This window comes from Anomaloglossus baeobatrachus, chromosome 3, assembly GCF_048569485.1.
Source record: "Anomaloglossus baeobatrachus isolate aAnoBae1 chromosome 3, aAnoBae1.hap1, whole genome shotgun sequence".
NCBI lineage: Eukaryota > Metazoa > Chordata > Amphibia > Anura > Aromobatidae > Anomaloglossus > Anomaloglossus baeobatrachus.
The window spans coordinates 565,182,587-565,326,765 of record NC_134355.1 but is presented as its reverse complement, the minus strand read 5'-3'; the positions used below and the strand labels follow the sequence as shown (position 1 = coordinate 565,326,765).

Sequence of the window (144,179 nt, the reverse complement as noted above, 5' to 3'; positions counted from 1 at the left end):
CCATATTTAAAAGAAAAAAAAATATATACAGAAACAAGGAATATACTCAGCTACTAGACCAGAAACCGGGGAATTTCCAGATGCTTAATCATACAAACACTCCATGTACACAACAGAGAAAAATACATCGGTCAGAAAAAATTAATAAACATGCCCATAAATATATGTATGTCAAAAGATCAATAAATACATGCAAAAATAAGTGTTATATTTATAATTTATGCAAACAGTAATAAATATGCAGATAAATATTTCAAAAGCATACAAGAACAATCAAATAATATCTATAAAAATAAATATTGTGTGTACCAAGGATGTAAAAAATACAGGAGGTTGCTTAAAAATATAGCCAGTCTGTGATTTTAGCACATAAGCAAAATTGATTAACCAACCAGTGAGTATGTGCAATTTATATACTGTAGTGAAAATTATGCAGAAAGTACAAAGAATCGCTTATAAATATTTGTGGTGCAGCATGTAAGGGCAAGATTGAATATATCTGACTGAATCAACCAAATAAAACCTGTGTGCATGAGTGGAGAGATCTATACATGTCTCATTGATGAAGCCACTGCGAAACGCGCATCAGGCATAGGGGATCCAGTGCTTAGGGACTTTTGCAGCACAGCCTAACATACTCCAGGTAATAAGATTTATACTGATTCTGTTCAGTTACTTTTATATATACTGGTGTATGTTTGTGCAAGAATCTATGTAGCTTATAACTTCTTTCTATTCCTACTGCAACACATCCCAGCATTAGCTGTGTATACATCTCTCCACTCATGCACACAGGTTTTTTCTGGTTCCTAGTCTATTGTTGTTCTTGACTTTTATCAGGAGGACAAGAAATCAGGCTTCCTCAACTATTCAAATCTACTTGATATTGCGTAGATCTTGGTCATGGAAGGGAAAAACAACAGGCTCACTGAGGTGGACGGTAGCCATGTCAAAATTTAAGGTGGAGGATTTTTTACAAGCCACGTTGTTGCAACATAAATTTCTTCGTCTGGTAGCTATACAGATTTGGCTTTCATGATTTTCCACAGAGCATACATCACCCCGAATATTCAATCAAAAATGAACCCAAGGATGAGCTGCACACTCATGGGCCAGTGCATTGTGCTACAATTTGCCAGCCAGCCCCTGTCAAATATGAACACAACTACTTTATACTCATGCTCTAAATGTGGCACATGATGCACTGATATATTCCACCATTTGTGGGACTGTTCAGATACAGGTGTATGGAGAAGTGCTCATTCAGTCTTACACACTATGTATGAGGCCGGTGTCCCACTTGCGATTACCACGCATATATCTTGCACGTGTTTCATGGTGCATCACCCGTCACGGACTCACACTCTGCTTACAGGAGCGCGTCGGTTGCATGCATCTGTATGCAGCCGACCTGCTCCTCTGAGCAGCGTGTGAGTCCATGATGGGTGATGCACCATGAAGATGGGGGACAATATGGGCACATTACCACAAGAATGGGGACAATATGGGCACATTACTATAAGATGGAAGTCAATATGGGCATATTATTACAAGATGGGGGATAATATGGGCACATTACTACAAGATAGGGGGCAATTTGGGCATATTACTACATGGGACAATATGGGCAATTACCACAGGGCACCATATGGGCATATTACCACAGGGGATAATATGTGCACATTACTACAAGATGGGTGTAATATGGGCACATAACTACAAGTGGGCAATATAGGCACATTACCACAGGGCACAATATGGACACAATAGTACAAGGAGACAATATGGGCACATTACCACATGGCACAATATGGACACAATAGTACAAGGAGACAATATGGGCACATTACCACATGGCAGAATATGGACACAATACTACAAGGGGACAATATAGGTACATTACCAAGGATGGGGACATTACTAAAAGATGAGGACCAGGATGGAAATATGACTACAAAATGTTGGCCAAAATTACTATATGGTGGTAATTGTAAAACAATATTACTTACAAGACGGATAAAATGTAAAACAAAATCAAAATAAAGAATGTTTGTTTTTTTTTTCCATAAAAAGTATTTTTAATATATAAACTGAAATAAAAACATGCACATTTATTATAATAAAAAAGCAAAAAATGTTCAAAAAACGTGATCCAACTGCGTTTAGAAAAAATATGTGATCGCTAAAAATGTGACTGGGTCCAGCAAATAATGCGACCCCCCCCAAATTAATTTTCTTTTGTATGTTTGGCCCTTATACTCAGCCAAGTGTAAGACCCCTGCTGTAATATAAGGTATGTTTTACGTATATGAATAAGCTGTAAGTGTAATCTTTGAAAATTAATAAAAAGATGTTTTAAAAAAAACAAACAAAACTTCAGGTTTTAAAGAAATGAAAAAATCAATATACTCACTTTGCTGAAACCGCCCCTTCCCAGGACCTGGTGGATGTTGTAGCGGCTGATGTTGATCCTGGTGTAGGGGCTGGATGTTCCGGGGTCTCCGCTGTGTCCAGGTGTTGCTATCTCATCCTCCAATCCTCTCTCGTCTTGTCTCCTCTTCTTCGTGATCTTCTTGAATTCGGTCACGCTGTGCTCTTCTCTCTTCCTCTTTTCTTGTCTCTTCTCCTCGCTTTCTTCTCCATGTCCAGTGGACGCCATTCTCAAAAATATCCTTCAATCCGCAGACTTCTGTGCAATCACTTCAGTCGACAGTTGAAAGTAAGCGGCAGTTGGCCGTGTGCAGGTGATGTCAGCGGTGATGGAACCTCAGGTGGCACCTGCCAGGCAGCCACATATAGACCTGCTCTGCCCTATACACTGTGAGGGGCATCATGGCTGACCGTTTAGGGTCCAGTGGAACAGAAGAGAACTTCATGGTAAATTTGATTTTTTTGTTTTTGTTTTTTTTTTCCTCTAACGTTTTCTTTCCACAGTTTTTCTATCTTTCTTTTCACACATTTCTTCCATTTCCCATTTTTCTTTACTATATAAATGTATCAATTGCTCCAAAGTGTTTTATTCTATGACAGTTTTGTGCACCATTTACCCCCAGAACCACCCAGCCGGCACTACTGTATCCCCATCTACCGTATACACTGAGCTGTAAACTCTTCCTGTGCTCTTATATACTCTGTATAACCAACACTATGTTCTACCAATTATTACCTCTTACCATTATCATCCATAGTGTCCCCATAACAGCGCCCGTCATGGTGCCCAATAGAGCAAAGGAGAGGGGGTAATTTGAATTACCAAAAAAGTCATACATCAGACCGGACAGGGGCCACTGACAGTTATATGTACAGTGTGGATGGGATCTTATAGCCATTGAATAGTTTATGTGATTCCTGTGTATTGGGGTAAATGGTGGCACAGTCACTTATACAGAGGTTCTGACGGGCACTGATATAAGGCACTTTGTGTGGTTCTGTTCTGACATTTGCGCTCTGTGATGAGCATGTGGCCGGCTGTAGATGATATTTTTATGTAGTCACAGTGGCTAGTATTATTACATGTGTACTGAGGTTGAATATTTTTTAATGTGCACTGCTGTTAGAATATTCCCTATGGCACCAATTCATCATATTCCCTATGGCACCAATTCATCAGTGTTTTTGGACGAAATCTGACATAAAACACTTGGATAAGTCACATATTTTTTGTGCAACCAGAGGTTTTAATACCAGTTTTAGCTAACTTTGCCAAAATGGGCTGAGTTGGTGAGGGACGGGGTCACAATAGGGGGAGTGACACCAAAGCGCGCCTAATCCATGAGAACCTGTGGAATACCTTACACCAAAAATCTTACTCCAGTCACTGACTTTGTAGTGAGGAGCATGGAGGCGCACACCACTATTCAGAAGAGCTGGATACATTGAGGCTTGTGCCTATTAATGAGTCAGGAGAGTCTGACTCCGGCAAGCCCTCTCCTAAAGAGTGGAGTGAACAAAGCCAGTCTTCAGGAATCGGAATATTATCCTACAAAAGAAGGAAATACCTAATAATAACAATGGAAAATAAATCTGTACCGGGATAAATACAATATTAAACAAAAAAAACAATCCCAGTAGCCTCAAATAGTAATAAATAACAACAAATGGTAAAAATTAAGTATTTTATTTCTACTAGAGAAAAGCGTGAGATTTAGACACATTAAAAAGGAAATTAGGCTCGGGAAACAGGAGCTCAGCAGGGGTTAACTGTCCAAAGAGGAGTACATAGGAATATACGAATTGACATAAGAAAACAGACTTGATCCAAAAGCTGCATATAAAAAATAATCTAAATAAAAAATGTAATTGAGAACCAAATTTTAAATTCAATAATGATGTAGATGCAAAAAACATGTTTTTAGAGTAAAGCATGGACATATTTAGCAAAATGCCTATATATTGGAGTTTATTAATGAAGTACTAATCTATATATAATAAATAATGAATACTAATAAAAAGATATAATTCTATAAAAAGTGCAAATGCAATATACAATTGCGTAAAATGACAATATATATAACATAGAAAGTGCTAGTGCCATAACAAACGTAAAAGTTAATATAATATATTACATCTAAAACCACTGCGTCAAGAAAACATATATCACTTGAGCCAAAGCTTTGGAAACAAACCTGAGGACATAATGTGAGTGTGTTCTGCTCCCCTGCCACACACCCCAAAGCGTGTTTCGCTGGCTGCTTCCTCAGGGAGTGACGTGGAGGAGAATACAGAAAGCCTATAAATACTTTATGTACACAGAATTGCACCAAATGGAAAATAGTGTTACTACAGGGTAAATGTTTTCTGTGCTGTCTCGAAAAGAAAGGTATACGGGCCCTTTATTTTCACTAAAAAGACTGACGGTGCATGGTATTTCCATATGTTACAGATATGATTGTTTCTGCAACTGACAATTCATTCAAGAAACTTCATTTTTCAACAAGACAGAACTCCACTCCACTGGCATTCAGAAGTGCATCGCTATCTCCACGAGGAACTCCCAAACCGAAGGATTGGACTCTGTACTGGTGTTGACTTGGCACACTTCTGATGACCCGACAGATCTCCAGATCTGACAGTGTGTGACTTTTTCTGAGGGTGTATCAAAGACTGGATGAGCTCTGGGACAGCATGAGGCTATGTGCGCACGTTGCGTATTTGCATGCAGTTACGCTGCGATCTGCACCGCAGCATAACCGCATGCGTCCTGCGTCCCCAGCATAATCTATGAAGATTATGCAGGAGACGTGCACACGTGGCGTATTAGAGCGCAGCGCTTCGGCTGCTGCCCGAAGCGCGCGTTCTAAGAAGTGACATATCACTTCTATCCTGCGCTCTGCATGCAGCTCCTGCTCTGTCTATGTGAGGGGCTGCAATCAGAGCGCATGGAATCTGCTTTTTTTTCACTACGGACTCTTTCTGCAGCGATTTGAAGCGCACGTGTGCTGTTCAAATCGCTGCAGAAATTTCTGCAGGGCCAGTACGCAACGTGCGCACATAGCCTTACCGCTGCTCTTATGACCATTGATGAGGACATGCTTGGGTGTGTATTTGGCAAACCTGACTACCGCATAGATGTGTGACAAAAGCAGGACATATAGAACAATTGTAAAAATAATATAATAGAAATTAATATTCTACAATAATTTTAGCCAATTGGCACAAATGGACCAGCCTTGTAATAATGTTTCCATCCCTGCCCCTTCCTGTAACAATGTCCTCCATCCTGACTTTTTCCTGTAATAATGCCCACATGATGTCCTCTTCCTTTAATAATGTTTTCCAACCTTGCCCCATCCTGTAATAATGCCCTCCATCCTGACCCCCTTCCTGTAATAATTTCCCCTGTCTTGGCCTCAAAGTGTAATATGGTCCCCTATCATTGGCCCCTTCCTGTAGTAATGTCCCCCATCTTTGCCCCCTTTTGTAAAAATAATCTGCATCCTTGGCCGCCTCCTTTACTAATGTCCACCATTATTGGCCTTTTCCTATAATAATGTGCTCTATTCTGGGCCCCGTCCTGTTATAATGTCCTCTGTCTTGGCCTCAACTTGTAATAATGTCCTCTATCCTGGTTCCATTCTTGTAAAAATATGCCCCATCCTTGCACTTTCCTGTAATATTATCCCACATTTTGGACCCCTTCGTTTAATAATGTTAATAATAATAATAATAATAATAAATAATAATTTAATCATGGGCACCTTCCCTTAGTGAGCTTTTCCATCCTTGGCCCCTGTCCTGTCCTCAGTCTTTTAATAATGTGACCCATCATGGGCCCTTCCTGTAACAATGCCCCCTGTCCTGCCTCAAACCTGTAGTATTGTCCCCCATCATGGACCATTCCACTGGCATTGAGAAGTGTGTCGCTATCTCAATGAGGAACTCCCAAACTAGAGGATAGGACTCTGTACTGGTGTTGACTTGCACTCTTCTGATCAGGGCTGTGGAGTCGGAGTCGTGGAGTCGGAGTCGGAGTCGGAGCTCATTTTGGTGGAGTCGGAGTCGGAGTCGGAGTCGGTATAAAATGCACCGACTCCGACTCCTAAAATATATAATAAATTGGGGACAGGAGTGCAATGCAGAATGTGCTGAATATTTTACTAAATAACAACATTTAGTATAATGCTTATATTTAAGTGAAAAATGTATTGTAGTACAATGTGAACATCAGACATTTAATTGTTTTTATGATACAATAATCAAGATATTTGGATAGAACATAAAATATTTATTGGAATACAACTTTAGAACACAAAAAAACTAATAAATTGTAAATATGTAATATATATAATATATATATATATATACAGTGTATATACACACACACAAGATATATATGTAATCTACTGTATATTACATAGTGTATTACATATTTACAATTTATTACAGTTTTTTGTGTTCTAAAGTTGTATTCCAATAAATATATTTTATGTTCTATCCAAATATCTTGATTATTGTATCATAAAAATTATTAAATGTCTGATGTTCACATACACATATTCATGTACTACAATAAATTTTTCACCTAACTATAAGCAATATATGTAGGAGTCGGAGTCGGAGCCGGAGTCGGAGTCGGAGCCGGAGTCGGAGTCGGTGCAAGAGAATTTGAGGAGTCGGAGTCGGAGTCGAAGGTTTGGCTTACCGACTCCACAGCCCTGCTTCTGATGACCCGCCAGGTCTCCTGATCTGACAGTGTGTAATTGTGTAACGTCTTCCTTTGGGGGTACGTCAAAGACTAGATGAGCTCCAGGACCGCATTACCGCTGCTCTAATGAACATTGCTGTGGAAATTCTTGAGCGTCTTTGAGTCAGATTTGATTACCACATAGATTTGGGTTGTTTGACAAAAGCAGAACATATATAACAATTGTAAAAGTAATATATTAGAAATTAGTAGTAATAAACTACAATAATTGTATACAAGTAGTACAAATCACCCAGCCTTGTAACAATATTCCCATCTTAGCCCCTTCTTGTAACAATGTCCTCCATTCTGACCTTTTCCTGAAATAATGTCTACCATCCTGAGCCACTTCATGTAATAATTCCCCTATCCTATCCCCTTCCTTTAATAATGTCTTCCATTCTTGCTCCTTCCTGTCAGAATGTCCCCCATCCTCAGCCCCTTCCTCTAATAATGTCTTCCATCCTGAGCCCTATTTTGTAATAATATGAAAGGTTTTAGCCTCAAAGTGTAATATTGTCCTTTATAGTGGGCCCCTTCCTATAATATTGTCCCCTATCTTGTTCCCTTTCTGTAATAATATCCAGCATTTTTTGCAATTTCCTTTAATAATGTCTCCCTTTATGGGCCTTTTCCTATAATAATATCTTCCATTCTGGGCCTCTTTCTGTAATATTGTCTTCAGTCCTGGCTTCAACCTGTAATAATGTCCTCCATCCTGGGTACCTGTCCTCAACCTTTAATAATGTGACACATCACCTGTAGTAATGTCTCACATCATGGACCCCTTCCTATATTTATGTCCCCCATCCTGTGCCTTTTTCAGTAATAATAAAAAAAATTGGAAAAACTCTGCCCACCCGCCTCTTGGAACTGATCTGTTATGGCTGACTGCGTGTAGGTGGAGACCCGAAACACTCAAATAGTAAATTCAATTGGGGTTCAGGTCAAGTCTGGCTCCAGAACCGAACTTTATCTAAAGTCTGGATGAAGCAAACTTCCACGGGTCCAGTCATCTCTTAATAAGAACAATCAAACACTTACAGACTACGCAGTATTCTCGCTGGGGATTCATCCCTATTCAGCAGTACATCATTTCACCTGTATATATCCCAATACATCTCTATTAGGTAATAAGGGCATCACTAGGTTTTTATTTATTTTATTCACTTATATAACACCATTCATTCCGCACTTTACAGACATGATCTTCACTCTCTCCATAAGGCTCATAATTTAAATTCCCTATCAGTATGTCTTTAGAGCGTGGTAGGAAACCAACCTATCCTGAAGAAAACCCACACAAACACAGGGAGAATATACAAACTCTTTGCAGATGTTGCCCTTGGTGGGATTTGAACCGAGGACCCCAGCAAGCACACACAGGGGAAAAAATAATACGTGCTCAGGGAGAAATAAAGTACAGGGAGGAAAAAACAAACAATGTGGATTTTTCCACTGCACACCAGATAGCACTCAGCATTTCACCAATAGCTGAATCACAACGCACAATGACCGGTTTCACTAGAGATATAATTGGCATGAAGGTACAGGTTCCACCATCTTTTAAAAGGCGGAGGCGGCTGTGATAGGTCGCCTGTAACCTCTGACCCTAGCAGCAATTCACAGGACAGCAGGAATTAACTCCCACTAGACCGATCACTAGCGAGTGGTGATGGGTGGACTCACAGATAACCGGGAGCGCTGGACCTAACCGGATTGAAAAAATCCGGTTCCAGCCCAGAATTGATCCTGGATATTTGTCTGCATACTGGTCCTCATTTAAGTCTATGAGGACCAGAATCCGGTGATTAAAAATTGTGGTAGAAGGGATTGGGGCATAGGAGCAAGCGGGCTGTAACTGCTACCTAACCACTCAAATTCTGGGCACACTCATTACCTTCATTGCATATGCATTGCTTTCCCCGCCTACCGGCTTCTGTGATTGGTTGCATTTAGAAGCACCCCCACCCTGAGTGGCAGCAAGTCTTTTGTCTGCTTCCAATCACAGTTATGCGCTTCTATCGTAGTATAAAAATAAAGAAATAAAAATTTGCATAGGTTCCCCACATATTTTGATACCCAGCACAGATAAAGCATACTGCTACAGGCTGCAGCCCCCAGCTGTGCACTAACCTTGGCTGTGCATCAAAATAAAAGGAACCGCATGCAGCTTTTTTTTTTTTTTATTTAAATAAATAATCTTAACAAAACAGCATGTGGTCCCCCCCCAATATTAACATACAGCCATGATAAAATCTGGCAGCTGGGGGCAGGTATTCTCAGGCTTGGGAGACCCATGGTTATTAGGCCCCCCAGGCTAAAAAATAGCAGCTTGCAGCCACCAAGGATTGTTGCATCCATTTACCCGGGTCTTCCTGATTGCCCTGGTGCTGTGCCAATCGAGGTAATGGGTCCGATTCCTCATAGTTACAATATAAGCAACATTCTGCTGGTAGATTGTTCTGACTTGATCATCTCCGGGTGCTATTACATTAGAAATGGATAAAAAATTGTTTAAAAGAACAGAAAGTCCTCAGTGGTTGATACCTTTTAATGGCTAACTGAAAAGATGGTAATAATTGCAAGCTTTCGAGACTACTCAGGTCTCTTCATCAGGCATGGTATAACACAAAATCTGAAGAGTCACATATTTATACACAACAGGACTTAGAATAGTGCAGTAAAAAAAACAAAAAAAAAACAAGTTATATGAAACAGAACTATCACTATGGCAGGGGGGCAAACTGTTGTGGGGCCATAAATACTGCTGCAGTTCAGTGTGAAAGTTTTATTGTCCTTTGATAAGGGTCTGGTCCGGGCTGTGACACGCTCCGATGGGCAGAGGAGCACATCTTTTAACTGATGTAAAAAGACATGAATCCATGAGAATCTCATGGATTCATGTCTTTTTACATCAGTTAAAAGATGTGCTCCTCTGCCCATCCGAGCGTGTCACAGCCCGGACCAGACCCTTATCAAAGGACAATAAAACTTTCACACTGAACTGCAGCAGTATTTATGGCCCCACAGCAGTTTGCCCCCCTGCCATAGTGATAGTTCTGTTTCATATAACTTGTTTTTTTTGTTTTTTTTTTTGTTGTTTTTTTTTTACTGCACTATTCTAAGTCCTGTTGTGTATAAATATGTGACTCTTCAGATTTTGTGTTATACCATGCCTGATGAAGAGACCTGAGTAGTCTCGAAAGCTTGCAATTATTACCATATTTTCAGTTAGCCATTAAAAGGTATCAACCACTGAGGACTTCAGTTCTTTTAAACAATTTTTTATCTCTACTGGCTAACACGGGACAAATATATATTTTACTTGGATTAGAAATGGATGAACACGAAAGATTTACACATAGGATTATTCTACTAACCTTTAGGTTTACACAGGAGGGATTATTAGTTCTTTTCATTAAGATCCAATAATGCTGACCTTTTGAGGTTATTGATGTTTCTGTTCTGTATCAGTATTTACCTCAACTAAGATTTAAGTATTTATTGTCAGTATAACACGCTCCAATCAATACTGAACAATGTTAATTATACAGTTTATCCTTTACGTGACTAGCCTTTATAGAGTTGCAAACAAAGTTTTTTAACCAATTATTAGGCTCAAAACAAATAAATAAAATGCAAATGGAAACTCGACTGAGGAGGACATGTCTTCAGAGCTTTGCGGCTCAGGCACAAGCTATCGCTTATATCCGCCACCATCCATGCTATTATTTAAGAAGTTACTCACCTCTGCCACCAGGAATGACTCGTATAAACAAGAGGACTGCTGACAAGACAATATCGTGCCCTATAACATAGCATTTCTCGGCATGTGCAAACCCCGATCCTGCTGTAATGGCGCCGGCGCCATCTCCCTATCAGGCAGCAGACACTGACTGCTCCACTCAGCCAGTGGCCTCTGACAGCTCCTCGGCTCAATTAAGTCCAATGGCAGCAGAAGACCTCCTAAGATCCATCCAGACTATTTTCAAGGTGGACCTTTCAGCTGCAGTGGAGAGCTTCACAAGTTAGCTGAAGAGCATCTCCCAATGCACAGCAGATCTGGAAAAGACAATACCACAGATGCATTGGAGTCAGATAAGGAGCAGATGCAGGATCATGCGGTAAGGATTGAATATTTTGAACTCAAGTGTGAAGATATGGAGAACCATGTAAAGTAAACTAAGGTTTAACTCAACGTGACTACACCTGAACCCCCGTGGCAAAGATAAGCGTTCCCGTAGTGAGAAGATAATTCGAGTGGTTGAACCTAGAGTGTCACAAAAACCCAAAAGGTAATATAGAGGTAGTTATTATGCGAAAAACCACCACTAGAACTACTCTCATAAAAATAATTTTAATCATAAATATTAAAAAGGAACATATGTAGTGTTCCTATCTTACAATTTCGTACATCAGATAAACATATATATACAAGTGCAAGTGTCGACCATGGTTAACCCACGCCTGAGCCAAGTTGTAGACAGTGGTTTATAGAGAGGGGGACAGATGTTAGTACGTCGCTGTCCGTCTGGTAGTTGTATAATGTACACTGTGCCTACCTCCTTGTTTGTAGATGTATATATAGATTATACTCCACTACTAAAGTATCTAACTCTCACTGTCCTTGTCAGCCTCCAGCAGGGATAACCACCACCAGAAAAGTGATAAAAGTGCAAACAGATGAACCATAGACAAACAAACAGTGGCAATGCGTTAGCTGTCCAGGGTTCTCATATTAGGCGTAAATTCCCTAATTAGGATTGCTGGATAATATTAGGTAGGAGCCTGGAGTTCCACTATGCTAATGGAACCCCCTGCTCTCCTGACGCGTTTCACCCCCCCTAACGCAGTAAAAAGGGGATCATCAGAGGATTTTTTTGTGTAAGTCACTTCCCATGAAAGGACACCTAGAAAGATGAATGAAAAAAATTGTAAGTATATAGATAATCATACAACTGCATTGTTTTAGGCACATATAGCTATATAGGTACACTCACAAGGGACCAGTCCTCTTAATTAGAGAGCTAATATAGGTGTTCCCTCTTAGTATGTAGTTACATAAGCGGACCATTCAAAAGTCCAGGATAAGGATGACGCTTATTCAGTAGTTGGTCCCTGCAGAGATATGTGGGAAGAAGTGGGCGAGTAATGCCGTATTATTACTGTACTCAGGCAAGGCTTCTCATACATATAAAGATAAATAAAGTCTGGATTTCTACCTGTATATATAGAGATGTAGTGGTATGGACCCTTTTGGTCAGTATATAGGCCGTTTGTTATCCACTATAAATTTTCCAGGAGACGTTTGGTCCTGTGCTAATAATAGGTTGTGAATTCGTCCCTCCTATAGGGATAATAAGATATATGATTATACACGTCCTCCGTTTGTTGTAGAGCGACACACATTTCATGTTTTTTATGTTAAATTACCTCTTGATAGGACCAGAGTGGGTTTCTCAACCTTCAAAGTACTCCGGGAATTAAAAGTATATATAGGTGACCTCCTTTCAGGCAGAAATTTTTAGGATATGACAGACAATATGTCCTGTAAAGGAATAGCATTATTGGTTTACCACCTTTCTTTTAGACCATACATGTGTGTGACTTACTGGTACTAGGGAGGTATACCTGTAAGGGCTGTCAGCGGTGTGTAGATAAAAAAACACCCTACCAAAGGGGGATAAAATGAGTCACCTCCTGCAATTCCTGCAAAAAAACAACATAACACATACTTGTAGTTCTGGTTTCACTATCAGCCCAAGCAGCATATTGGTACCATTTACATGTCTCTATATATATGACAGCTGCATTGTAGTCACTGTCCAAAACAGCAATAGTTTGCCCCTCCTCTCTCATATTGGCATAACAATGGCCAAGCTTGGAGCTGCATACTGTGGCAGGGGTCCCAAAATAATTCTTACGTGTATATGACCGTACATATATAATTATAAAACATATATATATCCAGTGCCACACCAGCTACTTTGTAAATACGGGTGTATGGCTACTAATTAAGGGGCCACTGTCTGCAGAAAAAGGAATCAGTGTACTGAACCTAATCCCCCTCTAATGACTGGTTAGAAAGCATACCTTAGTCCTGGAGCTCTACCAGTAAGGACTGTGCGTCCCGAGTGACACACACTCTAACACACTGGGAGCTCCCACTTGGTCCCTGCCGTCTCGGTCTGTGTCTGCTGCCTGGATCGCTAACCTGCATGCTCTGCAGGCCCTTTAATAATGGAGTCCCGGAGGTAAGTTTGCTACGTCCGAAAACCGGAAGTAGCACGTGGCCGGAAATGATGTAATGGCATTTTCATTCCCCTGTCACAGACTAGATCATGTGATACGTACTGGGCGGGGTTCAGGGAAACTACTTCCTCCAGTAATATCTGTAGTGTGGAACGCATATGCGTTCCACAGGCACAGCAGTGTTGGAAATGTGATGATATTACTATGGAACTTGCGTACAATGAGCGATGCATAACGCTGCATAGACGATCTATATATATATAGACATGTCATCAGTTTCTGGCTTATACTGCAGACCTGATCACATGATCTGTGCTAGATACATGCACAGATGTGTCATCCCTCTTAAGTATGCCAAGCATATATCTAGGGCTTTATAGAGGGGGTTGTAAAATATATATGTGCTAATGCTATCTATATTTGGGGGCATGCATATGATGTGTCATTCTTGGTGGTATGACCAACACATATAGACAGAGGGGGCTTATACTCTAAACGGTGTAGGAAAAACCCATATCAGGGGCAAATTGGTGCTTGCCATATCCAGGGCATTCATTCCTATATATGTATTAAATGAGGTCCCAGTTTCGTGGTGCTCATAACTCTCTAGAGGGATTCCTATCCACTATTCTCTAAAAACCACCTTTCTCCTGACAGTAAAAAAGGGGGTGGAAGGAGCATATAGGTGTATATATACCCTCCCTGAGAAAAGTTAAATTCTTGCCACGATATCCAAAATATAGATTTGTAATTTCTACATTCCAACATATAAGCGTAGATCTAAATACATGCATGTGCTCTTCCATTAGTGCAGTCTCAACAAAGATATATATTTATAAACCATGGTAAAGATGACCATGTGCGGGGCATATAGTAAATGCACAACGCTTGTGCCTATCAGTATCAATCTATTTTCCTAACAACCCTAAGAATGGGGGAGGGGGGTGGGGGTGTGGGGGGGGGGGGCTATGGGGTTTAGATTGTTAGTAGGAACAGTTATGCGCCCCGGACGAAAGGGCTGGACTAGAGGCTAAATAAAGCTATGGAAACTTATGGTCTCATTGAGACCATCAGGGGAGACCGAATCCAGGAGGAAGGTCCATCTTGCCTCCCGCTGTAGTATTTTCCTATCCCAGTCTCCCTTCCTAGCAGGTTTAGGTATAACCTCTATTGCCTGGAATGAGATACTTTTTAAATCTCCTCCATGGGTATTGTTGACATGTCTGGCTATCGCTGTATCCCTTTTGTGCCGGATATCTCCTACGTGTTCTCCGATCCTGGTTCTTAATTGTCTTTTAGTCTTTCCCACATATCCCATGGGGCAAGTGCAGGTACAGAGATAGACCAATCCTTCAGTTTTGCAGTTTGCAAAGTCTCTAAGTCTGAATGTTCTGTTAGTTTTATGGTTCAAGAAGGTTTTTGACTGATTAATATAGCGGCAATAGGTACACTTCCCACATCTAAACGTACCTACTGGTCTTCTTTCCAGCCAGGTACCAGTGCCTTTAGGCACTGTAAAGTGACTATGGGTTAAATGATCCCTAATGGACTTTCCTCTCCTAAAGGTAACACTTGGATAATCCGAGATTAGTTCACATATGTCAGGGTCGGCTTTAAGTATGGGCCAATGCCGTCTTATGATTTCCATCACTCTCCCATTTTGATCATCGTATGTGGCTATCAATCTCGTGATGTCTCTCACGTCCTCTTTTGGTTTGTGTTTAAGTAAATCTCTTCTATTTTTGTCCCTGGCATGGTGGTATGCCTGTTCTATAGTGACAGCTGGATAGCCCCTGTTATGAAAACGCTCTTTCATATTACGAGCCTGTATCTCAAACTCTCCAAGTGATGAGCAATTGCGTCTCAGGCGTAAAAATTGCCCTTTAGGAATGCCTTTCTTGAGTGGTATCGGATGGTGGCTTTCCCATCTAAGGAGACTGTTTGTCGCTGTTGGTTTTCTGTAGATGGATGTACTCAAAGTACCATCTCTGTTCTTGATTATTTTAACATCCAAAAATGCTAGACTGGCACCCCCTATCTCATATGTGAACTTAAGTCCTAGATCATTGGTGTTAAGATGTCCCATAAATTGTAGGAAGAGGGGGACCCCCCCTGTCCACAGAATCAGGACGTCATCTATGTACCGCCCCCCATAGATTAATGTGGGGACCATAGGTAGCATCCTCCTCTTTAAAGACATACCTATCCTCCCACCATCCAAGAAAAATATTGGCATACGTGGGGGCACAGGGGCTCCCCATGGCTGTACCCCTTGTCTGATGGAAAAACTTACCCCCAAAAAGGAAGTAATTGTGTGTCAATACAAATTGTAACATTTCAATCACAAACTTGTTATGCAGACTGAGGTGATTACCCCTTGTCGATAGGTAATGCCAGACTGCTTCCAGGCCTCTGTCATGAGGGATGCTACTGTACAGTTGTTCTACGTCTACAGATATCAATATGGTCTCTGGTTCTAAGACAATTCCATCCAGTTTTGCTATTAAGTCATTGGTATCTCTGATATATGATGGTAAACTCACCACAAATGGACGAAGGATTTGATCTAAGTAGATGCTCGCATTTTGGCCTAGTGCGTCTATCCCAGAGACTATGGGACGACCTTTTAGGGGTGACAGGCCCTTATGAATTTTTGGGGTCGCATAGAAGGTGGCAATGACTGGGAATTTAGGGAGAAGAAAGTCTGATTCTTTCTCCGAGATTAACTTCAAGTCTAAGGCTCTTTCCACGATGTTTCTCAACACTTCTAGATATTCATTTGTGGGATCTACGGGTAATGTCTCATAGGTGGTCATGTCCGACAATATCCTTTGACACATGATGGGGTAGGCGTCTGTGTCCATTATTACTATATTACCACCTTTGTCTGATGGTTTAATCGTGAGATTGTTGTTTTTTTCCAGTCCCATAAGTGCTTCCCATTCCCCTAGTGTTAGGTTTGGTTTGGTGGATCTTAATTTAGGTTGAATGGCGCACAGATCTTGGGTAACAAGTTTTGAAAAGATATCAAGACTGCTGCAATCTGTCACCGGGGGCATCCTAGTGCTTTTAGGTTTCAAGTTAGTAAATGGGCCTTTACCTGTCTGGTTACTATCTTCTGTGGATAGGTCTGCCAGCAATCTGACATCCTCACCCAATGGTCTTCTGCAGCTACTCACAAAGATGGCCACACGCTGGACCTCATCTTCACTCGCCTCTGTTCCCTATCTAACCTCTCTAACTCACCTCTCCCCCTGTCTGACCACAACCTACTCACATTCTCTTCCCTCTCTTCTCCAAGTATGCAACCCCCCCTCCACAAATTTTCATACCCTCGCAGAAATATCAAACACATTGATTTACACGCCCTTTCTCAGTCCCTTCTCCCCCTCACAGACATTGCATTTCTACATGATGCAGATGCTGCTGCAACTTTATACAACACTACAATCTCTGCAGCTCTCGAATCAGCTGCCCCCCTCACACACACCAAAACCCGCACAATCAACAGGCAACCCTGGCACACAAGGCAGACTAAAGAACTTAGACGGGCTTCCAGAATTGCTGAGCGCAGATGGAAGAGGTCTCATTCCACTGAGCACTTCATTGCATATAAAGAGTCCCTCACCACTTTCAAGTCCACACTCACTGCTGCAAAACAAACCTACTTCTCATCCCTCATATCTTCTCTCTCTCACAACCCTAAACAGCTATTCAACACTTTCAATTCTCTCCTCCGTCCTCCGGCACCACCTCCCTCTCCTCTCATCTCAGCTGAAGACTTTGCCTCTTTCTTCAAGCGGAAGATTGACAACATCAGAGCAAGCTTTGGCCCACAATCACCACAGCCCCTCATCATAGCTACTCATCCCTCTTCCTCCAAATCCAGCTTCTCCACCATGACAGAAAACAATCTCTCCACTCTACTCTCAAGATCACATCTAACCACCTGTGCACTGGACCCGCTCCCATCGCACCTCATCCCCAACATCACCGCAGTCCTCATCCCAGCCCTAACCCATCTCTTCAACCTATCACTAGCAAGTGGTGTATTCCCTTCATGCTTTAAACATGCCTCTATTACACCCATCCTCAAAAAGCCCTCCCTTGACCCATCCTCTGTGTCAAACTATCGCCCCATATCCCTTCTCCCCTATGCCTCAAAACTACTGGAACAGCATGTCCATCTTGAATTGTCCTCATACCTCTCCTCCTGCTCCCTCTTTGACCGGCTTCAATCTGGCTTCCGACCACATCATTCTACCGAAACTGCCCTAACCAAAGTCACCAATGATCTACTAACCGCCAAAGCCAAGCGACACTACTCTATCCTCCTCCTCCTGGACCTGTCCTCTGCCTTCGACACAGTAGACCATTCCCTCCTACTACAGATTCTCTCATCTCTGGGCATCACAGACTTGGCCCTATCTTGGATCTCCTCATACCTAACCGACCGAACTTTCAGCGTCTCCCATTCTCACACCACTTCCTCAGCTCGCCCCCTATCTGTCGGTGTCCCTCAAGGCTCAGTTCTTGGACCCCTGCTGTTCTCCATCTATACCTTCGGCTTGGGACAGCTCATAGAGTCCCACGGCTTCCAGTATCATCTCTATGCCGATGACACACAGATCTACCTCTCTGGACCTGACATTACCTCTCTACTAACCAAAATACCACAATGTTTGTCTGCTATTTCATCCTTCTTCTCTGCACGATTCCTAAAACTTAACATGGACAAAACAGAGTTTATTGTCTTTCCTCCTCCTCACTCACCTCCTCCAACAAGCCTTTACATCAAACTTGATGGTTGCTCACTCACCCCAGTCTCACAAGCTCGTTGCCTTGGAGTAACCCTCGACTCTGCTCTATCCTTCAAGCCACACATCCAAGCCCTCTTCAACTCATGCCGATTACAACTCAAAAATATCTCCCGGATCCGTGCTTTTCTTAACCAAGAATCTTCAAAAACATTAGTGCATGCCCTCATCATCTCCCGCCTCGACTACTGCAACCTCCTGCTCTCTGGCCTCCCTTCCAACACTCTTGCACCCCTCCAATATATCCTAAACTCTGCAGCCCGCTTAATCCACCTCTCCCCTCGCTACTCCCCAGCCTCGCCACTCTGCCAATCCCTTCACTGGCTTCCCATCGCCCAACGACTCCAGTTCAAAACATTAACCATGACATACAAAGCCATGCACAACCTGTCTCCTCCCTACATCTGTGACCTAGTCTCCCAGTACCTACCTGCACGCAACCTTAGATCCTCACAAGATCTCCTTCTCTGCTCCTCTCTTATTTCCTCTTCCCACAATCGTGTACAAGATTTCTCCCGTGCATCCCCCATACTCTGGAACGCTCTACCTCAGCACATCAGACTCTCCCCTACCGTGGAAAGCTTCAAGAGGAACCTCAAGACCCACCTCTTCCAACAAGCCTACAACCTACAATAGCCCTCAGCCCAGTAGACCACTGCGCAACCAGCTCTGTCCTCACCTATTGTACCATCACCCATTCCCTGTAGACTGTGAGCCCTCGCGGGCAGGGTCCTCTCTCCTCCTATACCAGTCTGTCTTGTACTGTTAATGATTGTTGTACGTATACCCTCTTTCACTTGTAAAGCGCCATGGAATAAATGGCGCTATAATAATAAATAATAATAATAATAATAATAATAATCCTCTAGCATTTCCACAGGTATTCCCAATCTTGCACATTCTGCCTTATCGTTATGTTTGAAGAACTTCTTCCATCTAAGTTTCCTTAGAAATAGCTCCACATCTTTAACCCAATTAAACGGATCAAACCTAGTTGTTGGTACGAAGGATAGACCATAGCTTAATACACGTTTTTCTGTATCCGTAAGTACATGGTGTGACAGGTTAATTACCTGGTGTCCCGCAGGTTCCAATGGGGCTATCTTCTCTTTTGGCTTCGTTGTATCTGATTCCTTAGATTGTATGGGTCTCTGTCCCCTAAAAAAGAGGATGATGGTACTGGAGGGGCTAGTGACGATGTTGGAGGTAACAGAGGGGCAGTGGAGCCCGTCTGATATGTTGGTGCAGTCTGCTGACCAGTCCCCTGTGCCGGCAAGCCAAAGAATGAGGGTAAGGTAGATCGAGGCTGCTCTTGATTCCATGATCTAGGTTTATAATTGGATCTATTCCAATTATTCCTATTTCTAAAGTTTTTCCTACCTCTACTCCTACTTCTATTCTGCTGGCCTTGGAGTTCCGCGTCAGAAAAGTCTGATGAGGAAAGGTCAGCTGACACTCCACCTGTGGGTGCCCCTCCGTTTTTATTACTACCTGAGAAATCTCCCAGATCTCTCAAGAAGTGTTTATGTTTTCTAGTCTTAAGATTCTGTTGATATTTATCAACTGCCAATTGAAGGGCTATTTCTTTATTATCAAAATCAGGGTCTCCCTTAAATTTAAGGGCTTCTTCCCTCAGTGTCTGGAGGTCTTTTGAAGATTTCTCTAGGGTAATTTTCTCCTCCTCCACCAGAATGGTCATTAGCCTTATAGACGAATTGGTCAGTTCCTCTTCCCACTTTTTAATCAGACTATCTGTCCTGGACCGTTCAGCAGGGATCAAATTGATCCTAAGCCCTCTAGGTACAATTCTCTGCTTAATGTATTGTTCAAGCGACTGTACCTCCCACCATGATTTAATGTTTAGTTTATATGCTACCAGGAGGTCCGAAAAAATATTTCTCAAAGTGTTTCTAGTACTATCTAGTCCTACTGGTGTCCTTTCTGAGAACACCTCATCAGCATCGTCCAGCCATTTTGTCGTATTGAGGGGTCCTGATAGGAAGCCCGCCATATAGATTTTCACAAAAACCCAAAAGGTAATATAGAGGTAGTTATTATGCGAAAAAACACCACTAGAACTACTCTCATAAAAATAATTTTAATCATAAATATTAAAAAGGAACATATGTAGTGTTCCTATCTTACAATTTCGTACATCAGATAAACATATATATACAAGTGCAAGTGTCGACCATGGTTAACCCACGCCTGAGCCAAGTTGTAGACAGTGGTTTATAGAGAGGGGGACAGATGTTAGTACGTCGCTGTCCGTCTGGTAGTTGTATAATGTACACTGTGCCTACCTCCTTGTTTGTAGATGTATATATAGATTATACTCCACTACTAAAGTATCTAACTCTCACTGTCCTTGTCAGCCTCCAGCAGGGATAACCACCACCAGAAAAGTGATAAAAGTGCAAACAGATGAACCATAGACAAACAAACAGTGGCAATGCGTTAGCTGTCCAGGGTTCTCATATTAGGCGTAAATTCCCTAATTAGGATTGCTGGATAATATTAGGTAGGAGCCTGGAGTTCCACTATGCTAATGGAACCCCCTGCTCTCCTGACGCGTTTCACCCCCCCTAACGCAGTAAAAAGGGGATCATCAGAGGATTTTTTTGTGTAAGTCACTTCCCATGAAAGGACACCTAGAAAGATGAATGAAAAAAATTGTAAGTATATAGATAATCATACAACTGCATTGTTTTAGGCACATATAGCTATATAGGTACACTCACAAGGGACCAGTCCTCTTAATTAGAGAGCTAATATAGGTGTTCCCTCTTAGTATGTAGTTACATAAGCGGACCATTCAAAAGTCCAGGATAAGGATGACGCTTATTCAGTAGTTGGTCCCTGCAGAGATATGTGGGAAGAAGTGGGCGAGTAATGCCGTATTATTACTGTACTCAGGCAAGGCTTCTCATACATATAAAGATAAATAAAGTCTGGATTTCTACCTGTATATATAGAGATGTAGTGGTATGGACCCTTTTGGTCAGTATATAGGCCGTTTGTTATCCACTATAAATTTTCCAGGAGACGTTTGGTCCTGTGCTAATAATAGGTTGTGAATTCGTCCCTCCTATAGGGATAATAAGATATATGATTATACACGTCCTCCGTTTGTTGTAGAGCGACACACATTTCATGTTTTTTATGTTAAATTACCTCTTGATAGGACCAGAGTGGGTTTCTCAACCTTCAAAGTACTCCGGGAATTAAAAGTATATATAGGTGACCTCCTTTCAGGCAGAAATTTTTAGGATATGACAGACAATATGTCCTGTAAAGGAATAGCATTATTGGTTTACCACCTTTCTTTTAGACCATACATGTGTGTGACTTACTGGTACTAGGGAGGTATACCTGTAAGGGCTGTCAGCGGTGTGTAGATAAAAAAACACCCTACCAAAGGGGGATAAAATGAGTCACCTGCAATTCCTGCAAAAAAACAACATAACACATACTTGTAGTTCTGGTTTCACTATCAGCCCAAGCAGCATATTGGTACCATTTACATGTCTCTATATATATGACAGCTGCATTGTAGTCACTGTCCAAAACAGCAATAGTTTGCCCCTCCTCTCTCATATTGGCATAACAATGGCCAAGCTTGGAGCTGCATACTGTGGCAGGGGTCCCAAAATAATTCTTACGTGTATATGACCGTACATATATAATTATAAAACATATATATATCCAGTGCCACACCAGCTACTTTGTAAATACGGGTGTATGGCTACTAATTAAGGGGCCACTGTCTGCAGAAAAAGGAATCAGTGTACTGAACCTAATCCCCCTCTAATGACTGGTTAGAAAGCATACCTTAGTCCTGGAGCTCTACCAGTAAGGACTGTACGTCCCGAGTGACACACACTCTAACACACTGGGAGCTCCCACTTGGTCCCTGCCGTCTCGGTCTGTGTCTGCTGCCTGGATCGCTAACCTGCATGCTCTGCAGGCCCTTTAATAATGGAGTCCCGGAGGTAAGTTTGCTACGTCCGAAAACCGGAAGTAGCACGTGGCCGGAAATGATGTAATGGCATTTTCATTCCCCTGTCACAGACTAGATCATGTGATACGTACTGGGCGGGGTTCAGGGAAACTACTTCCTCCAGTAATATCTGTAGTGTGGAACGCATATGCGTTCCACAGGCACAGCAGTGTTGGAAATGTGATGATATTACTATGGAACTTGCGTACAATGAGCGATGCATAACGCTGCATAGACGATCTATATATATATATAGACATGTCATCAGTTTCTGGCTTATACTGCAGACCTGATCACATGATCTGTGCTAGATACATGCACAGATGTGTCATCCCTCTTAAGTATGCCAAGCATATATCTAGGGCTTTATAGAGGGGGTTGTAAAATATATATGTGCTAATGCTATCTATATTTGGGGGCATGCATATGATGTGTCATTCTTGGTGGTATGACCAACACATATAGACAGAGGGGGCTTATACTCTAAACGGTGTAGGAAAAACCCATATCAGGGGCAAATTGGTGCTTGCCATATCCAGGGCATTCATTCCTATATATGTATTAAATGAGGTCCCAGTTTCGTGGTGCTCATAACTCTCTAGAGGGATTCCTATCCACTATTCTCTAAAAACCACCTTTCTCCTGACAGTAAAAAAGGGGGTGGAAGGAGCATATAGGTGTATATATACCCTCCCTGAGAAAAGTTAAATTCTTGCCACCATATCCAAAATATAGATTTGTAATTTCTACATTCCAACATATAAGCGTAGATCTAAATACATGCATGTGCTCTTCCATTAGTGCAGTCTCAACAAAGATATATATTTATAAACCATGGTAAAGATGACCATGTGCGGGGCATATAGTAAATGCACAACGCTTGTGCCTATCAGTATCAATCTATTTTCCTAACAACCCTAAGAATGGGGGAGGGGGGTGGGGGTGTGGGGGGGGGGGGCTATGGGGTTTAGATTGTTAGTAGGAACAGTTATGCGCCCCGGACGAAAGGGCTGGACTAGAGGCTAAATAAAGCTATGGAAACTTATGGTCTCATTGAGACCATCAGGGGAGACCGAATCCAGGAGGAAGGTCCATCTTGCCTCCCGCTGTAGTATTTTCCTATCCCAGTCTCCCTTCCTAGCAGGTTTAGGTATAACCTCTATTGCCTGGAATGAGATACTTTTTAAATCTCCTCCATGGGTATTGTTGACATGTCTGGCTATCGCTGTATCCCTTTTGTGCCGGATATCTCCTACATGTTCTCCGATCCTGGTTCTTAATTGTCTTTTAGTCTTTCCCACATATCCCATGGGGCAAGTGCAGGTACAGAGATAGACCAATCCTTCAGTTTTGCAGTTTGCAAAGTCTCTAAGTCTGAATGTTCTGTTAGTTTTATGGTTCAAGAAGGTTTTTGACTGATTAATATAGCGGCATAGGTACACTTCCCACATCTAAACGTACCTACTGGTCTTCTTTCCAGCCAGGTACCAGTGCCTTTAGGCACTGTAAAGTGACTATGGGTTCAATGATCCCTAATGGACTCTCATTTTCTCAGGGAGGGTATATATACACCTATATGCTCCTTCCACCCCCTTTTTTACTGTCAGGAGAAAGGTGGTTTTTAGAGAATAGTGGATAGGAATCCCTCTAGAGAGTTATGAGCACCACGAAACTGGGACCTCATTTAATACATATATAGGAATGAATGCCCTGGATATGGCAAGCACCAATTTGCCCCTGATATGGGTTTTTCCTACACCGTTTAGAGTATAAGCCCCCTCTGTCTATATGTGTTGGTCATACCACCAAGAATGACACATCATATGCATGCCCCCAAATATAGATAGCATTAGCACATATATATTTTACAACCCCCTCTATAAAGCCCTAGATATATGCTTGGCATACTTAAGAGGGATGACACATCTGTGCATGTATCTAGCACAGATCATGTGATCAGGTCTGCAGTATAAGCCAGAAACTGATGACATGTCTATATATATATAGATCGTCTATGCAGCGTTATGCATCGCTCATTGTACGCAAGTTCCATAGTAATATCATCACATTTCCAACACTGCTGTGCCTGTGGAACGCATATGCGTTCCACACTACAGATATTACTGGAGGAAGTAGTTTCCCTGAACCCCGCCCAGTACGTATCACATGATCTAGTCTGTGACAGGGGAATGAAAATGCCATTACATCATTTCCGGCCACGTGCTACTTCCGGTTTTCGGACGTAGCAAACTTACCTCCGGGACTCCATTATTAAAGGGCCTGCAGAGCATGCAGGTTAGCGATCCAGGCAGCAGACACAGACCGAGACGGCAGGGACCAAGTGGGAGCTCCCAGTGTGTTAGAGTGTGTGTCACTCGGGACGCACAGTCCTTACTGGTAGAGCTCCAGGACTAAGGTATGCTTTCTAACCAGTCATTAGAGGGGGATTAGGTTCAGTACACTGATTCCTTTTTCTGCAGACAGTGGCCCCTTAATTAGTAGCCATACACCCGTATTTACAAAGTAGCTGGTGTGGCACTGGATATATATATGTTTTATAATTATATATGTACGGTCATATACACGTAAGAATTATTTTGGGACCCCTGCCACAGTATGCAGCTCCAAGCTTGGCCATTGTTATGCCAATATGAGAGAGGAGGGGCAAACTATTGCTGTTTTGGACAGTGACTACAATGCAGCTGTCATATATATAGAGACATGTAAATGGTACCAATATGCTGCTTGGGCTGATAGTGAAACCAGAACTACAAGTATGTGTTATGTTGTTTTTTTGCAGGAATTGCAGGAGGTGACTCATTTTATCCCCCTTTGGTAGGGTGTTTTTTTATCTACACACCGCTGACAGCCCTTACAGGTATACCTCCCTAGTACCAGTAAGTCACACACATGTATGGTCTAAAAGAAAGGTGGTAAACCAATAATGCTATTCCTTTACAGGACATATTGTCTGTCATATCCTAAAAATTTCTGCCTGAAAGGAGGTCACCTATATATACTTTTAATTCCCGGAGTACTTTGAAGGTTGAGAAACCCACTCTGGTCCTATCAAGAGGTAATTTAACATAAAAAACATGAAATGTGTGTCGCTCTACAACAAACGGAGGACGTGTATAATCATATATCTTATTATCCCTATAGGAGGGACGAATTCACAACCTATTATTAGCACAGGACCAAACGTCTCCTGGAAAATTTATAGTGGATAACAAACGGCCTATATACTGACCAAAAGGGTCCATACCACTACATCTCTATATATACAGGTAGAAATCCAGACTTTATTTATCTTTATATGTATGAGAAGCCTTGCCTGAGTACAGTAATAATACGGCATTACTCGCCCACTTCTTCCCACATATCTCTGCAGGGACCAACTACTGAATAAGCGTCATCCTTATCCTGGACTTTTGAATGGTCCGCTTATGTAACTACATACTAAGAGGGAACACCTATATTAGCTCTCTAATTAAGAGGACTGGTCCCTTGTGAGTGTACCTATATAGCTATATGTGCCTAAAACAATGCAGTTGTATGATTATCTATATACTTACAATTTTTTTCATTCATCTTTCTAGGTGTCCTTTCATGGGAAGTGACTTACACAAAAAAATCCTCTGATGATCCCCTTTTTACTGCGTTAGGGGGGGTGAAACGCGTCAGGAGAGCAGGGGGTTCCATTAGCATAGTGGAACTCCAGGCTCCTACCTAATATTATCCAGCAATCCTAATTAGGGAATTTACGCCTAATATGAGAACCCTGGACAGCTAACGCATTGCCACTGTTTGTTTGTCTATGGTTCATCTGTTTGCACTTTTATCACTTTTCTGGTGGTGGTTATCCCTGCTGGAGGCTGACAAGGACAGTGAGAGTTAGATACTTTAGTAGTGGAGTATAATCTATATATACATCTACAAACAAGGAGGTAGGCACAGTGTACATTATACAACTACCAGACGGACAGCGACGTACTAACATCTGTCCCCCTCTCTATAAACCACTGTCTACAACTTGGCTCAGGCGTGGGTTAACCATGGTCGACACTTGCACTTGTATATATATGTTTATCTGATGTACGAAATTGTAAGATAGGAACACTACATATGTTCCTTTTTAATATTTATGATTAAAATTATTTTTATGAGAGTAGTTCTAGTGGTGGTTTTTCGCATAATAACTACCTCTATATTACCTTTTGGGTTTTTGTGAAAATCTATATGGCGGGCTTCCTATCAGGACCCCTCAATACGACAAAATGGCTGGACGATGCTGATGAGGTGTTCTCAGAAAGGACACCAGTAGGACTAGATAGTACTAGAAACACTTTGAGAAATATTTTTTCGGACCTCCTGGTAGCATATAAACTAAACATTAAATCATGGTGGGAGGTACAGTCGCTTGAACAATACATTAAGCAGAGAATTGTACCTAGAGGGCTTAGGATCAATTTGATCCCTGCTGAACGGTCCAGGACAGATAGTCTGATTAAAAAGTGGGAAGAGGAACTGACCAATTCGTCTATAAGGCTAATGACCATTCTGGTGGAGGAGGAGAAAATTACCCTAGAGAAATCTTCAAAAGACCTCCAGACACTGAGGGAAGAAGCCCTTAAATTTAAGGGAGACCCTGATTTTGATAATAAAGAAATAGCCCTTCAATTGGCAGTTGATAAATATCAACAGAATCTTAAGACTAGAAAACATAAACACTTCTTGAGAGATCTGGGAGATTTCTCAGGTAGTAATAAAAACGGAGGGGCACCCACAGGTGGAGTGTCAGCTGACCTTTCCTCATCAGACTTTTCTGACGCGGAACTCCAAGGCCAGCAGAATAGAAGTAGGAGTAGAGGTAGGAAAAACTTTAGAAATAGGAATAATTGGAATAGATCCAATTATAAACCTAGATCATGGAATCAAGAGCAGCCTCGATCTACCTTACCCTCATTCTTTGGCTTGCCGGCACAGGGGACTGGTCAGCAGACTGCACCAACATATCAGACGGGCTCCACTGCCCCTCTGTTACCTCCAACACCGTCACTAGCCCCTCCAGTACCATCATCCTCTTTTTTAGGGGACAGAGACCCATACAATCTAAGGAATCAGATACAACGAAGCCAAAAGAGAAGATAGCCCCATTGGAACCTGCGGGACACCAGGTAATTAACCTGTCACACCATGTACTTACGGATACAGAAAAACGTGTATTAAGCTATGGTCTATCCTTCGTACCAACAACTAGGTTTGATCCGTTTAATTGGGTTAAAGATGTGGAGCTATTTCTAAGGAAACTTAGATGGAAGAAGTTCTTCAAACATAACGATAAGGCAGAATGTGCAAGATTGGGAATACCTGTGGAAATGCTAGAGGATGTCAGATTGCTGGCAGACCTATCCACAGAAGATAGTAACCAGACAGGTAAAGGCCCATTTACTAACTTGAAACCTAAAAGCACTAGGATGCCCCCGGTGACAGATTGCAGCAGTCTTGATATCTTTTCAAAACTTGTTACCCAAGATCTGTGCGCCATTCAACCTAAATTAAGATCCACCAAACCAAACCTAACACTAGGGGAATGGGAAGCACTTATGGGACTGGAAAAAAACAACAATCTCACGATTAAACCATCAGACAAAGGTGGTAATATAGTAATAATGGACACAGACGCCTACCCCATCATGTGTCAAAGGATATTGTCGGACATGACCACCTATGAGACATTACCCGTAGATCCCACAAATGAATATCTAGAAGTGTTGAGAAACATCGTGGAAAGAGCCTTAGACTTGAAGTTAATCTCGGAGAAAGAATCAGACTTTCTTCTCCATAAATTCCCAGTCATTGCCACCTTCTATGCGACCCCAAAAATTCATAAGGGCCTGTCACCCCTAAAAGGTCGTCCCATAGTCTCTGGGATAGACGCACTAGGCCAAAATGCGAGCATCTACTTAGATCAAATCCTTCGTCCATTTGTGGTGAGTTTACCATCATATATCAGAGATACCAATGACTTAATAGCAAAACTGGATGGAATTGTCTTAGAACCAGAGATCATATTGATATCTGTAGACGTAGAACAACTGTACAGTAGCATCCCTCATGACAGAGGCCTGGAAGCAGTCTGGCATTACCTATCGACAAGGGGTAATCACCTCAGTCTGCATAACAAGTTTGTGATTGAAATGTTACAATTTGTATTGACACACAATTACTTCCTTTTTGGGGGTAAGTTTTTCCATCAGACAAGGGGTACAGCCATGGGGAGCCCCTGTGCCCCCACGTATGCCAATATTTTTCTTGGATGGTGGGAGGATAGGTATGTCTTTAAAGAGGAGGATGCTACCTATGGTCCCCACATTAATCTATGGGGGCGGTACATAGATGACGTCCTGATTCTGTGGACAGGGGGGGTCCCCCTCTTCCTACAATTTATGGGACATCTTAACACCAATGATCTAGGACTTAAGTTCACATATGAGATAGGGGGGGACAGTCTAGCATTTTTGGATGTTAAAATAATCAAGAACAGAGATGGTACTTTGAGTACATCCATCTACAGAAAACCAACAGCGACAAACAGTCTCCTTAGATGGGAAAGCCACCATCCGATACCACTCAAGAAAGGCATTCCTAAAGGGCAATTTTTACGCCTGAGACGCAATTGCTCATCACTTGGAGAGTTTGAGATACAGGCTCGTAATATGAAAGAGCGTTTTCATAACAGGGGCTATCCAGCTGTCACTATAGAACAGGCATACCACCATGCCAGGGACAAAAATAGAAGAGATTTACTTAAACACAAACCAAAAGAGGACGTGAGAGACATCACGAGATTGATAGCCACATACGATGATCAAAATGGGAGAGTGATGGAAATCATAAGACGGCATTGGCCCATACTTAAAGCCGACCCTGACATATGTGAACTAATCTCGGATTATCCAAGTGTTACCTTTAGGAGTGGAAAGTCCATTAGGGATCATTTAACCCATAGTCACTTTACAGTGCCTAAAGGCACTGGTACCTGGCTGGAAAGAAGACCAGTAGGTACGTTTAGATGTGGGAAGTGTACCTATTGCCGCTATATTAATCAGTCAAAAACCTTCTTGAACCATAAAACTAACAGAACATTCAGACTTACAGACTTTGCAAACTGCAAAACTGAAGGATTGGTCTATCTCTGTACCTGCACTTGCCCCATGGGATATGTGGGAAAGACTAAAAGACAATTAAGAACCAGGATCGGAGAACACGTAGGAGATATCCGACACAAAAGGGATACAGCGATAGCCAGACATGTCAACAATACCCATGGAGGAGATTTAAAAAGTATCTCATTCCAGGCAATAGAGGTTATACCTAAACCTGCTAGGAAGGGAGACTGGGATAGGAAAATACTACAGCGGGAGGCAAGATGGACCTTCCTCCTGGATTCGGTCTCCCCTGATGGTCTCAATGAGACCATAAGTTTCCATAGCTTTATTTAGCCTCTAGTCCAGCCCTTTCGTCCGGGGCGCATAACTGTTCCTACTAACAATCTAAACCCCATAGCCCCCCCCCCCACACCCCCACCCCCCTCCCCCATTCTTAGGGTTGTTAGGAAAATAGATTGATACTGATAGGCACAAGCGTTGTGCATTTACTATATGCCCCGCACATGGTCATCTTTACCATGGTTTATAAATATATATCTTTGTTGAGACTGCACTAATGGAAGAGCACATGCATGTATTTAGATCTACGCTTATATGTTGGAATGTAGAAATTACAAATCTATATTTTGGATATGGTGGCAAGAATTTAACTTTTCTCAGGGAGGGTATATATACACCTATATGCTCCTTCCACCCCCTTTTTTACTGTCAGGAGAAAGGTGGTTTTTAGAGAATAGTGGATAGGAATCCCTCTAGAGAGTTATGAGCACCACGAAACTGGGACCTCATTTAATACATATATAGGAATGAATGCCCTGGATATGGCAAGCACCAATTTGCCCCTGATATGGGTTTTTCCTACACCGTTTAGAGTATAAGCCCCCTCTGTCTATATGTGTTGGTCATACCACCAAGAATGACACATCATATGCATGCCCCCAAATATAGATAGCATTAGCACATATATATTTTACAACCCCCTCTATAAAGCCCTAGATATATGCTTGGCATACTTAAGAGGGATGACACATCTGTGCATGTATCTAGCACAGATCATGTGATCAGGTCTGCAGTATAAGCCAGAAACTGATGACATGTCTATATATATATAGATCGTCTATGCAGCGTTATGCATCGCTCATTGTACGCAAGTTCCATAGTAATATCATCACATTTCCAACACTGCTGTGCCTGTGGAACGCATATGCGTTCCACACTACAGATATTACTGGAGGAAGTAGTTTCCCTGAACCCCGCCCAGTACGTATCACATGATCTAGTCTGTGACAGGGGAATGAAAATGCCATTACATCATTTCCGGCCACGTGCTACTTCTGGTTTTCGGACGTAGCAAACTTACCTCCGGGACTCCATTATTAAAGGGCCTGCAGAGCATGCAGGTTAGCGATCCAGGCAGCAGACACAGACCGAGACGGCAGGGACCAAGTGGGAGCTCCCAGTGTGTTAGAGTGTGTGTCACTCGGGACGCACAGTCCTTACTGGTAGAGCTCCAGGACTAAGGTATGCTTTCTAACCAGTCATTAGAGGGGGATTAGGTTCAGTACACTGATTCCTTTTTCTGCAGACAGTGGCCCCTTAATTAGTAGCCATACACCCGTATTTACAAAGTAGCTGGTGTGGCACTGGATATATATATGTTTTATAATTATATATGTACGGTCATATACACGTAAGAATTATTTTGGGACCCCTGCCACAGTATGCAGCTCCAAGCTTGGCCATTGTTATGCCAATATGAGAGAGGAGGGGCAAACTATTGCTGTTTTGGACAGTGACTACAATGCAGCTGTCATATATATAGAGACATGTAAATGGTACCAATATGCTGCTTGGGCTGATAGTGAAACCAGAACTACAAGTATGTGTTATGTTGTTTTTTTGCAGGAATTGCAGGAGGTGACTCATTTTATCCCCCTTTGGTAGGGTGTTTTTTTATCTACACACCGCTGACAGCCCTTACAGGTATACCTCCCTAGTACCAGTAAGTCACACACATGTATGGTCTAAAAGAAAGGTGGTAAACCAATAATGCTATTCCTTTACAGGACATATTGTCTGTCATATCCTAAAAATTTCTGCCTGAAAGGAGGTCACCTATATATACTTTTAATTCCCGGAGTACTTTGAAGGTTGAGAAACCCACTCTGGTCCTATCAAGAGGTAATTTAACATAAAAAACATGAAATGTGTGTCGCTCTACAACAAACGGAGGACGTGTATAATCATATATCTTATTATCCCTATAGGAGGGACGAATTCACAACCTATTATTAGCACAGGACCAAACGTCTCCTGGAAAATTTATAGTGGATAACAAACGGCCTATATACTGACCAAAAGGGTCCATACCACTACATCTCTATATATACAGGTAGAAATCCAGACTTTATTTATCTTTATATGTATGAGAAGCCTTGCCTGAGTACAGTAATAATACGGCATTACTCGCCCACTTCTTCCCACATATCTCTGCAGGGACCAACTACTGAATAAGCGTCATCCTTATCCTGGACTTTTGAATGGTCCGCTTATGTAACTACATACTAAGAGGGAACACCTATATTAGCTCTCTAATTAAGAGGACTGGTCCCTTGTGAGTGTACCTATATAGCTATATGTGCCTAAAACAATGCAGTTGTATGATTATCTATATACTTACAATTTTTTTCATTCATCTTTCTAGGTGTCCTTTCATGGGAAGTGACTTACACAAAAAAATCCTCTGATGATCCCCTTTTTACTGCGTTAGGGGGGGTGAAACGCGTCAGGAGAGCAGGGGGATCCATTAGCATAGTGGAACTCCAGGCTCCTACCTAATATTATCCAGCAATCCTAATTAGGGAATTTACGCCTAATATGAGAACCCTGGACAGCTAACGCATTGCCACTGTTTGTTTGTCTATGGTTCATCTGTTTGCACTTTTATCACTTTTCTGGTGGTGGTTATCCCTGCTGGAGGCTGACAAGGACAGTGAGAGTTAGATACTTTAGTAGTGGAGTATAATCTATATATACATCTACAAACAAGGAGGTAGGCACAGTGTACATTATACAACTACCAGACGGACAGCGACGTACTAACATCTGTCCCCCTCTCTATAAACCACTGTCTACAACTTGGCTCAGGCGTGGGTTAACCATGGTCGACACTTGCACTTGTATATATATGTTTATCTGATGTACGAAATTGTAAGATAGGAACACTACATATGTTCCTTTTTAATATTTATGATTAAAATTATTTTTATGAGAGTAGTTCTAGTGGTGGTTTTTTGAACCTAGAGTGTACCAGTCATCAGCTCCCGATATTCAGCGGTTTTTTGGAAGTCCATCCAATCCACCCAAGTGGCTCAAAATTTCATGGAAGATTCATGCATGAAAGAAGTCAGATCATTGACCTGATATCTACTGGGGACTTGTAGGTGGCAAATAAGTCTTCCACCAGTCTGGAATGCAGGCTTTAGAAGCAACTATTAGAAATTTCATCAGTGAGGGTTTGTATAATTTTAAGGGAATCCCACAATGATGTAGCAGAAATACGGCGGGGCTGAGTTCCTCTGTTGTAGTAATTTTATATATGGACTCCGAGACTTTCGACCTGAAGGGGTGAATCACCTCACACTCCCAGAAGGTATGAAGAAGTGTGGCTTCCTTCTTACCACATCGCCAAGAAGTAGGGTCTGAGGATGGAAAAATAATATGGAGCCTAGTAGGCACTCTGTACCATCTGGATAAAAGTTTGTAGCTGGCTTCCTGGAATCTGGAGCTGATAGATGAACTGTGCACAAGTGTAAAGATATGCATTCTTTGGTAAGGGGTTCAGCAAAGCTTTCGATGGTTCTGTGATTATGCCTCAATACAATGGGACAAAAAAGTATTTAGTCAGCCACCAATTGTGCAAGTTCTCGCACATAAAAAGATGAGATTTGCCTGTAATTGACATCATTAGTAGACCACAACTATGAGAGACAAAATGAGAAAACAAATCCAGAAAATCACCTTGTCTGATTTGGCAAGATTTTTTTTTTGCGCAAATTATGGTGGTAAATAACTATTTAGTCATCTATAAACATGTGAGATTTCTGGTTCTCACAGACCTGTAATTTCTTATTTAAGAGACTCCTCTGTCCTCTACTCATTACCTGTAGTAATGGCTCCTGTTTGAACTTGTTATCCGTATAAAAGACACCTGTCCACAACCTTAGTCACACTCCAAACTCCACTATGGTGAAGACCAAAAAGCTGTTGAAGGACACCAGAAACAAAATTGTAGCCCTGCACCAGACTGGGAAGACTGAATCTGCAATAGGCAAACAGCTTGGTGTGATGAAATCAACTGTGGGAGCAATAATAGGAAAATGGAAGACATAGAAGACCACTGATAATCTCCATCGATCTGGGGCTCCACACAAGATCTCACCCTGTGGGGTCAAAATGATCACAAGAACGGTGAGCAAAAATCCCAGAACCACCCGGGGGACCTAGTGAATGACCTACATAGAGCTGGGACCACCGTAACAAAGGCTACCATCAGTAACACACTACGCCGCCAGGGACTAAGATCCTGCAGTGCCAGATGAGTTCCCCTGCTTAAGTCAGTACATGTCCAGGCCCGTCTGAAGTTTGCTAGATAGCATTTAGATTATCCAGAAGAGTATTGGGAGAATGTCATATGATCTGATGAAACCAAAGTAGAACTGTTTGGTAAAAACACAACTCGTGTTTCGAAGAGACAGAATGCTGAGTAGCATCCAAAGAACACCATACCTACTGTGAAGCATGGGGGTTGGCAACATCATGCTTTGGGGCTGTTTCTCTGCAAAGGGACAAAGAACAACTGATCCGTGTACATGAAAAAATGAATGGGGCCATGTATCGTGAGATTTTGAGTGCAAACCCCCTTCCATCAGCAAGAGCATTGAAGATGAAACGTAGCTGGGTCTTTCAGCATGATAAGGATCCCAAGCACACCGCCAGCGCAACGAAGGAGTGGCTTTGTAAGAAGCATATGAAGGTCCTGGAGTGGCCTAGCCAGTCTCCAGATCTTAACCCCATAGAAAACCTTTGGAGGGTGTTGAAAGTCTGTGTTGCCCAGCGTCAGGCCATAAACATCACTGCTCTAGAGGAGATCTGCATGGAGGAATGGGCCAACATACCACCAACAGTGTGTGCCAACCTTATGAAGACTTACAGAAAACGTTTGACCTGCCATTGCCAACAAAGGATTTATAACAAAATATTGGATGAACTTGCGCAATTGGTGGCTGACTAAATACTTCCCCCCCACTTTATTTTACCAATTTCAATAGTGCTGCATCCCTTTATAAGACTTGTAACAATTTTTAACTTTTCAGAGACCGTGCTAACTTTTTTTTTGTCCTTTTTGCCTGGGGAAAATAAGCTGATTAATAATTCTGCACACCTTCATATAAGGGTGTTATATCCTTAGGCCGCTTCACCCTCTTTATAGTCTTAGGCCGCTTCACCCTCTTTATATTCTTAGGCCGCTTCACCCTCTTTATATTCTTAGGCCGCTTCACCCTCTTTATATTCTTAGGCCGCTTCACCGTCTTTATACAAATACACATCACCTGATCTGCTACATTCAATAAGCATTCAGCTTCATACAGCTTGGAGTAGGAAAATCTGCATAAAAATGATCTGGTCAAAATACTCTTTTGTCCAATAATTGTCCACACAGTGCAGGTCATGGAGTGGGAAAATGAATGGAGTTAAAAAATGTTGTTTGAGAAAGATGGGATCAGTGATGTGGTCTTGGTCTTTCTACTCCTTTTCTAACATGTGCTTATGTCTGCCATCTTGTGGTGAAGTTGGGTAATGCTGGTGTTTAAACTACGTGAATTACACCACTTGTGTACAAAATTTATGGATCTTATAATTTTCTTTTTTAATTAGTTCCTATGATGCATAATTTTTGGCTGTGTAACAGAAGGTAATTAACATAAGAATTTTGAGGGAAAATTAGCTGCATTGCTCTGTGTGTTCTAGCACCTTCCTATTGATGCCATTTTTAGCTTTTTCACTAATTTGCTGCTGCAGTACCTCTTCTGCACAATAGGACCAAATGGGAAACCTTCCCCCCCCCCACATGCAGTTCAGTAGACCTCGGACGGCCATTACCCTGTCACCCACTCACCAATTGTTCTTTCTTGCAGCAGCACTTTCCTTAGAGGGAATCTGTCAGCAGGTTTCTTCTCCTCCACCTGAAAGCAGTGCTACATGCAGGGGCAGCCATGGCCAAGGCGCATCATCATAATCATCCGTGCCACGCCACTGGTGGCCATAATTCTATACAAATGACTATGGGCTGTGCATTATTCTATATGGATGACTATGGGGGTGCATTATTTTATATGGAGGATTAAAGAATGTGCATTATACTATATGGAGGACTATGGGTTGAGCATTATACTATATGGAGGACTATGGGTTGTGCATTATACCATATGGAGGACTATAGGTTGTGCATTATTCTATATGGAGGACTATGGGTTGTGCATTATTCTATATGGAGGACTATGGGTTGAGCATTATACTATATGGAGGACTATGGGTTGTGCATTATACTATATGGAGGACTATGGGTTGTGCATTATTCTATATGGAGGACTATGGGTTGTGCATTATACTATATGGAGGACTATGGGTTGTGCATTATTCTATATGGAGGACTATGGGTTGTGCATTATTCTATATGGAGGACTATGGGTTGTGCATTATTCTATATGGAGGACTATGGGTTGTGCATTATTCTATATGGAGGGCTATGGGCTGTACATTATATTATATGGAAGTCTATGGGTTGTGCATTATTTTACTGTATTTGGAAGACTAAAGGGGTACATTATTCTATATGGAGGACTATGGAGTGCATTATTTTATATGAAAGACTATAAGGGGTGCACTATTCTATATTGAGTTCTATAGGATGTGCATTAATCTATATGGAGGGCTATAGGGTGTACATTATAATATATGGAAGACTATATTGGTCGTGCATTATTTGAGGATACATTATCCTATATGGAAAACTATGATGGTGCATTATTCTATATAGAGCAGTAGTATAGTTACTGGGGGGAGTAGAGGATGTGGTTGCCCCGGGCCCCGTGCTCAGAGGGGGCCCACTCGGACCTACAATACTATTAACTGTATCAGTGACACTGTGCCTTTAAATATAGTGGCTTGGCAGCATCACACGGTTTATGATGCACCCACGTCCTATCCCACAGGGCACCTGTTTGCAGAGGATTCCCTGCTGTTCCTCCAGGGTCTGTGGTGCTCAGTGCTGCCTCCGCCCCCCTCTTCTTTTGCTGAATCAGTGATTCCCTCTTGCTGCACACCGAGCTCGGGGCTGCTGGTAAGATGCAAAGAGCATCTAAGATTGTGTGCAATGGGGGAGGGAAGAGATTTACTGTGGTGTCAGGTGGCAGTGTCCATTACTGTGCAGTGTGAGAGCTATATATTATAAGGGCCTGGTAACATGTATGTAATGAGGGGATGTGTGTGTGGGGGGAGAGAGACTATATAAGGGCCTGATAACAGGTATGTAATTAGGGGATGTGTGAGGGGGAGGGGGGATAAATATTATAAGGGCCTGATAAAATGTATGTACTGAGGGGATGAGTGTGTGGGGGTGGAAGAGGGCTATATAATATAAGGGCCTGATAACATGCATGTAATGAGGGGATGAGGTGTGAGGGTGGAGGGGGGCTAAATATTATAAGGGCCTGATAAAATGTATGTACTGAGGGGATGAGTGTGTGGGGGTGGAGGGCGGCTATATAATATAAGGGCCTGATAACATGTATGTAATTAGGGGATGTGTGAGGGGGAGAGGGGCTAAATATTATAAGGGCCTGATAACATGTATGTAATGAGGGGATGTGTGTGTGTGTGTGGGGGGGGAAGGAGGGCTATATAATATAAGGGCCTGATAACATGTATGTAATGAGGGGATGTGTGTGTGTGTGTGTGTGTGTGTGTGTGTGTGGGGGAAGGAGGGCTATATAATATAAGGGCCTGATAGCATGCATGTAATAAGGTAATAAGGGGATGTGTGTGGGGGAGGGGGGCTATATAATATAAGGGCCTGATAGCATGTATGTAATGAAGGGATATGTGTGGGGGGCTATATAATATAATATAAGGGCCTGATAACATGTATGTGCCGCCCCCACGTCAGCAGTCAGGCTGCTCGGATCCAGATCCGCAGTGGCTCGAGGGGTTTCCGGACCCGGGGGTCGCGCGGACACGCAAATAAAAAGGAGACGTATATGTACGGGGATTGTTGTAGATACTTTGTGACGCCACCCACGGTGTGTGGTAATATGGAGTACCACCCCTGCTGTTGGGAGGCACCCAGGGGTGATGGAATGGCAACTGGTTGTTAACCCCTCCGTGGGTAGGGGTGGTTACCCCGAGGCTTAGTGTCTAGGATACGGGAAGCGATGTAGGCCGGAGGTGGCGTGCTGAGCCGGAATGTTTGTGTACTCACTGCTGAAGAATTGCACACGAGTCTGTTGGTAAACCAAGGTGTCAGTGGCCGGCTGCTGCGTCCGGATGTACTCGGGTCCCACACCTGGCTGGTGTACCAATGTTCCTTCCTCCGGCACTCTAATTTTTCCTCACTTTTGGACGACTCCCTCTGAAACGGGGGAAGTCCACTCCAGGTATATTCTGGTTGGGAGACGTGCCCGTGAAAACTGACCCTTGGGATTTCAGTGGGTGTTTGCGGATACCCTATCTTCCGCGTTGGCCTGCCGTTTCGCTCTATCTGGGCTAACACTTCTGGAGCTAGGCTTGAAACCTGCTCCCGGCCTGGAGAATTAGAGAAGGGGCTTGCAACCGTTTTCTAACTAGAGTCCAGGTACCCCGCCTGTGCACGGTTTCGGGACCGGATCTCCGCAGTCTGTACCAGCGGGCTCCAACCCTGTCCCGGTCCACTCTGGATCTCCCGCGCCCGTACTTCCGTCGCCTTTGGACACGGTCCACTGCCTGCCACCTAACCAGTAGACCAGGGCCACTACCCTCGCTACCCTCCACTAGGCACAGCCTTGACCTCCACCTTCTACTCGAACTTGACTTAGACTACTCTGTTCCTGCCCCCGGATCCTCAAGACGCCTAGGTGGGCGCTCCCAATCCGCCTGGTACCGCCCACTGGTGTGTCCTTCCTATCCTGGGGGGGTGGCTAGGATTTTGTGGCTGATGGAACCCAGTGTGGGATGGTGTTATGTGGGGTGTAGTAGTCTTCTGTGACCACCTGGTGGTGCCAGGGCGTCACATGTATATAATGAGGGGGTGTGTGTGGGTGAGGGTGGCTATATATTATAAGGGCCTAATAACATGTATGTAATGAGGGTGTGTGTGGGGGGGGGGGGCTATATATTATAAGGGCCTGATAACATGCATATAATGAGGTGATGTGTGGGGGCCTATTAGACTGTGCACTCTTATTGTCTGTACTCTGACTTGGTGTGCCACTGTATACTTACTTTGTGCTGCTGGTGGATGTTATGGTGTCTGGAAGGAAATTTTTAAAGTACTTTTAGAAAAGTTTTGTGCGCCCACCATTATTTGCAAGCACTGCCATAACTCTCTTGGGCATGGCGTTCACTAGAGGTTCACAAGAGCCACTGGAGTCCTCTTTCACTCCTTGATAATAATGTCACGGAGCTGGTGGCTCTTAGAGACCTTGCGCTCCTCCAATAACAGATGTCTGGAGGAAAAGCTGTAATAAAACAGAAAATAGTGCTTCCTGGGTGCAGTAGTTAAGTTGAAGAGTGAGTGCTCGTGGTTCAATGCACTCACCTGAAGATACCGAAAACAGGAATATATTGGCGTGAGGACACTTTAATTACAAAAGCAGCTACTACGATCTCGCTGAATAGGAGGCATCCAGTGGGTTCCGAACAGGGAATGAATAAAGGAAGTGAAGGACCTCATCGCAAGTGGCGCACACCGTCTTCACTTCCTTTATTCATTCAACCTCCTAATTGAGCATTCTGCACAGATGCTCAATAGAGTTTAGGTCTGGAGACAGTCCAGCACCTTTACCCTCAGTTTCTTTAGCAAGGCAGTGGTCATCTTGCAGGTATGTTTGGGGTCGTTATTATTTTGGTATACTGCCCTGTGGCCCAGTTTCCAAAGACAGGGGATCATGCTGTGCTTCAGTATGTCTCAGTACATGTTGGCATTCATGGTTCTCTCAATGAACTCTCGTTCCCCACAGCCGGCAGCACTCATGCAGCTGAAGGAGGGAGGTACCGGGCTTTACGGGTACCGTGCTCCTTCACCAAGAGATTCCTGAATGTGTGGATGTACCAGTAAAGAGTGTTTAACACCAAGCTGCCCCTTGGGGACTCTTATGGTTTCCTCTTCCACAGGTGCTGGAGTCGCTGTGAAGAAAATATGCCATACCAGGATTTTCTTAACCAAACTATTTTTACTTGCATTTAAAGAAGTGGTTCACCCATATTTAATATTGGCCACAAGGATATTATGTGGAGAAACAAGGTTTCTCTCAAATACCTTGTGTTGCCAATAGTGCCTGTGAGTGGCGCTATTGCACTCCACTCTTCCCCATTACCTAACCACTGGGCTATATGACCTCGGGGTTCCAGTGATGTCACGTCAACTTCCTGCTCACCTCACATCACTGCGGCCGGCCCCAGTCTCCATGAGTCACTGGGCTGTGGGCAGAGTTTCCCCGCTCGTCACAGCCCAGCGTCGCTCCTGCTTGCAAAGGAGGCATGAGCAGGGAGGTGCTGTGCTGTGATGAGCAGGGAAACTTTGCCCACAGCCCAGTGACTCATGGAGACTGGGGCTGGCCGCGGTGTTTGAGGTGAGCAGGAAGTTGATGTGACATCACCAGATCCTCGAGGCCATGGAGCCCGGGAGTCAGGCGATGGGGAAGAGCAGACTGCAATAGCGCCGCTCACAGGTAATATTCGCAACACAAAGTATTTGAGAGAAACCTTGTTTCTCAACATAATATCGTTGTGGCCAATAATGAATATGAGTGAACCACCCCTTTAACACCTGCATGGCAGACATGGCAATAGGCATCCTCTCTTCCTGACTGCTCTGGCATAAATCTTTGGTACTTCAGTATCATTCCCTCTTTCAACTCCTTGTCTGTTTTATCCTCTGACTCCGGGCCTACAGAAGTGGCCTCAGGATTCAGGACCGGCCCTCGCATATAGGGCCATGTCCTCTCCTTCCCTTGCTCAAATCCACACTGCTCCTAGGCCCTCAACCATGGCCGTACTACTCCCTTTTCTCCTCCCTCAACTACCATTAACCCTATCTCACCTAAAACTCTATCTTCCCCGAGTACCTGTATTAATGCTAAAATAGCTGCTAGATTCTATCTTCATTCTATAACCTATCTCACTAATGCATATAATTTATAAATTCACATTGCTTAATCACACATGTATAAAATGCAAGACAATCATCAATATGTACATTACTGGGGAGTTTGACCACCTCCTACACAGCCCCAAACCATTATACTCCCGCCACCATGCTTGACTGTAGGCAAGACACACTTGTCCTTGTACTCCTCACCTGGCTGCCACCACACACACTTGACACCATCTGAACTAAATAAGTTTTCCAGTAATGTATGTCCTTAGTCCGTTTGTCTTCAGCAAGTGGTTTGCGGGCTTTCTAGTGCATCATGCATCATCTTTAGAAGGAGCTCCCTTCTGGGACAAAAATCATACAGACAGGTTTAATGCAGTGTGAGGTGTATGGTCTGAGCAGTGATAGGTGGAACCTCCCCCCTTTAACATCTGAAGCAATGCTGGCAGCACTCATACGTCTATTTTGAAAAGACAACCTCTGGATATGATGCTGAGCACGTGCACTTAACTTCTTTGGTCTACCATGGCGAGGCCTATTCTGAGTGGAACCTGTCTTGTTAAACCGCTGTATGGTCTTGGCCACCGTGCTGAAGCTCCGTTTCAGGGTGTTGGCAATCTTCATATAGCCTAGGCCATCTTTATGTAGAGCAACAATTCTTTCTTTCAGATCCTCAGAGAATTCATTGACATGAGGAGCCATGTTGAACTTCCAGTGACCAGTATGAGAGAGTGTGTGAGAGATAACACCAAATGTAACCCACCTGCTCCCCAATCACACCTGATACATTAACACAAATGAGTCAGATGACACCAAGGAGTGATGATGGCCAATCAGGAACAATTCTTACTTATAGGGTGTACTCACTTTTGTTGCCAGTGGGTTAAACATTAATGGCTGTGTGTTGACTTTAGAGGGCACCAAATTTACACTGTTATATAAGCTGTACTCTGACTACTGTACATTGTATCATATCTTCAGTGGTGTCCCATGAAAAGATATCATAAAATATTTACAACAAAGTACTCACTTTTGTGATATACTGTATCTATAAATCCAACTGCTTGACCGACGCCAATGTCATGAGATAATTCATTTTATTCTCTTCATCTGTCAATGGTTTTTATGTTATGCATGATCAATGTGTGTGCGCGAGAAACAGCAGCAATATCAGAATGTTTCGATTAGTGGTTGTCAGGAATGAAAAAAAAACCCTGCATTGAAACATGATTATTTGCCAACATAATATACAAACATTGTGCATAGTATACTTTTTAAACAAAATGAGCTATTAGGAAGATGTATGTAATGAATAGTATTTATTTTTATGTATACGTACAATATGGTGCAAAGCAGGAAAAGCAAAATATATGACCCCTCCCATTTCAATTTATTTGTATTATCAACCTTGTCTATATACTCGTATGTAACACAATATATTCCTGATAGCTGGATCAGAATGACAGAGTTACAATAAGTGAAGCCACTTTACATATTACATCTAGGAATCTCCATTCCCTGTAATCCATTTATGACAGCCTGTATTCTGGATGTAGAACACATGTGAATATAGGGCATTGTGATCTATGTGCACTTCACAGAATACGGGCTGCTGTAATGGCACCTGCTGAGCTGCAGCGACAAGCAGGAACTCTGATGCCATTTCTAAGGGGTGCTTCACACACAGCGAGCTCACTGCCGAGATCGCTGCTGAGTCACGCTTTTTGTGACGCAGCAGTGACCTCATTAGCGATCTCGCTGTGTGTGACACTGAGCAGCGATCTGGCCCCTGCTGCGAGATCGCTGCTCGTTACACACAGCCCTGGTTCGTTTTCTTCAAAGCCGCTCTCCTGCTGTGACACACAGATCGCTGTGTGTGACAGCAAGAGAGCGACAAATGAAGCGAGCAGGGAGCAGGAGCCGGCGTCTGACAGCTGAGGTAAGCTGTATCCAAGATAAACATCGGGTAACCAAGGTGGTTACCCGATATTTACCTTAGTTACCAGCCTCTGCAGCTCTCACGCTGCCTGTGCTGCCGGCTCCGGCTCTCTGCACATGTAGCTGCTGTACACATCGGGTTAATTAACCCGATGTGTACAGCAGCTAGGAGAGCAAGGAGCCAGCGCTGAGCAGTGTGCGCGGCTCCCTGCTCTCTGCACATGTAGCTGCATTACACATCGGGTTAATTAACCCGATGTGTACTGTAGCTAGGAGAGCAAGGAGCCAGCGCTCAGTGTGCGCGGCTCCCTGCTCCCTGCTCACACTGGTAACTAATGTAAACATCGGGTAACCATACCCGATGTTTACCTTAGTTACCAGTCTCCGCAGCTTCCAGACGGCGGCTCCGTGCAAGAGCAGCGTCGCTTGCACGTCGCTGCTGGCTGGGGGCTGTTCACTGGTCGCTGGTGAGATCTGCCTGTTTGACAGCTCACCAGCGACCATGTAGCGATGCAGCAGCGATCCTGACCAGGTCAGATCGCTGGTCGGATCGCTGCTGCATCGCTAAGTGTGAAGGTACCCTAACACTGTTCTCTATTAGGGCGCTTTCACACTTGCGTTGAACGGCATCCGTTGCTATCCACCGCCTTTGGAATGCGTTGGAATCCGTTACAAGGCATAATGAATGTCTATGGTGCTGGATTCCGTCGCCATGTGTTTGGCGACGGATTCCAGTGCAGGATTACGTCATGTTCTACTGAGCATGCTCAGTATGTCCAGCAGAACGTTCAAAATCGTTTAAAAGCACTCCTGGTCTCTCTCTGTCTCTCGGTCTCTCTCTGTCGGTCGGTCTCTCTCGGTCTCTATCTCTCTGTCGGTCTATCTCTCTCTCTGTCGGTCTGTCTCTCCCTCTCTCCCCCTCTCTCATACTCACCGATCACTGGCGCGGCGCTGCATGGCTGTCACACTTCTCTGGCTAGTTCCGGCCGCTCATTATTCCATCTAGTATTCACTGCTTTCCCCCCACGCTCAGTAACAGCTGTCTCACTGCAACTAATCACAGCCGCTGGTGGGCGGGTCTATATCGTGCAGTACAATAAATAAATAAATAAATAAATAATTTTAAAAAAACGGCGTGCGGTCCTTCCTAATTTTGATACCAGCCAAGGTAAAGTCACACGGCTGAAGGCTGGTATTCTCAGGATGGGGAGCCCCACGTTATGGGGAGCCCCCCAGCCTAACAATATCAGCCAGCAGCCGCCCGGAATTGACGCGTCCATTAGATGCGACAGTCCCGGGACTCTACCCAGCTCATCCCGAATTGCCCTAGTGCGGTGGCAATTGAGGTAATAAGGAGTTAATAGCAGACCATAGCTACCACTAAGTCCTAGGTCAATCATGGCAGGCGTCTATGAGACACCCACAATGATTAACCTGTAAGTGAAAGTAAATAAACACATACACCCAAAGAAATACTTTATTTGGAATAAAAGATAAAAAAACACCCTCTTTCACCACTTTATTAATCCCCAAATACCCCTCCAGGTCAGGCATAATCCACACGAGGTCCCGCGACGCATCCAGCTCTGCTACATGAGGCTGACAGGACCAGCCGTAAAACACCGTTGCTTTCTGTCAGCTCCAGGCAGCAACTGAAGTGATTCGCGCTGTCAGCGGGGACGTCACTGAGGTAATGTGTGCGGTGATGATGGGAGCGGTAGTGCCGGTGTGTATGAGGTAATGATGGGTGCGGTAGTGCCGGGGTGTGTGCAGTGATGATGGGTGCGGTAGTGCCAGTATGTGTGCAGTGATGATGAGTGCAGTAGTGCCTGCGTGTGTGCGGTAATGATGATGAGTGCAGTAGTGCCGAGGTGTGTCCAGTGATGATGATGAGTGCGGTAGTGCCGGGGTGTGTGCAGTGATGATGAGTGCGGTAGTGCCGGGGTGTGTGCGGTGATGATGAGTGCGGTAGTGCCGGGGTGTGTGCGGTGATGATGATGAGTGCGGTAGTGCCGGGGTGTGTGCGGTGATGATGATGAGTGCGGTAGTGCCGGGGTGTGTGCGGTGATGATGATGAGTGCGGTAGTGCCGGGGTGTGTGCGGTGATGATGATGAGTGCGGTATTGCCGGTGTGTGTGCGGTGATGATGATGAGTGCGGTAGTGGCGGGGTGTGTGCGGTGATGATGAGTGCGGTAGTGCCGGGGTGTGTGCGGTGATGATGATGAGTGCGGTAGTGCCGGGGTGTGTGCAGTGATGATGATGAGTGCGGTAGTGTCGGGGAGTGTGCGGTGATGATGATGAGTGCGGTAGTGTCGGGGTATGTGCGGTGATGATGATGAGTGCGGTAGTGTCGGGGTATGTGCGGTGATTATGATGAGTGCAGTAGTGCCTGCGTGTGTGCGGTAATGATGATGAGTACAGTAGTGCCGGGGTGTGTGCGGTGATGATGATGAGTGCAGTAGTGCCGGGGTGTGTGCAGTGATGAAGATGAGTGCGGTAGTGTCGGGGTATGTGCGGTGATTATGATGAGTGCGGTAGTGCCGGGGTGTGTGCAGTGATGATGGGCGCTCTCTCTCGGCTTAACACAACACGTTATTTCACAGGAATCCGTTGCCTTTATATCACACTATTTACAACTCATCCGTCACATGCGTTACACAACGCATTGTGACGGATGCTGTTCAACGCAAGTGTGAAAGCAGCCTTATAAGAACAGCTACTGCTTATAAAGTGTAATGCATTTCACCAAAATAAGATGATAAATATCACCTGGGCTAAGTACAATAATTTTCTTATAGTAACAATTGGATCCAGACCTCGAATAGCTATCATTTCTAGAGTTCAGAGTTGTCAGATAAGTACTTGACTGTGTGATATTTATTACATATGCAGCTTTAGAAGTCAACATATGTCAGTCAACCTTCTATTATCAATCACAGATGTGGCACCATAAGGGTCAGGACTAGAGATGGGTGAACTAGCAGAGGTTCAGGTCACAAAAAACACAAAGTCTGGTTTGGGACCTGACTTGAACATGAGCACAGACACCAAACCCCATATAAGTCTAAGGGGACCAGAATATGTGGGCTGTAAAGTGGTGTTAGTAAGGGCTAGGGGGCTGTAAAGCAAGAGAATTATACTTAGCAAGCGGCTGTAACACTGCTTCCGAGTCTGCTCATTAAACCTCATGCATATTCACAGCTTCCCCCACCCACCCTCTGTGACAGCAAATGTCATTGGTTGCAAAGTTTAAAAATAAATAAATAATTGGGAAAAAAAAAATGACATAGGGTCCCCCATATATTAATACCCAGCACAGATAAAGCACACGGCTACACAGGCTGCAGCTGCATATCAAAATACAAAAGACCCCACGTAGCTTTTTTTAAATTATTTAAATAAATAATTTAAATAACAGCATGCGGTGCCCCCCAATTTTGATACCTAGCCAATATAAATCAGACAGCTAGGGGCTGTAGTCTCAGGCTGGGAGGCCCATGGTTACTAGGCCCTCTGCAGCCTCATAGCAGCCCGCAGTCGCCCCATATTTGTCACATCCATTAAATCCATAGGTTTAACAAAAAAAGAAAACTTTTTACACAAATGTTTCTTATCAGATGACACATTCATTTTCCGAGTGTTACCGCAGGAAACTTAACCCCTCAGTCTACTGTGCCATAAGTGCTAAACATGTATCGCCACTTTAAACGAAAAGTCACAATACAAACTGCAAATATTAAACTATCTATGATACAAAAAACATCATTTTCTTTGCTGTTTTTATGACATGAAATATGTTGACCTTTGAAAAGCTGGGACAACATGGAGTTACCAGAGCTAGTACATTAGCCATTCTGTACAAATACACTACTGCAAACAATACTATAGAAATGTTAATAAATTAAAGCTTTGAGATGAATATTGTGTCTAAAACCCCCAGAAGAGAGACCCGAGAGCCATCCCGGTAGCGGCTCCAGCCAACATTCCCATAGCCAGGTCCCCGTCATTGTCGTAGTATCTCTCTCGGATGATGATGTGATTAGTATTTCCTGGTCCTGGATGGAAATCAAAGAAAAAGTGGGTGAAAGACATGGCATACAGAATAACAGAAATTTAGAAAAAAAGTTTTTCCTAGCCTCCATATGCCATCGGTTTTTTTTCACAGCAGCAACAATGAACAATCATTTACAGTGTACTCTGCTACAGAATGGTAATGTATCTGTAAAAAACGAACCCATTGTCTTGCATTTGTGAGTCTTGCATTTTTTTTCCTCACGCCGAATACAGGTGACAAAAAAAATAGCACTAACTCAGTGAATAGGGATGAGCGAACCTGAAGTTCGGTGTTCAGTAGGAACATTGGCTTTTCTAAGAAAACAGAGTTCGGCGAGCGGGTGCTTTACGTGTGCAAACCACTCATGAGAGCATCACTGTTGTAACCCCTACACCGGCGTTCCCGCATGGTCCTGTCCCCGTCCCCCAGCAGGGACGTCGGCTTACTTACCTGACTGTTTCTCCTGCTGTGGTCGCTCCGTTCCGTTCCGTGCTGTCTCCAAGAGGCTGCATACTCAATGTAGGCTTCCTGGCTCTGTCCTAGGGGCTCGCGCGTGGCCACGCCGCTTTCTTAAAGGGCCAGCGTACCCTTAACATGGAAGTATCTCTTCTCTTAGGTCAGCTGAGAGGCTGCAGCTATTTAAAGGTACTTCCTCCCCTTAGGAAGTGCCTGGGCAACGAGTCTTACACATTGCTAGTTCTCAGGTCCCCTAGCACTGTACTGCTGCTGCTGTATTATGCTAGTTCTGCTGCTGGCATATGTTTGTGTTTCAGTGTACTGCTGCTGTTATCCCTAACCTGCCGCTGCTGCTACAAGCTGCCACGCCGGCTGCCAAACACCATACTCGCTGCCACAAAGTATCATCACCACCTGCTGCTGCCACATGCATCCATCCCGGTTGAAACCTAGACACTTGCTGCTTCTATTATTGCTCTCTAGAGACTATTGCTCCCGTACCCCTGGGGCCAGCCATCGCAGCACCAGTCTTTCAGAGTGGCACCCGGTCTCACCTGCAGCATACCACCCTCACCATTAGAGGCTATGGTGAAAACCTAGTATGGTTGCACAGTCAAACCCCTCTGGGCTTTCTGTGTCCCATGGCCCAGTGAGTTCGCTAAAATCCCTGCTCTCCTGCCAAGCATAACAGCTATGCTCAGGTATGCTCGGTGCTCAGCCCAGTGCGAGCCATTTGCAGTGTTTGAACTGCACTTACTGGTGGTAACAACAGATCCCATGTACTGTGTACAAAATAAAAAAAATTGGAAAAATCTCCCCCACTTGCTCCCGGAAGTGATCTGTTTATGGCTGGCTGCATGTGGGCAAAGACCCGAACTGTCCAATTAGCGACTACAAATGAAGTTCAGGTCAAGTCTGGGTCCAGAACAGAACTTTGAAAAAGTTCAACTGGACCATCAGAACCCGAACTTCCATGGGTCCGCTCATCTCTGTCTGTGAATAACATTGGTTGGTGATCCCTAAGTCTGACACTTTAACTATCCCAGGATGTTTAGCCAAACAAAAAGCCTCTGTTCCAGCCAATCATCACCCTTCTCTGCACTGGTGAGGGGTAAGAACCGCAAAGCAGCCGTCTGCAGATATCTGTCTTTTCCTTTTGAGCAAAGCCATGGTTAAACTGATTTTTAACCCCTTCCAGAAGTGTCCTCCAAAAATTTTTGAAGTGTGTCACGATTTTCTGAGACCCGTAATGTTTTAATTTTTTTATCGATGGCGCAATGTGATGGCTTATTTTTGCGGGAGGAGACTTTTTATTTGATAGAATTTTGGCATAGATAGGACGCTTTGATCGCTTCTTACAGCATTTTTTGTGGGATTGCAGTGAAAAAGATAATATAATTTTGGCGTTCTTTCATTTTTATTCTTTTACGGCGTTTACAGATTGGTGTAATTATATTTTATATTTTCGTGTTTTGAATGCGTCAATACCACATATTTAAAAAAAAATATTGACTTCATTTTCAATGAGGGTGATTTAAACTTTTATGTTTCTTTTTATTTTTTTCATAAATTTTTTTCTTTTCACTGTACTTGTTAGTCCTCTTAGCAGACTATTGGCTGATCGCTTATTCTATATCCAGCAATACCACAGCATAGTTGCACATAGTGAAAATCAGGGACTCCTTTGAAGCCCGGCCATAGGTAGAGGGAGCTTCGGTATGACAAGCATGGACATATTCAGCAGACTCCCGGCTGTCATACCAACACATTGGCGACTGTGATCATGTTACGGTCACGCCGATAGACGCATAGAATGATGTGTCCCCATGCCAGCATGCTGATAATGCCACTGTTAGAGTTTGACAGCAATATTTACCAGGTTAACAATGGCGGACAAAGCTTGTCACCCGTGATTGTTAGTGGCAGGTCCAGGCTGTAACACACAGCCATCACCTGCCGAGTATGGGGCAAACTCATTCCATGGGTCCACTCCATACACCTACCTTTGACATGTGCCGTACATATATAGCGATGTCATAAAGGGGTTAAAGTCATGTAGCAAAACTCCATAAAGTATTGGACCTTTACTTATTAAGTAACTACCATGAAGGGGTGATACAAAAGAAGTAGCTATTAACTGATTAGCTTTATATTGCCTCAGAGAACGGCATTGGTCTTGCCTTCAATAATACCAAGATCCTGGCAAGAGCTTGACCATCCCCATTGAAATCAACAGGGTTTGTGAGCATCCATTTGGATCAGCCGGAAAAAGTAATTCTTGGTCCATGGGAATTTGCTCTGTAACATGTAATTTTACTGCATCTGTTCCATAAATAAAAATTTGACTACAAAAATGAAAAATAGCTTTTTACTCACCTTGTGGGGGATATGGGTAAGAAGCATATGCCTGTCCATCCCTGGTATAGATGACTTGGGATCCCTGGACTGGATAGCCCCCAGGATACTGGTCATATCCGTATGGCTGGTAATGACAATACAAGATCAGGCTCACTACTAGACAAGGAAAAGGAAGCGCTTTATAGAAATTACACTCAGTATTAGACTGCTAGTTCATGAGTCCTTATGACACAGTGAGTGGCTGATTCGTGACAGGAGATTTATGGTGATGGAAAACAGTCCCCTTTATGAACAGCGATACTCGGCACTCAAATGGTGTGAAGATAAATTCAAAACTGTCTTTGCAATCCAAGATTACAGATGTTTCAGTCACAATTAGACCTTCATCAAGAGTCATCTGTGAGAGGAGTGCTGTATTATGGCATCCACTGCTTACTAAGGTGTGTTCCTCTCACAGATGTCTCCTGGCATCTATACTGATGAAGGTCTAATTTTGACCGAAACGTCTATAATCTTGCATTGCAAATACAATTTTGAATTTATCTTCACATCATTTGACTGCCGAGTATCATTGACTTCATATTACGGTTTTGCATCCGACTTGCGCACCGCCACCTGTAGACATGCCATGGTTCCTTTTAACCGTTATGAACATTGTCTGGGAGGCTGTGGTCGGCACTTCCAAAAAGTTGATCGTCAATAGATTAACAAACTGACAAACATCATTAATGGATGGCTTATGACTGTTATTGAATAAAAGAGCGGATATATTGGTCACTGACATTGTCCATTAAAAGGAATCTGTCACTTGTTTTTTACTACGGCATCTGATAGTATGACGCCCTGGCAAAACCAGGTAGTCACAGTTAGGCCCCTGCATAACACCTTCCCTCATTAGGCAACACACAACTGACCTGAAACCCTAGTCACCCCCCCTTAGGGAAAGATAGACACACCAGTGGGCGTGACCAGGCGGTTTGAACACGCCCTCCCAGGGGTCTAGACGGCCCGGGGCGGGAAAGCAAGTAGATAAGTCTGAGTCTGAGAAGTCTGAAGTTCGGTTTGGATAGGAGTGTAGGCTGGAGCTAAGTGTAGCTCCAGCAGGAGAGTCCAGATTGAACGGTTCCAGGGTAGGAGCCCTGGTGGTCTCCGTCAGCAGGAGATGGGAAGACGGCTCGGCAGAACCGAGGTGGCCTGGGACAGGGTTGTAGCCCGCCGGTACCGACACGGGGAACTGACCCGGAAACCGTAGCACAAAGGGGGGTACTCGGACCCTGAAGCCAGGACCAGAATCAAGTGGCACTGGTTAATTAACCGATTGAGGTCAGGACTAGAGGTCGTGTCCCACCCAAAGTCCCTCACAGAAGACAACAGCCCACCGATTAGGGATAAGAGGTCACCGCCTGGGCCCATAGATCCCACGGGCCAGCGACTGCGGGCACGGCTCCTTACGCCACATCCAGCCGGGAGCAGACTCTTGAGTTCCACACTAGGAAAGTCCACCTTACACAAAGAAGTGCAGGAAAAGGATAGAGACCACCAGCCGGGTGGGGGACCCGCAACGCAACCGGCTGCAACACCGGCCACCACCACCTTGGTTTACCAGAGACTTGTGTGTTTTACTAACAGTGAGTACACCAGCACCCCCCCCCTGCGGTCGCCATAACCTGCACTGAGCAACCGGGTCCCGGGGCCACCATCCCTACCCACGGAGGGGTTAACAACTTGCTGCACAACATCTCCCCCGGGTGCCCCATAACAGCAGCGGTGGTGTCCCACCTCACCACACACCGTGGGTGGCGTCACGAACTTACTACGGCCTAGCCCATACATCTACGTCCCCCCATTTATTCGGCGTGTCCGCGAGACCCCCGGGTCCGGAAACCCTCGAGCCACAACCCCTGAAGGCCCGGATCCGAGCAGCGACGGCTGCTGGCACGGGGGCGGCACAATAGCAGCATAATATAAGAAAATAGACCAATTCTAGCAATGTATCCCTTTAGTTTACTGGGTGCAGCAGTTGTTCTTGGACGTAGCATGTAGCAGTGCTCAGAAAGCGAACCCCTCTCATTCCACAGATTTGTATGTACATTCTATACTGACAAGCAGATGCTTTTCAGAGGAGGGTGCATGTCGGAAAACTGCTCATTAGCCATGTAGTCTGGGCCGTGATTACCTTATCTCCAAGTGAAAAAAAGTTTATTCTGTGGAAACAACAGCACACAGCCTAATAAGTTACACATCCCTGAATTCAGTGTTTTAACCTCTACCTCCACGCTGTCCTCAGATTACATAAAACCTGCTGACAGATTCCCTTTTAGAGTCGCTTGCCACTCTATGTGTAACATTTAAAGTTTTGGTGACTTACCGGAGGTGCATCAAACTGACTGTATGGTGGGAGAGGACCGAGCACGCCATCGTCGTAGAGCAGGGGCTGAGGCAGAATGTGCTGTATCAGAAGAAAAGATCATATGATTAGTATACCCAGATATCACTTGCTATCATTGAGAGTCTCTAGCATCAGCTCTATAACTTGGTTCCCTATTATCTACCCGATTCTTCCTAAACAAAAACTCCCGACATTAGATTATTAATTGATTATTATTATTGCACAAATGTGTTCCACAATGCTGCACGGATTGTAATGTCTCACATCAGTCTCTTACCATACTGTGCTATCTCCTGCATAGGGAGGTGATATATTTCATTTTAATCATGTCTGTGTTGATAATGAGACTGCTGAGAAGTCTTCTGTGCAGAACAGGAAGTATGAGCTTAATATTAGGCCTAGAGGCCAGTGAGAAAATTGCAAGTTTTGTTTTAATTCAAAAAGTGAAATTGAAAGCGGATAGGTCACAGATTTCAGGAATTGCTTTGAACTGTCTGTGACAACCTCTAACCCTGCCATTCACAGAAATGATTGTAGCATCAAATCGCAAGGGTGTTACAATACATACAGTTTTAGTCTTGGCATCTCGGAGAGCGGTTTCCCAGGCTCTGGAAAACAAACACAAAATGTACTATTTCTATTGTTAAAGCCCCATTCCAGTAATTGTTTTTATTTTCACCTTTGTTATTAATCATAAAGGGGTGAGTGAAGAGAAGGTTGTAATGTATTTACTAGTTGCCTTGTTCTCACAGATTCCGGGCCGGTCTAATGCAGCACCACGTGCATATGCAGATTAAAATTAGGGCAATCTGGTTACCAACTAGGGCCCAAAGCTCTGGGGCAACCCAGAGTCAGATTGCCATTTTCATAATATTTTTTGTGCCACTGGCAGCACTTATTGCCAGGAGGGAGCGTTCCTGCTGCTCCACTGCTGGCAATAGAGAGATGCAAAGAGTAGCTGCAAGCAGTAGCAGCAAGCAGGAAACCATTCTTAGCTTCCTGCCCATTGCCTTCTCTATGGCTCAGCTGGCGCAATGATGTAATCGCACCAGCTGCACAATTCAGCATGTATGCAGCAGCAAGAAGAAGAAGAAGGAAGAAGAGCCACAGAGAATTGCCAGTAGAACCAAGTTATTTACCAGTAAATGAACTGCAGGGTGGGTGGGAGAGAGAGCACAGTGTATTATGATGAGTTGGGAGAGTGTTAAAGAGAACAAAATAAATTGGGGGAGGGGTATGTAATTATAATGAATTGGGGTGGGAGGTGGAAGAAAGCAAACAACGTATCATAATGATTTGGGAGGGTGTTAAAGAGTAGAGCGAACCTGAGGCTCGATGTTTGGGTCTGGAAACCAACTACCAAAAAACAAAGTTCGAGTTTAACACCCTGGTAACGCTGGTAACCAAGGTAAATATCGGGTAACCAAGCAAAGTCTTTGCTTGGTTACCTGATGTGTACCTTGGTTACCAGCATCCGTAGAAGCCGGCTCCCTGCACATTCAGATCGTTGCTCTCTCGCTGTCAAACACAGCGATCTGTGCTTCACAGCGGGAGAGCAACGACCAAAAAATGGTCCAGGACATTCAGCAATGACCGGCGACCTCACAGCAGGGGCCAGGTCGTTGCTGGATGTCACACAGAGCGACATCGCTAGCAAGATTGCTGATGCGTCACAAAAAACGTGACTCCGCAGCGATGTTGCTAGCGATATCGCTTAGTGAGATGTGGCCTTTAATGGCAGATAGGTCCGGGTTGTGGGTTTCTAGTTGTGCGGCATGGGATAACTTGGTCTGTGCTGGAGCCATTAGGGTGCTGTGCAGCAAGGGATACTAGTCTGTACAGGCACCAGCAGGGTGCAGGTGCGGCAGCTGTGAGATAGGCTTTACTTCACTATCAATCGCGTAGGATTACATACGTGCATAACAATAGTATTCTCTAATCATTATAATTAATATTATTATAAATTATTGAACATTGGAATAAGGAGATACATACAAGCAGTCGTCCACACTTTCTGCAATAAGGTTTATGACTTTTCCTTCATGGCAAATAATCTGCAGGCAGCAGTCCTTTGATTTTCCCTCTGGTAAGTGTACATCTGGAGTATAGAACAAAGGTGTAAGCATAATTAAATCAAGAAAATATAAAATTATATACATGATCAAACGTGAGTGGTCCCTGCAGCAATAGGGAATAACCATTTACTCAGAAAAATAATACAAGCAATGTCCTGTCTAGACATTTTACCAGTGATTTCCCAGATAAGGTTAGGTATTGGGGAAAGGCACAAATGACTATACAACAGCCATCAGGTGGAACCTCAGGGGCTGAATGTGAGTGATATGTAGTCCTGCCCCTGAGCAGAGAATTGAACCAATCAGAAACAGACAAGAGGAAAAATATTCAATATAGATCAAAGATTTTTTTGAACCTCAAGGAGTCACACATATCATGAAAAATGATTCCTCAAATGCATAATTTAGGAGATGATCGATTCAGGAGTTGAAAAGGGGGTTCAAGGCAAGAAATAATTGCAGTGAACTATGTTCGGGCTGGGAGAAAAATGATAATTTATTCAGCTGCAATAAGCAACATATTTGTTCATTAACCCCAGTAAATAAAATATCTGTACATAGTAGATATAACTTTTAGTTAAAAGTTCTGCAATGTGTCTATACAGATACACCTACATGAATCAGTACAGTAAAGAAAATGACAATGCCTCAAAGACAAAAATAATCCTTAATACCTTTGCAATCATTGCCCATCCGGATAGTGATACAGTCTAACTGCATGAGGATTTTATCTTCCATATCTTCTCTCTCCTGATCGCTATAATATATCAAGTATCCATTTGACCATAGGTCAAACCAATTTTTCTTCCACCTTTTCAAAATGCTACCTGGGGAAAAAATTACAATGTTGTCAGTAAACAGTGGCTGAAATACCCTACAATAATAATTCTGATACGAGGGGCTGCTGATAAGTCTTTGGTTTTCCCCAGAAAGAAACGAGATAGGATGATGAAACTTTACATTTATTCCACATACTCTCCACTGAGGTCAACACACGTCTTACATCGGTATTCCAAGTTCTGTAAGCCTAGAAAAAAGAAGGATTTCGGTTGTGCCTCAAACCAGGCATCTGAAGCAGCCATGGCATCAGAAATGGTGTGACATTTGGTACCCTTCAGGTGTTTCTTCAGGTGTGGAAACAAATGATAGTCGGATGGAGCTGGATCTGCTGAATAAGGTGGGTGGTCAACCAGCTGGAAGCCCAGCTCTGCCAGTTTTGCAGTGGTCGCTTGTGCAGTGTCAGCGGAGGCATTGTCTTGCAGGAACAAGATTCCTTTGGACATCTTGCCACGTCTTTTTGCCTTCAAATCTGTCTTCATTTGGTCCAAAAGTTCAATGTAATACCTTGCATTGATGGTGGAACCCTTTTTAAGGTAGTCCACTAGCAGCACGCCCTCCTTATCCCATAACAGAGACGCCATCACCTTAATGGCTGATTTTTGCACCCTGAACTTCTTTGGATGAGGAGTAACACTGTGCCTCCACTCTTTTGACTGCTCCTTGTTTTCAGGGTCATACAAATAAATCCGGGTCTCATCTATAGTGACCTGTCGATCCAGGAAGTTCTGATCAGTCCGGAAATGCTGACAAATGGACCGGGAAGTTTTCACTTGCATGCTTCTCTGATCTGTTGTCAAACATTTGAGGACCAACTTTGCAGATAGCTTCCTCATGTCTAAATGTTCATGGATAATAACACAAACACGTTAACGGGAAATCTCCATGATGTCTGCTATTCCTTTAGCTGAAATTTGTCAATTCTCCAGTATGAGGTTGTGCACAGCATCGACGATCTCTGGAACAACAACCACTCTCAGTCATCCAGGATGTTCCTCATCATTGGTGCTGAAGTGGCCCGTTTTAAATTTGGCAACCCAGTTCTTAACTGTAGAATATGAAGGGTATTGATCCTCCAGTGTCTGCGACATATTATCATGAATATCCTTTGCCGACTTTCCTTTCATAAACAAGAATTTATCACTCCTCTGCTCTCAGTTGCTGTGAATATCGCATTAGACTACGCCATTTTGCTTTCCCGCGTGCGCAGAACACTGTTGCCACAAGCAACAAACACAAAATATTGAAAACATATATTAGACACATAAGGCTTTCATGTGATGCAACATTCATTCATTCATAGAAAAAAAAAAGATCACAAAGCCGAAGACTTATCAGCAAATTCTGAAAACATAACATGGCATTAGTAAGTATTATGGCGTGAAGTAGATATGTGATGCAGTTCCCCAGGTTTTCTGAGAATACTGTGTACCAATCCTAATCAATCCTAGCTTTCATTAGGCATCTGTGGGTGGAACAGACTAGTTCTTACAATCCACGTCACATGCTTACAATCCAGGTTACCTGGGCAGTCCTAAAGCATCATAATATAACAGGTCATTTAGGAGGGATAGAAAATGTGGCTTTTCAAATTTTCTGGGAGTGGTAGAACCTCTTTGATCTGTACACTTGTTCTGGCTTCTGGTTGAGTACATTTTTTTTTTTTTTTACAATTTTTCACTTTTTACCTATTTACTTCCTAAACAGGGGGAAAAACTTGGGGGTGGAGTATGAAATAATTACTCTGAAACTACTATTTTTTCTCACAATTGAGGTAATAGAAATTTGAGTTTAGAGTTTTACTGAAATTCATTTTTGACACCCTGAAAAATGGTTTACATGAAAATTTATAAAAGCAATTTATTTCTAATTTGCAGAATTTGCAGGTTCCTTGTACAAATATTTGGAATCCAAAGACATTAAATGGTTCTAAATGATTCCAGTTGGTCCTCTAAAGCTTGATGAGGTTCTAACCAAAAATAACTGATAGCTAAGGATACCCTTAATTCTTAATATTATCAAAGTCTCTACCAACGGCCCAATTTGACTGTTGGTACCCGGTCTTGGCAACAAATCATTCGGGCTCTATGACTGGCTCTTGATAGAGCTTCCTGTATTGGCACGTCACTAGTGCAGTAGGTGAGGCGGGCTGGAGGACTACCCCATAAGTCAGCCGATCGATCGATAGACATAGAAAGGGGTTGGCTTAGCTGAAGAAATGAGACTGCCAATGAGTCCTCATCGCAAATGGAGAAAGAACTAGAGAACAAAAAAAAAAAAAAAGCACAATAAGTTATTATCCGATAACTAGTGACAGTAGTAAAAATTTGGTGCTCACTCAGTTCAGTTGTGTAAAACACAACATTTGAACAGACCCAGAAAATATCAGTGGCTGCAGCCTCACAGGTCACAAACAGGTAAAGTTCTGGTGACGATCCGAAGGAAGCAGGAGTGATGGCGATGCGATTTATCAACTCGTTTCAAAGTCATTAAATTTCATATTTAGGAAAAAAACAAACACTGTTTGCCATTTTTTTTTCCTGATGAAGAAGTCGAATGGCTTTGAAATATGTTGATAATAAACTGCATCACCATCACTAATGCTTCCTTGAATCTTCCTTTGGATCTTCAGAAGCAGTGCAGAATACTTATTCATTCCTGCTTGGCACTCATCACACACAACACTGATTTCACACCAATATAAGACGCTGTCATGGGGTATGTACTGACGAACCAGGGGCTCCTAAGCTGGCCCTCAGTCTTGTGACCCTGCGCTGTCCCTTATCTCGAAGGTAGGCTCAATGGTAGCCAGGTTCGAGCCCCCAGCGTGACCCTGACTCCTGTCCGAGCCCTGATCTTATTCTTCCCACTCTTGAGAGTAGGCCAGAAACCCAGTAACGAAAACCCCACAGCAACAATACGGACAAGGGGGAATGAAAACTCGTACATACTGCACTCAAACATAAAGGAGGGACAGTATGTGTACAGGAGAATAAAGCAAAGGGTAGGAAATAAACACAAAAGTGGGGAACTTTCACACCAAGCAAAACAGCAACTGTAGATTACCATGAAAGTGAATAACCACAAATACCGGAATCGCTGAAGCTATATCTGGTGACCAGCAACAAGATCCAGAATCCAAAATCTTGTAAAGGGTGAAGGGTCATTAGCAGCCTGCACTCCAAACAATCGTTCACAAGCTAGCATGAAACATACTAACATGGGGCCCAGGCTGGGGGATATATATATACCAGCATGGGACCCAGGCTGGGGCACATATATACCAGGATGGGGCCCAGACTGGGGGACATATATATACCAGGATAGGACTCAGGCTGGGGAACATATATATACACCAGGATAGGACCCAGGCTGGGGGACGTATATGTACCAGGATGGGGCCCAGGCTGGGGGACGTATATGTACCAGGCTGCGGGACATATATATACCAGGATGGGGACATTACTACATAATAATGGGGGAGCAACACGTATGTCTTTATTGGATTTAGAAAGCTATAAGGGCCCATACATCTGACATCAACATGCAGGGGGGAGGGAATGGGGGGAAAATCCAAATCTTGCACCAGGGTCCACCAGACTATAGTTATGCTACTGGTGTGAGGGACCTTTATACAGTGTAGGAGCTAACGGGGAGCCTTTATACAGTATAGGAGCTAATGTTGTTCTGTTCCCACTTAAAGGCGATAGAAGGTGCGTAGTTGTGAGAGGTTGTGAGAATCTTACCTTCGTTTTTCCTATAGGTGGGGAAGACAGGACCAGAGCGCTCCAGAGTGAAACATGCACATGCTGAGATGAAACAATGGTGGTTTATTTTCTCCAAAGGTTAGGACATGCAGAGTGCAGTAATCCAAGTACTTGGCATTGTAATTCTCCAGTGATGCTTGCCTCTGAAGCTACTATGTGGTCAGAAGACTTTGCTCCTAGTAGCTCCAATAAGGGATGTTGTTCTCACAAACTCTGGTTTGGAATGCACACACCAGGATGTAATGCAAGAGGGTCATCAGACACTCCCATGGGCTGGACAAAAGAAACAGATGAGCCGAAAGGTCTGACCAGTAGATGGCAGCAGAGACAAGCATGAAAAATAATTAAATAACAGTTTTAACTAAGACAAATAGAAACAGCACACTCCCCGTCTGAAATTCACTTTGGGGATTTCACTATTGAGTCCATAATACAACCTGAAAGGAAAGGCATGTTAGATGCAAAAACAAGCTCAATTGAGTCCAAAACAAGAAGGATGGCTCAAAGTTCAGGTCCGGTAGCGTTCATCCTGTAGGGACGCTCTCCATGGACAAAAGCAGAACAAGTTCGTGGATTGGCCTTGCAAAGGTCTTCGTCTCACCTTTCCTGATGACCTTTAGCTCCACCTTCCGAACATTGCCGTCCTGACTAGGCAGTATCCTAGTAATCAGTCCCATAGGCCAGTCAGTCCTTTCTGTGGTCTGATCTTTCATGAGGATTAGGTCTCCTTCCTTGAGGTTCGGCTTGGGATGTCGCCACTTCTTTCTTCCTTGAAGAATGGTGAGGTATTAATTCCTCCATCGGTTCCAGAAGTAGTCAGCCAAGTATTGAACCCGTTTCCAGTGTTTTTGATAAGTGTTCGCGTGGGTGAACTCTCCGCTGGGCATTACCGTGTTGTCAGTTTTTTGGGTAATGAGAATAGTAGGAGTTAATATGGTTGGTGTTTCCGGATCCATGGTCACCGGCACAAGGGGTCTTGAATTGATAATGGCTGAGACTTCAGCTAAAAGAGGGACTAGAGTCTCATGTGTGAGTCTTGAGGAATTGACGTCCATTAGCATGGAGTTCAAGATGTTGCGTGAAATCCCGATCATCCTCTCCCAGGAGCCTCCCATGTGAGAACTGTGAGGGGGATTGAAGATCCAGGTGCAACCTTTCTCTGCCAGCTGATCTTGGATAGGTTTGGTGTCGATGTTCAGTTCTCTACATGCACCGACGAAGTTGCTTCCACGGTCAGACCTCAGCTGTTTCACTGGTCCTCTGATGGCAAGGAACCTTCTCAAGGTGTTGATTAGGCTGGAGGTATCCATGGACTCTAACACCTCAATGTGAACGGCTCGAACACTCATGCAGGTGAATAACACAGCCCACCGCTTGCTGTTTGCTTGGCCTCCGCAAGTTCTGCGTGTGGACACCATCCATGGTCCGAAAACGTCTAGGCCCACGTAGGTGAAAGGTGGCTCTGTAGAAAGTCTGTCTGTAGGCAAGTCAGCCATTTGCTGGTACAGTTGTTTTCATCTCGCTTTACGACAGTGCACACAATCGTGTAGTATTTGTGCTACACGTGTCTTCATTCCAATAATCCAGAGGCCTGCAGACTGTAAAGCACCTTCTGTAATTTGCCTGCCTTGGTGTTCAGTCTTTTCATGGTGGTGTCGGATCAGCAAGACTGTAACATGGTGTTTGTTGGGAATGATGAGAGGATTTTGTTCTGCAACTCCAAGATGAGCCTGGTTCAAACGACCGCCAACTCTCAGTAAGCCGAAACTGTCGATGACTGGGTTTAAATTGGCGAGAGGATTAATGGAATCTGCTGTTTGTTGTATAAACACTTCCATTCTATGGCGTATTCACTCTGTTGGAGGTGGCGTATTATGAGGGACTCACTATGGGAGATGTCCTCAGCAGAAAGGGCTTTGTGACAGACATGCCAGCGATGACAAAACCAAAAGAGATCTCAGTGATCAATTATACCAGTATATAAATAAAAGGAAGACCACTGGTAAGTAAGAGAGACCAAAGACAAATTATATGGTGAAATACACAAAGTTTTTAATAAAAAAGTGTGCATGACATAAGGACAGACAGTATAGGCGAACAAGATCATAAAGTCGCCAGACACAAAGATTGCACAAACATCACCAGCAGATGGAAAATCAGCTTCACACAGGCAAAATAGCCAGAAGAAAGGAAGGAAAAGCAAAATGAGTCAGGGGGTTAGATTACCCATAGGAGGCTTTCCCTAAAAAAAAAGCCTATAGCATGTCATGTAAAAAAGTTTAAGGCAAGTTTACCTAGAGACATGTTGAAGCAGTTTAGCAGACAGGCTGGTGGTGGTGGGCGGGGCCTCGACGCACGTTTCACCGGGCATGGCTTCGTCAGGAGGCTGGCCATAGTGCATAACATGTGGGTTTATAAAGAGAATTGCAGGGATCAAAGGCAAATTGGCGCGCTCCGCGTCATGTTGCCCCGCCTTCTAGGGCAGGGGCCGCCGGGCACCACGTGAGAGAACAGAGGGAGGACTAACGTCATCCCACCATTCGTCACAGAAGCACCCGGAAGCCACCACCATAGAAGGTGCAGACAGTGCATGCGCGCGTCTGTGCCCTAGGTACAGCCCACCTTAGTAACGTGGGGTAGAAATAATTAAGCGAGGAGGGGAGGGTCGGAACAACCAGACATGTACGTCACGGAGTTCAGCCACAACAGACCCTCCCACCACGGGGGACGCAGACAGCGCATGTGCGTGTCGCGTCTATGCCCTGAGTATAGTCGGCCAGGCGGTAGTGACATAGGGAAGTGTCAAATGACCGGGTGGCTACGTCACAGGGCTCAAACACAGGAATCCCCATCACAGAAGGCGCAGACAGCGCATGCACGCGTCGCGTCAGGGATCCAAATACAAGGCCTCCCAGCGATCGTAAAATAGGAAAATAATAGCATAATAGCTAGAGATATAGATCAGGGCGCCTGTGTGTTAGTCCACACGCATGAATACTACAAAGATGGAAGAAGGGGTAACTGTTAGAAAGGCAAGGGGCTGTAACCTGAGTAAAGTGAAGGGGCAGGATAAGAGGACCAGTCCCCCCCAAAACAACACAGGGAAGAGCACACAGCTCCATAGTAACTGGACAGTAAGGAATGCCGCTCATCTCCAAATCGAGCACAGACGGCAATTAATGTGGACAATACATATAAGGAATAAATGATAAAAGGAGGGACAAAGGGGGATCAAAGGTAAGGATGCCAAGAGGTGTAATTAGGAGGCCATCACTGAATTATGGAGGGGTCCTATAAGGTACGCAAAACAGTGTTGCAAGGACTAAAGAGACCCCTGTGTATAGTATGTAATGTGTAGAAAGGAGGGAGGGGAAGGAGGGAAAAAGGAGGGGAAAAAAGGGGGGGTATTAAAGGGTAAAGTGGAAGATAGTAGATGGGAAGGAAATTGAAAGGGAGGGGGAAAGAAAGAAGAAGGGGGGGGGGACAGAAGGGCATGATGAGTGTTCTAATCAGACCAGAAAGAAGAACGACATACAAAAAGCATATAGAAATTGTGTCAAAAATATGCACATAATAAGACATGAATTAGGAAATTCCAAGAGCCGTCTTCAAGAGTCCATATTGCATAAATCCACTCCAATATATGTCCAGTCGGTCAGAAAAGGCGCAGCTAGGCACGGAGAAAGTCAATCAATACGTACATGGATAAAAAGATCCCTGGAAATATAAACCATGAAAATTAAAATCAAGTTAAAAAACATACAGAGATGGCCAAAGGGGCCCAATTAAAATTCGCGCAACATATTACAGAAAGGATTTGAAACTAATCGCCTCATTCAGGCCCATAGGGGTGACCGTGTCCAAGGTCCCCATCCACCTGGTCTCTTTTTGTAGGAGTCTCTTTGTCATGTCACCCCCCCTGATGCCCATATAAACGTGATCAATTCCACGTATGCACAGGCCGCGAGGATTACTACAGTGGTGGAAGAAAAAATGTTTGGGGATGACAGTCTTTGTTAAGGTCAGTACGACATCATCTGGCGATATGCACTAACCTAGCGACAGTCCTGACGAGCCTCATCCAGCTGGAAAAACGTTCAAAATGTTGGCAACCGAGGTTGGAAGTTTTTTCTGCACTGGTGGCCAGGGTATTGACTTCAGCTCGGACATCTGAATCGTTGTCTGGATCTAGGATGCTGAAGGCTTCCTGGACACCTTCTTCTGACTGTCTCAGCAGGAACTCTGGACCTGTAAGCCAAGAAGAGTTAGCAAAAGAACTTATAGACATAGGTCTAGTTGCGTGATCTGCTGGATTCAGTTCAGATGGTACATAACGCCATTGTTCTGGTTTGGAGGATCTCCGATCTCCTGATCCTTTCAATGCGGTTACTGACGTACACATAAAATCGTCTTGATTGATTGTAGATGTAACCTAAAACGACCTTACTGTCAGTGTAGTATTGGACCTCATCTATTTCGACACACAGTTCTTGTCGTATGAAGTCGGCAATTTCCACTGCCAAAACGATGGCACAGAGTTCCAGTCTGGGAATGGTATGGTCGGGCTTCGGGGCCAGCTTCGCCTTGCCAAATAAAAATCCAACGTAGTTTTGTCCGTTGGGGTCTGTCACTTTCAGGTATGCAACCGCTGCTATGGCTTCTGTGGAGGGGTCTGAGAAGATGTGCAGTTCCTTCTTTATGCTAGAGGTGAGGGAGATTTTGAGATAACATCTTGGGATGTGGATGTTGTTCGACCCACACGACGACTGTTTCCAAGCTTCCCATTTTTGCTGTTTGTCGGAAGGGAGTGGGGTATCCCAGTCCTTGACGGTTTCAGAGAATTGTCTCAGCAAGGATTTGCCTTGTATAGTGATAGGCGCCACAAATCCCAGTGGGTCGAACAAGCTGTTCACTGTAGAGAGGACACCACGTTTTGTGAATGGCTTGTCTGAGCAACTTACTTGAAATCCGAAGGAGTCGGCTGCAAGATCCCATCTGATGCCCAGGCTCCTCTGCACGGGTGGACTGTCTAGCCCCAAGTCAATGTCCTTGAACCCAGGGGCGTGATCACCCGACTCAAAGGCTTTCATTACGGTCAGGCTATTGGAAGCAATTTTGTGTAACCTGAGTTTTGCCTGGGACAGCATGCCTTGAGTCCTTTTGAGCAAATCAATGGCTTCTTCCTCGGTGGGTAGTGATTTGAGCCCATCATCTACATAAAAGTCTTTCTCAACAAAGTCTCTGGCGTCTGTTCCATACTCAGACTCTCCCTCTAATGCGGTTCTCCGGAGACCATAGGTTGCAACTGCAGGTGAAGGGCTGTTTCCAAATACGTGGACCCTCATACGATATTCCACCATCTCTTTATTGGTGTCATTATCCTTGTACCACAGAAATCTGAGGAAGTTCCGGTGGTCCTCTCTGACTAGGAAACAGTGGAACATCTGTTCAATATCGGCAGTGATGGCGACAAGCTCTTTTCTGAACCTCAGCAATACTCCTACCAAGTTGTTTGTTAGGTTAGGACCTGTGAGGAGAACATCGTTAAGGGATACGCCTTCATGTTTGGCGCTGGAGTCGAAGACAACCCTGATTTGATTTGGTTTTCGTGGGTGGTATACACAGAATGAAGGCAGCTACCAACACTCTTCGTTCTTCAAGAATGGAGCAGGTTCTGCGTGGTTGTTGCGGAATATTTTGTCCATAAAGGCAACAATATGTTCTCTCATTTCAGGTTTGCTGTTCATAGAACGCTGAAGAGAGTTAATTCTGGTCTGAGCTTGAGCTCGGTTGTTTGGGAGTCTTACCCTGGTAGATCGGAAGGGTAATGAAGAGACCCAATGGTTGGTTTTGTCTTTAGAAAACTCACAGTCCATTATTCCGATGAATTCTCTGTCCTCTACTGACAAGGCTACTTTATTGTCGTCCTTGGTTGTGAGAAAGACTGATCTTCCCAATTTGTCGATATGCAGAGAAGAAGCGATGTCAGGTAGCTGTATTGTGTCTGGAGACTTCTCTTTCACTCCATAGTGATGAGGACATGGCTTTAAGCAGGTTGTGCGCCCATCTCCATGCACATAAGTCTTGAAGGAGTCAATTTCTGATTGATCAACGCACGCATTTCCTATGACTACCCATCCCAAGTCCAGTCTCTGGGCGTATGGTGCATAGTCAGGCCCATTACACTGTTGTCGCACCTTGTGTACCCTTAGATTGTCTCTGCCGAGCAGGAGTAGAATCTCTGCATTATTGTCCAGAGGTGGGATAACACTAGCGAGGTGTCTTAGGTGTGGTTGATGAAATGCAGCTTCTGGGGTAGGAATTTCATTCCTGTGGCTGGGTATTTGGTCACATTCAACGAGCGTTGGTAGAGGTATTTCAGTCTTCCCATTGATAGAAGCAATGAATCCCTGGGCTCTTCTGCCGCTAGTCTCTATGCGACCCGAGCAGGTGTTCAAGGTGTAGGGTTCTGATGGTCCATTAATTCCGAAGGCTTCAAAGAATTTGGTTCCTGCCAGGGACCGGTTGCTTTGGTCGTCTATGATGGCATACACCTTCATTGCCTTTTCTGGATGTCCCTCAGGATAAACCTTGATGAGGCATATTCGGGCACAACATTTCTGTGTTTGTCCCTCTCCACATACCTCTGAGCATGAGCAGGAGACGGCTGTGGTGGTGTCAGTCTGATTCTTGGGTTCCCCGCCATGACTTGGAGTGGGAGTGGTGGTGACTGCAGCCGGTGTGTCTCTAGCTAGCTGGGTTGGGTGCATGGCTGAAATGTGTTTTTCACTATGACACTCCTCACACTTGACAATGGATTTACAGTCCTTGGCCATGTGCTCAAGTGATGCGCAGCATTTGAAACAGATCCCAAGCTCTGTGAGGACTTTCTTGCGCTCCTGTAGGGTTTTGGATCTAAACCCCCTGCACTTGTTCAGTGAGTGCGGTTTTTTATGGATGGGACATTCTTGATTGAAAGACTTATCTCGTGATGAGATGGTGTACTGTTTATCTGTGGGTGTTGCAGGTGATGGTAGCTCAGTCTTCCTGACACTCACAGTGTTCTTAATGTCTCTGCGTTTGTGTATGGCACCTTCATACCTTGATGATGATGATGTTGCAGCTGCCGAAGTGTTGAACTCTAGGAAGTCGAGGCTGGGGTCGTTCCTCATCTGGGCCTGCTCGTCGATGAACTTGCAGAACTGAATAAATGGGGGAAAAGTGACGTCATGCACTCTTTTGTACCTTGAGACTGACGTTGCCCATTTCTCCTGCAGACTGTATGGCAGCTTCACCACGATTGGGTTCACTCCATGGGCTGTATCCAGGTAGCACAGCCCAGACAGATGAGGATCTCTTTTGGCGAGCTCCAGCTCCATGAGCAGATCACTTAGGTCTTGAAGCTTGTGGACTTCTTTAAGGTTGATCTTTGGGATGTCCTGCAGTCTCTTGAATAGGGCTTTCTCTATTGCTTCTGCGCTGCCAAAGGTGCGTTCCAGTCTCTGCCATGCAGCAGCGAGACCTGCTTCTGCTTGTCCCACATAGATGGTTCTGAGGCTCTTGATACGGTTTGTAGAGCCTGGGCCCAACCACTTGATCATGAGGTTGAGCTCCTGTTCTGCAGTTAAGTTGAGATTGGCGATGGCTGCCTTGAAAGTTGCTTTCCAGGCCCTGTAGCTCTCTGCACGATCATCAAATTTCGTGAGACTAGTGTTGATTAGCTCTCTGCTCACCATGAACCTGGCAAACTCAGACATATCTGATTTCTCACCACTTGTTGCCACGACGACTCGTGATGCCCCTGGGGCGTATGGGCTGCCTGGCATGAATGGATGAGATGTTCCCGGGTAAAATGACGTTGCTGCAGGGTTGAGCTGTGGTTTAGCCTCTGTAGATTCTGATGACCGCTGCTTGAGCTGTGGAAGTGGGTCAGGAAACACTTGGTTGCCATCTTGCCGTGGTGACTGTGTTTGAGAGGGCACCTCTTGGTGACTGTTATTAATTTCCTCGGGTGCTTTAGGTGGCACTGGCACTGGTAGAGGTAAGTTGGAGGTTTCGGTGTTGTCGGCTTGGACGGTACTGCAAACCGGGGTTGCTACAGGTAACTGATTCAGTACATAGTCTCTTGTGCGATCAACTGGATTGTCTGCTTCCAGTGGTGGCGAGTGAGCTGGATCAGGAGCTTGGATCAATGCTTGCTCAAGTAGTCTCACTTTAGCTAGCGCAAATTCCTCTTCCATCTGTGACCGAAGATTCTTTATCCGAGCCTCCACTTCTGCCCTTTTGGCTTCTGCTTTAGCAGCTTCTGCTTTTGCAAGGGCTTCTGCTTCTGCCCTTTTGGCTTCCGCTTTAGCAGCTTCTGCTTTTGCAAGGGCTTCTGCTTTAGCGGCTTCTGCTTTTGCAAGGGCTTCTGCTTCTGTCCTTTTGGCTTCTGCTTCTGCCCTTTTGGCTTCTTCCTCTACTTCTCTTTCTGTGAAGGAACGTCTCACCTTGGATTCTTCCATTCTCATGCGGGCCTCTAGTATCCTGTCACTCAGGGCTGAGCTTCTGGAGGATGATGACCCGGATGACCGAAAGGAACGTCTAGATGAGGTTGATCGGTGTGATCTAGTTTCTTGCTGGTGAGAGATACGGTGTTCGGCCTTGTCTATGGCATCTTGCACCTTGGCATCTCTTTCCTTGTCCACCTGTTCTGCCTTGCTCAGGTCTGAAAGAGCTTCATCAATTTTAGAGTCTTTTAGAAAGGTAATGTACCTTGTTGACAGTCTTTTGTATCTTTCATGAGCTGTGTTCAGCCGTTCCATAGTGAGTGACTTGTAAGCATGCGGCATTTTGGATGCAGTGAAAACACAATACGTCCAAAATGCTGTGAACCCTGATTGTAGCCATGCAGCCTAAAGCGGGCTTTACACGCTACAACAAATCTAATGATGTGTCGGCGGGGTCACGTCGTGACGCACATCCGGCATCGTTAGTGTTGTTGTAGTGTGTGACAGGTATGTGCGATTGCGATTGAACGTAAAACCGTTCATCACATACACGACGTTCATTTCCTTAAAATTGCATGTCGGGTTGTTCAATGTTCCCAAGGCAGCACACATCGCAGTGTGTGACACCCCGGGAACGATGAACAGATCTTACCTGCGTCCCGCGGCTCCTGCCGGCAATGCGGAAGGAAGGAGGTGGGTGGAATGTTTACGTCCCGCTCATCTCCGCCCCTCCGCTTCTATTGGCCGGCTGCCGCGTGACGTCACTGTGACGCCGAACGTCCCTCCCACTCCAGAAAGTGAATGTTCGCCGCCCACATCGAGGTCGTATGGAAGGTAAGTATGTGTGACGGGAAATAATCGTTTGTGCGACACGGTCAACAAATTGTGATATCGTAAGGTGTAAAGCAGCCTTTACACACCCACTCAGAACTCCACCTAAACTACTCCCTGCTCTTCCCTGTACAGTATCTGAAACCTGCTGCATCTTATTGAAGCACACTGACTTCTACTGAGGAGACTAGAGTGAGAGGTAACATCAGTGTCACTGGGCTATATCCGCTCGCTGCATCTTAATACATCTTGCATCTTGAGTGCATTTTTTTATCCTTTGGTCACAGAAAAGCAACTTGTGGCCCAAAAAACAAATGAAAGAAAACATGCATGGTGCTGCATTTTGTTACATTATTGTTAACGCGCTTTTTAAAGGAGAAACAAAATATGATAGGGTAGCATAATTGATAGATAGCTAGAATAGATAGATATAAATTACATTTAGAATAGATAGAAAGAAATAACAGAATAGCTCGATAGATAGAGCAATAGCTAGCTTTGCCAGCTGTTTTTTAAATTATTTTTTGGTAAAATGATGTGGGGTTCCCCCCCCATTTTTGATATCCAGCACAGGAACAGCAGCTGCGTGCTGCAACCCTCAGCTGTCTGCTGTACCTTGACTGGATATGAAAAATAGACGCTTTTTTTTTTTTTTTTAATTATTTGATTTATTTAAAAAAAAAAGAAAAAAAAAAGTATATGGTATTTTTTTTTTTTTACACCAGCCAAGGTAGAGCAGACAACTGGGGGCTGATATTATTAAGGTGGGAAGGGCCAGGGTTATTTAGCCCTTTCCAGTCTAACAAGCTGCCCCAGAAGCGGCTCATCCATTAGATGCACCAATTCTGGCTCTGAACCCAGCTTTTCCCATTGCTCTGATGCTGTGGCAATTGGAGTAATAAGAAGTTAATGGCAGCCTACATTTGCCACTAAGCCCTAGATTAGTAATGGGAGGCATCTATGAGACCCCCCCATCACTAATCTGTAGGTGAAATAAACACAAACACGCAAAACATCCTTTCACCACTTTATTAACCCCAAAAACACCCCTTCAAGTCCGACATAATCCACACGATGTCCCATGACGATTCAGCTCTGCTACATCTGAAGCTCTTACTTACAGCAAAAAAGGCAGCAGTTGTAGTGTGGTTTTTCTTTCTCTACATCTGAAGCTCACAGCGGGTGCCATAGAACATGACTGCCTGCTGTGATGTTCAGGGAGACTGAGCCGCGATCAGCGGTGACATCACTCAGGTTAGTCGCAGCCACACGGCCACCATTACCGCTGATCGCGCAGATCACTTTAGTTGCTGCCTGAACACCACAGCAGGTGGTCATGTTCTATGGCCGCTTGGTGTGGATCCAGATGTAGCAGTGTTTTGGGACCTCATGTGGATTACGTCGGACCTGCAGGAGTGTTTTTGGGGTTAATAAAGTCTTGAAAGTGTGCTTTTTTGCCTTTTATTTCAAATAAAGGATTTTGTCAGTGTTTGTGTTTATTTACTTTCACTTACAGATTAGTGATGTGTCTGATAGACACCTGCCATTACTAATCCAGGACTTAGTGGCTGCTGTGGGCTGCCGTTACCTCCTTATAACCCTGATTACCACCGCACCAGGGCAATCGGGAAGAGCCAGGTAAAGTGCCAGGACTGCCGCATCTAATGGATGCAGCATTTCCGGGGGCTGCAGGCTGATATTTTTAGGCTGGGGCGCCCAATAACCATGGGTCTCCCCAGCCTGAGAATACCAGCTCCCAGCTGTCGGGCTTTATCTTGGCTGGGTATCAAAATTGGGGGACCGCACACCATATTTTTCAATTATTTATTTCATTTTTTTTATTTTTAAAAAATGCATGTCGTTCCTCTTATTTTGATATCCAGCCAAGATAAGTGCACAACTGGGGGCTGCAGCCTGTCGCAGTGGCTTTATCTGTGCTGAGTATCATAATATGGGAGGACCCTACATCAAGTTTATTTATTTATTTTACTGTAAAATATAGACCCGCCCACTGAAGTCTGTAATTGGAAGTGTCAGACACGCTGTCACTCAGCGTTGGGACGTGTCTGACTGCAACCAATCACAGACACCAGTGGGCAGGAGAAGTAGTGCATATTCAATGAATGTAATGAGCGGCCCGGGAAGTGAAAGAGCGGCCACGGGAGCAGTTATTACATCCACCCCGGTCATTCGGTAAGTATGAAGCGCTTGCTCCTACCCCTTTGCAGCAGATTCTGGTCCCCATAGACTTTATATGGGGACCGGCATCTGATTAGATACCAGGGATCAATCCCCCACCGGCTCCGAGTCAGCAGGGGATTGATCTGCTAGTCCTCCTATTACTAGTGAGAAACGCAGGGACAAAACGCAAAAAGAATTGAAATGCTGCATCTTCAAAAATGCAGCCAAAAAAAGATGCACTGTGCGAGCAGCAAAATAGAAATCTCATAGACTTTGCTGAGGGAAGGAAATGCATTTGGGTGCATCTTTGTGACCAGCTGAGCTCTTACACTGGGGATTATGTGTAAGGGTGTGTGGTCACAATCCGGAACACCTGCGTTTTGGACTCCGTGTTTTTGCTGCATCCAAAATGCTGCATTGTGCAGTCAAGCAGAGTGGATGGGATTTATAGAAATCTCCTGCCCTATATGCTTCTTTTCTCCGCAGAGTAAACTGACATGCAGTTCGGCTTCCCGTCCTGTCAATTTATGCTGCAGAGACGCGAGTGTCCTCAGCTGGGAAAAGAGAGAGAAATTTCACAGTGCCCCAAACCCTGATTGTGGGTACGGGCAGCTGCGGTCTCCTGCATAGAACATTTGCGTCTGCGCAGGAGAAGACACGCTGCGTCCAGGCTACCGCATGGGCGGATCATGGGCATACACCCTAAATATTTGAAAAACATGATTCAGACAAAATTCCCAATGGAAAATTCACTGTAATGAGTCAGATGGAGTCACTTTAAACGCCTGTCTGGCCTGTGATCTTGTGGTGTCCACCTTTTTACACCTCTTGTTAGGCGTGCACAAAAGTGCGGTCAGCGACAGTTTTGTTCACCTTTGAAAAGATGGACACTGATGAACAGAGGCCAAACAAAGTCCGGAGTAACTCTGCTGCCTCATTTGAGAATTTATCCTTCACGGGTTTCACCTGAATCATGTATTTTGAAGATGTAGATGGAGACCCCTATGTAAGTGCTCAGTATAGAACACAGGATAAATGTGACCCGATCCTTAATATTCTGTACCAAAATTGTCACCAAATAGCATTCACCTAAACCCACAAAAACACAAGTCTCCACTTAGGGCCATCCTCAGTTAACAGAAATATAGTTTAGGGGGCTTCCACGTTACACAAATGCCCTTGAAAAACGCTATGACTCCCCCCCCCCCTCAAAAAAAGAAATCCTGCAAAATCTGCGCTCCCAGATCCAAATGCCCCCCTCTCTTCTGAGCTCCACAATGTGCCTAAACTACAGTTAGCGTCCACATGTTTGGCATTGTTGTAGTGAGGAGAGCCTGCTTAAATGTAGGGGGTGCAGGTTTCCAGAAGCATGAGCTAGACACTGTACCACTCCAGTTGTCTATTAAATCTTTTTCCTTAATGGTCCTGGTTTCCAGGAGACACTTATTCTTTCTGAACTAGTAGGTATTATTCATTCCTGAGCATGGACTAACAGATGATTCAATATTAAGTACATATATCACATTGACAATTTGATCCGTGTATTAACACATGTATATCATATATCATAGAGTTCTACGGTATATTCAGAGTGGACAAAAGAAAGATTAAATTCTGAACATTAATACGAGGGTGCAAAGGTATATTTACCATATGTTACTTTTTCATTAATTCAAACATAAATTCCTTTTGTACTCAGACCAGTATCTCTATTGTTATTATTATTTTTTTGCATTTATTCCTTTTTTACATGTTCATTACTTCTTTCGGTCTCAGGCATGTTATAAGAAGATAACATCTCGAGACTATTGCAACACACTGTTGCATGTGACACATACAATCCTATTGTCCACTGAGGTGGGTTGATTCAAATTGGTACCTCCTCCTATACCTATTCAATATGTGCCAGATTCTGTCTTAATGTGATATTTTTCCTATATTTAATTTTATATACGGTGTTGTATGAAATTGCGGAGGACTTGCTTGTTTTCTATTTTACTCACTTTTATTCTCACTCATGATTGATGATACATTTTTGTTCAATATTGTCATGATTTCTTTCACCTTTGTATATGTCTGATAATATACTTTTATGTTATTCTCACATTACTGTATTTTTATGTTTCCTTGTACATTGAAAAAGACCTGAGATTGTGGTCGTAACATTGGACTTGAAAAATTTGTGTTTTATGCCCTAAAAGAATTTTGAAAGCAATCTCTTTTTTGTAGATTCTCATTAAGTGTGCCGGATTTTTTCTATACATTTGGACATTATTTTTCCAAGCACCTGCATCATATAGTTGAGTTCTAACTTTAGAACCTGCACCACTCCATCACCTGCCCTGCTCCATGCCAGCTACCTTCACTGCTCCATCACCTGCCCTGCTCCATGCCAGCCACCTTCACTGCTCCATCACCTGCCCTGCTCCATGCCAGCCACCTTCACTGCTCCATCACCTGCCCTGCTCCATGCCAGCCACCTTCACTGCTCCATCACCTGCCCTGTTCCATGCCAGCCACCTTCACCACTCCATCACCTGCCCTGCTCCATGCCAGCCACCTTCATCACTTCATCACCTGCCCTGCTCCATGCCAGCCACCTTCACCACTCCATCACCTGCCCTGCTCCATGCCAGCCACCTTCACCACTCCATCACCTGCCCTGCTCCATGCCAGCCACCTTCACCACTCCATCACCTGCCCTGCTCCATGCCAGCCACCTTCACCACTCCATCACCTGCCCTGCTCCATGCCAGCCACCTTCATCACTCCATCACCTGCCCTGCTCCATGCCAGCCACCTTCACCACTCCATCACCTGCCCTGCTCCATGCCAGCCACCTTCACTGCTCCATCACCTGCCCTGTTCCATGCCAGCCACCTTCACCACTCCATCACCTGCCCTGCTCCATGCCAGCCACCTTCACCACTCCATCACCTGCCCTGCTCCATGCCAGCCACCTTCACTGCTCCATCACCTGCCCTGTTCCATGCCAGCCACCTTCACCACTCCATCACCTGCCCTGCTCCATGCCAGCCACCTTCACCACTCCATCACCTGCCCTGCTCCATGCCAGCTACCTTCACTGCTCCATCACCTGCCCTGCTCCATGCCAGCCACCTTCACCACTCTATCACCTGCCCTGCTCCATGCCAGCCACCTTCACTGCTCCATCACCTGCCCTGTTTCATGCCAGCCACCTTCACCACTCCATCACCTTCCCTGCTCCATGCCAGCCACCTTCATCACTTCATCACCTGCCCTGCTCCATGCCAGCTACCTTCACTGCTCCATCACCTGCCCTGCTCCATGCCAGCCACCTTCACTGCTCCAGTACCTGCCCTGCTCCATGCCAGCCACCTTCATCACCCCATCACCTGCCCTGCTCCATGCCAGCTACCTTCACTGCTCCATCACCTGCCCTGCTCCATGCCAGCCACCTTCACCACTCCATCACCTGCCCTGCTCCATGCCAGCCACCTTCACCACTCCATCACCTGCCCTGCTCCATGCCAGCCACCTTCACCACTCCATCACCTGCCCTGCTCCATGCCAGCCACCTTCACTGCTCCATCACCTGCCCTGCTCCATGCCAGCCACCTTCACCACTCCATCACCTGCCCTGCTCCATGCCAGCCACCTTCACCACTCCATCACCTGCCCTGCTCCATGCCAGCCACCTTCACCACTCCATCACCTGCCCTGCTCCATGCCAGCCACCTTCACTGCCCCATCACCTGCCCTGCTCCATGCCAGCCACCTTCACCACTCCATCACCTGCCCTGCTCCATGCCAGTCACCTGCACCACTCCATCACCTGCCCTGCTCCATGCCAGCCACCTTCACTGCTCCATCACCTGCCCTGCTCCATGCCAGTCACCTGCACCACTCCATCACCTGCCCTGCTCCATGCCAGCCACCTTCACTGCTCCATCACCTGCCCTGCTCCATGCCAGCCACCTTCACCACTCCATCACCTGCCCTGCTCCATGCCAGTCACCTGCACCACTCCATCACCTGCCCTGCTCCATGCCAGCCACCTTCACTGCTCCATCACCTGCCCTGCTCCATGCCAGCCACCTTCACCATTCCATCACCTGCCCTGCTCCATGCCAGTCACCTTCACCACTCCATCGCCTGCCCTGCTCCATGCCAGCCACCTTCACCACTCCATCACCTGCCCTGCTCCATGCCAGTCACCTGCACCACTCCATCACCTGCCCTGCTCCATGCCAGCCACCTTCACTGCTCCATCACCTGCCCTGCTCCATGCCAGCCACCTTCACCACTCCATCACCTGCCCTGCTCCATGCCAGTCACCTGCACCACTCCATCACCTGCCCTGCTCCATGCCAGTCACCTGCACCACTCCATCACCTGCCCTGCTCCATGCCAGCCACCTTCACTGCTCCATCACCTGCCCTGCTCCATGCCAGTCACCTGCACCACTCCATCACCTGCCCTGCTCCATCACTTGCACCACTCCATCACCTGCCCTGCTCATGCTAGTATATCTTATTAAACTGACCGGACTTCCCAGCTTCATGTTTTTCTACGCAGCTGAGCCTGCAGGTGCTGTCAGGAGAGCCACAGCCAGTCAGTGTAGTGAATTCAAATACTTGCGCAACGTGACTCCATCCTAAGGAACCCTCCCCTCCTCTCCATAATGGTGCCCCGTACCGCCCAGCACTACCCCCGTGCCGCCCAGAGATCCTCCTCTCAATACTGGGCTGTGGCGTATAGTGAAACATTGCCCACAGCCCAGCCAATCATGGTGAGTGGCCGCTGGAGCTGGTGATGTAACCTCAACACCCAGAGCCCGGAAGTTATCACATATCAGCGGTCACAGCAGCCGGGGGTCACGTGATCAACACTGAGTGAGCAGAATAGCGCTGCTCAGTCCCAAAAATGAAAACACAAGGTAATTAAGAATAGCCCTGAAATAGGGATTTAGAGTGATACTTAAAACATTTATTGTAGTGAAGCACCCCTTTAAACTACTGTTTTCCCCTCCTTTTCAGACTTCATCTTGTTTCCTCTATTCTGTGCTCCCTCCCTTCATGCACATGCTCATATGGGAAGACTTTAGCTCCGCATCGAACAGAAACTTCCCTAGACTGCCTCATAGTTGCCAGAATATAACTGCCCAAGATGTTTAATCCTTTTATAAGATGCTTCAAAATGCAGATAATATATCACTTACTTTGCCGCAGCAGCCAGCCACTTTTTACATAAGCCATGTCTTCAACTTCTGTAGAAAACAATTAGAAGATATTGTCAATAATTGGGGAAAAATTATTTACATTATGTCAAATCAAGCTGAAGACAAGTCAGATCATGAAATCTCACTGCTACGGTAAGATAACAAAACACAAAATACGTGAATATATTGAGAAGAAAGTTTTAAGGGTTTTAATGGAACACATATCAAAAAAATTTGGGGGCCTATCATAGTGTTTATTAGGGCATAAACAATAAATGTCAAACAGGGGAGTCTCACGCTTGGGAACTACCCTCGATGGCAGGGGTTGGGAACCTTTTAGGCTGAGACAGCAATGAACGCCGCATATTTTAAAATGTAATTCCGTGAGAGCCATACTCACCAGGGGGAGCGGAGGTGGTGGGGCGGCTCAGAAGGTCCCAGGAGGCAGAGTAGGTGATGCTGCGGGCACGGAGGAGGAGATATCGTGGCTCAAGAGGGTCAGTGGTCAGTGTGCAGAGGGTTGGCGATACTGCTGCGGGCTCGTGGAGTGTCACGGCGGTGGGCGCCATTGATCTGCCAGTGGGCTGCTTTGAATCTCCCGCAGTTGACGAGAACTTCTAGAAAATGTATGCAGAGTCCTATCTGCGTACACGCCATTTTCTTGAAGTCGATCTCATCAACTGCAGGAGATTCAAAGCAGCCCGCCGGCTAATGAGGGCTCGCTGCCTTGACACCCCACGAACTCGCAGTATCGCCGACCCTGCGCCACCACTGCTTCCCCGGTAAGCCATATTCGGTTTGTAAGACGCACCCCCATTTTTCACCCAGTTTGGTATTTTTTTTTATTAAAGATTTGTCTGCGAGCCAGATGCAGCCATTAAAAAAGCCACATCTGGCTTGTGAGCCATGGGTTCCTGACCCCTAATTTATGGCAAACTAGAAAGCCACTAATATGGAGTGGTTCCCTGCCTGTATAGAGAAGTGTCAGTGGTTACACTTATGTCTGCTGTTCTTAGGTCGCTTGTAATTGCTCAGCAGGCTGACATTACAGTATGTCTCAAACAGTAATAAGGCACAACAATTACAAGTTGAGCACATCAGATATAAGTGTGAATCTTTGGCGCCCTCAGCCTTGGTGAATAGGGAGGGGCAGTACAGCAGAGGTGACTGTGATGACACAGCTAAACTCAGCTCTCCTACCCCTCCCCCCACCACTGACTCATGGAGGAGGTTAGACCAGGAGATTAGAGCTGTATCATTACATATCACAATGGTGGGACATGTTCTTCTTTTCCTTGAGTGTTGTGTGAGACTGTGACCGGGATTATCTATGACGGCCGGTACGTCTCACCCCGGTTGTGCTCACTCCATGATAGAAAGTAACTCCACTCCGTGGTTAATGCTGTTTCCCTACAGGGTTAAAAGGAAACAGAAAGATGGGCGTGGGAGTTGAGTGTGTGAGGGAGTGAACACAACTCCCTGAGTTTGCTGCCGGAGAGGCCCATGTGTACTGTTGTGGACTTTTGTTTGACTATTAAACCGGATGCTGTGAACCTTGATGCCTGGATCCCGTGTCTTCTGCTGCGCAGCCGACCATACTACCTCACATATGGTGGAGAATGCGGGCATGCCAGCCCGGTGAGGTGTAGCATCCATCCCTGGTGACCCAGCAGCGCATGTCCTGGATTCGAGCGGCTATACTGCAGCCCAAACCCGGCGACACCATGGAGGACATACTAAAGCATTTGGCTCAGGCTAATGCACAGCAACAACAGGCTAATGCACAGCAGCAACAGACCAATGCACACCTGCTCCAATCCTTGAAATCGCAGGAACAAAGACACCAAGAACAGATGGTTCTCCTGGCCAAGTCGATCCGTGCCGGACCGGCAGCAACAACCCCGGGATCGGGTGACGACGGCAGCGTCCGGAAAGTGGTGAGACAAGCGTTGCAAAAGATGACCCCGGGGGATGATGTGGAAGCATTCCTGGCGGTGTTTGAGCGGGTGGCCGAGCGGGAAAAACTGCCGACCCCCCAGTGGGCTGAGGTATTGTCGCCCTATCTGACGGGGGAGCCCCAAAAAGCGTACCTGGACCTCTGTACCGAGGACGCCTTAGAATATGAGACCCTGAAAGCCGAAATACTTGTTCGGATGGGGGTAAATACTTATGTACGGGCTCAGCGGGTAAATCAGTGGTTCTATGAGGAAGCCAAACCCGTATGCTCACAGGCCTATGACTTGTTGCATCTCGTAAAAAAGTGGTTGCAGCCTGACACTCTGAGCCCGGCGCAAATGGTGGAAAGGGTAGTTGTTGATCGTTTTGTGCGCACCTTACCCGTCACCATTCAACGGTGGGTAGGACAGGGCGACCCAAGTACCCTGGACCAATTAGTGGGGCTGGTAGAGCGGCATGTGGCTACGCAGGACTTGATACGGGACACTGAGACTTTGCGTACCGCCCGTCGGTCCGGCCCCTCCAAGCCTAGGGCCAAGGACCCACCGCTGACACCGGTGCGGGAGTCCGCTACCGTCCCGTCTGAGGCCGCACCCTCCGTCCCTGAGGTCCGGAAGGCTATGTACCCTAAACGACAACTCGTCAAGGGGGTTTCCTTCCCTATTAGATGTTGGCGGTGCCAGCGGGTGGGACATATGAAAGCCCAGTGTCCACTCACCACGGAGCCCATGGATTGTGGGGTTACCCGGCGGGGTTCAATGTATGCTCAGGTGGTGTGTACCGCTGACCTGGTCTCCCCAGAGACTGAGCCCCACTTGTGCCAAATACAGGTGAATGGATGTCAGGTTACAGGCTTGTTGGATTCCGGAAGCTTAGTGACCCTTGTGCGATCAACCCTAAGGGCTAAAGTAAAGGCCACAGGACGTACCGTGGGGGTGGTTTGCATACATGGGGACCGCCGAGACTATCCCACGGGGATTGTCACCATCACAGCACTTTGCGGTCAGGTGCAACATGAGGTGGGACTTATTAACTCTCTTCCCTATGACGTGATCCTAGGAAGGGATCTGCCCTATTTTTGGACTTTATGGAAGGGACCTCCTAAGTCCCCTCAGATATTGGTCAGTCCGGGACCTGAGCCCTACAATCCTGAATCCGGGACTCCTGCCATAGGGGTCCCCATGATAGGGACAGAGTGTGAACCCGATAGGTCGCCCCTAGAGGTATTGGCAGGAGAGGCTGAGACGGTCGAGCCCATCCCGGACTTGGAGGCATCCCCGGATACGTTTGGGACAGCCCAACTCCAGGACCCTACATTAATACATGCCCGGAATCGGGTGATAGTAATTGACGGGGTGGCACAGCTGCCCGGTGCCCAGGTAAGGTACCCCCATTTCGCTCTTAAGCAGGATTTACTCTACCGGGTAGATGAAATACGGGGCGTGGGGGTAGAGCAGTTGGTGGTGCCCCAGCCGTATCGCCGGCGAGTCCTCGACTTGGCTCATGAACACCTGATGAGTGGCCACCTAGGGGTCAAGAAAACGCAGGAGCAAATATTGCAAAGGTTCTATTGGCCCGGGGTCTTTGGGGAGGTTAAACGGTTTTGCGAAACCTGCCCGGAGTGTCAGCTTACCGCACCACTGGCCCACTTTCGCAGTCCGTTGGTACCGTTACCCATTATAGAAGTCCCTTTTGAACGGATAGGGATGGATCTGGTGGGGCCGCTCGTAAAGTCTGCTCGAGGGCACCAACACATCCTAGTGATCGTTGACTATGCCACCCGGTATCCAGAGGCGATACCTCTCAGACATACTGCGGCGAAGCTTATAGCTCGGGAGTTGTTTGCTGTGTTCTGCCGGGTGGGGTTGCCCAAGGAGATCCTTACGGATCAGGGGACCCCATTCATGTCTAAAGTGACCAAAGAGCTATGCCGGCTACTCCAGATCAAGCAGTTGCGTACATCTGTGTATCATCCTCAGACGGATGGGTTAGTAGAACGATTCAATAAAACCCTGAAAACCATGCTAAAAAGGGTGATCTCCAAAGACGGGAAAGACTGGGATATGATGCTTCCCTATTTGATGTTTGCCATACGAGAGGTGCCACAGGCATCCACGGGGTTTTCGCCTTTTGAATTGTTATACGGGCGACATCCCCGGGGATTGTTGGACCTAGCAAAGGAAACATGGGAGCAAGAGCCCACCCCTCATAAAAGTGTGATTGAACACATTTTAGGAATGCAGAACCGCATAAGCGCGGTCATGCCAATTGTGAAGGAGCATTTACAGGAGGCTCAGGCCGCGCAAAGCGGCCGCTACAATAGACAAGCCACCGTGCGGACCTTTAAACCCGGAGATCGGGTGTTGGTATTGATCCCCACGGCGGAGAGTAAATTCCTGGCTCAGTGGCAAGGCCCCTACGAGATAAAGGAAAGAGTCGGGGTGGTCAACTATAAAGTATTGCAGCCCGGTAGGCAGAAACCTGAACAAATATACCATGTCAACCTATTAAAACCGTGGCAGGAACGGGAAAGCCTGATGGTTGGTTTTTCCCCATCTCCCTCCTCTTCGGGTCGTTCAAACCCGGCTCCAGCAACCTCCGGAGAGGACGAACCGGAAGTAAGGATTGGAGAAGCCCTCACCAAGCAACAGAGGCGAGAGGCCAGACGGCTGGTTCAGCAGAACCCCGATGTCTTCTCCGAGTTGCCTGGTAGGACCAGTCTGATACGACATGACATTGTCACCGAGCCCCACCTGAAGGTTCGCCTGAAGTCATACCGCGTACCGGAGGCTCGAAGACAAGCCATATCAGAGGAAGTGAAGACAATGCTACGCCTGGGGGTCATCGAAAAATCCCGGAGTGAATGGGCTAGTCCCATTGTCCTAATACCAAAACCCGATGGCTCCTTAAGATTCTGCAATGACTTTAGGAGATTGAACGAAATATCCAAGTTCGATCTCTACCCCATGCCGCGGGTGGATGAGCTGATTGATAGGCTGGGACAGGCGCGATATTTTACCACGCTCGACCTGACCAAGGGGTACTGGCAGGTGCCACTGACGGAGTCCGCCAAGGAGAAAACCGCCTTTGTTACGCCGGAGGGTCTCTTCCACTATGTTGTCTTGCCTTTTGGGTTACATGGCGCTCCGGCCACGTTCCAGAGGTTGATGGACTTGGTGCTGGAACCCCACCAGGCGTATGCATCTGCGTACCTTGATGACATCATCATTTACAGCTCCGAGTGGCAGACCCACTTGGAACAGGTACAAGCGGTGGTGGACGCGCTTCGAACAGCCGGATTGACAGCCAATCCCAAGAAATGTGCGTTGGGACTCACGGAAGCCCGCTACTTGGGCTACGTGATAGGCCAAGGAGTGATTAAGCCCCAAATTAACAAGGTTGAGGCGATCCAGAAGTGGCCTAGACCCCTGACCACGAAGCAGGTTAGGGCCTTCCTGGGTATCGTGGGGTACTACAGGAGGTTTGTCAAAGATTTTGCGGGACTATCAGCCCCCTTGACGGACCTTCTCAAAGGCAAGAAGTCCGTCATGGTGCGCTGGACTTCGCAGGCCGAGGACTCCTTCCGGGCCCTAAAAGGGGTCCTGTGCGGACAGCCCGTTCTTGTAAACCCTGATTTCCGGAAGGCGTTCATAGTACAGACTGACGCCTCGGAGGTCGGCCTGGGGGCAGTGCTGTCTCAGGTGGTTCAGGGGGAGGAACACACCGTCACCTTCTTAAGTAGGAAGCTCACCCCTCCCGAGCGGAATTATAGCGTAGTGGAGAAGGAGTGCCTGGCGATCAAGTGGGCCTTGGAGTCCCTACGCTATTACCTGCTGGGACGGCAGTTTCGCTTGGTGACGGATCACTCTCCACTGGTCTGGATGAGGTCCGCCAAGGAACGGAATGCCCGGGTTACCCGGTGGTTCCTTTCTCTGCAGAACTTCCGGTTTACGGTTGAACACCGGGCCGGTAGGTTGCAGGGCAACGCCGATGCCATGTCCCGCGGCCCGTGTTTGATGGCGGGAGTTCAACCCCGCACGCTTGAACTGAGGGGGGGGGTATGTGAGACTGTGACCGGGATTATCTATGATGGCCGGTACGTCTCACCCCGGTTGTGCTCACTCCATGATAGAAAGTAACTCCACTCCGGGGTTAATGCTGTTTCCCTACAGGGTTAAAAGGAAACAGAAAGATGGGCGTGGGAGTTGAGTGTGTGAGGGAGTGAACACAACTCCCTGAGTTTGCTGCCGGAGAGGCCCATGTGTACTGTTGTGGACTTTTGTTTGACTATTAAACCGGATGCTGTGAACCTTGATGCCTGGATCCCGTGTCTTCTGCTGCGCAGCTGACCATACTACCTCACAGTTGCTACCTGCTTATGATTGGTTAGCATCATACAGGGGTAAATGTACACGCCCCCAGTGAAAACTATCTTATTGAAAATTAACTCTTTGGGTGGCAATGCTTTGATTCCTAATATTTCTGCAACGTAGAGGCAAAATAAAAAAAAAAGTTTTATTTTGCTCTGCAGCCTCTATTACATCATGTGTCCAGTTTAAAGTGAAAATTTAATTAAAAGGTCCTCTTTAGCGTTCACTCACATCTGCATGTGAAATATGGCTCTGTTGTTGCTCCTGAAACTATCTTTGAGTGAGATGTATCATTCCATATGTCACTTCAGTGCGTTTTCCCCTTCGCCTAGAATCTGTGTAATGTCCAGTGCTATCCATGTGATGTCCGCGTGACATCCGTATTTATCATAACCTTTTGCATTAGACAATACCCTATGTACTATTTACATTTAGCACCAGTAACAAAGCAAGCATCTAATGGTAGAGCTAGATGATAGATAGATAGATAGATAGATGTCAAACATCTATATAATGTCCCACCCAGGGCCGTATTTGCCACTAGGCACCAGAAACCTGGTGCCTAGGGCTGCAGTGGTGGCACTTTCTGGCAGCAAAAAATGTTTGTTTTTTTTTACATCCTCTCCCCCTTCATTAATCAGTCTAATAAATCCGCTGTCTTTTCGGAGTGGAGGAGGCACACCTTCATTTAGTTGTATCTGTGTCTTTAAGACACAAATACAAATAAACTGTGGGCACAGAGAGCTGATTGACCCCGGAAGTGCCAACACCTGCACTTCCGGGATCAAAGGCGCGCCAATCAGCTCCCTGCTCTGTACTGCGGTGTCCAATGCTGCAGACGTCATAGCAGGACGCCGCAGAGGAGTACACGATGGACGCTGGAGCCAGGAGAGGACAGAACACTCACTGGAGCCTTGTAACCTACAAGCAGGGGGTGTGTGGCTAAAAAGCCCTTCTTACCCATCCCTGTGTTGTAATATTGTGTAAAATCAATGTATAAAAAAAGTTTGTTTTAAAACCTATATGTTCCCTATGTAAATGAACAGAGGGACTAGTCCCCAGGGTGTTGCTTCACGCCGTCTATATTACCCATATACTACCCGGTGGCTGCAGCCTGCTATTTTTAGGCTGGGAAGTGTCCAATAACCGTGGACCTCCCTAGTACCAGACCATAGCTGTCCGCTTCACCTTGGCTGGTGATCCAATTTTTTAATTATTTATTTTTTGGCTAAGTACAAGGCTAAATACCCTTTAGTGTCACATGAAAGGCACTAAAAGGTGAAAGATTACAAAATGCAGGGGAGTGGGACATTATGTATGTCTTTCTTTTCTATCTATCTATCTATCTATCAATCTGTCTAGCTATCTATCTTTCTAGCTTTTGACTGTATGTAACCCTCCTTCCGTTTTTTTGCGGTCTGCAAAAGAAAGGGAAGGCACACAAACTGTATACGTGGCGGAATGGAATGAATGCAGATGTCACATGGATGTATCCATGGAAAAACAGGACCGTTTTTTGCAGACCGCAAAAACGGGACGGTCATGTGAATGTACTCTAAGTTAAATGTTTTTTTTTTCTGTGTTTTTATGTGTAATGTTGTCAGCCACCACTAGATGTCACCGATCCCTGGTTCCCTAGTTGTATGGGGAAAGCCTAGGGCTGAGATGAAGTGGCAGGGCTGAGGGGGTTAAAAGGAAGAGGGCAGCCCACAGGGAGGTGAATATAGTAGGGATTATTTCCTGGTTTTAGGCATATAGTGAAGAGAGATAGAGACAGAAGTGTAAGGCTATGTGTCCACGCTGCGGACAATGCGCGGATTTTTCCGCGGATTTCTCGCGGGAAAAGCCGCGGATTTCCCGAAAATCTGCAGCAGCGGCACTTCCCAGCCATTTCTATGGCTTTTTGTAAATGCTGTGCCCATGCTGCGGATTTTTCCGCGGCGGATTTACCGCGGATTTTAATCCGGAAAAATCTGCAACATGTCAATTATTGTTTCGGATTTTGATCCGGATTTTGGCTTCAGAATTGGGAAAAAAAAATCCGCACCAAAATCCGCGGTAAATCCGCGGTAAATCCACGGCAAATCCGCACCTTTGAAAAGATTTTGCGGGAAAGCCGCGGATTTTCATGCAGAAAAATCCGCAGCAACATTCTACCGTGGACACATAGCCTAATAAGTAGATGCAGCAGAGTGGAACAGTGTGGTGTGGAGAAGAACAGGCCAAGAATGTGCAGGAGAGAGTCAAGGTAGTGTGAGCACTGACTACAACCCCACAGCTACAGTGAGTAAATCAAGAGGCGAATCGGAGAGTGCCCCTTACTACTAACTACTGTTATTAGTGCGGACAGATGATAAAGCCGGTGTTGACCAGTAGGGCCACTGGCATGGCGAAAATTAAGTCTTTAGGAGTCTTCTTGTTTATACAGAGTTGGTAAGACAGGGGAAAGATGAAGCGTCCATCCCCAACCTCATTGGTGCTTGTAACGCAAGATCCGATTTGTAATCTGAAGTTAAAGCCTGTTGATGAATGCAGCATCAAGCCTGTAGACAGTAACTGGAAACGATGTTTTAAACAAGTATGCAGTAAAGTTGTTGAAGTTTTAACCAGTTGTGGACTCATCTTTGGTAACGCCGCATGTGATATAGCACGGTGTGAACGGAATCCAGAAAGGCCGGCTGAAGTCCGGGATCTCCAACTACAAGCCAGTACCACCTCCTGTACCGTGACGGGGCAGGTTGAGGATTGCAGCCCTCGTCCACGACTACCGCCCCTGGCTACATTACATGCAAGCAAGATAACTACTATCTAAAGGGTATATGAATCATTAGGGTATGTGCACACCATGGCTTTTAAACATCTGCAAATCTTTTGAGTTTTTCAGGCGGATCACAGGTTAGGAATGACTGGCATCATTTTTTTTATTAAATTGAAATTGTATATATATACTAGTTAGCAACTTCCTGACATTAGCAGCCATAAAAATGGTTCAGTTACCTGTTTTAACCACTTAGGGCTACTTTGCACGCTGCAACATCGCTAGCCGATTGTAGCGATGCCGAGCACGATAGTCCCCGCCCCCGTCGTAGATGCGATCTCTTGTGATAGCTGCCGTAGCGAACATTATCGCTATGGCAGCTTCACATGCACTTACCTGCCCTAGTCGCTCTGGCCGGCGAACCACCTCCTTCCTAAGGGGGCGGGTCGTGCGGCGTCACAGCGACGTCACACGGCAGGCGGCCAATAGAGGCAGAGGGGCGGAGATGAGCGGGACGTAAACATCCCGCCCACCTCCTTCCTTCCGCATTGCAGGCAGAACGCAGGTAAGGAGATGTTCCTCGCTCATGCGGCGTCATACACAGCGATGTGTGCTGCCGCAGGAACGAGAAACAACATCGTACCTGTCGCTGCAGCGGAATTATAGAAATGACCGACACTACACAGATCACCGATTTACGACACTTTTGCGATCGTTTATCGGCGCATCTATGCTTTACACGTTGCGACGTCGTTACTGGCGCCGGATGTGCGTCACTTTCGATTTGACCCCGACGATATCACAGTAGCGATGTCGCAACATGCAAAGTACCCCTTAGTGTCTTTGAAAACCTGCAGCTCTTAAAAAGCTAAAAAAACTGAATGTATGCACAGCAAGTGCAGATGTTAATTCTTTTAGCGTTTTGCACTTTATCAAGTGTGTTACAGAGTAGATCCTCCTTAAATACATGTCGTGTACACATACATAGTTTGCATACCTCCCAACCGTCCCGGATACAGCGGGACTCTTACGCTTTTGAGCCTTTGATCCCGAGTCCCGCCCGTGAGCCTATTTATCCCGTGCTCCGCCCACCCACTGTAGCCCCGCCTCGCTGTTTCTCCCTTCTAATCATTACAGAGTCGAGTGCGCACCTTGAAACTCTTGTGACTGCCTCTGAGGTATGAATCACCCCCTGCAGCAGAGCCGACCCCCCCCTGCAGCAGAGCCGCCCCCCCCCTGCAGCAGAGCCGACCCCCCCAACGCCCCCCCCCTACCTGCAGCAGAGCGGACATCCCCAGCCCCGGAGCCTGCGCTTCTCTGCAGCTGTTCTCTGATTCCCCGTGTGTGGCTTCTCACTGCTGGAGACACACAGGGAATCAGGAAGCTGAGGAGAAGACCGTGCAATCAGCACTTATCTCTCCTGCAGATAGCACTGGCCAGTAATGACCTATGCAGAGTAGGCATCTGCCCATGCTTCTATTAGCTTACCGATTAGTGGTCTCCTGCCTGTGGAGCTGCTGGGTCCTAGCTGCCCAACAGGTTCAGCTCTGCTTTATCCTGGCTCCCCTACCAGTTAAAGGGAAACTGTCAGCAGAAATTTCACAATAAAACTAAAAGATTCCCCTCTGCAGCTCCTGGGCTGCATTCTGGAAAGGTTCTTGTTGTTATTGTGCCCCCTTTGAAACCAAAAAAATACTTTATAAAGTCTTACCTTTTTGTATGCAAATGTTTTTTTATGGTCACGGGGGCGGGCTGCCTTGCGTCCGTTATTCCCCCTCCTGCCGCTTTACGCAGTCCCCCATTGCTCATTTACATACATGAGGATACCTTCCTCATGTAACTGTGTGCTCCTGAGGTCTCGCGCATGCCCAGTGACACTCTCGCGGGACTGAGCACTGTGCAAAGTGTGAACGCTTTTGAGGTGATTGTGCAGGCGCGAGATTATGGGCGGCGCTATGATTGTCATCAGCAGCGTCATCCAAGTACGCACCCATAATCTCGTGCCCACGTTTTTCGCTCTACCTCCACTGTTATGCGCAAGCGCTGACCATATGAGGCATGTTACCTATTACCGCGGGCACGAGATTATGGGCGGGTACTTGGATGACGCTGCTGATGACAATCACAGCGCCGCCCATAATCTTGCGCCTACGGTAATAGGTGACGTTCGTTCATATGGCCAGTGCTTGCACATAATGGAGGCAGAGGGAAGAGCGCGGGCACGCATACCTCCCAACCGTCCCGGATACAGCGGGACTGTACCGTATTTCAGCGGGTGTCCCGGTGTCACGATCGTGAGGCTTTTATTGGGGGGTGCTACTGCTATGGACAATAAGAAACATGCTGCCACTTTAAGAGACAGAAACCTCCCTGTGTTGAGGGGTAATGGAATGTTCTGCTCCCCCTGCAGAAAGTGTGCTAATGGACAGCTCGAGTGTAAGAAGAGAAGTGAGTTTCTGTTTTGCTTTTGGATGCATGTGAAGGAACACACAGCCGGTGTGTCTCGGAGGATTGGAGTTTTTCTTCTGAATCGAGAGAAAGACTTGCAGATAACAGGGAACAAGCAAGGAATCTGAAGCAAGAAGAAGATTTTGATCTCCTTAACCCGGCCCAGGAGAAGTGCGCACCTTCAGGTGAGACTATTGTTGGGGGGCCCCCGGGACTGGATCCACGTCCCCAGCATCACTGTGAGTTGAATATTGTGCACATACTAGGGGCTAAAGTAGGCTTCAGTAGGTAGAACACGGCATCCGTGTGGCCCGTTTAGCAGAGGCCAGAGAGGTTACGTGTAGAGTAGCATTGTACCTGACTGTTTTTGTGTTTCTTGAACCTGTAACAGTTGGAGCACCGTGCTATTGAGCGGACCAGCTAGAGAATACAAAAGTGTTGTTAAATCACGTTTTGCCACTGTATACCCCGTGCCAGAACCTGCCTTCTCCACATCTTTCCCCGCCTGTTAATACACCCTTGTTGTTCGCACCTCGTCTTGTGTACTGTAACCTACTCTGCACTGCGGTGGTCCTCTCGGCCATCGCTTCAAGTGGCGCTGCGAGCAGGGTACGGTCACCAAGATGGAGGCAGAAGACAGCAACGGCGGGAACGCTAATGTTAATGGGGGTGCTGTGGGCAATGGTGGAACCCTTGCAAGGACACTTCCAATGGGCACCATATTTAGTGTGCTACCAAAATTCGAAGGCAATAACATGGCACTGTGCGACTGGGTGTCCCGGCTGCAGAGCACCCTGAAAGTGTATAACATCGGCCCAGAGCTTGAGGTGGACATCGCTTTGACTGCCCTAGAGGGAGAAGCACGTAGAAATGTCTGTCTACAACCAGAACCCACCCGTAGTACCCTGAAAGAGTTAGTTGGATTCTTGGAAGAGATCTATGGCGAGACTGCTAGCGCGGGACATCTTCGCGCCAATTTTTTTTCGAGGCTGCAGCGGGAAGAAGAAGGGATCTCTCAGTATGCAATAGCACTACAAGAAGTGTTAGCGGAGGTCCAGAGAAAGGAGTCAGATGGACTCGGCGGCATAGGCTCTACCGACCGGATACTCCGGGAACAGTTTATTCTGGGATTGCATAGCGTATCCTTGCGGCGAGCCCTGGCAGAACGGGTCAGAGCGAATCCGGCTCTTACTTTTCGTCAAATCCTAGCAGAAGCAGTAGCCCGAAGTAAAGAAGAAAGTTACGCATCTGGAGTGGTGCGCGTCCAAACCGCCACCTCCAGAGTGGACCCAAACTGCCAGGTGGGACTGGTCCAGGTGGTGCAAGATTTACAGAAATCCGTTCTCAATGTACAGGAGAAGCTGACCCAGATGGAGCAAAGAATGAGGGACTTGTCTGGTGAACATCCCTACCCAGCTGCGTCCTCCTCCTTCCAACCTGGCCCATCATACTCACGCAATAATTCCTCGGCTCTACCAATGGGGGACTGGAGGCTGCAGGCTTCCTCTCGTCAGCCACCAGAGGCACGAGGTATTCCCCAGCGAGGAGAAGACATCCACTGCTGGGGATGTGGAGGTCGGGGGCATATTGCCAGGGGGTGCCGGAATAACACTCAAAGCCAACGGAAGCCATCGTTAAACTACCAACCCCCGCATTAGTGCGGCACTCTGCGGGGGAGGCGAGAAGGGAGGCCGCTCCGTATCATAACGAACATTTGATCGCTGGTTGTCCCATCCTACGTGCTGAATTCGAGATTGTCCCAGTGAATTGCTTGATAGATACTGGGTCACAAGTGACGACGATGCCAGAAGCATATTTCAATCAACATTTCCAGACACTGGCCAGGCCAGAGAAAGAGACCCTGATCCGGGTGATTGCTGCTAATCAACAACCGATCATGGTCACAGGAGTTGTGTGGATGAATGTTCGAATCTGTGGGCAAGAAGTGGGGAAAAAAGGGATCCTACTAGTCCACGAGCCCATCAACGAAGATGTACCTGTAATATTGGGGATGAATGTCCTACGTGAATTAGATCAGATTATGTTCACCAAACGGGGACCCGGATACTGGAAGCAAGCTACTACACATAAGCCTACACAGGAAGCACTTCAACGGCTGATCCGCGACTGTGGGACGCAGAAGAGTGTGCCATCTCATCAGACGGTAGGGGTCATCAGGGCTCCTGGGAAGGAACCTATAATCCTGCCTCCCGGCCGAGAAAGTATATTACACCTCCCAGTGGGAACCTATCGCAATCTCGATGGGATAGAAGTGATTGTTCAGCCTGTAGCAACCGGAAGAGTGGACCAAGAAGTTATGATAGCTCGTACGGTAGCTGTGGTCCAACAAGGACGCGTCCCTATCGGAGCCTTGAATGTGGGCCCCGGTGAGGCCACCTTGCCTCGAGGGACGGATCTGGCCCTGGTGTACGTACATAAAGGCGAGGTAATGAGATATCCTTATCGCCGATAGAAGGTGTGGGGTGGACCCTAGCAGTCTCTGCAAGGGCCAACGAGATGCCATCCCCAGAGTGGAGTGGAAAGGCCATCCTCGATCAGATGGAAGTGGATGTGAATTCGCTGGGCCCTGAGCGTGTGCAAGCAGTAGAAGCTATGCTGTGGGAGAACCAGGCCGCATTCGCTCGCCACGCTGAAGATTTCGGCTGCACTGAAGCCATCAGGCATGAGATACCGACCGGGGAAGCTCGCCCGATTCGAGAACGGTACCGACAGATCCCTCCCAAGATGTACCAAGAGGTAAAGACGTTACTGAAGCAGATGCTGGATTCAGGAATAGTGCAGGGCAGCCAGCGCCCTTGGGCGGCCCCGGTGGTACTCGTCAAGAAAAAGGATGGAACCATCCGGTTCTGTGTAGACTACAGAAAACTCAACGCTTGTACCGTTCGCGACTCGTACCCATTACCACGAATCGAAGAATCCTTGACGGCCTTGGGGAAGGCCAAGTACTTCTCCACCTTGGATTTAGCAAGCGGGTACTGGCAAGTACCTGTGGCGGAAAAAGACAAAGCCAAGACCGCGTTCATCCTCCCGATGGGATTGTTTGAGTTTAACCGGATGCCCTTCGGACTCTCCAATGCTCCGGGCATGTTTCAACGGCTGATGGAAAAGTGCTTGGGAGACCTAAATTTTGAAGCGGCCCTGATCTATCTGGATGACATCATCGTGTTCTCGGCCACGTTCAAAAAACACCTTGACCGGCTTGGACAGGTACTCGGGAGACTGCAGGCGCGTAACCTGAAGGTGAAGCCCAAAAAATGCCACCTCTTCAAGAGAGAGATCGAGTACCTGGGCCACACAGTGTCACAAGATGGAGTCCTACCCTCCGCAGAAAAGGTGGCGGCCATTCAGAAGTGGCCAGTCCCTCGAACGGTGAGGGAACTCAAGGCATTTCTTGGACTCGCCGGGTATTACCGCCGGTTCGTCAAAGACTTCGCAAAGGTGGCGGGTCCTTTGAACGAGCTGCTGAGGGGGACCGCCGGAGTGTCGAAGAACCAGGGCATCTCTAGGGCTCAAAGACAAGATGAGGCTTTTCAGGCTTTGAAGAATGCCCTTACTTCAGCCCCGATCCTGGCCTATGCGGACTTCGACCGACCATTCCTGCTGTACACAGATGGTAGCCTTCATGGACTAGGTGCCGTATTGTCTCAGATGCAAAATGGACATGAGAGAGTCATTGGCTACGCCAGTAGGTCCCTGCGGGACAGCGAAAGAAACCCCCACAATTACAGCTCCTTTCGACTAGAGCTCCTGGCCCTAGTGTGGGCCATGACAGAGAAATTTGCTGGCTTCCTGACAGGAACCAAGATCCAGGTCCGGACAGACAATAATCCTCTGGCCCACCTTGAGAATACCAAATTGGGAGCCTTGGAACAACGGTGGGTGGCTCGCCTTGCAAAGTTTGACTTTACCATCTGTTATCGCCCTGCTACCGAAAACGCAAATGCGGATGGGCTGTCAAGAGTGATGGTGGAGACCCCAGTGGGGGATCTCGATGAACGATTAGAGGAGGAAGAAACGCCAGACTTTAGCAAGTTTGGGCCCTCGGTGGTTGCGTCCCAGTTGAGTAGGCAGGCTTGCACACTGCCCCGGTCCCTGGGGAGAACCAATGAAGAATGGGGACGTGCTCAAGATGCAGACGAAGGGCTGCAACAGATGAAACACTGGGTATCTGAGAAGCAGAAGCTAGACAAACAAGAAAGGGCTAACCTGGACGCCGAGATGAAGAGTGTCTTACACCAGTGGGATAGACTGGAAGTTCGAGGATCAGTGTTATATCGTAAGAGACAACAGCCAAAAGATATAGAAGCAAGATGGCAGGTGGTCATCCCCGGAAAAATGGCTCAAGAGGTAGCTAAGGAAACTCACGAGTTTGGCGCTCACTTTGGACCTGCAAAGACCTACCAATGGTTACAGCAGTACGTGTACTGCCCCAGGTTGGAGTCTGTGGTGGAAGAGGTTTGACGGCAATGTCGAGTATGCGACCTCGTTAAAAGCACCGAACAAAGGGCACCCGTTCAGACCATACAGACCAAAGAACCGCTAGAACTGTTGATGATTGATTATCTCATCGTGGGACACTCCACTCGGGGACTACAATACTGTTTGGTTATGACCGACCATTTCTCCAAGTTCGCTGTAGTCACCCCGACTAGAGATCAGACTGCTGAGTCGGCGGCACGGGCCATCTGCCAAGACTTCATCCGGGTGTATGGATGCCCGAAGCGGATCCACTCCAATCAAGGTGCATGTTTTCAAGGCAAGGTGATGGAGGAATTATGTCGTATGTATGACATCGAGCGATCTCGGACTACACCTTACCATCCCCAAGGCAATGGAGCATGTGAACGCTTCAACCGAACTCTACTTCAAATGCTGAGAACATTAGAGGAAGATAAGAAGGCATGTTGGCCGGATTACCTGGCAGAACTGGTCTGGGCCTACAATAACCGAGTTCACTCCACTACAGGTTACACCCCATATCTACTGCTGTTTGGAAGAGTTGGGCGAGAAATCATCGAGCTGAATTTGGAGCAGCCAGAGGATTTCATGGAACGAACTGTCACTTCGTGGGTGAAAGAACATCGACAACGATTACAGACGATACGTTGGTTGGCTTGTCAACAGCTACAGAAGAAAGAACATATGAGCCCTAAACCGATTCAAGAGATACCGCTTCAACCTGGAGATCGAGTGTTAGTCAGAGAGAAACGCCCCAAGGGTAAACTGAGTGAAAGATGGGAAGTTCAACCCTACAGAGTAATCGAACGGGTGTATGCTGACGGCCCGGTCTACAAGGTGCAAATTGAGAATGGAGCGTCCGGCCCTAGAGTACTACACAGAAATATGTTGCGACCATGCCGGTCTGAAGCTCTTTCTACGCCAAGATCTCCTGCAGTCTCTGCCCCACTCCCTGAACATACGTCATCTGTGTGTGAAGTCGATGATGACTGGTGGACAGCCCCCGATGCAGGGGGGGATCCTCAGCCTTCCGGAAACGGAGATCCCATGGATGAGCCACTACCGCCACGGGAAGAAGAGACCAGCCAAGATTCCACTGCAGCTCCCACAGCAAGTGTTCCGCCGGAAGCTAGTCAAGCCGGGCCTGATAGTCAAGATCTTAGAAGATCTCAGAGGTCTACTGCAGGGGTTCCACCAATCCGATATGTTGAACAATGTACTAGGTCTGCTGTACTGCCATTGTTGTCTCCTCTACAGGTTTGAACCTTCCTTCAAAACACAGTGGGCTCGAAGCTGTGATGACCGACGACGACCATCATTAAGTGGGGAGGCATATTGGGGGGTGCTGCTGCTATGGACAATAAGAAACACGCTGCCACTTTAAGAGACAGAAACCTCACTGTGTTGAGGGGTAATGGAATGTTCTGCTCCCCCTGCAAAAAGTGTGCTAATGGACAGCTCGAGTGTAAGAAGAGAAGTGAGTTTCTGTTTTGCTTTTGGATGCATGTGAAGGAACACACAGCCGGTGTGTCTCGGAGGATTGGAGTTTTTCTTCTGAATCGAGAGAGAGACTTGCAGATAACAGGGAACAAGCGAGGAATCTGAAGCAAGAAGAAGATTTTGATCTCCTTAACCCGGCCCAGGAGAAGTGCGCACCTTCAGATGAGACTATTGTTGGGGGGCCCCCGGGACGGGATCCACGTCCCCAGCATCACTGTGAGTTGAATATTGTGCACATACTAGGGGCTAAAGTAGGCTTCAGTAGGTAGAACACGGCATCCGTGTGGCCCGTTTAGCAGAGGCCAGAGAGGTTACGTGTAGAGTAGCATTGTACTTTGTGTACATTGTATTTTGTGTTTCTTGAACCTGTAATAGTTGGAGCACCGTGCTATTGAGCGGACCAGCTAGAGAATACAAAAGTGTTGTTAAATCACGTTTTGCCACTGTATACCCCATGCCTGAACCTGCCTTCTACACATCTTTCCCCGCCTGTTAATAAATACACCCTTGTTGTTCGCACCTCGTCTTGTGTACTGTAACCTACTCTGCACTGCGGTGGTCCTCTCGGCCATCGCTTCACTTTTGTCCCATGGATCCGCCCACCCGCTCTCTCCCCGTCTGACTTTCTCCCCCTCCTAATGCACATGAGCAGAGCCGAGCGCTGCTTCACTGATCTGGCTCTGTACTGCCGCTGATATGGGTGGGCGGCAGCAGCAGCATTTTCCTGGCTGCCGGCGCTTTAAATCTGCAGCTCAGCGTGCACTCACTGCTCTCAGTTGGGCTGCTTGTGTACGGATGTGCATCTGTGGGCGGAGCTACCGAGCAACATGCTGAGCTCTGTCCACAGATGAAGAGACTGGAGGAAGAGGAGCTGAACACCAAGGAACGATGTATGTGACCCCCCCCCCCCCCACCTACCCAAAGCTGTATGCCCCAGCCCCCTCCTCACCAGAGCTATATGCCTCCAGTAACCCCCCTCACCACATCTGTATGGCCCCCTCACCAAATTTGTATGCCCCCCAGCCCCAACACCAGATCTATGCACCCCCCAGCTCTGTATGCCTCCAGCCCCCTCCCACCAGGGCTATATGCCTCCAGTAACCCCCCTCACCACATCTGTATGGCCCCCTCACCAAATTTGTATGCCCCCCAGCCTCACACCAGATCTATGCACCCCCCAGCTCTGTATGCCTCCAGCCCCCTCCCACCAGATATGTATCCCAGCCCCCCTCACCAGATTTGTATGCCCCAGCAACCCTCTCCTCACCAGAGCTATATGCCTCCAGCCACCCCCTCACCAGATTTGTATACCCCCCAGCCCCCACACCAGATTTGTATGCCCCTTAGCCCCCACACCAGATTTGTATGCCCCCCACAAGATCTTTATGCCCCTTAGCCCCCACACCAGATTTGTATGCCCCCCAGCCCCCCCACAAGATCTATATGCCCCCCAGCACCCCCCAGCTCTGTATGCCTCCAGCCCCCTCCCACCAGATATGTATCCCAGCCCCCCCTCACCAGATCTGTATGCCCCAGCAGCCCTCTCCTCACCAGAGCTATATGCCTCCAGCCACCCCCCCCTCACCAGATCTGTGTGCCCCCATCCCCCCATCGGAGCTGTATGTGCCCCCAGAGCTGTGTAAGCCCCAACACCAGAGCTATATGCCCCTTAGTAATATCTATGCTACCAGTAATTTGTATGCCCCACAGTAAAGTGTATTTCCCCCAGTAATGTGTATACCCCTCAGTGAAAAACACAGACGCTCTTCACTGACGTGTTAAACAAACATATGTCCCTTCACACTCCATGATTCACGGCACACAGTGGTTGTCCATGTGCAATCCGTGATACGTGATCCGTACTCAGTGATTGCACATGGACATATACTCACCTGCCCCCGCTCCTGCTCTCCATGGTGCTGAAGAGTCCCGCGATTCAGCATCCAGCCACCGCTCTCTCACCTCTACAGCTACTTCCGGGCCGGCTCTGGCTGCATAAATGAATATGCATGCCATAATGAACCGGCCAGGAAGAAGCAGAGAGCAGCCGCCGAACTCAGCATCGCTGGAGAAGGTGAGTTGAAAAAGCTTTTTATTTTAAATGTCCGTGTTTTTCTGGTACGTGTTTCACGGATCACACCATAGTGTGGTCCGTGGGACATCAGTGATGCCAGAAAAAAAACGGACATGTTTCTGTGTGGCAATCATGGATACGCCGCCGCATGTATGCCGCACGGAGGCACGGTCAGTGAAAAATCACTGATGTGTGTGCAGATCCATTGATTATAATGGGTCTGCATAGGTCAGTGATTCTGGTACGTATAAAAACTAGCACATACATACCAGAATCACTGACATCTGAAACAGGCCTCATATGTATGCCCCTCAAGTACTGTCTATGCCCCCAGCCCCTCCTGTGCTGTATATACTATAACCCCAGCCCCTCCTGTGCTGTATATACTATAACCCCAGCCCCTCCTGTGCTGTATATACTGTAGCCCCCAGCCCCTCCTGTGCTGTATATATACAGTGTGTGTATAATATATATATATATATATATATATATATATATATATATATATATATATATATATATATATATATATATAAAAACATCCTCCCTTGTGATACATACACAGCGGTGTCAGTGTGCACTGTGCATGGCTAGGTCTGTTAAAGTGATGCCAAGTGGTCACATGCCGAGGAGGAGCTGGACAGAGACAAGCGGGGTAGGTGAGTGCGGCTGCTGCCGGCTTCCCCATATTATTACCTCCAATGTGTGTATTTGTATGATGTATATATCTATGTATGTCAGTGCAGAAGACTGTATAGATTTGTCTGTTTATATGTATTTTAGGGAATTTGTCTTCAAATATGTACTGTATATGTGCGTATGCCTGTGCCCACAATCAGGACTCACTGTATCCTGGAGGCAGCGGGTCCTGACCTGCGGGGCTGCACGTCTCCTCCGCAGGAGACCACAGCTGCCTGTGCCCACGATCAGGACTCACTGTGTCCTGGAGGCAGCGGGTCCTGACCTGCGGGGCTGCACGTCTCCTCTGCAGGAGACCACAGCTGCCTGTGCCCACGATCAGGACTCACTGTGTCCTGGAGGCAGCGGGTCCTGACCTGCGGGGCTGCACGTCTCCTCCGCAGGAGAACGCAGCTGCCTGTGCCCACGATCAGGGTTCAGTGCGCTGCGGTCTCCTGCTGTGTTCTCCCTACGGAGGACGCATGCAACTGCAGCAAACAATTGATATGCTGCAGTCTGGAAAGATACTCCGCAGGTCAGTGTTTGCTGCAGAAAAAAACAAGCACAGTGGGCATGGGATTTCTAGAAATGAATCCACTGTGCTTGTACTGTACAATGCAGCGTTTTAGACACAGCAAAAACACGCTACATCCAAAATGCTGCAAACACTGATCGTGGGCACGCAGCCTTAAACAATGTGATCAGCAGTGCTGAAAAGGATTAGCTGTGGGCGTGACATTGCAAAATGGGTGTGGTTAGGGGGCGTGGCTTAAAATTGCCGAGGCGCGCTACGCGCGCCGCATACTTTGTCCCTCTTTCTCATCTTTAAATGTTGGGAGGTATGAGTTTGAGTTGTCACTAAGGGGCACAACCACTAGTGCCTAAGGGAGCATTAATGCAAAATACAGCCCTGATCCCACCCCCCTACATATTCTAAGCTGGCACTCTTTAGTGCCTTTCATGTTGCACTAAAGGGTGTTTATCCTTGTATTTAGCCACAAAATAAATAATTAACCCCTTCAGCCCCCGGGCATTTTGCGTTTTTCCGTTTTGTTTTTTTGCTCTTTCTTCCGAGAGACGTAACTTTTATTTTTCTGTCAATCTTGCCATATGAGGGCTTGTTTTTTGCGGGACGAGTTGTACTTTTAAATGAAACCATAAGTTTTACCATATAGTGTACTAGAAAACGGCAAAAAAATTACAAGTGCGGAAAAATTGCAAAAAAAAGTGTGATTGCACAATAGTTTTTGGGATATTTTCTTCACCATGTTCACTATATGGTAAAACCGATGTGTCATTGTGATGTCTGAGGTTGGTGCGAGTTTGTAGACACCAAGCATGAATAGGTTTACTTGTATTTGAGGGGTTTAAAAAAAATTCACAAGCTTGTCCAAAAAACGTTTTGCGCCATTTTCCGAAACCCGTAGCATTCTCATTTTTCTGGATCTATGGCTCAGTCACGGCTTACTTTTTGCGTCTCGAGCTGACATTTTTAACGGTACAATTTTTGCGCACATGCTACATTTTGATCGCCTGTTATTGCATTTTGTGCAAAATTTGCGGCGACCAAAAAACTTAATTTTGGCGTTTGGAATTTTTTTGCCACTACGCCGTTTACCAATTAGATTAATTGATTTTATATTTTGATAGATTGGGCATTTCTGAACGCAGCGATACAAAATATGTGTATATTTTTTTATTTTTTTAACCCTTTAATTTTCAATGGGGTGAAAGGGGGGTGATTTGAACGTTTAGGTTTTTTAATTTTTTCTTTTTTAATTTTTTAAAACTTTTTTTTTTTTTATTTTACTAGTCCCCCTAGGGGGCTATAGCGATCAGCAATAATAATAATTTTATTCATTTATATAGCGCTATCAATTCCACAGCGCTTTACATACATTGGCAACACTGTCCCCATTGGGGCTCACAATCTCGAGTCCCTATCTGTATGTCTTTGGAGTGTGGGAGGAAACCGGAGAACCCGGAGGAAAACCACGCAAACACGGGGAGAACATACAAACTCCTTGCAGATAGTGTCCTTGGTGGGATTTGAACCCAGGACCCTAGCGCTGCAAGACTGCAGTACTAACCACTGAGCCACCGTGCCGCCCGTATCAAATTGCTCTGCCATATCTCCAGATCACAGCTACTCAGCTGAGAACTGGAGATGTGGTGCTTTACTTTCAATGCCGGCAGTATTCTGGCATTGAGAGGAAGTGACTCATGTTAGCTACAGGTGTCATCACATGACCCTGAGGTACCATGGCAACCACCGAAAGTCACGTGATCATGTCACGTGACTTCCGATGGGGGCGGGGTAAGTCACTGTAATGGTGGCGTGCATATACATCTCGCTGCCAGATTTTGGCAGCGAGATGCAAGGCGTTAATAGTCGCGGGTGGATGCGATTCCACTCGCGACTAGCAGGCACACATGTCAGCTGTTGAAAACAGCTGATATGTGCGCGGATCGCCGCGGCCTGCCCACGGCAGGGGGCGGGGATTAAACGCACACGATCCATGACATACCCAGTACGTCATGGGTCGTTAAGTGGTTAAATAAGAAGAAAAATAATGTGGTGTCCCTCCTATTTTTGATAGCCAGCTAAGGTAGAGCAGACAGTTGCAGCTGGCAGCTTTACCTTGGCCCCTTAATCCAAAACATCCACACTGGTTTTTTTGTTTTTTTAAATGATTTATTTTAAATTAAATAATGACAGCTGGGGTCTGTTATTCTCAGGGTGGGAAAGGCCTTGGTTATTGGTCCTAAAAATAGCAAGCCGCAGCACCCCAGAAGTGGCGCATCTATTAGATGCGCCAATCCTGTTGCTTCATCCCTGCTCAGCCCATTGCTCTGTTGCTGTAGCTTATGGTGTAATATATGGGGTTGATGCCAGCTGTGAATTGCCAGCTGGCATCAAGCCCTGGTATTAGTAATGGGTGGGCGTCTATCAGACATCTCCATTTCTAATCCAGTAGATGTAAATATAAAAAAAGTTATAAAAAACCCTCCAACAACAGCCCACATTTACCAATTTATTATAAAAGATAAAAATCCTTAAAGTTCCGCAGTCATCCACAAAGAAATGCTGTGATGTTTCCAAAAAAAAATCGACCTTAAAAGACTTAAAAAGAGGGAATTAGTAAAGTAATAGAGACAAGAGAAACCCTCATATGGAGATCACGCAATGTTCCCAAACTCACTGTTCCAGCATATGAAGAACGTTCATAGAACGAACTTCTTGGGCTGGGAAAGTAGCAACTGCCAGCTCTCACGCTGTACTGTGTGAGAACTGCTGCTGGCAGTGAAATACGGTCACCCCATGAGGTCACCGCAGGTCATAGCCGGCATCTGTGATGAGCGGCGACATCATGAGTTCACTACAGTTCAGTGCCGCCAACTATTGCAATGCTGTGTGTGAGAACTGCGGCAGTTAACTGTGGTGAACTCATGACATCACTGCTCATCACAGCCACCGTGCCATCTCACGCTACTGTGTAACCAACTGACCGTGAACTGCATTGACCACATGAGGGGACTGCAGTTCACTGCCAGCCGAAGTTCTCACACAGCAGAGAATGAGAGCCATCAGTGACTGCTGTCCCAGCTTGTGAAGTTCGTTCTATGAATGTTCTTCATAGGCTGGAGCAGTGAATCTTGGACCATCGTGGGATCTCAATATGGATTACGGTGGACCTAATTTGGATTAGAATGGGGAATAAATTGGTGATTGAGGGTATGACACGCTCACCAGGGCCGTGGGGGCACTCAGGCCCGTGGGGGCACTCAGAACCGGGCCGGTTTGGGAGGTCATGGCGGCAAGGCCCCACCGCGTGACCCTGGCGGTGTCGGTATAAATAGAGTGGGGGATATTTACAGGGGATAAGTCGTGACGCCACCCGTGGTATGCGGCAAGAAATGGGCTACCGCTGTTATTCAGTTCCCTTGGGGTCGATGGTGATGCAGCAGAGGTGGTTCAGCTCTCCACGGATAGAGCTTGACCCCAGGGCAGGTGATGGTGTATGATGGAGGAATTAAAGTTGGGGTGCAGGACTGAAGACGCAGGCAATAACTGGACAACACAGTGGGATGCAGTCACCAGTTCTTGACTTACAGTTGTTAGCTCCAGGTTGTTACAACCGGTCAGAGGCTGCCCTTAGAGGGCCGAGTCCTTCTGTGATGGAATCCAGCCTATCTCAGGTGTTTCGGAGGCCTAAGACCGATGTTCCTTTCTGCATCCATTTCCCGGTCGTCTTACTGTGCTGGCTTCGCCCTCCTGCCCTGTGCCCTCACACACACAGAGCTGTGAGCCGGTGTCCGCGAACCCTGTTATGGGTGGCTTGTTTGTCCTATCCCTTGGCCCTCTGTGGTCACCTTTTCAATGGAAGTATGTGGATGTGGCTTCGGTACTTCAAGTTGCTGTAGCTTCCGGTTTGCTAGCTGAGCCTGGTTGTTCTCCAGTAGTCTAGGGGCTGGTCCCCTTTGCGGCCTAGTCCCTCCACAACGGTACAACGGCTGTGGCTGCGAGCCCACGGGTGGATTTCTCACTTCCTGTGGCTCTAAGACTCTTTCCTTTCCTCCTAACCCTTTACGGTTCCTTGGGCGAGCTCTCGCAGCTCCAGCCCTCGGGACTGCTCTCCTCCTCATCTCCTTCATTCTGCCTCACTATTCTTAGTTCCCACCCCGTAACTAACCCCATCTTCAGACTGGTTCTGGGACTGTGCTCTCCTAAAGGAGCAACTCTCCTTCACCACAGCCTCATGGTATATAGCTAAATCAGGAGTGTGTGCGCGTCCAATAGCCTGTGACCTCCTCCTTACCAGGGAAGGGGGTCCCACACCTCTGATTGAGGTGCAGTACCTCTGTGGCGACTGGGCCATCAGGGGTGCCTCTTCTCTCTATTTCTTTACTAATTTTCTCTTTATGTTTTCCAGGGTCAATTTTGAGGAATGTCGTGGGACCTCCTTGTGGATTACGGCAGAACTTAAAGGCTTTTTATTTTTTAGAATAAATTAGTGAATAAAGGCTGTTGTAGAGGGTGTTTTTATAAATAAAATGTGTTGTTTTTTTTGCCATTTACACCTGCTGGATTAGTAATGGGGGTGTCTGATCGATGCACTAACACCAAGGCTTGATGCCAGCTGTCACATTCACAGCTGACATGAACCTCATATATTAGCCAGTTTGCCACCACACCAGGACAATGGAAAGAGTCTGATACAGCACCAGAATTAGAACATTTAATGGATGTACCACTTCTGGAGTGGCTGCGGCCTGCTATTTTTAAGCTAAGAAGGCACCAATAACCATGGCCCTTCCCACCCTTACAATAACAGACCCCAGCTGTCAGCTTCTCCTTGGCTGGTGATGCAATTTGTCCGGGATTTAAATTATTTAATTAAATTTTAAATAAATAATTAACAAACATTTTGACATCTATCTATCAATCCATCTATTCATCTATCTATCAAGCTGTGGACAGTATGTAAAGTTCATGTTAGAAATGCATGTCCATGTTCCGTACGTTTTTCTCACACCCATTGACTTGTATTGGCGAGGTACGCCGACACTCGCAGCATGCTATGATTTGTCCCGCATGTCATATATTGCAGAGGGAAAACAAGCAGATGTGCCCTGCTCTAATGTTTAACATTGGTGCTAGTACAATGCAATTTTTTTCTTGCATTGCACTAGCAGATTTTCTACGCTGATGTGACCACTGACCCCTAAACTGAGTTAGGCTGGAGTCATATTAGCGTATGGCATCCAATGTGAGAACGTCGGATGTGATATGCTAATGACCCTCGGCTGAGACTCTGCTGCGAGCGTGAGCCGAGTGTCATGCAATTGTGATCTGATCCTGCGATCGGGTGACAGCTGCGGAGGAGAGTGAGAGAGTGATCTCTCCATCTCCTCCATTGTCAGCCGTTGCGTATATCGCACTGCACTCGGATGTCAGCTGAGTGCATTCTGATGTTTCACTTGCACCCATAGACCTGTATGGGTGCGAGTGAGCCAAGACTCGCTTAGAATGGCAGCATGCTCTGATTATTTTCCCCTCAATCCGATTAGGGCTGAGGAAAAACTCGCAGATATGAGCTGCCTGATTGAATAACACTGGGCTTAGCGTAATGTGAAATTTTCTCGCATTACACTTGTGCGAGTCACACGCCAGTTTGACACCGGCCTTAGTGACACATGCCTAACAGTGGTGTTTAACACCAATGGACTAATATGGGATCTGTTAAAGGGAATCTGTCACCAAGTTTTTGCTACCTCATCTGAGAGCAGCATGATTTAGAGACAGAGACCCTGATTCCAGCGATGTGTCACTGAGCTGTTTGCTGTCATTTTGATAAAATCAATGTTTTCTCTGCTGTAGATCTAGCAGTTATATAGAGCTCATGAATATGCTGCACTACCTGGCAGCACACCAAGTAGTCCTCTAATGATAGTCTACTGCTGATTACACAGTGATTTTATCAAAACTACTCTAAGCAGCCCAGTAAGTGACACATCCCTGGAATTGGTGTCTCTGCCCCTACATTATGCTGCTCTTAGATTAGGTGGCAAAAACCTGGTGACAGATTCCCTTTAAATGGACATATTGTAAGCTATTTTAGGATAAAAAAACCCAGACAAAACATGAATGTGATTGCTTCTATTATAGGTACAGTACAGTATACAGTACATATAGTACAGTTGAAGAATTTGGTGTAAAAATAAATTAACAAATAGTCGAATAAATAAATAGTCAAATAAAGAAGTTACTTTAAAATATAAAAAAAGCAAGTAAAAAATCGACACAAAGACTTTGAGCCTGATACCCCCAAGACCAGCATTGTTCACAAGAGTCTTGATGAGGAGATGTGCTGGAGTCAGACGCTCATGATTCATGGAGAGCCATACAAGTGGCATACATCTCTGTGTGTGCCTCACCACAAATCCTATTCTAGTCCCTGCTGGAGTAAGATTTGGGGTGTAGTGAATGCTGCTGCGTCTTAGGAATTTGACGAGCGGCGGTTTCCACACCCCATCTCCGTCCACTGTTTTAGAGCTGAGCAAGTGGCGTCAGAATGCCAAAAGTCACAAATTTGAGGGCAATCTCAAGTTGCTCCAAAATTGTATCTTTTCAAAGCTTTTTACAATAGAATACTGACTTGGATAAATTGGGCCTTTTATTCTCTAATTTCTGTGATCAAAAATGGACTTGCACATTGCATACTGTTCGTAGTCCTCATAGGTACATAATTGTAATCTTTATACTTTACAGCAGGGGTCTCCAACCTGTAGCTCGGGAGCCACATGTGGCTCTCAGGCTCAAAATGTGTGGCTCCCAGCTGTCTTCCAAACTGGTGCATTAGCAAATGGGGACTTTTGTGAGTAGCCCCTCATAGAAGAGCAGATTGGAAATGGGGTAATAATAATATATAATATTTATTCATTTAGTCCTATGAAAAAGTTTGGGCACCCCTATTAATGTTAACCGTTTTTCTTTATAACAATTTGGGTTTTTGCAACAGCTATTTCTGTTTCATATATCTAATAACTGATGGACTGAGTAATATTTCTGGATTGAAATGAGGTTTATTGTACTAACAGAAAATGTGCAATCCGCATTTAAACAAAATTTGACCGGTGCAAAAGTATGGGCACCTCAACATAAAAGTGACATTGATAATTTGTAGATTCTCCTTTTGCTAAAATAACAGCCTCTAGTTGCTTCCTGTAGCTTTTAATGAGTTCCTGGATCCTGGATAAAGGTTTATTTGACCATTCCTGTTTACAAAACAATTCCAGTTCAGTTAAGTTTGATGGTCGCCCAGCATGGACAGCACGCTTCAAATCATCCCACAGATGTTCAATGATATTCAGGTCTGGGGACTGAGATGGCCATTCCAGAACATTGTAATTGTTCCTCTGCATGAATGCCTGAGTAGATTTGGAGCGGTGTTTTGGATCATTGTCTTGCTGAAATATCCATCCCCTGCGTAACGTCAACTTCGTCACTGATTCTTGCACATTATTGTCAAGAATCTGCTGATACTGAGTAGAATCCATGCGACCCTCAACTTTAACAAGATTCCCGCTGCCGGCATTGGCCACACAGCCCCAAAGCATGATGGAACCTCCACCAAATTTTACTGTGGATAGCAAGTGCTTTTTTTTGCCTGCATGCATAACGCCTTTTTGTATGACCAAACAACTCAATCTTTGTTTCATCAGTCCTCAGGACCTTCTTCCAAAATGTAATGGCTTGTCCAAATGTGCTTTTGCATACCTCAGGCGACTCTGTTTGTGGCGTGCTTGCAGAAACGGCTTCTTTAGCATCACTCTCTCATACAGCTTCTCCTTGTGCAACGTGCGCTGTATTGTTGACCGATGCACATTGACACCATCTGCAGCAAGATGATGCTGCAGGTCTTGGAAGTGGTCTGTGGATTGTCCTTGACTGTTCTCACCATTCTTCTTCTCTGCCTTTCTGATATTTTTCTTGGCCTGCCACTTCTGGGCTTAACAAGAACTGTACCTGTGTTCTTCCATTTCCTTACTATGTTTCTCACAGTGGAAACTGACAGTTTAAATCTCTGAGACAACTTTTTGTATCCTTCCCCTGAACAACTATGTTGAATAATCTTTGTTTTCAGATCATTTGAGAGTTGTTTTGAGGATCCCATGATGCCACTCTTCATAGGAGAACAACTTGCAAGTGGCCACCTTAAATACCTTTTCTCATGATTGGATACACCTGCCTATGAAGTTCAAAGCTCAATGAGGTTACAAAACCAATTTAGTGCTTTAGTAAGTCAGTAAAAAGTAGATAGGAGTGTTCAAATCAACAAATTGATAAGGGTGCCCATACTTTTGCACCGGTCAAATTTTGTTTAAATGCGGATTGCACATTTTCTGTTAGTACAATAAACCTCATTTCAATCCAGAAATATTACTCAGTCCATCAGTTATTAGACATATGAAACTGAAATAGCTGTTGCAAAAACCCAAATTGTTATAAAGAAAAAAGGTTAACATTAATAGGGGTGTCCAAACTTTTTCATATGACTGTATATAGCGCTATTAATTCCACAGCGCTTTACATACATTGGCAACACTGTCCCCAATGGGGCTCACAATCTAGAGTCTCTAACTGTATGTCTTTGGAGTGTGGGAGGAAACCGGAGGAAACCCACGCAAACACGGGGAGAACATACAAACTACTTGTAGATGTTGTCCTTGGTGGGATTTGAACCGAGGACCCCAGCGCTGCAAGGCTGCAGTGCTAACCACTGAGCCACCATGGATCCCTGCTTCCAACTGCGAGGATACTATAGAAACCACAATACCCTGATGTATGGAGCTTCTTTAGGTGAAGCAGAATCAAAGCTGCACGACAAAGTGTCAGCCCTCATGTTGGTAAGGTAGGAACCCCTGGAACTTGGTGTACTGTCTGTATGATTTCTGTGGAAGAGCTTTGGATGTCAAAATACCGGTAATGGGGTCTCTGGGTGTCACTACTGTGAGGGGCAGGAGCTGGATGTGGATCGCGACCCTCTCTCAGAGCTGCCTGTGGCTCTTGACCCTCCTTCAGATCTAAATGTGGCTCTCATGGTTAGAAAGGCTGGAGACCTCTGCTATACAGTGTCTCTTACCACAAACTATTGACTGTATCATCATAAATGTAAGGTTTTCTAAAAAAAAAAAAGTAGTCTATAAAGACCACATAGGTCCTTTAAAGAACTCCTGTGACATAAATTATAATAATGAAGTGTTGGAAACATAAGCGACCCTAGAGATTTAAGTTGTCTACTGGGGCACAGATCGTTGCTAGGCATGACATCGATTCTACTCAGGATCTATGCTGCAATATGAGATAACACAGGCGTCCCAAATCACAAGTATTGTGCTTAAATATTGTATGTTCCTGTGACCTCAGGACTCTTTCTGTAAATCCAGACATTGTTAGTCCTGTTGACCTTTATGCCTATGGTCTTTCATTGTATAAGTTTATATACCTGCGTGCGATTCCCAATGTAAGGTTATTACCAGCATCTTGCATCACATCTCTTTCCAGTTCCTCCTTCTACCTGCCAGCAAAGTGGGTAGAACATTTCTGGTATATTTTATTAGTTTGCTGTCCCATCTAAGAGAAAATCAGAATTTCCTCTAAAAAGAATTGAGCAAAACCTCGAAGTTGTTCGTTATCCACTTATAGCTGCATAGGTGACTAATTTCACTGGTTTATCATCACAATGGTATTTACCCATCATTAAGTAACGACCAGCTAATAACCTGAAACTTCTGGGACCAAAACAAATCCGTAACAATACACCAGTTACGATTTGCTATATAAAGTACTACACAAATGAAAAAGGACTCCATCAAAAAACAGTAAATGGGCAATTTGTAGTCCAGTAAAGGCTACTTTACACACTGCGATATCGGTCCCGATATCGCTAGTGTGGGTACCCGCCCCCATCTGTTGTGCGACACGGGCAAATCGATGCCCATGCCGCACAACATCGCCCAGACCCGTCACACATACTTACCTGTCCGGCGACGTCGCTGTGACCGGCGAACCGCCTCCTTTCTAAGGGGGCGGTCTGTGCGGCGTCACAGCGACGTCACTGAAGCGTCACTGAACCGCCGCCCAATAGCAGCGGAGGGGCGGAGATGAGCGGGACGTAACATCCCGCCCACCTCCTTCCTTCCGCATTGTGACCGGGAGGCAGGTAAGGAGAGCTTCCTCGTTCCTGCGGTGTCACACGCAGCGATGTGTGCTGCCGCAGGAACGAGGAACAACTTCGTTACTGCTGCAGTAACGATTTTTAAGAATGGACCCCCATGTCGCCGATTAGCGATTTTGCACGTTTTTGCAACGATGCAAAATCGCTTATCGGTGTCACATGCAACGGCATCGCTAATGCGGCCGGATGTGCGTCACAAATTCCGTGACCCCAACGACTCCGCATTAGCGATGTCGCAGCGTGTAAACCCCCCTTTAGTCTTCAAAATGCACAATTCCAGCAACTTTGAAGGTAGACATTGACCCCCTTCACAAGTGTAAGGAAAAAAGGTTGGTACTCCCCATTCTGCTTAAAATCATGCCTTTACTTAATCTGTAAAACTGGATCATAGGGGAGGGGGATGTGGGATGACGGGAGAACTATGGCGGTGAGTGCCAACCTTTAAGCCAACTAGTGAGTGCTTACCATTCTTCCTTACGCATGTGAGGTTTGGATGCGCTGTCTGTTGGTTTGAGCTTCACCCCTGTTCCAAGATCCCATTTATGTCCGCACAATCGGCTACAGCAATAGGTCTCTAGTGCCGGACTCTCTACATATGGAAGCAATGGACCTCTTGGGCCTTTGTGCGGCTGGACAGGTTGTATCAATGCAACTTGTGCAGGAACTGGATAAACATATAGCTGGGATGATTTAGGATAACCTGCACTCAGGGGGTTGGACCTGATGACCCTTGAAGTAGTAGTGTTCTTTGATTTAGCACGGGGTCTGTAAGGGGCAAGGCCCAGGTCAACTGTTACTTCTACAGCCCCTATAGTTATGTCTCTGGTTACAGCTAGACCCCCTGTATCCATATGATCTCCCATAAATATCCATGTAATATGCCATGCTGCAGACCACATACCCTTTTTCGCCTTCTGGCTCCGCGGAAAATCCATGTCTTCTGGTGCTGGTTTGCTGCTCATATTGAAAATGCTTCTTTATGACAATTTAGAAAGCTGAAATATGACTGTAGAAATGAATGTCTGCTAGAAAATAACCTAATGCCAGGTAAATAATAACTTGGAAGCTAGGGAGATTTTTCTGTTGTTGGGCTGGGTGTTTACATGGTATAGTTGGCACCCATGGGGAAGCTTGCACCATGGGAAACTGTACATCAGGTACCTTTATGTAGTTATGTAACTCAAAAACTTAGATGGAGATGCTTTCCGTGCAGAAAGAAAGTGTCATGTCATTGGTGTTTGCATGTCACAATGATACCTCGGGATAGCAAGGGACAGGGGGCTCCTATGCTGTCCTTTACACTAGGGAACCCAAGGGTATCCCTCACCTCCAGACTACTAATGGTGGAAAAGTCAAAGTTCTGTGCCTTTTTATATACTCCTGAGAAATGCTACTCTAATACCTCCCTCCCCTCAGGGAGGGACGAGGCAGGAGCAAGATGGTAAACACAAGAACAGACATGGGAAAACCAAAACTCTGACACACACGGAGGACTGCATATACACAGGACTAGACAAAGAGACACTCAGGAGAAAAACAAGAGGGATCTGTCCAGCATATAGAGGAGAAAAGCAGATGTGATTGGCTCCCCCACAACAGGTGATCAAAGGAGCCTAACAAGTAGACTAGCGAAATTTAACTCCTGCTAGCCCGCCTCTGAATTAGCACTCAGTAGGTCGACGCCCGAGTCTGCCTGCGTAGATCACAGATACCAGGGGAGTTATTAGGCCAGTTCAACATTTGCGTCGTTTTGACAGAAACGGAATCCGTCACTAATGTAGTACAGTTAATTTATTTACAGTGGAAGCGCGACACCATACTTCCTGCACTACTCGCATGTGTCCACATGGTGTCGCGCTTCCACTGTAAATAAATGAACTGTACTGCGTTTGTGCTGGATTCAGTTTCCGTCAAAACATCGCAAATGTGAAACCGGCCTTAAGCAGAGTGTCCGAATCTGTAGTTTGAAGAGCCTGACACAGCCATGACAGTCGGCGAAGTTTGTGAAAATCTCCTTGGGACATTACTTCTGGTTTAATTTCTATGGCATAATGCAGAATTTAGCTAAATCAATGTTTGATACATGGGTAGCTTGGGTTTTGCTGCTAAGGTATAAAGGTTAATATTAGTCGCCAGTCCTCTAAACTGAAATAAGGGAAGCTGCACATTTCTGGAATTGGCCAGGTGTATCCCTACCTGCATATTGACCCTAGGTAAATCGGCATTGCAGCCTCTGCTGCTATAACTATGCTGAATCGCTGGAATGCAGCAGACCGGAGAGGATTCCCTAAGGCTATGTGCACACGTTGCGTACTGCCGTGACAAATATTCTGCAGCGATTTGGCAGCGCATGTGCGCTTCAAATTGCTGCAGAAACACTGCGTAATGGATGCAGTGTGTCTGCAGAATAGATGCCGATTTCATGCGCTCTGGATGCTGCCTCTCCCATAGACCGAGTGGGAGCAGCATCCAAAGCGCACGAAAGAAGTGACATGGATCAAAATTTCAGCATGCAAATCGTTGCGCTCTCAAACGCAACGTGCAGATGGATTATGCACAATCTTCATAAATTGTGCTGGGGACACAGGACACATGCATTTACGCTGCAGTGCAATACGCAGTGTAAATGCATGAAATTACACAACGTGCGTACATAGCCTAACCCTGGAAACAATCTAGTCACACAATGCAATGAGAATGAGGAAGCACACGTGCAGGATGGACTATGTGGGGGCCACATTTGGTGCCCTCTGGTTTAATCATTTATGGACATCTCTCAAGTATCTACAGTTAGGTCCAGAAATATTTGGACAGTGACACAATTTTCGCGAGTTGGGCTCTGCATGCCACCACATTGGATTTGAAATGAAACCTCTACAACAGAATTCAAGTGCAGATTGTAACATTTAATTTGAAGAATTGAACAAACATATCTGATAGAAATTGTAGGAATTGTACCCATTTCTTTACAAACACTCCACATTTTAGGAGGTCAAAAGTAATTGGACAAATAAACCAAACCCAAACAAAATATTTTTATTTTCAATATTTTGTTGCGAATCCTTTGGAGGCAATCACTGCCTTAAGTCTGGAACCCATGGACATCACCAAACGCTGGGTTTCCTCCTTCTTAATGCTTTGCCAGGCCTTTACAGCCGCAGCCTTCAGGTCTTGCTTGTTTGTGGGTCTTTCCGTCTTAAGTCTGGATTTGAGCAAGTGAAATGCATGCTCAATTGGGTTAAGATCTGGTGATTGACTTGGCCATTGCAGAATGTTCCACTTTTTTGCACTCATGAACTCCTGGGTAGCTTTGGCTGTATGCTTGGGGTCATTGTCCATCTGTACTATGAAGCGCCGTCTGATCAACTTTGCGGCATTTGGCTGAATCTGGGCTGAAAGTATATCCCGGTACACTTCAGAATTCATCCGGCTACTCTTGTCTGCTGTTATGTCATCAATAAACACAAGTGACCCAGTGCCATTGAAAGCCATGCAAGTCCATGCCATCACGTTGCCTCCACCATGTTTTACAGAGGATGTGGTGTGCCTTGGATCATGTGCCGTTCCCTTTCTTCTCCAAACTTTTTTCTTCCCATCATTCTGATACAGGTTGATCTTTGTCTCATCTGTCCATAGAATACTTTTCCAGAACTGAGCTGGCTTCATGAGGTGTTTTTCAGCAAATTTAACTCTGGCCTGTCTATTTTTGGAATTGATGAATGGTTTGCATCTAGATGTGAACCCTTTGTATTTACTTTCATGGAGTCTTCTCTTTACTGTTGACTTAGAGACAGATACACCTACTTCACTGAGAGTGTTCTGGACTTCAGTTGATGTTGTGAACGGGTTCTTCTTCACCAAAGAAAGTATGCGGCGATCATCCACCACTGTTGTCATCTGTGGACGCCCAGGCCTTTTTGAGTTCCCAAGCTCACCAGTCAATTCCTTTTTTCTCAGAATGTACCCGACTGTTGATTTTGCTACTCCAAGCATGTCTGCTATCTCTCTGATGGATTTTTTCTTTTTTTTCAGCCTCAGGATGTTCTGCTTCACCTCAATTGAGAGTTCCTTAGACCGCATGTTGTCTGGTCACAGCAACAGCTTCCAAATGCAAAACCACACACCTGTAATCAACCCCAGACCTTTTAACTACTTCATTGATTACAGGTTAACGAGGGAGACATCTTCAGAGTTAATTGCAGCCCTTAGAGTCCCTTGTCCAATTACTTTTGGTCCCTTGAAAAAGAGGAGGCTATGCATTACAGAGCTATGATTCCTAAACCCTTTCTCCGATTTGGATGTGAAAACTCTCATATTGCAGCTGGGAGTGTGCACTTTCAGCCCATATTATATATATAATTGTATTTCTGAACATGTTTTTGTAAACAGCTAAAATAACAAAACTTGTGTCACTGTCCAAATATTTCTGGACCTAACTGTATTTACCTACTGTGGGACAATCCCTACTGTTGACCCAAATCATCCCGTCCATTGTTCTTGTAATTCCTCTCCTTGAAAAACTGGTTAAAAAAATAGCATTTCTTGCTTCACAAAGTGTCCATCTGCTTCCTCACTGCATAGCATTAAATATTTTGAAGATAATTGTATTACTAGTGCCTTGCGAAAGTATTCGGCCCCCCTTGAATTTTTCAGCCTTAAAACATAAAGATAAAAATTTTATGTTATGGTGAAGAATCAACAACAAGTGGGACACAATTGTGAAGTTGAACAAAATTTATTGCTTATTTTAAAAAAATTTAAAAAATAAATAACTGAAAATTGGGCGCAAGGCACTGTATATTGTGCCTTTGTGTTTTTATATTTGGTTGATTTTTGTGGTGCATTATAAAGGAATATTGCGGAAAAGAGACTGAAAATGTTCACAAAAAAAAAAAAACCGGGTCATTAAACCATCCGCCTCATCCAGGGAAAAAAATAATTCAATAAGACGTATGGAATTGACCAAGCACGGCTCAACATGCCCTGACAAATCTCCAACGATTCTCCTCTTGAATGCGACAGCTGCCCTTCTAGGCGAGTCATGGACCCTCTGTCTCCACAAATGTGTATGTCTAAAGCGGGCTTTACACGCTGCGACATCGCTAATGCGGAGTCGTTGGGGTCACAGATTTTGTGACGCACATCCGGCCGCATTAGCGATGCCGTTGCGTGTGACACCGATAAGCGATTTTGCATCGTTGCAAAAACGTGCAAAATCGCTAATCGGCGACATGGGGGTCCATTCTTAAAAATCGTTACTGCAGCAGTAACGAAGTTGTTCCTCGTTCCTGCGGCAGCACACATCGCTGCGTGTGACGCCGCAGGAACGAGGAAGCTCCCCTTACCTGCCTCCCGGCCGCTATGAGGAAGGAAGGAGGTGGGCGGGATGTTACGTCCCGCTCATCTCCGCCCCTCCGCTGCTATTGGGCGGCGGTTCAGTGACGCTTCAGTGACGTCGCTGTGACGCCGCACGGACCGCCCCCTTAGAAAGGAAACGGGTCGCCCGTCACAGCGACGTCGCCGGACAGGTAAGTATGTGTGACGGCTGTTGTGCGGCACGGGCAGTGATTTGCCCGTGACGCGCAACAGATGGGGGCGGGTACCCACACTAGCGATATCGGGACCGATATCGCAGTGTGTAAAGTAGCCTTTAGACCACCTTCACACATCCGTGTAAGAAAAACAAGTGTTGTACAGACCGTATGGAAATCCGTGTGTCCTCGGTGTGTCATTCATGTGTCGTTTGTATGTCTGTGTGACTGGCACCAGAAAAAATTGCATGATGCTGAAACAAATGGTTTTTTTTTTATGTGTATAAGATGTACAAAGCCAGAAAAATCATAGATAATTGCTAGATAGGTAACAGAGTTAATAAATAACTAGAAAAAAAATTACGTGGTGTTCCCCCTAGTTTTCATGACCAGCACACGTATAGCAGCAGCTGCGGGCTGCAACCCTCAGATGTCAGCTGTACCTTGGCTGGTTTTGAAAAATAGTGGTGATCCCACACAGATTTTTTTAAATTATATGAACAAGTAATTTTAAAAAGTAGGCGTAGGTTCCCCATCATATTTTCAAAACCAGCCAATGGAGAGCAGACAACTGGAGGCTGATATTTTTAGGGTGGGAAGGGCCATGGTTATTTGGCCCTTCCCAGACAAAAAAATGGAAGCCCGCAGTCACTCCAGAGGTGGCATATCTATTAGATACTTGGCGTGAGAACCACCGTGGACATTGAAGTGCAGTGAACTTGACATCACTGCCTCCTTCGTCTCACACACTACTGTATGACCTGCTGCTGTGACCTGGGGTGACCTCATGAGGTCATCTCAGTTCACAGCTGTGATTCTCACACAGAACAGTGTGTAAGGCTGCAGTGGCTGCTCTCCCAGCCAATGAGGAACGATCTGTTCATTGGCTGGGACGGGGAGATTTGGAAGATTGTGGAACCCCTTTTTGGATTACAGAGGACCTTGGATTAGGGTTTTTGCAAAGAAATAAACTAGTGAATGAGGATGCGTTGTCACAGTTCAGTTTAGACTCTGCTGTGCAGAGTTGTATTTGTCACCTGGTCCTGCGCTCAGTGTTTCCCTGTGTTTGGCCGGTGGGAGGAGCCTATCGTTTCGGCCATGTTCCCGGGATCACGCCGCTTATCAGGTGTGGCGCCAGTTATAGCCCTGCTCTGCAGCGTGCGCGCCTGATCCCTGTAAGTTCTCTTGATGCTGCCCTCTACCTCATTCGACCTCCCTGACTTCAGTCTCCCCTGTTCGGTCCAACCTCCCTCAGTCCTGTCCCCTCCGTCTTGTCTTACCTTGTGGTCTTCCTCTCCTGCTCCCTGTTTGTTGTTCCATCCCTGCGCTCCCCTCCTACAACTTGCTCTCCCGGTGCCCAACCTCCAGCTCGCTCCTGACACTGTCTCCGCCTACTCCCTTGTACTCTGAGACCTCCCGGCTCTGACCCTGCTTGTACGACTTCTTTGAGTAATCAATTTGTGATTACTTCTGTGACATCTTGTGGATCCATAGTCCTGTTACACACATCAGGGGCTCCCCCTAGTGGTGACTTTACATTTTTCTCTTTTCATGTCTTTTAGACTCTCTTTTGGGGAACGCCGTAGGACATTGCTGTAGATTACGGCAGACTCTTTTTTGTTTTTAAATAATTTGTTAATAAATTAGTTGAACAAGGGCTGTAGTCGTGGGGGTGTTTGTTCAAATTTGTTTTGTTTTCCACTAGTGTATTAGTGCCTTGACTGTTTTTTAAAAAATGGGGGGGGGGGGGACTCTACGCTTTTTTTAAATAATTACAAAAATCAGCATGGGATGTCCTCTATTTTTCAAAACCAGCCAAGGGACAGCTGAAGTCTGCAAAATAGCTGTAGAAGCTATCTAGCTATCTATCTCTCGATTAATCTTTCATTTATTTATCATTTTGCAAGCTTTGCACATTTGTACACCAAGAAAATCATTAATTTTAGGAAACATGTGAAGCAGGGCTCTGAAGTCGGAGTCTGTGTTCATTTTGGTGGGGTCGGAGTCGGTATAAAATGGACCGACTCCTAAAATATATAATAAATTGGATACAGTAGTTCAATGCAGAATGTGCTGAATATTTTTTCATAGGAATTTGGGAAAGTTATGAAATGTCCTATAAATGGCTGTTATATTCCTGATCTAAGGCTACATTCACACACAGCATTTTTGCTGCGTTTTTTGAGGATACGTTTTTCAGCTGCAAAAGCAGATCAGCTTTTTAAAAAACCGCATCACCTGAAAGGTTTTTGAGCTCATAAATAATGCTTTCAATAGCAAAAGCAGATTAGAAAAACACCACACAAACTGACATGCTCATTCTTTGTGAAGATCCGTTTTTGAGCCCAAAAACGGATCCTCACTAAACAATGCTTCAAACATGATAAGAACAATTAAACTGATGAATGAGAGTAATGAACTACAGCTAGAAGAAAATTTAGGATTCAGTATGTGTGAGATGGAAGGCCACAGTACTGTTTATGTAACTGAGGAACAAACAGATATTACAACAGAAGAACAGCAAAATTATACTTTAGAATTAGATGATCTTGTTGAAGCTGCTTCAAAACACTTTCATATTCATCACATGCGCTGTGTTGTGCACACGCTGCAGCTGGCAATAAGAGATAGTCTGCAAGAGGGATATGCTGGAAATCTGATTGGAAAAGTGAGGAAATTGGTTATTGCCACCAAAACCCCTAAAATTGATTCCATCTTGAAGAGACGTGCTGGGAAAGGGGCAATTGTCAATCAAGCTACTCAGTGGGGCAGCACTTATTTAATGATTGAGCGATTGCTTGAACTAAAACCGTTTGTTTTAGATATGACGAACCCTCAGGTAACCCTAAATGAAGGTTAATGGACACAGGTGGCTGAATTGAAGGAATTGCTTAATCACCCATTTATCGTGACTAAAAAATTACAAGCTGGATTTAACTCCTGGCATTTTCATAAGGGAGTGGAAGAACTTGCTATATTGTCTGTCCCAAAGAGGAGGTTTAATTGCAGATGGCATTTCTGCTTCAATGAAACGGAGAGACACAGCTATTGGAAAATAAAATTCTTCTGGCAGCTGTTTATGTGGACCCAAGTCATCGTATACTGCTTGATGATCAGCAGCTTACTAAAGGAAAAGAAGCTTTGAGTGAGGCAGCAGTTAGGATGAGCGGCTACAGGACTGCCAGGCGCAAGAGGACTTGGGGCCTGACAGTGCTACTGCTGCCATATCTTCATCCTCATCAGATGAGGAGTTTAACTTTGACAAGTATTTGGATGACATGGAGCAGGCAAAGTATTGCCGCAAGGAAAAAGATTTCACTCCGTCTCCTATAGCAGCAGATTGACCAGATTTCAGTAAAATTTTTCACTTGCTCTCAAAGAAATAGAAAAAATCAACCATTCATCAAAACTGACTGTGCATGAGGCAATTCCTTTATACCCGGAAATTGTTAGAGATGTTGCCCATGTGGTTATGGCTTTGCCTCCAACCCAAGTTACTGTAGAGAGGTTGTTCTCTAGCCTTAAAATTATTAGGTCAGATTTGAGGTCATCTGCGAAGGAGGATCTGATGGAGGCAACTCTATTTCTTACAACAAATTCATAGACTGCACAAATGTTATTTGCTATGTTTTTGTTGAAAACTGATTTTTGCCACTTACATAGTGTATTACATAGTGTTTTATATATATATATATATATATATATATATATATACAGTTAGGTCCAGGAATATTTGGACAGTGACACAATTTTCGCGAGTTGGGCTCTGCATGCCACCACATTGGATTTGAAATGAAACCTCTACAACAGAATTCAAGTGCAGATTGTAACGTTTAATTTGAAGGTTTGAACAAAAATATCTGATAGAAATTGTAGGAATTGTACACATTTCTTTACAAACACTCCACATTTTAGGAGGTGAAAAGTAATCGGACAAATAAACCAAACCCAAACAAAATATTTTTATTTTCAATATTTTGGTGAGAATCCTTTGGAGGCAATCACTGCCTTAAGTCTGGAACCCATGGACATCACCAAACGCTGGGTTTCCTCCTTCTTAATGCTTTGCCAGGCCTTTACAGCCGCAGCCTTCAGGTCTTGCTTGTTTGTGGGTCTTTCCGTCTTAAGTCTGGATTTGAGCAAGTGAAATGCATGCTCAATTGGGTTAAGATCTGGTGATTGACTTGGCCATTGCAGAATGTTCCACTTTTTTGCACTCATGAACTCCTGGGTAGCTTTGGCTGTATGCATGGGGTCATTGTCCATCTGTACTATGAAGCGCCGTCCGATCAACTTTGCGGCATTTGGCTGAATCTGGGCTGAAAGTATATCCCGGTACACTTCAGAATTCATCCGGCTACTCTTGTCTGCTGTTATGTCATCAATAAACACAAGTGACCCAGTGCCATTGAAAGCCATGCATGCCCATGCCATCACATTGCCTCCACCATGTTTTACAGAGGATGTGGTGTGCCTTGGATCATGTGCCGTTCCCTTTCTTCTCCAAACTTTTTTCTTCCCATCATTCTGGTCCAGGTTGATCTTTGTCTCATCTGTCCATAGAATACTTTTCCAGAACTGAGCTGGCTTCATGAGGTGTTTTTCAGCAAATTTAACTCTGGCCTGTCTATTTTTGGAATTGATGAATGGTTTGCATCTACATGTGAACCCTTTGTATTTACTTTCATGGAGTCTTCTCTTTACTGTTGACTTAGAGACAGATACACCTACTTCACTGAGAGTGTTCTGGACTTCAGTTGATGTTGTGAACGGGTTCTTCTTCACCAAAGAAAGTATGCGGCGATCATCCACCACTGTTGTCATCCGTGGACTCCCAGGCCTTTTTGAGTTCCCAAGCTCACCAGTCAATTCCTTTTTTCTCAGAATGTACCCGACTGTTGATTTTGCTACTCCAAGCATGTCTGCTATCTCTCTGATGGATTTTTACTTTTTTTCAGCCTCAGGATGTTCTGCTTCACCTCAATTGAGAGTTCCTTAGACCGCATGTTGTCTGGTCACAGCAACAGCTTCCAAATGCAAAACCATACACCTGTAATCAACCCCAGACCTTTTAACTACTTCATTGATTACAGGTTAACAAGGGAGACGCCTTCAGAGTTAATTGCAGCCCTTAGAGTCCCTTGTCCAATTACTTTTGGTCCCTTGAAAAAGAGGAGGCTATGCATTACAGAGCTATGATTCCTAAACCCTTTCTCCGATTTGGATGTGAAAACTCTCATATTGCAGCTGGGAGTGTGCACTTTCAGCCCATATTATATATATAATTGTATTTCTGAACATGTTTTTGTAAACAGCTAAAATAACAAAACTTGTGTCACTGTCCAAATATTTCTGGACCTAACTGTATATATATATATATTACATAGTGTATTACATATTTACAATTACAGTTTTTTGGGTTCTAAAGTTGTATTCCAATAAATTTATTTTATGTTCTATCTAAATATTTTGATTATTGTATCATAAAAATGATTAAATGTCTGATTACATTGTACTACAATAATTTTTTCACTTAAATATAAGCAGTATATGTGGGAGTCGGAGTTTGAGTCAGTGCAAGGGAAATTGAGGAGTCGGAGTCGCAGGTTTGGCTTACCGACTCCACAGCCCTGCATGTGAAGGCATGTGTCACATGGATGCCATCTGTGTGCTGTCCATATTTGACCCTTAATGCAGGTAAAAAACGGACATGTCTCCGTGCGGAGCAGACTGACACATGGATGGTCCACATGGACACACGGTGAAAACACGGACATGTGAAAATCTCTATTGACTTTAATTAGTGTGTGTATGCGAATGTGGCTCCCGTACATGTGAAAATGGACACCATATGGATGTGAAGGGGGTCTGTGAGTTGGGACCATCAAGTACCGCCATAAATGTCCAACGTGAGAATACTTTTTTTTTTATTTCTCTCAGTATCGACCTGATCTCTGTCCTGGTGATTACAATGGTGGGTCAGATGATCACCCAGGTCAGCTTTACACACAGTGAGAGTTGCTCTTACCATATATTAGACAAAGTCGACATTTTGATTGATCTAATTTGTATCGGAGTCTCCAGACTCTCACCAGAGGACAGATGTTGTGAGTTATAAGGATAGGACATGCTGGATTTCAACAGATTCAATATTTGGTTCGTGTGTGACATTACAACATGCAAGATATGACCATTAAGTCCAAACGTATTCTATATACACATGTGCTGTTGGACCTAGATGTGGGACCACTACCCATTGGGAGTGCAGGAGGTCCTTTGAATTCTTTCCAACATATAAGGGTGGCAATGGCTGTCCTGTAGCTCCCATAGACGGCAGTGCACATGGGTGGTCACCTGTCCATTGTCCACTTGGATGCTTTTCATTGGTATACAGGAGTCAGAAGACTTGCCTCTCCCAATAGAGTGCCACCTGGTGAATGTATATACCGTGCATGCGCCATACATATCTAAGTTGGAAAAGGACCCTCAGGTTTGTGCATACCAACATCACTCAACCGTGCCGAGTCATAAGCGAAGGTAATACAACAGGGCACATCTTATACACCTGATCAACAGAAATTAAGTCAAAGGTGTTAGATACCGTAAGTATACTACAGAATATATTGAGTAATGACTACTTTTCTCTGAACGTCGATTTGGATAATTTCTACACATCATTAGTGATATTGGCATGAATTGCTCCTCTAGGGAAGCTTGGCCTCTGTTCTTCAAAGTTGAAGAGGCAGTATCACAGGATTTGTGGTGCAAAAGAAAATCGAATAGGTTCCAGCAAAAGACTAATTAGGAAAAATACATCAAAATGTATAATCGGAGCAACTGCCCATAGTAACTAAGCAGTGACCTGACTTGCTATTGCCAACCTCTCAAATTTTCCAGATTTTTTTCACTCTCATGATCTTAAATCATTGCAAAAACTAACAATGAATGTGTCCAGATAACTTGCATTTCTCGCCTTCAGAATATGCAAAACTCAAATCCATGTCCAGTATCGGTGCCAGAAAAGAACAATGATAGAAAGAACTGCATGTGATTCCAACCCACCTCCCCCAATTTACTGACCATGAATATAAGCAAGAAAACTTCATTTCTTTCTCTGTCTAAAACAGAAAAGAGAATGCACTTGTCTGCTGTTGGGAACACCGTGTCCTCCTGTGAAATTTTATCTCTTCTTTATTGTATGCATTCAGTACTTAGCTCATATCTGTGCAAGATCCAAAGCACTGGTATCTACCTGGTCCATGTAAGTCACAAGCAATAGGAGAGACCGGCACAGAACAAAGATGGCCATACACACTGGATAAAAAGTGATGATTCTGCCAGAGCTCACATGACATTTTCATGCCATGTAAGCCCCGAAGACATTCAGCAGCCTCTAATGGGCTGCACAACTCACTAGACATTTCAGAGGGAGAGTATAAGACTGGGGGCAGAAGACTAAAGGGCCATTTACACGCTGCAACATCGCTAACAATATATTGTCGGGGTCACGGTGTTTGTGACGCACATCCGGCGTCGTTAGCAACGTCGCAGCATGCAACACCTATGTACGACCTTAAACGATCGCAAAAGAGGCAAAAATCGTTGGTCTGTGAGACGTCGTTCACTTGCGAAAAATCGTTCTGTTCAGTAGCGAGGTTGTTTGTCATTCCTGCGGCAGCACAAATCGCTATGTGTGACACCGCAGGATCGAGGAACAACCTCGTACCTGCGGCCGCCCGCAATGAGGAAGGAAGGAGGTGGGCGGGATGTTCGTCCCGCTCATCTCCGCCCCTCCTCTACTATTGGGCGGCCGGTTAGTGACGCCACAGTGACGTCGCTATGACGCCGAACGCACCTCCCCCTTGAAGGAGGGATTGTTCGCCGGTCACAGCAACGTCGATGATAAGGTATGTGCGTGTGACGCTACCGTAGCAATAATGTTCGCTACGGCAGCAAACACCAAATGTCGCACAAGCGATGGGGGTGGGTGCTATCGCTAGTGATGTCGCAGCATGTAAAGCACCCTTTAGATTTAAGGCTACTTTCACACTTGCGTTGTGCGGCATCCGTTGCAATCCGCCGCCTTGAGGAATTATGGTAACTGTTGCAGGAATCCGTTTATTCTTCATAGGCTTCTATTAAGGGCGGGTTGCAATGGATGGTCTTGCGTTGCATCTGCCCCACGGCACATCAGTCGTTTTGTCAGTGACCGTCGGGCGGAAGGAACTCGCAATGTAACGTTTTTTGTTTGTGTAAAAAAACGCACTCGGCAGGATTCCATCGGGATCCGTTAAGAGGCATAATGAATGTCTACGGTACTGGATTCCATCGCCATGTGTTTGGCCACGGATTCCAGTGCAGAATTCCATCACGTTCTACTGAGCATGCCCAGCAGAACGTTCTAAATCGTTTAAAAGCACTCCTGGTCTCGCTCTCTCTCTCTGTCTGTCGGTCTCTCTCTCTGTCAGTCGGTCTCTCTGTCTCACCCCCTCTCTCATACTCACCGATCACCGGCGTGGCGCTGCACATCTCTCACACTGCTCTGGTGGCTTCTCCTGCTTTGAAAATGTTGGCCACTCATTATTCCATCTCGTATTCGCTGCTTCCCTCGCCCACCGGTGCATATGATTGGTTGCAGTGAGACAGCTGTCACTCAGCGTGGGAGCGCGTCTGACTGCAACCAATCACAGCCGCCGGTGGGCGGGTCTATATCGTGCAGTACAATAAATAAATAATTAAAAAAAAACGTCTGCGGTCCCTCCCAATTTTGATACCAGCCAAAATAAAGCCACACGGCTGAAGGCTGGTATTCTCAGGATGGGGAGCCCCACGTTATAGGGAGCACCCCAGTCTAAAAATATCAGCCAGCAGCCGCCCAGAATTGCCGCATCCATTAGATGCGACAGTCCCGGGACTCTAACCAGCTCATCCCGAATTGCCCTGGTGCGGTGGCAATCGGGGTAATAAGGAGCTAATGGCAGCCCATAGCTGCCACTAAGTCCTAGGTTAATCATGGCAGGCGTTTATGAGACACCCCCCCCATGATTAATCTGTAGTGAAAGTAAATAAAAACAAACACCGAAAAATCCTTTATTTGAAATAAAAGACAAAAAAACCTTCTCTTTCACCACTTTATTAATCCCCAAATACCCCTCCAGGTCCGATGTATTCCATACGAGGTCCCACGACACTTTCAGCTCTGTTACATCGGAAGCTGACAGGAGCGGCAGTAGAACACTGCCGCTTGCTGTGAGCTCCACGCAGAAACTGAAGTGAATCGCGCTGTCAGCGATGACGTCACTCAAGTAGTGCCGGTGTGTGTGCGGTGATGATGGGGGCGGTAGTTCCTGCGTGTATGCGGTGTTGATGGGGGCGGTAGTGTCGGTGTGTGCGGTGTAGATGGGGGTGGTAGTGCTGGTGTGTGTGCAGTGATGATGGGTGTGGTAGTGCCTGTGTGTGTGTGCGCGGTGATGATGGGGGTGGTAGTGCCGGTGTGTGTGCAGTGATGATGGGGGTGGTAGTGTCGGTGTGTGCGGTGATGATGGGGGTGGTAGTGCCTGTGTGTGTGTGGTGATGATGAGGGTGATAGTGCCTGTGTGTGCGGTGATGATGGGGGTGATAGTGCCTGTGTGTGTGCGGTGATGATGGGTGTGGTAGTGCCTGTGTGTGTGTGTGTGGTGATGATGAGGGTGGTAGTGCCTGTGTGTGTGGTGATGATGAGGGTGGTAGTGCCTGTGTGTGTGCGGTGATGGGGGTGGTAGTGCCTGTGTGTGTGTGCGGTGATGATGGGGGTGGTAGTGCCTGTGTGTGCGCGGTGATGATGGGGGTCGTAGTGCCTGTGTGTGTGCGGTGATGATGGGGGTGGTAGTGCCGGTGTGTGTGCAGTGATGATGGGGGTGGTAGTGTCGGTGTGTGCGGTGATGATGGGGGTGGTAGTGCTGGTGTGTGTGCGGTGATGATGGGGGTGGTAGTGCTTGTGTGAGTGCGGTGATGATGATGAGGGTGGTAGTGCCTGTGTGTGTGCGGTGATGATGGGGGTGGTAGTGCCTGTGTGTGTGCGGTGATGATGGGGGTGGTGGTGCCTGTGTGTGTGCGGTGATGATGGGGGTGGTAGTGCCTGTGTGTGTTCGCGGTGATGATGGGGACGGTAGTGGCGGTGTGTGTGCGGTGATGATGGGGGTGTTAGTGCCTGTTTGTGTGCGGTGATGATGGGGGCGGTAGTGCCGGTGTGTGTGCGGTGATGAAGGGGGCTCTCTCTCTCGGCTAAAGTAAACTAAAAGAATATAACATGTTATTTCACAGGAATTCATTGACTTTATTATCACACTATTTACAACGCATCAGTCACATGCGTAACACAACGCATTGTGACGGATGCTGCACATCGCAAGTGTGAAAGTAGCCTAAAGTGAACCTGTCAGGTGCAATATGCACTCAGAAGCACGAGCAGTTCTGGGTGCATATTGCTAATCCCTGCCTAACCGTCCCTGTATATGTGGTGCCCTGGACTAGCCAGGTCGTCACAGGTAACACAAACACACCCCCACCCCCACTAGACAGTAACATTAGCCAAACACAAAACCCTTGTTGCCTCCCCCCAGGGTCTGATGTCCACACCAGGTGGGGTGGAGCCAAGCGGTTGGCCCCACCCACCGAGGAGTTCACAGGCCTGGAGGCGGGAAAAGTGTCAGTTAGAAGTGAGAGTTGAAGTGAGAGGAGTGAAGTGAAGGGTGTCTGGGTTTGTGGCCCAGGCACTGACAGCAAGGTTGGCAGACGGTGGTGGCCGTCTGCAGGGGTGGTGGAGCAACGCGGAACCATGGGGACGGGCGACGGCCCGCCGGTACCGACCGGGGAGCGAAGTGAAGCCAGCACACACAGGCAGGGCCATCGGACCCCGACCAGGCTTGGAGCCACCGACAATAGTCAAATCCGAGTGTGACCGGAACCCCAGGGGTTTCCTAGCAGCCAAAGACCCGAATGAAGGCAACCGCCTACACCGTGAGGGTATACAGCTACCGCCTAAGGCTAGAGACCCAAGGGCCAGTGCCTGCGGGCAAACGGGCTCCTCCGGCATCCATACACCGGGGAGCGGACTACCATTGGGGATCCATCGTAGTCAAACAAGTACACAAAGTTGCAGGGAAAGACAGCCACCATCACCTGTCCGGGGAGAGACACTGCAGCCGGCTGCGGGACCCGTCCATCCAGCCGTTTGGTTTACCGAGGACTTTGTGCATCTCTTGCTGAGTGAGTACTCCCGTGCCATCCGGCACCGCGCCGTGCTGCCCCTGCAACCCTGCACCTCACCAACCCTGCCTCCCCGTCACACCACCGGGCCCCGGGACCACCGACCCCTACCCACAGAGGGGGAAAACAACATCCCAGCTGCTCCCTACCATCGCTCCCGGGATCCCCATCACCAGCAGCGGTGGTGCCCATCTTCACCACAACCCGTGGGTGGCGTCACGGACTAAATTCCCCCAAACCAACCACCCTTTTCACTCACGGGCAAGGAGCGCCGCTCGAGTCCCCGGATCCGGCCCACCGCTCGAACCACCGAGCAGCAGCCGCAGTAGCTCCGGACCCGAGCGCTATCGAGCGCAGCGCAGTGGCATCCTCCCCGCCCGCGACATATACACTAGCATAGATAAAAGGATCTTTAGAAAGAGTATTTCTAAAGATCCTTTATGATATGCTAATGAGGCCAGGGACTAGTCACAAGGGCGTTACTTCCTGTGCTCATTCCACCCTATTAGCATGTTAGCAAACCCACATGGGCATGCTAACATGCTCAATGCCCACTGCCCAGCATTATCATTGGCAGTGACACACGTACCTGTGTCCATTGTACTGCCTCAGAACACTGGCCATAGGGTCAGTGTGCATGATCAGAACGTCCCCTGGCTTCCGGTCATGCACACTACACCATTTTGAAGCCGAGACGCGTACATCCAGCTTCATAGTACGCATGACCGGAAGTCTGGGGATCATGTGCACTGAGCCGAAATCTGCACTGAGTCTACTACGTTCAGGTGTCCGCCTGCAGAAAAGGTATATGTGCAAAAATGCAAGACCGAGCACACGATGACCCAGTCTGCTCCATTATAGTCAATGGCCACGTCAGTGCATGCGTCCGAAACACGTTTTGCCGGGGGGGGGGGGAGGTTTGGACGTAGGGAAAAGAAAAATGCAATGTGAAAGGGGCCTTATAGGATCCTTATAAGTGGAGTGCAAGAAAATGAGATGGAAGCGAATCAGTCCTGTCCATGAAAAGTGTAATTCCTTCTGGACAGAGCATACAGGGGTCATGTATCAAAGTGATCATGTCTCTGCTTTAAAAAAAAAATGTCCAGTATGAAAAACAACGATAAATCTTACAGACATAAGAAAAGTGCTATATGAATGCGTCATTCTATAAGAAACCTTTGTGCGATGTTGGGGAATACCTGGACTAGCTTCTGCCCAGTCCCAATAGACAACCCATGCACTGATCCTTTCCTCCTGTCAGTTTTGGATAAGTAACGACCAATATTACAGATGATTTATGTACAAGGCCGAAACTAAGAATCACTCAGAAAAGTTCCAGAAGTTTAGTGTATAAATCTGATCTGTTACTTCTGGCAACCTGACACAAGGTGGAGGCTCACCTGCCGGATGACACTGCTCCCTCTTCCGGTAGTTCTATCTACACGGCCCCTTCTTCTTGGTCTCTTCTCACAGTTGGACGCTGACAAGTGTCAGTTCTTCTCTGGCACCACCTTCAGTGACTTCACCACAGTCGTATGACTGCTGACTGTTTACTTGCAGCTGCTGCCATTTGTTCTATCTTGTACCAAAGGCTGCTGGGATTTGTAGTTTCACAGACTACACTAAAAATAAAAGGGGCAGTTACATGTCATATACAAATGACCCTTTCACTTACATGCTCAAGGCTACGAGAGCGGCTTTGAATGTTAGAACTCATTCAGACGAGTGTATTAGGCTACATGCGCACGCTGCTTCTTTTTCGTGTTCACAAAATGCAGCCAAAACTGCACCTTGTCAGAGAGAGCCTGGAAATGTCACAAAAAATGTAGGTGCTTTTTTGGTGCGTTTTTGCTGCTTTTTTGGTGCGTTTTTGCTGCTTTTTTGGCTGCAGTTTTGTCAACAATTGTTTCATGTATTTTTCAGTTCAAACAAGCCCATAAAGCTTGTTGAATTGAAAAGAAAAAAAATTAGAAATAAATAATTAAAAAAAACTGGCGTGCGGTCCCCCCCAATTTTAATGCCAGCCAGATAAAGCCATACGGCTGAAGGCTGGTATTCTCAGGATGGGGAGCTCCTCGTTATGGGGAGCCCCCCAGCCTAACAATATCAGTCAGCAGCCACCCAGAATGGCCGCATCCATTAGATGCGGCTGTTCTGGGACTGTACCTGGCTCTTCCCGATTTGCCCTGGTGCGTTGGCAAATCGGGGTAATAAGGAATTATTGGCAGCCCATAGCTGCCAATAAGTCCTAGATTAATCATGTCAGGCGTCTCCCCGAGATACCTTCCATGATTAATCTGTAAGTTACAGTAAATAAACACACACACCCGAAAAATCCTTTATTAGAAATAAAAAACACTAACACATTCCCTCATTACCAATTTATTAACCCCGACAAAGTCCTCCATGTCCGGCGTAATCCAGGATGGTCCAGCGTCGCTTCCAGCTCTGCTGCATGGAGGTGACCGGAGAAGCAGCAGACACCGCCGCTCCTGTCACCTCCACGCAGCAACTGAAGACAGCCGCGCGATCAGCTGAGCTGTCACTGAGGTTACCCGCGGCCACCGCTCAATCCAGCGGTGGCCGCGAGTAACCTCAGAGACAGCTCAGCTGATCGCGCTACTGCGTGGAGCTGACAGGAGCGTGGAGGACGGGACTATCAGCGGCGGCGGTGGCAGCGAGAGGGGTCCATCATCTCCCCTGTGCGTGCTTGCTGGGGACAGCGGTACTTCGGGGAACACGTGGAGGACGGGACTATCAGCGGCGGCAGCGAGAGGGGGATGGACATTGGCAGCTGAAAACATTGATTTTTCCCTCGCTGCTGCCGCTGATAGTCCCGTCCTCCACATCATCTCCCCTTGGGACAGCGGTACTTCGGGGAACACGTGGAGGACTGGACGGGACCACTTGCCTGTTACCTCACTTCCTGACAAATCAACTGCGTTTTTGGTACCAAAAACGCAGGTAAAAGGCAGGTAAAATGCACCACTTTTGATTAGCATGCATTTTTCCTGCGTTTTTGATGCCCTCATTGATTTCAATGGGTGACAAATGTTGACAAAAACGCAGGAAGAATGAACATGCTGCATTTTTTTTGTCACAAACTTTTGACAAAAAAAAACGCTGACAAATAAACTGCAACGTGCGCATAGCAAATCTGACTTCTCATAGACTTTGCTGGGAAGTCAAATGTCAGAAAGTTCTGCTGACAAAACTGCAGCCAAAAAAACAGCAAAAAAGCAGGAAAAAAAAGCAGCGTGCACATGTAGCCTTAGGCTGCTTTCACACATCAGGTTTTTGCAGTGCGTCTCAATCCGGCTCAAAAACCTATGCAACGGATGCGGCGGAAAAAACGGATCCGTTGCATAAGTTTTTCCATGCGGCCCATCCGTTTTTTGACGGATGCGGCTTGATACTGAGCATGCGCAGTGCAAAAAAAATGCATCTGGCGGCCGGATGCGTTTCTTGCCGCAGGACGCCGCATCCGGCGTCCATAGGCTTGCATCGTAAATCGCGCTACATCGCGCCGGATCGGGCGCGATGCGTTTTTTTCGCCGCACAAAAAATCGTGCCAGGCAACGTTCCATCCGGCATGTGTGAAAGCAGCCTTACATGGAGGTGTGCTGCCCGAGGAAAATAGACCGCACGCTGACCTGTAATTCACTAGGGCTGTTCAGGTGAGATTTTCACCGAGTGGCCATGTGAAGAAAATCACAGCATGCACTATCATACTCTACATATCAGATGAGTATCGCCTGTACAATTCTATGGGTGAACAAAATAAAGAAATCGGATCATCTGTATCCAACTTTTCTGAATACATTTCCATCATTAAAGGGAGTCACTCTTTTGAGGTTTTTAAGTTATTAATATGGGCATTCAAGTGGCAAAGAGGTGAAATTAGCCACACCTGAGTGCCTCCTGGATGAGGGGTTCTTTGGCAAAAATCCTCTTTTACATCTTCTATCTTCCGGGCTATGGGGTGTGCGCTGCCTGGAAGATAAGCCTGTGTCTGGTCTGCATTATACAGGACTCCTCCTCCCCTTCTCTTCCTTGGTGTCCCTGTGACGTCAGGAGCGTGGCCAGAAATCCCACCCCTGCACATTCTGCCTGCCATCCCTCCCTGCTTTGTTCCACCCTTCTGTGAGCACATGCTTCAATTTTTGCTGTGCGCAGGGGCTGGGGAGTCACTGCTGCTTCACAGCGCAGGGGAGAGACTGCAGGCAGAATGTGCAGGCGCGGGATTTCTGGCCACCAGATGTCACAGGGACACCGAAGAGAAGGGGAGGGGGAATGCTTTATAACTCGACTGGAGGCGGCTTATCTTCCAGGCAGCGCACACCCCATAGCCCGTAAGATATGAAAGAGGATTTTATGAGAGTATTTATATGCCCAACCACTTACAATCCTATTTTTTTTTAACTTACACTTGTGCTCAAAAGTTTACATACCCCGGCAGATTTTTTGCATTCTTGGCCTTTTTTCAGAGAATATGAATGATAACCCAAAATCTTTTTTTCTACTCATGGTTAGTGGTTGGGTGAAGCCATTTAAAAACTGTGTTTTCTCTTTTTAAATCATAATTACAACCAAAAACATCCAAATGATACTGATCAAAAGTTCACATAACCAAGTTCTTAATACAGTATATTGCCCCCTCTTAACATCAATGACAGCTTGAAGTCTTTTGTGGTAGTTGTTGATGAGGCTCTGTATTTTCTCAGATGGTAAAGCTGCCCATTCTTCTTGGCAAAAAGCCTCCAGTTCCTGTAAATTCCTGGGCTTTCTTGCATGAACTGCGTGCTTGAGTTCTCCCCAGAGTGAGTCAATGATATTGAGGTCAGGAGACTGAAATGGCCACTCCACAGCCTTCACTTTGTTCTGCTGTAGCCAATGACAGGTCGACTTGGCCTTATGTTTTTGATTGTTGTCATGTTAGAACGTCCAACTACGTTCCATGCGCAGCTTCCGGGCTGAGGAGTGCAAATTTGCCTCCAGTATTTGTTGATAATGTGCTGCATTCATCTTTCCTTCAGCTTTTACCAAATGTCCTGTGCCTTTGTAGCTCACACATCCCCACATCATGAGCGATCCACCTCCATGCTTTACAGTAGGAATGGTGTTCCTTTCATTATAGGCCTTGTTGACACCTCTCTAAATGTAATGTTTATGGTTGTGGCCAAAAAGTTTGATTTTGGTCTCACCACTCCAAATTACCTTGTGTCACAAGTTTGGAGGCTTTTCTCTGTGCTGTTTGGCATATTGTACGTAAGATACTTTGTGGCGTTTGCGCAGTAATGGTTTTCTTCTGGTGACTTGACCATGCAGCCCATTTTTTTTCAAGTACCTCCTTATTGTGCATCTTGAAACAGCCACACTGCTAGTTTTCAGTGAGTCCTGTATTTCAGCTGATGTTATTTAGGTTTTTCTTTGCATCCCAAACAATTTTCCTGGCAGTTGTGACAGAAATGTTTGTTGGTGTACCTGATCGTGGTTTGGTTTTTATAGAGCCCCTGATTTTCCATTTGTTATTCACAGTTTGAACACTGCTGACTGGCATAATCATTTCCTTGGATATCTTTTTGTATCCCTTTCCTGTTTTATACAGTTCAACTATCTTTTCCCGTAGATCTGTTGACAATTCTTTTGCTTTCCCCATGACTCCCAATCCAGAAGCGTCAGTGGCTGGATGAAAGATGAGACAGTCTGTCTGGATCCCAGAAACTCACTCAGCTTTTATGCACACACACTGATTATAAGCAAACAGGTCACAGGTGAAGATGTTACTTTTATTAGCCATTCAAACCCATTTGTATCAACTTCTGTGCATGTTATCAGGCCAAAATCACTAGCGTATGTGAACTTTTCATCACGATCATTTGGATATTTTTGGTTGCATTATAACTTAAAAAGAGAAAACACAGTAGTTTGACAATAAATGTCTTCACCCAACTGCTACCCATTAGTCGAAAAAAAAAGATTTTGTGTTATCATTCATATTCTCTGAAAAAAGGCCAAGAAAGCAAATAATCTGCCGTGGTATGTAGACTTTTCAGCACAACTGTATATCTTATCTCCGCTGACCTTAGTTTACTTGCACAATGTGGTAATACAGGGTTAGACGCAGCAAGGTGTTTGCATGTCTTCCTCTTGTGCACTTACATTTTGTTCATCAGAAATACTCTCCAACACTAGATCTTGTCAAAATGGTGAAATTAAGTTATAGTTTGAGTAATCTGCAACCTCATGTACAATGAAGTTAAAGGCTGAACACCGACAATACTGGAGGGATTGATCTGCATATCTGGCGCACAGCTGAACAGAAGGCTATTTCCTTATTATTCCGTAGCCAATGGAAGGATAACACATGGATCTTATTGTGTGTTGGTACGTGCTGTACATAATACTATATGTGCAGAGAGATCCCAAAGATAAGCTGTGTGGCTAGTAGAAATCCTGACATCTCTGGTTTTCTTCTCATTATAAGTCACTTATGTATGATGTTGGCACGCTCCCCGGGTCCCGGCGCCGTCTGTCACTCGCCACTCCGGTTCCCGGGCCTTCTGCCCATTGCTGCCCCCCTCACTCTCCCTCCTCTGGTCCTCCGTGCCTCCTGCCTGCCGGTTCCGGTATCCCCCTGCGACCCAGGACACTCTGTTTGGTCCCCCTGCATCTCCTGCACCGCTTCCTGCTCTGGTCTCCGGCACACGAGCCTCGCGCATGCGCATTAGGGCGCGCACGTTAACTCACCTCTTCTTAAAGGGCCAGCGTCCCGGAAACAGGATATGGTCAATTACAGGTACAGGGTATATTAGGACTTCCTTTCCATATGGGCGGTGCCTGATCAACGTGTTCCCATAGCTAAGTGTTCAGGTCCCTCTGTGTCTTGTACCCAGATTAATCCTGTCTCTTCCGCAGAGCCCGTCTGCTGTCCTGACCTGGTCCCAGAGTGCCGATTACCCCGGAGGTGTCCCGGTGACTGTTTGCTGAGGATCCTGCCATCTCCCATCACCCTGAACCCATCACCTGGACTTTACCTGGAAGCTCCAGCCTGCACGTCCCGCTGGATCCGGACCCCGTCAGCTGTGACTACTCGGCACCTGTACCCGAATCCCGTCATCTGTCCTGCCTCCGGTTCCCGTTGGACTATTAGTCATCTCCCATGCCGATCTCTGAAGGACCCATACCCCGTACTCCCCGTGTTCCGGCTGCCGTGCATTTAGTCCCTCTGGTGGGGTGACCAGACAGTCCCTGTATAGGGGTTAGCTCTTGGTTGCCTCTCTGAGGGAGTCCGGTGCACGGTCCCGTGAATCCACCTCCAGAATGTTACAGATGTCATATCAGTTTATCACAGTATATGGTGCGCAGACTGTGACTGAGGTCACTGCCACCATCCCTCTAGACGTCCCATAAATGATTTTCTGTAGAGACAGTGGCCCAGATTCATCAAGCAGTTTTCTTGCATAAAACTGCTTGAAATATAGCTTAGATTTTTTTGCTCAATTTCTAATTGCCCAAACATTTTGTAACTTTTAGCTTTTCTATATCAGTTTGGAAAGTGGTCTGAGCTTCACCGGGAGGAGCATGGCAAAGCACAGCCTGGCAAATTCATCATAGTTTACACCACAAAGTAAAGAGTAAATTACAGCAGTTACGTACTCCAATACCTGACTGGAGTTCTTCTAGTGGTGCATGGCAGTTGAAATATATGCCAAATCCATGAAGAAAAAACAATAACCCCAGCACTAAATGTGCACTACTGCACTAAAAATTCCAAACTGTACTTATTATTAAAATTTGAGATTTTTGGCAAAAAATTGCAATTTCTTGAGCTACCCCGCCAGGTCACAACAAATCTCTTTGGGGCAGTCCTACTCTAAAATATTTTTATATAAAATGTGCCATACGGCCTCACATATGAAAAGTAGAACAGTTCTTAGCAGCATTTATTTGGTGTTTTTCATTCAGTCATCAAGCCCTGTCCACAGACTATTTACTTCAAGCAGCATTTGCTTCGGCCTGTCCCACCCACAGCCATGATTCAGTCATGGGTACGGGATTGAAAAGCACCAGGTAAATGCTGCTAAGAACAGTTCTACTTTTTTCATACATGAGGCCGTATGGCACATTTTAAATAAAAATATTTTAGAGTAGGACTGCCCCAAAGAGATTTGCTGTGACGTGGCGGGGTAGCTCAAAAAAATTGCAATTGCAAAAATTTCAAATTTTAATAATAAGTACAGTTCGGAATTTTTAGTGCAGTAGTGCACATTTAGTGCTGGCTATCCTGTTTTTTCTTCAAATCCATGAAGAGTTGCATGCGGAACCTGTCACCAGGTTTGTCCCATATAACACTAGAAGTCCCAGAAATTTCGAGCTCCCCCCTGAAGTCCCGAAAGAAGGTCAAATGACATACAGTACAATAAACTGAATAGAACTAACTAGAAACTAAATGGCTAAACTCAATGGAAAACAACAACCTCCTGTGGTGCGACAGTAATGGCGTTAATTACAGAACAAAAGACGGTGATTATAGGAAGTTAGCTAAAATCCTTCAGGTTATTCGACCTGTCTCTGGGTTCCAAAGGTAGAAATGTTAAATGACCCCTCTCTGGGACTTCTAGTGTTAAACTGCATCCACCACCAGTAAGGCCTCTTTCACACATCAGTTTTTTGCCATCAGTCACAATCCGTTTTTTTGACCGATCAACGGATCCATCGTAGATTCTGTAGAAACTAATGAGACAGATCCCTGTAACCAGATCACTGTTTGTAATGACTCTACATAATATGGGTTTCCTTTTTTGTATTCAATCGGAAAAAATGGTCTAATGGAGTGCTAAAAGAAGGAGGGGGGAGTAGATTTTTATAAAATTATCTGAACCATTTATTAGTGGTCCCTTATATGCCACAACGCGTTTCGACAACCAATATGTTGTCTTCCTCAGGACCTGTGGTAAAAGAGTCCTGTGTGGTATCACGTGACTTCCAGAACGGTAATACTGCAGAAGCTACGGTGGAGAAAGGATGGCAGAATCCTCTCCAAGGGAGAAAAAGTAAGCCCAACACTGGGGTTGTGCGAGGGGGCAGAACCCTTATAGGTGAGCAGTTTACATACTTTTTTTTGGGGCTGCTATAGCTGTGAATGGTATTGCTGTGTCGACTGACCAGAGATATGTACCGGGTTGGTGGGAGCTGAATCGGGCGTGTGGCACTTGTGCCCTGTGGTTAGAGGTCTTCTGCCACCATGGGAACATGGGATGGGCGGATCGGCCTGGTATTGATCAGATGTCACCTCCTGATGTTAACTGTGACTATCCTGGTGATGTGCGTTCCATCTAATACTGTGGAGGTGAGGGGCGGACCCTGCTGAGGCCGGACGCCACACCTAGCACTGTGAAGTATATGGATTGATTGACTCTGTCTTCCATAAGCATCTGCCGAAATGGGGCGGTATGATGCTAATGCACGAACCAGCTGATGACGTGTATAGGCTGGGCGGATCTCACCATGGATAAACGTCAGGATTCGTGACATAGGTGACTCCGCCCCCCTACTAGCGTCATCGATTGGGGCGTACTTTTGGTTGCTGGGGAACCTGCTCTAGCGATGTTGATTTAACAGAGCATGACTAACCAAGCCCCTTTCTTAGCGTCATTGGATGTGACGTTTTGTGTTATAGACAAACGTCACGTGTCATGACGTGGTTGACTCCGCCCTTCCACTAGCGTCATCGGGTGGGGCGTGTTCTCTGGTGCTAAGGAACGTATTCTAGTGACGTAGGTTCAGCGGAGAATGATTCACTAGACCCGTATTAACGCGACCGGATGTGACGCTATGCGTTGCTAGGATACATGTCTCGGTGGGGGCAGCACGGTATGCAATCACTGGTGGATAGATTGAATGGAAACCATATGGAGTACCTACAGCTGTATATGGGCCAGAATGCAATGGGGCTGCTGACTGACACCTGGCTCCTCCAATAACAGGCCCGGCTGCAGCCGAGCCACTCACAGGAAGTTCCTCTTTTCCCAATTAAGATCAATACACCATACTATATATATATCCAACCTGCACACAGTCCATCACACGTCCCCTGAAGAAGAGGTGAAACGCGCGTAGGGACTGGTGGTTGCCTGGACTTGCTGTGTATTGGTCAGTAACGCTTTATTTATAATTGTGGATAAGAAAACAAGCTGTGATTATGGTGTCATGACCATTTTTCTGTCATATTGCCACTTGGGCGAAAGCTTGGACTACTTTGTAACTATTATATGGTCCTGACACTTGATATCATAGTTGTAATTGGTCATTGTGAGATTTGAGTACATCACCTTAAAATAATATCAACGGGAAATTATGAACTGGATATTTTGTACAAACTTGTTGTATTGCATCCCTGTTAGTTGCCTTGGAATTGATCTAACTGTATAGGATATATGGTGCAGACGGTTACGGGCTGCCATTGTTAACTCGATTCCAACAGTAGCAAACAAATACGGGATCAATGGTTGTATGAATCTATTGTGATGTACTAGTAGTGTCGCAGCGGTCGGGGGCAAATTTATATACTATGGCAACGCCTGCTGATTATTAGGTGCCCCTTGCCGCATGAGCGAAGCTTTGGTTATATCACAATGACCATAAGTATATGACTTGGAAATAGTGGTTACAACTAATTAATTGTTTGTAGGATACATGATCACCAAACAGTATTGATAGGGAAGTATGATATGTGCTCTTGTATAAATCATTGCACTATGTCTCCAGTCTGTAATTGTGATTAAACTGTAAATTATCCACTACTACTATTATTGACCTATTCCAGCAGTCTAGTTAAACCCCTTGAGGACTCTATTGCTGTATTAATTTTTATATGATATAATAAAGATTATGTTTTATTCAAAATTATACCACGGTTGTCTCTGTGTATAAATATTATGTAAGTGGTATTTTGATACTTCAAAGGAGGTTGAGGAGTGACCTTAAGTTAAATGATTAATTATCTGTTTCATTACAGAATTAGGTCACTTGTGACCATAATGGACTTCAAGGCTCAGGAATTGTCCTGGCGAAATAGGGCTACTAACATCTTTCAGCAAGGAGTCTCTCATGATTTTAATAATTCCCATGCAACCGAGAAAGAGAACTTAGTAAAATTTAAAAACTTAACACACAAAAAAATGAAAATTTGGTGGACCAAGGTGTCCATGGAGAACTACCTGATTTCCAAAACAGTGCCCAGAGGTCTGAGGATTCAGACCCACCCTACCTTTCCTCTAGAGGATGAAGAACTGACTAAGCGATGGATTGAGGCATCTCTTTCTTGCTCCAATGAGTTTATGAAAATTATTATAGACAAAAACACAATCCTTCTTAAGTCCTTGGATTCAGAATTGGAGGCGTTGCAACAGGCTATGACCAAGGATATAGAGGCAACAATCTTAAAGGATTTTTTTACCACATTGGATAAAGATATAGAAAAATGGGAAACTGAAATCAGTCAACTGAAGGGGAAAAAATTTCATTGAGATATGGCAGACTTTGAATCCAAAAAAATATTTAGATGGCAGATCCCAAAAAAAAGTGAAAAGACACCAATAAGAAATGCATCCATATCTTCTGCTGCCTCAACAAGCGAGGGGGAGTCATCAACTTATGAAGTAGAAACCTGGGATAAGAGATACATGAGAACGAGGAATGGGGATAAGACCAAGAATCAATCTAAGATCTACCATCATGAAGGGTTCACCCGGGATGACCAACTTAAGGTAATTAACCTTTCATCCCATATACTTACAGATTGTCAAATCAAGGTGCTGGAGAGGGGATTGTCATTCTCACCCTCCAGCAACCTTGACAAATTCACCGCTGTCAAAGATGTACATTTATTTGCCAGAAAGATTCTATTTAAACGGTTTTTCCATCATTCCAATACAGGAGAGATACATGGCTCCGAAAAGGAGCAGGAAGCACTATCAGCTCTAAATTCTCTGGCCATGGAAGGTGACACCGGTGATGTTGACAATGTAAGTACACTTTTTGAGGAACCCTTACTTAATGATGAACCCTCTGTTGATGATCGATCAGAGGGGACATCAATGATGGTACAATTTCCAAAACAACTATATCCCAAATCTAAAAAATTTCCACCTTTTAGCTCCTGTCCAGTGGTGGACATATTTGTCAAATTAGTCAGTCGTGACATTGAAAGCTTGGCAAGTAATGTTCAGTGGTCCTCCAACCTTAATTATTCTGAGAGGAAAGCATTAAAAGAACTACAATCATTGCCAGACGTGACCATTAAACCCGCCGACAAAGGCGGGAATTTGGTTATCTGGCCCAATGACCAGTACGAAGCACAGGCCTATAAAATCCTCAAGAACACCAATAATTACAAAAGACTAACTTATAATCCACTATCTAAGTATCAAGCAGAGCTCCATGATATTCTGGACAAAGCCTATTAGGAAGGAATAATCCCTAAGAAAATCATGGACTCTCTGCTAATACCCAGCCCCAGAATGCCAACATTCTACATTATCCCCAAATTGCACAAAAACCAGGAAAACCCCCCGGGACGTCCAATCGTTTCTGGAAATGGGGGCCTTTGTGAGAGGGTGTGTGACCTAATTGAGTATTATCTCCAACCTCTAGTTTTCACGCTTCCCTCTCACATCAAAGATACGACTGCAGCCCTTCAGAGACTAGATAACCTTAACATCGGAACACGGGCTCTGATGGTAACCACGGACGTGGAAGCTCTATATTCTTCAATAAGGCATCAGGATGGGATTTCAGCTGTAAAATTTTTTCTACAATCCAGCAACTTGGACCCAAAACTTGCAGAGCTAATCCTCCTCCTTCTTAACTTCATTCTTAGATATAATTGTTTTATGTTTAAGGGGGAAACATTTCTGCAAACACAAGGGACTGCTATGGGGGCATCATGTGCCCCCTCATATGCAAACTTGTTTTTGGGGGCCTGGGAGCGCCAGATCTTCCAGACTGAGCCAGATGAATCTGTGTACCTGGTCCAGAATTGGATCAGGTACATAGATGACATCTGGTTCATCTGGGAGGGTACAGCTGAACAACTAGAACAGTTTATGGATCGGTTAAATATGAATAATCGAAACATCTATTTGACCTATAAATATGGACGTGAAGTCGAGTTCCTGGATATAAGAATCCAGGCTTCTCTCAGTGGAGATATCAGTACTGATGTCTACAGAAAAAAGACCTCTACCAACACTTTATTACACGCTCAGTCCTGCCATCCTACAGCTACAATTAGAGGTATACCCACGTCACAATTCTTAAGAGCAAAACGTATTTGCTCCTCCACGGATGGGTTCCAATTACAAGCTAGGGATTTGACAAATCGGTTTTTGAATAGAGGCTACAGTAAGAGATGCATAAAGCAGGGCTATAAAAGGGCATTAAAAACACCGAGGGAGAAGTTACTTTATCCTAAACTGTCAGAGACTCCAATAGAACAACCTGTTAGACTTATCACCACTTTTAACAGTCGGTGGCATGATCTACATTCAATTCTTCAGAAACATTGGAGTGTTCTGATGGTTGACCCAATTTTGAGAAAATGTCTACCGGATCGCCCTTTAATTACAGCACGACGGTCAAAAAATCTGAAAGACCTCTTAGTCCATAGCTGTTACCAGGGTTACCAAAAGAAGCCTCATCTGCAACTCTCCCCAGGGTTTTTTCCGTGTGGACTGTGCAAAGGTTGCCTTAACATGGTCAAGTCTAAAACATTCTTTGGTCAGAGAGACACAAAAGAATATACTATTAGACCACACTTGACCTGTTCATCAAAAAATGTGATTTATCAGGCGGAATGTGGCTGTGGCAAGTACTATGTTGGCCTCACAAGTAGAGAGCTTAAAATTCGAGTACGAGAACACGTCCGTGATATAGAGAAATCCAAAACAGCACAAGAGACAGAACATCTCAAAACTTTACCAAGACACTATAAAGCATATCACGATTCCAACCCCACCTCCCTGAAAATTAGAGCCATCGATCAAGTGAAAATGGACTTGAGAGGTGGTGATCTGGGCACTGTACTAAGTAAATTGGAAAGCAGGTGGATCTACACATTGGGTACGGTTGCTCCCGCTGGATTGAATGAGCATTTTGGGTTTAGTTCCTTTTTGTAGGTTGCATGGGAGGTAACCATATTTTTTAACCATTTTTTATTATTTTAATTGAGAATTTGTGCAGGTTGGGTATGGAGCTGGGAATCATTAAGGTGAACTTTTAAGTTATGTAATTGAAATTGGAGGAACAGTATTAATATTCTACCCTTTTATTCAAAGTTCTGTAGCTACCGGTTCATTTACCTAATTGATGATAAATTGGGATTGCGAAGAAGTAACTACACTTGAACAAGGAGAATTTGCGGTAATAAATCTGGAATACGAAAATACAACTACATCTGAACAGGAGAACCCATGAGAAAACCTCTATGTCAAGAATAACATCTTGGTGCACTGTATTGTATTGTATTGTACAATTGGAGATATACATAGGCATGGTAATATAAGTGTAATAATTGATTTAATTGTTGGGGTCATAAATAATAAGGTGGAGCGTGGACGCCCGGCGGGATCTAGATGCCCCTCCCTCACCCGGCCCTTTTGGGCCGGTTGGGGGAGGCTGGCTCTGGATTCCTCTGGGACTACCACGCCACTAAAACCTTATAGCAATAGTGGATTGTTGTTGCCTATTGGGGACGCTCAATGTGGCAACACCACCCACACTGCATAACATGAATTTAAAATCCATTCCTTCCCCTCTCTTTCCCCTTTATCATTATACAATCTTAAATTTTTTTTTTTTTTTTTTTTTTTTTTTTTTTATGACTATGCTACATGATATTGGATATAGGCATTGAAATTGATATATGGGGTTGTAATTGGTTTATTCAATTCGGGCAAAAAGGAGGAGTGAGGATGTTGACAATTATCTCATGGCTAAGCTGTATAGATGTTGCTGCTGTCATCAAAATTGGTTCAATTGGGGAGTCGGACTTATACAGCTATATGGTTGGGGCTGCTATAGCTGTGAATGGTATTGCTGTGTCGACTGACCAGAGATATGTACCGGGTTGGTGGGAGCTGAATCGGGCGTGTGGCACTTGTGCCCTGTGGTTGGAGGTCTTCTGCCACCATGGGAACATGGGATGGGCGGATCGGCCTGGTATTGATCAGATGTCACCTCCTGATGTTAACTGACTATCCTGGTGATGTGCGTTCCATCTAATACTGTGGAGGTGAGGGGCGGACCCTGCTGAGGCCGGACGCCACACCTAGCACTGTGAAGTATATGGATTGATTGACTCTGTCTTCCATAAGCATCTGCCGAAATGGGGCGGTATGATGCTAATGCACGAACCAGCTGATGACGTGTATAGGCTGGGCGGATCTCACCATGGATAAACGTCAGGATTCGTGACATAGGTGACTCCGCCCCCCTACTAGCGTCATCGATTGGGGCGTACTTTTGGTTGCTGGGGAACCTGCTCTAGCGATGTTGATTTAACAGAGCATGACTAACCAAGCCCCTTTCTTAGCGTCATTGGATGTGACGTTTTGTGTTATAGACAAACGTCACGTGTCATGACGTGGTTGACTCCGCCCTTCGACTAGCGTCATCGGGTGGGGCGTGTTCTCTGGTGCTAAGGAACGTATTCTAGTGACGTAGGTTCAGCGGAGAATGATTCACTAGACCCGTATTAACGCGACCGGATGTGACGCTATGCGTTGCTAGGATACATGTCTCGGTGGGGGCAGCACGGTATGCAATCACTGGTGGATAGATTGAATGGAAACCATATGGAGTACCTACAGCTGTATATGGGCCAGAATGCAATGGGGCTGCTGACTGACACTTGGCTCCTCCAATAACAGGCCCGGCTGCAGCCGAGCCACTCACAGGAAGTTCCTCTTTTCCCAATTAAGATCAATACACCATACTATATATATATCCAACCTGCACACAGTCCATCACACGTCCCCTGAAGAAGAGGTGAAACGCGCGTAGGGACTGGTGGTTGCCTGGACTTGCTGTGTATTGGTCAGTAACGCTTTATTTATAATTGTGGATAAGAAAACAAGCTGTGATTATGGTGTCATGACCATTTTTCTGTCATATTGCCACTTGGGCGAAAGCTTGGACTACTTTGTAACTATTATATGGTCCTGACACTTGATATCATAGTTGTAATTGGTCATTGTGAGATTTGAGTACATCACCTTAAAATAATATCAACGGGAAATTATGAACTGGATATTTTGTACAAACTTGTTGTATTGCATCCCTGTTAGTTGCCTTGGAATTGATCTAACTGTATAGGATATATGGTGCAGACGGTTACGGGCTGCCATTGTTAACTCGATTCCAACAGTAGCAAACAAATACGGGATCAATGGTTGTATGAATCTATTGTGATGTACTAGTAGTGTCGCAGCGGTCGGGGGCAAATTTATATACTATGGCAACGCCTGCTGATTATTAGGTGCCCCTTGCCGCATGAGCGAAGCTTTGGTTATATCACAATGACCATAAGTATATGACTTGGAAATAGTGGTTACAACTAATTAATTGTTTGTAGGATACATGATCACCAAACAGTATTGATAGAGAAGTATGATATGTGCTCTTGTATAAATCATTGCACTATGTCTCCAGTCTGTAATTGTGATTAAACTGTAAATTATCCACTACTACTATTATTGACCTATTCCAGCAGTCTAGTTAAACCCCTTGAGGACTCTATTGCTGTATTAATTTTTATATGATATAATAAAGATTATGTTTTATTCAAAATTATACCACGGTTGTCTCTGTGTATAAATACTTTTTAGCCTGGCATTCTCGCAGGTGCTCCTCATTGCGCTCCCTTATCTCTTTTTCTTTTACATCCTTTTTTGTATTGAATTACTGAAATAAATTCACTTTTTTGATGATCTTCTAATTTATTGAGATGCACCTGTAGATTTTAACCATAATTTATTATTACTTTAATGAATGACAGTTACTGCAATGCCCTGCACATGAAGTAAGCAAAATAGTTAATCAGGAGAACTATACTACATTTCTAATGTAAGGTAATTTGCTAATATTATTATTAGCCCCGGGGCCACACGGGGCACTACTGCGATGCTCGCATGACACTCGGCTTGCGCTGGAAGCACAGCAGGAGCCGAGTGTCATGCTAGTATCCCTGCGACTGCGGTCTGACTGTGCGAGTGGACCTCAGCTGCGGGGTGGCACTGCGGAGGGGCGGGCTGGCACGGAGGAGGGGAGGGATTTATCTCCCTCTCTCCTCAGTTGCCGGCTATTGCGATTCTCGCTCTGCACACGCGGTGTACCGCGAGTGCAGTGCGATTTTTCTCTCGCCCCATTCACTTGAATGGGTGCGAAAGAAAAGCGTCTCGCTTTATAATCGCAGCATGCTGCGATTGTTTTCTTGGTCCGATTAGGGCTGAGAAAATAATCGCTCATGGGCGCTGACACACAGGCTAGAATTGGACGGAGTGCAATGCGATGTTTTATCGCACTCCACTCGCACTGATTTTCTCACCGTGTGGCTTAGGCCTTACTATTATTACACCCACTACATAATGGGATAGGATCTTGGAGATGGGAATAACCCTTTAAAGTAAGAAATTTACTATCTTTGTCATACTTGAAAGGGAGCATGAATGAGAATTAGCAAGTAATCATTCTGGGTGTGTCATTCTTTGTCAAAGGCTGAGTCTCCAGAACTTCTGATATTTAGCCTCCGCTGCTTCACAAAAGGTGTAAGAGGAGCTCCAAGAGGCCACTTTACAGATCTACTGAAGTGGTATACCGTACGGCTCTGCCCAAAAAGCCAATACGGCACTGGTCAAATGAGATCTACCGTAATAGCCTGTGGTACCTGGGACCTGCTTGCTCATAGCAAATGGGTATGGTTTTAATTATCCATCTAGATTTAGGTCTTTTACTCACCATCGACCCTTATTTTTCAAAAAAAGAAAAAGATACTGTGATTTCCTTGCTTCTTTGGTGGGGTTTGTATGGACCTATAAGGCTCTGCAGTGAAGTCTCAACTCCATCATAACAAACATTTTAGAAAAGTACTGATAATTCAATATACTGGTTTAGGCCCCTTTCACACGTCAGTGATTCTGGGACGTTTGTGCTTTTTTTTAAACGTACCAGAATCACTGACATACGCAGACCCATTATAATGAATGGGTCTGCTCACACGTCAGTGATTTTTCACTGCACTTGTCTCCGTGCGGCGTACCCACGTGTGCGTGATTGCCGCACGGAGACATGTCAATTTTTTTCTGGCATCACTGATGTTCCACGGACCACGCAGTGGTGTGGTCCGTGAAACACGTGCCAGAAAAAAACGTGCTTTTAAAATAAAAATCATTTTTACTCACCCGGCGTCCAGCGATGTCCTCTGCAGCCCGTTCTCCCTGCTGCTTCTGAGCCGGCTCATTATTGTCGCGCATATTCATTATGCGCGACACAGCCGACCCGGAAGCAGCTGCTGCGGGGGTCACCGCCGGCCGGATGCTGCACCGCGGGAGCGATCAGCACCATGGAGAGCGGGAGCGCGCACAGGTGAGTTGTTTTCTAAGTGCAATCACGGGCCACGGAGAACGGAGCCCGGATTGCACTTAGACAACCCACGTGTGCCGTGAATCACGGAACACACAGGGACATGTGCGTGTTTTACACGCCAGTGAAAAACGTCACTGTTTTTCACTGACGTGTGAAACGGGCCTTACATTGACGAAAAAGGTCACCTTAGGAATAAGAGCAGGTAATCTTCACGATAGAACACACTGTAGGAAATCCGGTATGTTAGCAAAATCCAAGGCCTGTAGTTTAGTATAAAGGTCCAGTCACACACAATGACTTACCAGTGATCCCGAAAACGATGCGACCTGATAGGGATTGCTGGTAAGTCGCTGGTGAGATGTCACACAGTCAGACCTTAGGGGTACTTTGCACGTTGCGACATCGCTACTGCGATATCGTCGGGGTCAAATCGAAAGTGACGCACATCCGGCGCCGGTAACGACGTTGCAACGTGTAAAGCCTAGAAGCACCGATAAATGATCGCAAAAGCGTCGAAAATCGGTGATCTGTGTAGTGTCGGTCATTTCCATAATTTCGCTGCAGCGACAGGTACGATGTTGTTTCTCGTCCCTGCGGTAGCACACATCGCTGTGTATGAAGCCGCAGGAGCGAGGAACATCTCCTTACCTGCGTCCTGCCTGCAATGAGGAAGGAAGGAGGTGGGCGGGATGTTTATGTCCCGCTCATCTCCGCCCCTCCGCTTCTATTGGCCGCCTGCCGTGTGACGTCGCTGTGACGCCGCACGACCCGCCCCCTTAGGAAGGAGACGGGTCGCCGGCCAGAGCGACGTTGCAGGGAAGGTAAGTGCGTGTGAAGCTGCCGTAGCGATAATGTTCGCTACGGCAGCTATCACAAGAGATCGCATCTGCGACGGGGGCGGGGACTATCGCGCTCGGCATCGCTACAATCAGCTAGCGATGTCGCAGCGTGCAAAGTACCCCTTAGGCCCATAGTCAACCAGTCAAAAGTTATTTCCCTATCCACAGGATCCTGGAAAATCAGACTGCAGAGCTTTTCTTGAATAAAGCAGAGGTATTCATTCTCAATGACCACTCCATTGTCTTAATGAACGTCATAAATGGCAAATGCTTAACACGGCTATCTCTGGCACTCCCATAGACAATAAATGGAGAGGACTGCATACTGTATGCTTAACCAAAAAGACAATTGCACTCTGAAATACTAAATCATGCAAACAATGAGTATAAGAATATATTTAGCATACAGAAATCTGCCCAGTAGCCACCTCAAGGCGTATCTTGTATACTATAGTAGCAGGCTCCTACTTGCCCATACACATGGAGGTTTGTAACCCACAGAGAGGCTTCAGTTCAGTGTAGGTTCCCAGTATACGAGATATGCCGTGACACGTGGCTACTAGGCAGATATAGAAATGGCCATTTTTGTATGATAAATATCTCAATTTTTTCTAGATTTCCTTAAGCAGTAATGCATATCTACCGTATTTTTCGGTTTATAAGATGCACCAGTTTATAAGTCGCACCCCAAATTTAGAAAAAAAAGGGGTTCGTCTTACAGTCTGGTGGTCTCTTACTGGGGGGATGGCAGCGGTGGTGGAGAGGGGTCACAGGAGGCAGGGGCAGTGGTGGAGCAGGTCAATGCTGTGGTGGGTGTGGGTGGCGGGTGTCACAGATGCTGTGAGGTAAGCAACTTCCAGAAACTGTTGGCAATGTGGGCGTCAAAGAAATACGTAATTACTTACCGGTAATGTGTTTTTTCTGAACCCATGACAGCACCACGAGAGAGGGGATCCGCCCTTCAAGGACAGGAAACCTCCAGGATAAAAAGGGGTGGTACCTCTCCCCGCATCAGTTGGTTTACAGAGCATGAAAGGACAAGCTGCTCAATGATGACATACGATCTTGCAGCCCAGGAGATGACATCGCCCTTGTGCAGTGAACTTTCAGACCTACAGGCACATACCGACCACAAGCCGAGCAGGCGAAGAAGTGGCTTTGCAGATCCACCCACCAAGCCTTGAGAGTCTAGCTATCACCCTGAAAGAAAACAAATCGGACCTGCCTCTGCTGCAGACAGATATTCCATAAGGAACCGCTAATGTCCAGGCAATGCCCCCCCTCCTCTTCCTGATCTTGCCGACTATCCCAAAGGATGGAAGAACAATTCCCTTTTGAATTAAGAAAACATGACGTACTATCAGGAGGCAAGGAGGGGCAGGTTTCAGGACACCTTATCCTTGAAAGCTGAGTAAGGCTAGGTTCGCACACTGCGTCTTATTGACGCTGCGTTTTTGGCCGCTAAAAACGCACCTTCGTCGAAAAAACGCATCAAA

The 144,179-nt window shown here is 45.7% G+C and overlaps 1 protein-coding gene and 4 long non-coding RNA genes across 6 annotated transcripts; 2 read left to right on the top strand and 3 right to left on the bottom strand.

Annotated features, from left to right (window-relative positions):
* Positions 1-11,535: 11,535 nt before the first annotated feature.
* Positions 11,536-13,445, bottom strand: LOC142295556 (uncharacterized). Its single transcript, XR_012751490.1, has 6 exons — positions 13,280-13,445; positions 12,818-12,895; positions 12,620-12,734; positions 12,409-12,533; positions 12,187-12,304; positions 11,536-12,096 (listed from the first exon to the last, which is right to left on the bottom strand). It is a non-coding gene; the product is annotated as an uncharacterized LOC142295556 (long non-coding RNA).
* A 6,897-nt stretch (positions 13,446-20,342) lies between these two features.
* On the bottom strand, positions 20,343-21,692 carry LOC142295555 (uncharacterized). The gene is made up of 5 exons (XR_012751489.1): positions 21,628-21,692; positions 21,430-21,544; positions 21,219-21,343; positions 20,997-21,114; positions 20,343-20,906 (listed from the first exon to the last, which is right to left on the bottom strand). It is a non-coding gene; the product is annotated as an uncharacterized LOC142295555 (long non-coding RNA).
* Positions 21,693-24,505: 2,813 nt separating this feature from the next.
* Positions 24,506-26,415, top strand: LOC142295554 (uncharacterized). Its single transcript, XR_012751488.1, has 6 exons — positions 24,506-24,671; positions 25,056-25,133; positions 25,217-25,331; positions 25,418-25,542; positions 25,647-25,764; positions 25,855-26,415. It is a non-coding gene; the product is annotated as an uncharacterized LOC142295554 (long non-coding RNA).
* A 4,254-nt stretch (positions 26,416-30,669) lies between these two features.
* Positions 30,670-32,756, top strand: LOC142296858 (uncharacterized). Its single transcript, XR_012751714.1, has 6 exons — positions 30,670-30,948; positions 31,333-31,410; positions 31,494-31,608; positions 31,695-31,819; positions 31,924-32,041; positions 32,132-32,756. It is a non-coding gene; the product is annotated as an uncharacterized LOC142296858 (long non-coding RNA).
* Positions 32,757-42,141: 9,385 nt separating this feature from the next.
* On the bottom strand, positions 42,142-143,845 carry PLEKHB2 (pleckstrin homology domain containing B2). 2 transcript variants are annotated; one of them, XM_075340922.1, is made up of 8 exons: positions 143,589-143,845; positions 75,417-75,464; positions 54,783-54,935; positions 54,029-54,131; positions 52,602-52,641; positions 52,013-52,093; positions 49,663-49,768; positions 42,142-46,831 (listed from the first exon to the last, which is right to left on the bottom strand). In XM_075340922.1, exons 2-8 carry the CDS (start codon positions 75,451-75,453, stop codon positions 46,704-46,706), a joined length of 648 nt encoding a protein of 215 aa, XP_075197037.1. In that variant the 5' UTR covers positions 75,454-75,464; positions 143,589-143,845; the 3' UTR covers positions 42,142-46,703. The 2 variants fall into 2 exon arrangements, with proteins under 2 accessions (XP_075197037.1, XP_075197035.1); XM_075340920.1 differs by lacking the exon at positions 143,589-143,845 and adding an exon at positions 124,600-124,750.
* Between the last annotated feature and the right edge of the window lie 334 nt (positions 143,846-144,179).

Coding starts and splice junctions, on each gene's coding strand:
- PLEKHB2 (XM_075340922.1), bottom strand. CDS start 75,453: ATGGCTTATGTAAAAAGTGGCTGGCTGCTGCGGCAAA. Junction 52,094..52,601: donor GAGATGCCAAGACTAAAACT/GTATGTATTGTA, acceptor CTTCTGATACAG/CACATTCTGCCTCAGCCCCT. Junction 46,832..49,662: donor TTACCCATATCCCCCACAAG/GTGAGTAAAAAG, acceptor ATTTCCATCCAG/GACCAGGAAATACTAATCAC.